Source organism: Coenobita brevimanus, chromosome 18 (genome assembly GCF_032717465.1).
Source record: "Coenobita brevimanus isolate Jiangsu-jjx chromosome 18, ASM3271746v2, whole genome shotgun sequence".
In the NCBI taxonomy this organism is placed as follows: domain Eukaryota; kingdom Metazoa; phylum Arthropoda; class Malacostraca; order Decapoda; family Coenobitidae; genus Coenobita; species Coenobita brevimanus.
Window position 1 is genome coordinate 323,378 of NC_136971.1, and position 144,179 is coordinate 467,556.

The following is a 144,179-nucleotide window of genomic DNA, read 5'->3' on the forward strand; positions in this document are numbered from 1 at the left end:
ATAAGAGAAGGAAGGATATTCTTTGTTATTTAGGGAGGAACGAAAAATATGGAAGACAGGACTTAATGTTGTCAGAGAACTGTCAATGAGCTTATGTTTATGGTTGTACCTGCTCGGCACTGATATCCGGTATACAGTATAACTAAGTAGTGCTCGTTTGAGTGTAGATGTTAGTATTGAGGGGGAGTCAGCTAACATTCCCTTATTTTATATATACAGTATATATACCGGTATATAATATATATTCAGTAATCCCTCGATTATCCAACATAATATAGCTAAAGGCATGTCCAGATAATGGCTCTATCGGGATAGTGGACTTCTCCCTTGCTTCCCCTTTGTACATACCTTAACTTTGAAAGCCATTGTAAACGGCCACTGCTGTACATCATACAACACTTGGTATTTTACTCTACTGTACCTGGTCAAGCAGTCCTATAAACCACAGCCAGGCTAGAATTATGATCAACCAGACCCATCAACCACAGGCAAGCAATCACCACGGCCCTAAAAACATGAAAAAAAAACAGACCAGCTGGGCGAAAATGTTTGCATGGCCATAATTTCCACCCAGATGCAAGCATTAGTGGGAGGTGGGGGCAACCATCATCCACTCACTTGATGTAGTGCTGCCCACTTCATCCTTAGCCTTTATCATTTTTTTTTTCTGTGCCTGCCCTCCTCTCTTGCTATTTCTCTCATCTTTCCTGTCACTTCATATTGCTTTTCTTTCATTTATTGGTGGCTTTACATTGAGTGACAAGCCAAATGGTTTCCTGTAAGCCAAGAAACCATTTACAATGCTGGGTGGTAACCATATAACCAAATCCTATGTGTCAACAAGTGGGTTGGTGGAGGGTTAGTGCCCCTCCCTTTAAAACAAATAACTCAGAGTCAATGGCCACCCCTTATGGGATTATGGTGTCTGACAATAGATAAGATAGATAGATAGATGCAAGTATAATGTCTAGATAAAATGGGAAAATGTACAAATAATGGTTTTGAACAGCCAGATCACAGCATCCGGATAGTGGATGGTCCGGTTAATGCACGTCAAAATAATTGAGGGATTACTGTATATATGTATGTATATTGCCAAGCAAGAGTGCCAAGTGAGAGATGCCACATCATGTGATTGGGAAACAAGGGATTGTATTATATGTGGTTTTGGAAATTTCATAACTCCTCATCCTCAGTGATTTATTCTTCAACAACTCAGTATCCTTTTCTGCTGTAGTATTTCTATTTGTAGTCCCAGGTTCATGTAGGCATGAATTTAGTGAACTGTAGGCTGAAGTTACCCTTCTGTCGCAGTCCACCATCCGCCTTTTGGTGAACCAGAAAGGAATTGAGGAACGTTTGTAAAAACAACCATCAGAACCATCAAGTCATATCAGTGTCACCACGTGAAGGCATACCTCTCGAGCACCTCTCTTTTGCTGTATATTATTGATGCAGATCTGTGTTGATATTCATCATCATCATCATCATCATCTGGACCTCCTTTCCCACCCTAGGGCAGGGTGAGGAGTAGCACATCCAAACAGCCTAAGTTTGCCCAGTCCAATGGGCCATGCTTCCATTCACTCATCATTCACCCATCTGGAATCCTGGTTGTGTCTGATACACCAGAAACATTCACCACATTCTGTAGCTTCTCATAAACATTTTCGATAGAGTCAGTCTGGTTGCTGTCACATTAAAAAGAAGTGCCAAATCCCTGATCATTCACTTCTTCTCACAACATTCATCCAATCAGCTCTATTTCTTGTCAGTCTCTTAGCTTCACGAACTTCCATACCTCTCTTCCACACACATTCATCCACTGTATCATTCCACCTTCTCCTTGGCCTACCTTGCCTCCTTCCTCCTTCAGATTCGCTCAGATACACCTTTTTCACCATTCTATTGCCATCCATTCTCTCCACATGACCATACCATCTCAGTACACTCTCTTTAATTCTGGTGTCCACAAACTTCCTCACTCCACATCTTTCATGAAGCACATTATTTTGTATCCTATCCACCCCCTGTACTCCACATACATTTCTCAGCAGTTCCAGCTCCACTGCTTTTACTCTTGCCTTTATTTTCATGTCACACCATAGTCTTACATCCACATGTTAAAGTTGGCACCAGCACTTCTTCATGTAAGCCTCATTCAGCTGCAGCACTCAAGCCTCTGTTTCTTATCAAGGTCTTCATAGCACCAGCTACTTTCCTTCCTTGTGTCACTCTACTTTCCACTTCTTTTGCACATTTTGTTCTCTTTTGTATCAGTGTACCCAGGTATTTGAACTTTTTCACCAATTCCAGTCTCTCTCCATTCACTGTAACATCACACTGGGATTCACCTTCTCTCTCAATAACCATCACTTTACTCTTTCTACATGTACTTTCAAGGCACAATGCTCACAGACATTAGCAAAACCCTGCACTAGTCTACCAAGTTCTTGTGCGGTATTTACAAGTAATTTTGCATCATCAGCGTACAACAAATTTGAGACATTCCATCCATCACCATTTATTACCAGCACCATCCCTCTCTCCATTACTCATGTTTTTACTTCTCTCATCACCCCATCCATATATAAATTAATCAACCATGGGGACATCACACAACCTTGTCACATGCCCACGCCAGTAGAGAACCATTCACATAGATGCCCATTTACCCTTACACATGCTTCACTACTATTATAAATTGACGGCACCTAGCAGCTTACCATCTACACCGTACGTGAGCAAAACCTTCCACAATCCTTCTCTGTCTACTTTGTCGTATGCTTTTTCCAGATCCTTGAATGCCATAAACACCGTATGGTCCTTCTCACAAGCCTTCTCCACTACCGTATCTGTCTTACGGCAAATGTTTGATCCACACATCCTCTACCACTCCTAAAGCCACCCTGTTCATCACTCACTAGGACTTCTGATATCTCATTTACTTTCATTATAATAATTCTTCCAGATACCTTCCCTACCACACTCAATAAACTAATGCCACGATAATTCTTGCACTCACTGTTGATATTAAAACCATATAAAAAACATACCAGAGAATGTTCAGCCATACAGGAGAATGTTGGCCATGTATTGAGAATAGAGAATGAAAGATTGACCAGGAGAGTGTATGTGAGTTGGGTCAAGGGGGAAGGAGAGACTGACAATGAGATGAAGGAATGGAGTAGAGAGATATATGAAAGAGGATGGTGTGAGTTAGAAATGGCAGCCTGATGGTGGAGAATAGGGTGACTTGAAGACAGTTTATTTGTGGCCACCTCTTCCACAATTAAGGCATCTGGTTATGGATAGAAAGATAGATGGATAGATACAGAGATAGAGAGAATATTAATGTGTATTATTCATAATAAATCGCAAAGGAAGAGGCAGTTTATTGGTGGCCACCTCTGCCATGATTATGGCATCTGGTTATAGATAGATATATAAATAGATACAGAGATAGAATGTTAATGCATAATATTCAAAATATATTGCTATGGAAGAGGTGCTACAAAACCTTATGTGCCACCTAGAATACAGCCTTAGGACCCTAAGGGACATCCGTCGGTGCCAAAGCATTACTTAATCTGTCCCCCACCATGTGTTTCCTCCCAGTGTAGATCAAAGATGGAACTGACAGAAACAGTACAGTGCTGAAGATAATAAACATAGTGAAGAAAAGAATCAGTGACTTAAGAAAGTGAAGAAAAGTACAATACAGGATAATGTAGTGTGGAAATTAAACAAGAAATGCATTGAAGAGCATATTTGATAAATAATGCAGTGTGGAAATATAATTGCATAAATGATAAATATCATGCACTGTAGATAGTAATAAAATAATGGAGTGAAAAATTAGTAGTATCATGCAGTAAGAAAATAGCAAATAAAATAATGCATTTGAGAAGAAATAAGTAAAATAATGCAGCATAGAAAATAATACATGGTAAGATTGTGCAATGTAGGAAACCATTGGTTGGTATCATGCAGGTTAGTCACACCATAACAATTCCCTGTGCTATTGTCAATGCTAAGAGTGTCATCTCTTGTATTTTTGCTTTGTTATGGCAAAGAGAGATAAGATGCCTGGTGGTATAGTGGTTAGAACACTGCAGCTGGAGTGATGGCCTTGCATATGTTTGGTCCCACAATAGGTGTTTGGAGATGTTTCAATCATGTAATACTGTACTACCAGGGGAAGTAGGATGGCCATATGCCTTTAAATATATTGCATTGTGGTATCTAAGCCTAGGGCCCATACTTCCTGTTGGGGAATAGTGTAAGATTGGCTGTTATTATTTATTTATTTATTTATTTATTATTATTATTTTTTTTCATTTTATTTTTTTTTTAAGAAAAGGTCCTATTATGCTAGTCTCTTCCGAGTGATACACACACTTACTTTATATCTGTTGGCATTGGCATTGGCTCACCTGCATGTGAACCTGGTGGACTGCAAACCGAAGTTGCTCTTCTCCTACAGTTGACCATCCTCTTTAAGGAGATAAAGAGGGATTTGAAGAGGGTACAATCAGACAGCAGATCCACTTGGTTATATCAGTGGTACCACATAAAGGCATCCATCTCCAGCACACTGAGTAATGTAAGAGAAAAATGTTATGAATTATTTTATGAGGAAGTTAAATTTAGTTGCTTTATATATGGCTGATTTAGTAATTTGTAATTGAATTGATGGAAGAAGTGGATAAGAGTGACGGAAACTTGATAATAAATAGTGGAAAATAAAGTGAAAATGTGATAACAATACATGGAAATAAATAAATAAGAGATACAAAAGTAAGATAAGTGAATAAACGGTAGAAAATTTATATCTGTACTGAAAAGATAGATAGCAGTCTGTGGAAAATGTTCAAGCATTGTAGGTTCTAAAAAGTAACTTAAATTACACTGCAAGATTGTGGAAAACATAATTATGAAAGAAGTAATTTACATGTACAATGTCTGTGAACTTTGTGAATCGGATGTGCATGTAGGAAGTAGAGAATGGAATATAAGAGTATGGAAAATTTTATTACTCAAGGTTTTAAAAGGAAACTTAGATCACACTGCAAGTTTACTGAAAAATCATTATGAAGGAAATAAGTTAATCGTACTTTGCCTGTAAACTTCATTGACCCCTTCAATCTGGCTGACTTTTTTTTTTTTTTTTTTTAATTCTTGCTGCTACTAGGCCTGTGGTGTTGGTCTACTAAGGCCGCACAGTATCTAATTCTGCGGGTTCAAAATGTCTGCCCTAAGCTGAATAATATTGTCAGGAAATAGGATTTTTGTTCTTGTAAATATTTCTCCAGGCTTATCTGAAACATGAACCTAGTGGACTGCAGGCTGAAGTTGCCCTTCTTCTGCAGTTCACCACCCTTTGTTTGGGCATTAGGGAGTCAGTTGAGGGATGTTTGTATAGTATACCCAATGGAACTACTCGGCTATGTCGGTGCCACCCTGTGAAGGCATCCCTTTCCAGCACTGAAAATATGTTGTAAAATACATAACCAGATTGAAGGATTTAATGAGTTGTGTATATGTAGGGATGTATGTATGTATGTATGAGTAGGAACATATCTTGTGCCGTGCCACAGAAAACAGGGGTCGGATTCACAGGCAGGCTTATGATGTTTCTCTGTTTTAACTATGGTTAATTTGGTTTCACCCAATGAGACTGGGCCCCTCCCAGAAAATAAAGTACTACAGTATATACAGTACTGTGTCATGGTTTCATGAAAGTCATCTAATTTTAGTTTTGAGGTCTCATTGGTTACTTTAATCAGTTTATTGTCACCCAATGGAACTGGATGGACTGCAGACCAAAATTGCCCTTCATCTATAGCCCATCATCCTTCTTTAGGGGAGAGGGAGGAGGTTGAGGGTTGAGGGACATTTGTATAACTGGGCACGTCCTCCATCCAGCTGTTTTGGTGCCACTACATGTAAATACCCCTTCCCAGAACAAAATCACGGTTATGACTGGGAATTGTCTATAAGTTTGTTTGTTTGAATCCAGAGCCTGATCATGTTGTTTCTGTATATTGTGATATATATTATATGATTATTGTAATATATCTTTATGTATTATATATAGAATTTTTGTAGAGGCCTTTGATTTTCCCTCTTCATATGTGAGTTACACTTTTGGGGGAGAGAAGAATGAGGTGGAGGGATGGGGTAGAGAGGTGTCTGAACAATGGTGGTATGAACTGGAGGGGGAACAGCCTGATGGCAGAAGATGGACTAATATAGAGGCAATTTGTTTGAGGCCACCTACTCTAGAATCAAGGTGTTTGACTATAGATAGACTGATAAACTTCTGTTTCCATGAATGGTATTGGTACAGTACAGTACAATACAAATGTTATACAGTAACCTAATAGCGGGAGGTGGGTACACGCACTCGGTGTAGCATTACTATCAGGGGACTCTGTACCTGAGTGATAAACCAAATGGTTTCCTGTAACCCAGGAAACCATTTACTGCACTATGTTCAGTGGCAACCATGCACCCAATTCCTGTGGTATGGTTTATGTTATGGTACATTTATCTTTAAGTTTTTGAGGGTCTTGTCAGTGATTGTATATGTAAGCATTATTTTTAATTGTTGATGGCAGTTAGCAGTGATATAGTACTGGGTAGTACCAATAAGTAGATTGAGCAAGTTTTTTCAGTGGCCATATGTCCTTACTTTCAGGATCCCGGAGGCTTGAATGGTGATTGAATGAGGGTTTGGCTTGTTTGATTGGACAGACATTTGTTTAGATTCTTACTTTTTTTCTTTTCTTGTTTTCTAAACCCTAACTCACCCCATTTTTACTTGGAAACAGAGGTCCAGATAATGATGATGATAATGATGATGATGATGATGAAGATGAAGATGGTACCCTTACTGCTACAAACATTTATCTTGGGCTTTGAGTCTGATTTTGTGTTTTCCTTTTCCTAAGCCAGCTGCCACCCAAGGGCATTGAGTCAAGCCTACCGAAGGGAATATATTGTAGTTACAAAAAAGAGATATCTCTATAAATAAATGTATATTTATATATGTGTTATATGTGTGTATGTGGTAGGTGGGGGCACCCACCATCCACTCACTCAGTGTAGTGCTGCTCTTGGGTGGTTGCCCTTTCCTCTCCTCCATCCTTCTTTCCTTCCATCCTCTTCTGTCTTTCCTTCGTTCTTTCCTCGTCCCTCTGCCTACGGATGATGACTTTACGCTTCCTCTTCTGTCTTTCTTGCCTTCATTCTTTCCTCTTCCTTCTGTCTGTGGGTGATTCTACACTGAGTGACAAGCCAAATGGTTTCCTGTACACCAGGAAACCATTTACTATGCTGGGTGGTAACCATATAACCAAATTTTTGCACCTGGTAGTTTAGAGGGTAATTACAGCACTCATACAGATTGAGCCACTACAGGTTTATATCCAGGGTGTGGTTGGAGTTTATATTTCACATAATGCCATTCAGGGATGAGTGAGACTGGTCACTCTCATCTTTTAATGTCAGGACCAACTTGCCTAACCCCAGGCTTCTAAGCTCCTCATGGGGGAAAGTAGGATTGGATGATGAATGAATGTGTGTGTGTGTGTGTGTGTGTGTGTGTGTGTGTGTGTGTGTGTGTGTGTGTGTGTGTGCACATGTGTGTGTGTGTGTGTGTGTGTGTGTGTGTGTGTGTGTGTGTGTGTGTGTGTGTGTGTGTGTGTGTGTGTGTGTGTGTGTGTGTGTGTGTGTGTGTGTGTCTGCATGCTTGCATGTATGTAGTCTCAGACCCTGTCACATGTGGGTGCTTTCCCCTTTATGGGATAGTTCTTTGATGCATACAGGGAAATCAAGAATGGCCTTTCGCTATGTACTACACCTTTTTTACTCTATCTTCTCCTAAAATTGACATTTCTCCATCTTAAATGCCACAGTGTAACAATGGATTAACATTATAATATGATGCCAATCCTGGAAAAGTGATACAGAGAGGGTGTAGAGCCATAACATTGTCTTATTCTGTCACTGAGTATGTGAAACATGCTGCAAAAGGATGAAAATCTGCACCATGTTAAGGTAAAAGGTTATACAATGGTCCATTGGCTTCAGTGACCTCATAGTTTCTTACATGCCTTCACCAGGAAGGTTTGCTTTGTTACTGAGTGATGACTGTTAGACTGGAATGAAATATGGAAATGTATCAACTCAAGATACATGCATGTCAGGTTAGATTTTAAGATAGCCTTTCACCACATATAAGTAAGTTCACCACTTATCTTCTGCATGCTGTGGGTGAGTTTGAGTTACATCCTTCAGGTCATATGGCATTAATAGTTGTTTTTTTTAGATTTTGTAATGCTTCTTCCTTAATGAGTCTTACGTACATTGCACCCCACTATCCACTTGTGTGTTTTTGATTCATACTTTTTTTAGATTAAAGACATAAATACATACAGGAAAATGTTAATGTATACAATTAAAAAAAGAGAGAGAGAGAGAGAGAGAGACAGAGAGGAGAAGGAAGAGGTGTTATGAAATCTCCAATGTCACCTAGATTATGACCCATTGTGTAATTAAATGGTAATGCCAAATGCTAATCCAGTATTACTGTACTTGGAAGGGCCTGAGATTAGGATGTTGTATTGCAAATATTAAAAGGAAATTTACAGATGAAAAAAAAATATATATGCTGATATATTGATTGGTGATAGTAAGGAGGGAGCAGAGAAAAGTTTGATGTTGTTGTTGTGGCCCCAGGCTCATCTGAAATGTGAACCTAATGGACTACAAGCTGAAACTATCTTTCTGCAGTTCACCTTCTTTCAGGGGAAAGGTAGGTAGTTAAGAGACATTTGTATAACCAGGGAGTGGGACGTACCTGGTTATATAGATGTCACCTCATGAAGGTGTCCATATCCAGCACCAAGAAGCTCAGGGTAAAGGGACTAACCACAGATGCTGCAAAAGAGCAAGCAGTCTGGAGAGCAGCAGCCAGCAAGTGTTGTCTTCTCATTGGCATAGGACATTCTTTAGTTCCTTAGCAATTTATTTTGCATATGAAGCAATATTATGCATTTGGGGGAGGCGTGGCTCAATTGGTAGAGAGGTGGCCTGCTGTTCTAACGGACCCAGGTCCAAATCCCCACTGGAGCAGGGAACAGTTTAAGGATTTGAATTTCATTAAATCAGGCTTTACTGATCTACCAGAAGACCCGCCGACATGTCGTAAAAATACCCCCGCTAATACCAATACACCAGTCCTGTATGAGACAGCCCTAGCATGTATTCAATATGGATGGTGGGTGTTAACGCCGAAGTGGTGACATGTAGAGGTGTATGGTATGTTGGAGGACTGCTGGGCCATGATAGCAGGCTGTAAAGCCTATGCCCACAGTCGGACACATAAAAAAAAAAAAAAAAAAAAGTGGATGTTATTTATGTCTTTAATATCAACATAGACTCCATAAGTAACATGGAAAAAAATATTAATGTGCTTCATTAAAAATAAACTGGTAAGGAAGTGCTAGAAAATTACTAACTCTACGGAAACACGACCCGAGGTGAGCAAGGCATGCATATACTGCACTATCATAGTCAAGGTTGTCTAAAAATGCGAATGCAAAAATTATATTGCCTGTTCCCCTATTTGTTGGGAAGTTTCTGTTACCTGCTCTCTGTTTTGCAATCAGGCTTTGTTAAAATATTGCTCTGTACCGCAGTCATTATCATCATCACTTTCATCACAACTTCCGCTACCTTTAGTGGGTGGGAGGAAAGACTCCTTACTGATGATTCACACCTCTTGGTTTTCCTGTAGTAAGTGCCATTGTTTTGTAACCCATATTGGTTTTTGCAGGAAGAAAAAGAAATCTGGGAAGATTCTGTTTGCTTCTTTCCCTGTTCCTATACAAAAAAAAAAAAAAAAAAAAATACAGCAGTTTATTGTAGGCTGTTTGTGAAGCCAGGCCACTTGCACAGGCAAATCATTTAGTAAGTCAGGAATGCATTCCAAGTGATGGTGATGATATGATGCAGATCCTTGGATACTTATATTAATTATTTGTTTCCCACACAGGAGCTGCAGATGGTGACAGATGAACCAGGAAAGGACAAGATGAAGGAAATTGAACAGAAGTTACGACTTGTCTAATGATGAAGAATTATCAAAAAAATGTTGACCAGAGTTGTGGTCTTAGACATCAAAAGGACATTTTTTTTTTTTTTTTTTTTGTTACCCTCAGCAGTACAATTGGGGACCTGGATGTATATTTGATAGTTCATATGGTATGTTTTAGGGAAGAGTGACACTTAGCAAAAATTGGTTTACCTAAATGACCCTGGATGTAAAGTTGATTGTTGTACACTTTGTTGTATGCTGGGGAAACTTGAGACATGAAAAAATTTGATTGTCTACCTTATTGACCCTCATGACAGTAAAATTGTGGACCTGGATATAAATTCTGTGGTAGCATGTCATAGTCCAAGGGGAGATTGAGGTATAGCAAAAACTGTCTGCCATAATAATCCTCTTGTAGTAGATAGGCAGATATCATCACGTTTTTTTTTCAGTTCAGATTTTGCTTTGAGTATTTGCAGGTGAGTAAAGCATCATGAAGTACACTAGTTTAAGGCATATTTGGAGATGATGTAACAGTATTTGTTGTTAAATCATCTGAAATTATACTTCAGTGTGGCATATTCTAATGTCTATTGATTATCTGGGGTACAGTGAAGACTATGAATGTTTTTCAGGCAGTCGCATAGTTATGTTATGGTTGTGGGGACTCGTTTAGATGGCTTTCATTGGTTTGGATTTTTTAAATGGAAAGGTGTCTGTTCACTAACAACTGCAAAAAACAAGGGATGACTGCAGGCCTAACCCTTGTTGCAGCCATCAGGCAGTTTTATTTGATTAAGATTCCCATAATGAGGCAGACCATAGTACCAGTACAGTTGATATTTTCTGTGGACTGAAAATTAAAGCAAGTGACAAACCAGCAGATTATATTCCAACAGTAGCTAAAAACTGGTAGGAAAAAAATGAAATCTAAAATGTGTATTATGATCTGTAGCAGTGTGAGTTTTGGTTGTGGGTCATGACTACATGTACTTGTAGCTGATTGTTTCCTGCTGAGAACACCTAGTAGTTATGGGATAGTGAGATCTGTATCTTACCCTTCCAGTTCAAAGTGCTCAATAAAATTATCTGAGCATAACATGCATATAATGAAATCATCATAACGAAGGGATTAACTTGCTCAGTACAGTAACATGTTTTGCTTTTAAGTCTTGCTATCCCCACATTTACTTCATTCAGTGTAGGAAGGATCTGTGGTCTGTTTTACCTGATGGAACTGGGCCACTTCCATAACTTGAGTACTAAGTCATTGGTGTCTGCAGTGTGATGAGCCTTAGTTATGAGTTAGGAATGAGCGTCTTTGGTTAATTGTGAAATCAACTTGACTGTTAACTGAGCTAGAGATTACTGTCTGATTAGAAAAAAACATACTTTAGTAGTGAAATGATTACTGAAGGCTTAATCTTATCCCCTCATTTTTAATAATCTCCACTCACCTGACAAAAATCTGGGGATAACACAACATAGATGAAGGCAGTCTCAGACAACACAACATTGATTAAGGCAGTCTCTAACTTACTATATTGAAAAGTCTCCAGTAAACTGAATACAGTATAATTATCTTAAGTTATCAAGGATAAAATAAAAAGGTCATCGTAGTCAGGTAGTTAACCTCATGAGTATGATGACTTATTTTATTTGCTCTTGGTATCTCCAGATAGTTCATTCAGCTTAGATGTGATCTCTAGTAATCAAGTGGTTAATGAAGGCTTTAGGACAGCAGTCGACTCTATAGAGCCATCACCAGATGTGACCTAGTGTTCTCGTGTGGTGGACGTCACCTCTCCATAGTGAGATGCGGGGAATTGTGTGCTGGTTTGGTTCCTAGATGGATGCCACATTTACATCTCTCCACTCAGTTAACATGGGAACTACAGTAGGCTCCACATCACCACTATTTGGCTGTATGAATATGGTTACAATCCAGCCATGTAAATGATTTACCGATTTAGAAGAAATTTGTCTTGTCAGACAGTGTAGCCACGTAACGAAGAAAGAGGCAGCACTCCATGAGGTGAGTGGATGATGGTAGCCACTACCTACTACCAATACTGTAGAGGTTAAAACATACTGTAGGTACCCAGAAATTTTAAAGATTCTCATTCTTTTCATACTCATTATTTCTCAGCTTGTATGTATTTTCCTAAATGAAGTTTGCAGTAACGTTACTAAGAAGATCTTGAATTTCATAAAGGTTTTAGGAGGAAGAATTACTTTTACTTGGCTTCATTACTCTGTATTGTTGTAGGAGAAGGAATGGACTTTGATGCCAGGCTGTATCAGTGGCACTACATGAGGGCGTCATTCTCCAGTATCTGTCTTTGTAGTGAATGGGTTAATGAATTCTGGTGTTGCCAGAAGGTAGCATGAATTGAGCGTAAGACATCCCCTGATTGAGGGGGTTAGTTTATGATTGGGATAACTGTTGTAATTTATATCCTGCAAAAGCAAGGTGATTCTGTGCAGCTGAGAGTATGTATTGGAGCCTGAGAGTGTCTTGCTGTCAGCATTAATCCTTTCATAATGGATACAGCTAGTATTTCATTTCAGCTAACACCAGGTGATTATATTCAGCTGTGTGTCTTGACACAAGTCAAGAGTGAGAGCAGTGGAAATAAGTTATTTAAGAGGAGCCTGTGGAGTCACATGGAGAGACAGGCTGACGAATGAGGATATAAAGGAGCGTTGTGGTGTGGATGTGGATGTGATAGGAAGCGTTATGAGGAACACACTGAGGTGGTTTGGCCATGTGGAGAGGATGGAGGGTGAAAGACTGATGAAGAGAGTGTATGTGAGTGAGGTGGAGGGGGGAAGAGGGAGGGGGAGGCGAGGATGAGGTGGAGGGATGGGGTGGAGAGGTATATGAGAGAGGGGGGTGTGAATTGGGAGCAGGGCAGTGAAATGGCAGGGGACAGGGCGACTTGGAGGCGATTTGTTTGTGGCCACCCCAAATGGGATTGAGGCGTCTGGCAATAGATAGATAGATAGATAGATAGTGTCTTTGGAACATGAGACTGTTAATACTACAGAATAGTTATTTGCAACTGATGAATATTCCTAGCCCTGTTTCAGCATAGTTAAAGAACAGATGTAGTCAAATTAGAGGGAAAATCATTTACAGTAGTAACCAAGGAGACAAATTTCTGTCCCATGACTATTGCTCATCAGGTTCCACACATCCATGACTTAGTATATAACTTGTTGGAGTGGCCTAATTTCATCAGATGAAAACACACCAACTACATCTCTATAGTACCATGAGATCATGTAAATACTGAATAGCACATCCAATTATTTTTGTTCTAGCCAACAGCAGTTGATTTTATTCAGCAGAAAGTGAGTTATTGCAGACAGAAGTAATAAGTATCCAGTCATTTGCTCTAGTAAAGGATCTGATAACATTAACACCTTCAGACTGACATTATTTTTATTTATTGATTTTTTGCTGCCACAATGATTTTATTCAACTTCGGCTCTTTGAGCTGGATCGGTGGGCCTACACCTACTTATGCCCACCTACTTCTACCCACACCCACTGAGATCCACCTACACCCTTCCACACCCACCCAGACATATTGACAGCTACCTACAGTCACCTGCACTCAAATGCACCCACCTTCACCCACTTACAAATACCAGCACCCACTTACAAGCACCTACACCCACCCACACCCATTTATAAGCACCTACACCCACCCACACCCATTTATAAGCACCTGCACCCACCCACACCCTCTTACATCCACCCATACCCTCCTACATTTACCCACACCCACCTGTACCCTCCCACATCCACCTATACCCACCTATACCCAACCACACCCACCACATCCTCCTGCACCCACCCACACCAACCCACATCTGCCTACACCCACCTACACATACCCAAACCCTTCTGCACTCACATATACGTACCCATATTTACGCATACCTGCCCACACCAAGCTACACCCACCTCCACCCACTCACACATTTCCACATGCACTAAACCCACTCACACCCACCTACTGCACACTCACCCACACCCTTCCACGTTCATGTACACCTACCCACATCTACCTACATCCACCCACACCAACTTATACCAACACACACACACACCATTCCACACCCAGCTACGTACACTGACATCAGCTCAAACACACCCCCACAACCACCCAAACTCAAACTTTCCCACACCCACACTCCACCAGACACCCACACCTACTCAAACATACTGGCACACACAAGTACACCCACACCCACTCAGACACACCCACACACACTCACACACACTCACACACATCCACACGCACTAATATACACTGACACACATTCAAACACACCCATACACACTCAAAGACTCCCACACCTACTCAAACAGTCCCAGACGCACTCAAACACTTCCACACCCATTCAAACACTCCAACATCCTCTCAAACACACCCACACACACACTCAGACACATCCACACACACTCAAACACTCCTACACACACGCAGACACACCCATACCAACTCAAGCACACCTACACCTACTCAAGCACACTCAAACATTCCCACACTCACTCGAGCACTCCCACACCCTCGTACACTTATACAATATCTAATTCCTTGTAGTTCAAAATAATATTTCCTTAATTGAATAAAATCATGCTGAAATGGCAAGACTGAAATAGAGTAACGTCTTAGGAGTGAAAGGGTTAAACCAATCAATTTTCACCAGGTGTTTTTCCTTAGACTACAACTCATAATATTTGATGTTCCAACCAGGTCCCCAATTATACTGATGAGTGAACAAGGACAAGAGAGGAACCAATCACGTCCAACAGTCTGACCAGCCTAAGAATCGAACTTGAGTCTTTTATTTTTGAGCTGAATGTGCTAACCCATGCATCTCTGACTCCTCAACAAGACAGGTGTTATTTATCACATGAAAAAATAAGTTAACTGGATATGTTAATTACCTGACATGTAGGTGGATGTGGGTGTATGTGTGGGTGGATGCAGGTGTTTGGGTAGGAGTGGGTGTGGGTGGATGTAAGTGGATGCAGGTATGTGTGGGTAGGATCAGGTGGGTGTATGCGGATGTAAGTGGGTGCGGGAGGTGGGTGTGGTGGGTAGGTGTAACAGAAGTATTCATAAATTCCCTTACACTTAAGCTGTGTATCAAATCGTAATTTGTTGCTGAAACCTCCTCGAATCTGATCACGTAGGAAGTGTAGATGGGTGTATGTGAGTGGATGTGGGTGTAAAGGGTGTACGTGAGTTTGTGTGTACGAGGGGTACGTAAATGTATATTGGTGTAGGTGGGGTGTACGTAAGTTTGTGTATAGCAGGGGGTGTACATAAGTGTATATGGGTGTAGGTGGGTGTGTCATTAGGTATGGGAAGGAAGAAGTGTACATGGGTGTGGGTGGGGTGTAACAAGTATTTTGGTATATGAAATAAAAGTAATGTAGCAACTAGTATTTTATTAATAATCCTCTAGTGCCATAAAATTATAATAAAAAAGCCAAAAACAATAAAACATGGCTGTCTGCTGTATGTACGGGGGGAAGGGGGAGGGCATCAAACATTTTCGACCGAGCTGAGTTTTTCGTCAATAGGAAAACATAAGACCCTTTCCCTAAGCCAGGCTGGTTCCCGCCAACACAGCGCCATCTATTATTAAGGTCATGAACTATGCTCCACAACTCGGCAACGGGGTCTTACGAGATCCTGTTCAAATCCCCCAAAATGCTGAGCTAACAGTGGTTTTAGGAGACATGCAGCGCCACCTGGTGTGTAAGTCATGAACCATGCTCTGCCCCTAATGCATTTGATACGAAGTAAAACGATGTAAGAAAATAGTATTATCAAGTTCATCGAAAAATGGGCCTCAGAAAGGCGTATTTATAAACATTCTTAAGTTTATAATGGCCATAAAATCGTTGGTTTTTAAGTTTATTTAACTTTAAATACACTGGGTAACGTATATGAAATAGTTAATAATGTGCAAAATAAAATACAGAACCTATCATTTTTATTTACTTGATCTGGAGGCAAAAACTGCACGAGCGAGATAAGATCCTTTATGTATGCTTGATTCGTCTTAAGCATAGTTATAAAGCTCTGTGGGGGGGTACAGGAACAGCACAACATAAGGCCGCTTCTCTGATCGAGCTTGAGTGATCGCTGATTGGTCGACGTGGGACTGACGTCACGTTCCCGCCTGGCTGACGTCACGTTCCCGCCAGAAACTTCCCGTTCTCTTGGTGAAACCTGCAACAGAGCCATCTATTATTGAAATACGAACTAAATTACGCCATACAGGACAGGGGGGTTATGATTTGCTATTGGACCCTCGCCGAGACACCACGAAAAATATTGTCGAAGGAACAAATGGGGGAATAAATTGCTGTGAGTGTATGTAAATAGGTAAATGGGGGATGGGTATAGTAGAGTGTAGGATGGCGCACCTGTGGATGGGTGTGGGCAGGTGGGGAAAGGTATAGGTAGCTATGGAAGGGTAAGAATAGGTATGGAAGGGTGTGGATTGATTCTGAAGGGTGTGGATAGGTGTGGGTAAGTGTGGAAGGGGAGAGGTAGGTGTGGATGGGTGTGGGTGGGTATGGATGGGTGAGGGTAGGTATAAAAGGGTGTAGGTAGGTGTTGACGGGTCTGAACAGGTGTGGAAGGGTGTGGGTAAGTGTGGAGGGTGTGGGTAGGTCTGGATGGGTAGAGGTAGGTGTGGAACGTTCTGGGTAGGTGTGGAAGGGTGTGGGTAGGTTTGGATGGATGTGGGTGGGTATAGAAGGGTGTGGGTACGTGTGGAAGCTTGTGGGTAGGTGGGGATGGGTGTGGGTAGGTATGGAAGGGTGTGGATAGTTTGGATGGGTATGGGTGGGTGTGGAAGGGTATGGGAAGGTGTGGATGGGTGTTGGGAGATGTGGATGGGTGTGGTTGGATATGCATGGGTGAAGGTAGGTTTTAATGGATGTGGGTAGGTATGAGTGAGTATACGTAGCTATGCATGGGTGTAGGTGGGTATGGAATGTGTGGGTAGGCTTGGATTGATGTGGGTAGATGTGGATGGGTGTGGGTAGGTGTGGAAGAGTTTGGGTAGGTATGTATGGGTGTGAATAGGTGTGGAAGGGTGTGGATAGGTCTGTGTGTGTGTGTGTGTGTGTGTGTGTGTGTGTGTGTGTGTGTGTGTGTGTGTGTGTGTGTGTGTGTGTGTGTGTGTGTGTGTGTAGGTGAACAAGGGTGTGGATAGTTGTGCATGGGTGTTGGTGGGTATGGGAGGGTGTGGGTATGTGTGGAAGATGTGGATATGTGTGGATGGGTGAGCATACGTGTGCAAGGGTGTGGGTAGGTATGGATGGATGTGGGCAGGTGTGAAAGGTGATGGGTAGGTGTGGAAAGGTGTGGGCAGAAGTGGATGGGTTTTAGGTAGGTGTGGATGCGTGAGGATAGGTATGGAAAGGTGTGGGTAGGTATAGAAGGTTGTGGATAGGTGTAGAAGGGTGTGGGTAAGTATGCATGGGTGTGGGTGGGTATGGAAGGGAATGGGTAGGTGTGGAAGACTGTGATGAACTGTGCATGGGTGTGGGTAGATCTGGAGGGTGTGGGCAGGTATGGATTGGTGTGGGTGGGTATGGAAGGGCGTAGGTACTTGTGGAAGATTGTGGTCATGTGTGGATGGGTGTGGGTAGGTGTGGATTGGTGTGTGTAGATGTGTAAGTGTGGGGGTAGGTGTGGATGGGTGTGGGTTACGTATGGATGGGTGTGGATAGTTGTGAAAGGATGTGAATAGGTGTAAAATGATGTGGATGAGTGTGTGTAGATGTGAAAGGGTGTCGGTAGGTGTGGATGGGTGTGGGTAGATGCAGAGGGGTGTAGGCAGGTGTGGACGGTTGTGGGTACGTAGGTGTGGAAGGGTGTGGACAGGTGTGGGTGGGTGTGGATAGGTGTGGGTGTGTGTTTGTACGTGTACAAGGGTGTGGGTAGGTGGGCATAGGTGTGAGCAGGTATGGAATAGTGTGGGTATTTTTGGAAAATTGTGGATAGGTGTGCAAGTGTGTGGGTAGGTATGGATTGGTGTGGGTAAGTGAGCAAGGGGATGGGTAGGTGTGGGTGGATGTGGGTAGATGTGGAGGGGTGTTGGCAGGTGTGGATGGGTGGAGGTAGGTGTGGAAAGGTGTGGACAGGTGTGGATGGGTCTAGGTAGGCGTAGATAGGTGAGGGTAGGTATGGAAGGGTGTGGGTAGGTGTGGAAGGTTGTGGATAGGGAGGGAAGGGTGTGGGTAAGTGTGGGTGGGTATGGAAGGGTGTGGGTACGTAGGGAAGACTGTGATTAGCTGTGCATGGGTGTGGGTAGGTCTGGAGGTTTGTGGGCAGATTTGGATGGGTGTGGGTGGGTATGGAACGGCGTAGGTACTTGTGGAAGGTTGTGGTTAGATGTGGATGGGTGTGTGTAGAGGTCTGGATGGGTGTGGATAGGTGTAAGGGGATGTGAATAGGTGTGGAAGGATGTGGATGGATATGTGTAGGTGTGGAAGGGTGTCAGTAGGTGTGGATGGGTGTGGGTAGACGTGGAGGGGTGTAGGCATGTGTGGAAGGTTGTGGAAAGGAAAGTGTGGAAGGGTGTGGGTAGGTGTGGAAGGATGTGGGTACGTGTGCATTGGTGTGGGTGGGTATGGAAGAGTGTGGGTACGTGTAGAAGATTGTGGTTATGTGTGGATAGGTGTGGGTAGGTGTAGATGGGTGTGGGTAGATGTGGATGGGTGTGTGGTGTGGGAGGGTGTGGGTAGGTGTGGAAGGATGTGGGTACGTGTGCATGGGTGTGGGTGGGTATGGAAGAGTGTGGGTACGTGTAGAAGATTGTGGTTATGTGTGGATACGTGTGGTTAGCTGTGGATGGGAGTGGGTAGATGTGGAGGGGTGTGGACAGGTGTGGATGGGTGGGGGTAGATGTGGAAGGTTGTGGGTAGGTGTGGAAAGGTGTGGGTAATTGGGGATGGATGTGGGTAGGTGTGCATGTGTGTGGATGGGTATAGAAGGGTGTGGGTAGGTGTGGAAGATGTGGTTATGAGTCAATGGGCGTAGGTGGGTATGAAAGGGTGTAGGCAGATGTGCATGGGTGTAAGTGTCGAAGTTTATTGGACGGTGTAGTGTAGCAGGGTGTGGGTAGATATGGATGGGTGTGGGTAGGTGTGGGAGGGTGTGGGTAAATGTGGAATGGTGTGGGTAGGTGTAGATCGGTGAGGGTAGGTGTGGAAGGGTGTGGGTATGTGTGGAATGGTTTTGGTAGGTGTGGATGGGTTAGGGTAAGTGTGGAAGGGGATGGGTAGGTGTGGAAGGGGATGAGTAGTTGTGGATGGGTGGGGGTAGGTGTGGATGGGTATAGTTAGGTGTGGATGGGTGGGGGTAGGTGTGGATGGGTATAGTTAGGTGTGGATGGGTGAGGGTAGGTGTGGATTGGTGTGGGTGGGTGTGGATGGGTGTGGGTAAGTGTGGATGGATAAAGGTGGGCGTGGGTTGGTGTGGATGGGTGAGGGTAGGTGTGGAAAGGTGTGGGTAGGTGTGGATGGTTGTGGGTAGGTACGGATTGGTGAGGGTAGGTGTGGAAGCGTGTGGGTATGTGTGGATGGATGTGGGTAGGTGTGGATGGGTGAGGGTAGGTGTGGAAGGGTGAGGGTAGGTGTGGATGTGTGAGGGTAGGTGTGGAAGGGTGTGGGTATGTGTGGATGGGTGTGAGTAGGTGCGGATTGGTGAGGGTAGGTGTGGAAGGGTGTGGGTATTTGTGGATGGATGTGGGTAGGTGTGGATGTGTGAGGGTAGGTGTGGAAGGGTGTGGGTAGGTGTGGATGTGTGAGAGTAGGTGTGGAAGGGTATGTATGGATGGGTATAGATAGGTGTGGAAAGGTGTGAGTAGGTCTGAAAGTGTGTTGATATATTTGGAAAAGTGTGGACAGGTGTAGAAGGTTATGGGTAGATGTGGATGGGTGTGTGTAGGTGTGGAAGGTTGTGGGCAGGTATGGATGGATATGGAAAGGTGTGGGTAGGTGTTGAAGGGTGTAGCTATTTATGGAAGGGTGTGGGTAGGTGTGGATGGGTGTATAGGGGTGTGGGCAGGTATGGATGGGTGTGAGTAGGTGTAGATGGGTGTGGGTAGGTGTGGATGGGTGTAGAAGGGTGAGAGCAGGTATGGATGGGTTTGGGTAGGTGTGGATGGGTGTGGGTAGGTGTTGATGGATGTGGGTAGATGTAGATGGGTGGAAGTGGGTGCTCGTGGATGTAGATAGGTTTAAACGGGTATGGGTGGATCTAGATAGGTGGAAGTGGGCACTAGTGGGTGTAGGTGGGTTTACACGTGTGTGGGTGGATGTAGATGGGTAGAAGTGGGTGTTAATGGGTGTGGTTGGGTTTACATAGGTGTGGGTGAATGTAGATGGATGGAAGTGGATGTGGGTGAGTTTACATGGGTACGGGTGGATGTAGATGGGTGGAAGTGGGTGTTGGGTTTACATGGATTTGGGTAGATGTTGATGGGTGGAAGTGGGTGTAGGTGCGTGTAGGTGGTTATGGGTAATTGCAGGTGGGTGTAAGTGGATATAGGTGGCTGTGGGTAGGTGTAGATGGATATGACTGTGTGTATGACTGATTCCGCTCCTACATGTATATTTAAACACAAGACTGTCTATCCACACTCACTTACATAGGTGCGACAGTCTATCCACATCCACTTACATAGGTGCGACAGTCTATCCACACCCACTTACATAGGTGCGACTGTCTATCCACACTCACTTACATAGGCACGACTGTCTATCCACACCCACTTACGTAGGTGCGACTGTCTATCCACACCCACTTACATAGGTGCGACTGTCTATTCACACCCACTCACATGGGCACGACTGTCTGTCCACACCCATTTACATAGGCAAGACTGTCTATACACACCCACTTACATACGCACCAACATTAACTCTATTATTCACGTATAATTTAAGTACAGTATATATGTAACACTAAAAGTCCGAACACTGAAATTTTTTAATAACGTAACTTTGCGCAATCAACTATTTCGGGTCAAACTTTGAGTTTGATCTAGATTCCTCTGAGGAGGTTGTTTTGGTCGCCCCCTTCAGTGTCAGGTACTGAAATGTGGCGGGTTTTGAGGTTAGGGTTTTACAAGCTCTTGCTCTTGGATGACGCTGCATCCAGTCTCGAAAAATTGACCTTCAGGAATTTATATCCCTACTCAGTAACAATCCCTCTTCCCAGGACACACCCTCAAGCTCCCTTACATATTCCAGCACCTGAACCTTCCATTTCGTTCTGTCATCCTCTCTTTCTCCCTCAGTCACCTCGCTTTCGTACACTCACAGTAAATCTCCCACGTTCCATTTTGCATTTGGTATCTCCTTTTCTTCCCAACCACCCCACCCTCATAAATCCATCTAAACCTATTGAAACCTACCAACATTCACCTACACCCATCCAGATCCACATGCAAATGCTCAAACCTACCGACAACCCTCTATAACCACCTACATCGATCCATGCCTACCTACACCCAACCTCGGCCAAATACCCCTACCCACACCTGGCAACACCCACCCACATCCACTTACGCCCGCGCATACCCACATCTACCCACAAACACCTCCAGGTCCCCCAACACCTACCCACACCCAATCACATCCACCTACACCCAACCACACCACACTTTATCCACCCATACCCACCTACACCGACTTACATCCAGCCACACTCACTTAAACAAAAACTGCGAGTATTTTTGCGTGTGACTGAGTGTGCGTTGCCATGGAGACCAACAACACCGACGTCCATGTCATCCTCTCTCCTCGGTGGTCAACATAGAAATGACGTTATTTCCATTATTTTATCTTTCTGGACTGTTTCTTTGGTACACGCGGATGGGTATATGGATATTACAATACTTACAGCACTTATACTTTGCCTTTGTACCCAATAAAGATAATTTAAGCCAAAATAAAGGGCTGCAAAGAGTTGCCAAGTAAATTAAGGCTATGATCTTCCTGTTTCGATCGTAAATCATAGAAAAAAAATAAGGTTTCTTCTTCATGGCGATCTTAGGGATCACGGAGATAAAATATTTGTAACAACGCAAATACTTATGCCACTGCCCTTAATTTTATGATCGCTCATGTTGTAATAATTATATAAATTCATAAATGACTAGCACACAGAGATCTGGGAACTGTGCTGTGTTGTGAGATCTCGAGGTATCGGACGAACGCAAAAACGCCTTTGGTCGAGCTGCTTCATTGCTTCAACTCGACAAGGTCAGATAACCTCCATGTTTCAACTACACTCTTATATGACTTTATTTTCACTAACACAGCCACAACAGCACACCAGGAGGGTTAATTACCATATATTATCAGCGATAAATACCTCAAGCAGCGGTAAAAAACAGCCACAGTTCTGGATTTTGCTGCTGAAATTATGAAAGTAGAATTGACAGTCTTTGGCATCCATGTTGGGCCTGGGAGACACACGCACACAGAAATTACGAGAGTGATATCTTTGCGATTATTTTCCTTTAAGAGATAATTTTGTCCTATTCCTTGTGTACGCAAAGAGCCCATTCTATACCACCTTCAGGCGGAATACCAGCCTCCAAAATTACCTAATAATGATACTAGAGACAGCCATGAAAAGTCTTTCAGCGAAATATTTACTTTCAAGGGTTTCTCTTCTTAGTATCACAACCTGACACACTTACCAACAACTCCCTGAAAATGACGTCAGAATTAAAATAATATTACCTTAGCGCCGTTCATCCATTTTGTAATATTATTATCAACTGATGTGACTGAAAAACATAGGAATTTGTGTGTAGTTATGTAGTGCAGTTCAACCAGACATCAGGTGTACATTAGGACCACATTTCCTGACGTGACTGATTAAGTTCCAACAAAATATGACGTAATATTCATAAAATTTCTCGACCTTTACCTGTGTACAGAAGCCTTTTGTTTTCACTCTAATATCGCCCAAACACTTCACAACCATACCAGGGTGAATATTTAGCTGGAAATACGTCCATATAGACTGATGTCTGATACCGATTCACTTCTGTAGATGAATATTTATCGTAAGAAATGATTAACATCATTTACGAATACGGTCCTACAACCCTCACCCCCTCGCATCACCCCACACAATTACCAGATCACAGGGTGTCTAAGGAAATTGCATGTCATAAATTCAATCCACCGAGAAACAAGAATATCTCACAGAATGGTTTTAGATTATGACCGCAAGACAGCACGGTCGAAATATGTCAGAGAAACTAGCGGTCTTTAATATATCGGTTTAATCTCGACCCGAAATCAGAGATCAAGGGTACATTTACAGTTGGTAATATTTGTAAGCACATCATTTTTGCTTCAAATAACGTTATTCAACTATACAGACAATAAATAAGTATTGTCGGTAATGTAATATCGGTACAGCCACTAGTTTGCACCAAAGAAACAGACCTAAACGATAAATTAGTGGATATATCGTCATTTATATGTCGGCCACGGAGACGAGAGGGTGGCTAGGAGGTCTCTACTGTAAACTGGGAAACAAATGGTCTCCATGGCAACGCAGACGCTGGAGTGTACTATTGTTATACCTTTTCGATAATGATTTATTCTGTATGAAACTCTTCAGTATCTACATGTATTATACTGATACAAATAATTTCATTATCAAAACAATGTCATAGAAGAGGACACTAAGCTGAATACGAGAAATATATGGCTAAGGAAGAGGTGCGAGGGAAGAGGGTGGGTGTAAATGGGTATACGTGTGTGTGGGTAGGTGTAGGAGTTTTGAAGTGGGTGTTGGGTGGTGTAGGTAAGAGTGGGTGGGTGTAGGTGGGTGTAATTTGGCCTGAGTGGTTATGCAGTGAATGGGTGAAGTTAATTGTGAATGAATGCAGGTGGATGTTGGTATGAGGAGGTCAGTGTAGGTAACTGTGTGTGGGTGTAGGTAGGCTTTGCTGAATCCGAGTGGCTGTGGTGTTGGGTGGATTTATGTGGATGGATGGATGTGGTTGTTGGTCGATGGATGTGGGTATGAATGGATGTCCAGTATCTGAACATGGGTGAATGTAAGTGCCTGTGTATGTGACTAGGTGAGTGTAAATGGATGTATGTGGGAGCGGGTAGAAGTATGTGGGTGTGGATGTATGTATGTGGGTGTGGGTGGATCTAGGTGGGTGTGGGTGGATGTGAAAGGCAGTGGCGTATATATGGAGGGAATCAGGCCTGCCAGTGAAACCCTTGCCTCCCTCTCGTTGGCCAACCACTGAAACTTTGCTTTATTTATAATGTGCCTATTCTATAGCAATTCCCTCCTCCCCCCCCCGCCCCGCCACCCGAGATGAGGGTCTGGCTACACCTTCGCCCTCTACCCCTCCATTTATCAAGACCTGGCTACGCCGCTGGTGGATGGATGTGACTTGATGAAGATGAATGTGAGTGGCTATATGTAGATGAAGAAGGTTGGGTAGGTGATGGGTGTTTAGGTGTTGGGTGGGTAGGTGAAGATGGGTTGGACGATGATGGTAGGTGATGGGTGGGTAAATGAAGATGGGTGGGAAGGTGATGGTAGGTGATGAGTGGGTAGGTAGGTGTTGGGTGGGTTGAAGGTGGGTGTATGCATATTGATGGCTGTCTATCCAAATCCACCAACATTTTATGCCCACAAGCACGACTATCTATCCATTCTTACTTCCTGTGTATCAATGTCCCTCCACATCCACCTACATGAAATGCTGAGATTATATGTATATACAGTACTGTACACAAGTACCTATGTATGTATGTATTGTATGGACGAGTATGTGTGTACTGTATGCATGTATGTGTGTATGTATCTATATGTATGTATGTATGTATGCATGTATATAATACAGTGTTACCAAACATACCTTATTAACGAAGCTGTATACAGCCAAGCCGTCGGATCCAGTGTCGGGTATTTGGGTACAGGTGATGACTGATGTCCTCTGTAGGGGTGCTGTGGCCGCCACCTGAGACACTGGTAAAAGAACGTGAGCATAAATATTAGCAAGTATGTATCCTCGTCTGACGAAGTGGCAGAGCCGGGTAGGGGGGCTGGGGACCCCCCAAACCAGACCCTTGGCCTCCTCCCTACTCTCCACTTTTGACATTTATGTTAACTTAATGTGTAAAGATTGATTGGCAATTTCCCCCCCCCCCGATTAGCACTTGGCCCCACCTTGACCCCCCCAGGTAATGACATGGCCCCAAATTGGCCCCCCCCAGAATAGAACATGGCCCCCCCTGCCTGCCCCCAGATAGGACACGGCCACACCCTGGCCCCCCCACAGATTAGGTCTTGGTCATATCTTGGCCCAGGACATGGCCCCAGTTGGCCCCTCCCCCCAGATTAGGAGTTGGTCATATCTTGGCCGAGGACATGGCCCCAAATTGGCCCCCCCAGATTAGGACATGGCCACACCCTGAGCCCACCCAGATTAGGACTTGGCCTCACCTTGGCCCCACCCCTTTTGTGAAAGCCTGCTACGCCACTACTCTGACACTGCATACTATTAGCAGTGGCCCTGGGTAAACGGCTTCTAAATGACTTAATCCTTACTCATCAACGACCCCTCTTCCCACTGCACACCTCCTCCTTCTCTTGAATTATCGCTCATCTTATCTGTCCAACTCGTTATCGTGCTTCGTTTCTTCCTTCCCAACCACCTCATGTCACCACACTCCTAGTCAGTCTTTCACTATGCACCTTACCCTTGGATTGCCTCTCCTTCTACTCACAACCACTCCACACTCATAAACACACCTACACTCACAAACACCCAACTTCACCAACCCATACCCACCTGCACCCAGCCATTCACACCTACACCCAGCCATTCACATCAGTTACTACCAACAAAAACCCTAACACCTATGCGCCCTACACCCAACAACACATATTCACACACACCTACACCTACCTTAATCATTCAACAACTACTGCACGCATCCACGCCCAACAACACCCAGTCACGACCACTTACACCTACTTATACCCGTCCACTCCAACCTACATTCATCCAAGCCCATCTACAACCACGCACACTCACCCACAGACTCCTACACCCATCAACGCCCATCACAGCATACTTACACCCAATCACATCCATTTACCCCTACCCTGACCGACGTACACCCATCAACTCCCATCTACACCTACCCATACCCAAACACTCCCTAAACAGCAAATATTTTTGATATGGGGTTGAGTCAGCGTTGCCATGGAAACCATTAGTTTTCCCTCCAGCAGGAGCCACATCCCTGCCATCCTCTCTCCTCGGTGGCCAACATAAATTTGACGATATTTCCATTATTTTATCTTTCTGGACTGTTTCTTTGGTGCAGGTGGGTGGGTATATGGAGATTACAATACGTACATCACTTGTATTTTGCCTTTGTAACCAATAAAGATTATTTAAGCCAAAATAAACAGCTGCGCAGAGTTACCAAGTATATTAAGAATATTATCCTCCTGCCCCGATCGTAAATCATAGAAATAACTAAGGCTCCTAGTTCAGAGTGAGCTTAGAGTTCACGGAGTTTAAATATTTGTAAGAACCCAAATACTTATCCGACTGCCCTTAATTTTATGATCGCTCATGTCTGAATAATTATATAAATTCGTACATGTCCAGCACACTGAGATCTGGGAACTGTGTAGTGTTGTGAGTCCTCGAGGTTTCGGACGAACGCAAAAACGCCTTTGGTCGAGCTGCTTCAATGAGTCAACTCGACGAGGTAAAATAACCTGCGTGTTTCAACTACACTCTTATATGACATTATTTTCACTAACACAGCCACAACAGCACATCAGGAGAGTTAAATACCATATATTATCAGCGATAAATACCTCAAGCAGCGGTAAAAAACAGCCACAATTCTGGATTTTGCTGCTGAAATTATGAAAGTAGAATTGACAGTCTTTGGCATCCATGTTGGGCCTGGGAAACACAAGCACATAGAAATTACCAGAGCGATATCTTTGCGATTATTTTCCTTTAAGAGATAATTTTGTCCTATTCCTTGTATACGCAAAGAGCCCAGTCTATACCACCTTCAGGCGGAATACCAGCCCCCAAAATTACCTAATAATGATACTGGAGACAGCCACAAAAAGTCCCTCAGCGAATTATTTACTTGCAAGGGTTTCTCTTCTTAATATCACAACCTGACACACTTACCAACAACTCCCTGAAAATGACGTCAGAATTAAAATAATATTACCTTAGCGCCGTTCGTCCATTTTGTAATATTATTATTAACTGATGTGACTAAAAAATATAGTAATTTGTGTGTAGTTATGTAGTGCAGTTCAACCAAACATCATGTGTACATTAGGACCACATTTCCTCACGTGACTGATTAAGTTCCAACAAAATATGACGTAATATTCATAAAATTTCTCGACCTTTACCTGTGTACAGAAGCATTTTGTTTTCACTGGTATATCGCCCAAACACTTCACAACCAAGGCAGGGTGAATATTTAGCTAGAAATACGTCCATACAGACTGATGTCTGATACCGATTCACTTCTATAGATGAATTTTTATCGTAAGAAATGGTTAAGATTATTTACGAATACGGCCCTACAACCTTCACACCCTCGCATCACCCCACACAGTTACCAGATCACGGGGTGTCTCAGGAAATTGCATGTCATAAATTCAATCAACCGAGAAACAAGAATATCTCACAGAATGGTTTTAGATTATGATCAGTAAGACAGCACGGACGATATATGTAAGAGAAGCTAGCGGTCATTAATATATCGGTTTAATCTCGACCCGAAATCAGAGATCAGGGGTACTTTTACAGGTGGTAATATTGGTAAGCACATCATTTTAGCTTTAAGTAACATTATTCAACTATATAGACAATAAATAAGTATTGTCGGTATTGTAATATCGGTACAGCCACCCGTCTGCACCAAAGAAACAGTCCTAAACGATAAATTAGTGGAAATATCGTCATTTTTATGTCGGCCACCGAGGCTGAAGGGTGGCTCGGATGTCGCTCCGGTGGGCGGGGAAACAAATGGTCTCCATAGCAACGCAGACGCTGGACTGTATTATTGTTATACCTTTTCTATAGTGATTAATTTTGTACATAACCCTTCAGTATCTGCTGGTATGATATTGATACAATTAACTTTGGTATCAAAACAATATTAATGACATAGAATAGATCACTAAGGTGAAATACAAGAAATATATCTCTAAGGAGAAGGTGCGAGGGGAGAGGGTGGGTGTAAGTGGGGGTACGTGGGAGTAGGCATTAGGTGTAGGGGTTCTTAGGTTGGTGTTGGATGGTATAGGTAAGAATGGGTGGGTGTAGGTAGGTGCAGTTTGGTCTGAGTGGTTACGTAGTGAATGAGTGTAGGCAATTGTGGGTGAGTTGACCAATTTTGGTGTGAGTGTAGGAGGTTTCTATTCAGTGTATGTAAATATGGTTTGGTGTAGGTAGGACTGAGTGCGCGTGGATAATTGTGGGTGACTGACGCTGCGCGCAGATGGGTGCGGATGCATATAATTGGGTGTGGGTGGCCATATGTCGGTGTGGGTGGGTCTAGGTGGGTGTGGGTGGATGTGGATGGCAGTGGCGTAGCTACGGATGGTCGTGGGCCCCTTCACTGAGACAAATGGCCTTCACCCCCCTGCCACTGATGCACATTTCATATTTTGGTTTATATAATATGAGCTTTATTATATAGCAATGGGCCCCCTCTCAGATATTTAGCCACATCTTCTCTCCCTCGATCCCCTTCCATTTGTCTAGACCTGCTTACCCCCACTGGTGAATGGATGTGACGATGTAGATGAAAGCGAGTGGTTGTGGGTAAGTGAAGATCGGTGGGTAGGTGATGGTAGGTTATGGGTGGGCAAGTCTTGGGTGGTAGATGGTGGGTACGTGATGATAGGTGTTGGGTGGTAGATGGTGGGTACGTGATGATAGGTGTTGGGTGGGTAGGTGATGGGTGGGTAGGTGTTGTGCTGGCAGGTGATGGTAGATGATGGGTGGGTAGGTGTTGGGTGGGTAGGTGTTGGGTGGGCAGGTAAAGATAGGTGTACTTATACGCATCACTGTCTGTGCAAATCCACCTACGTGTTATGCCCATAAGCACAACTTCCACTCCACACTTACTTCCTATGTATCAATGTCCCTCCACATCCACCTACATCAACACACCTGTTAATGCTGGGTTTATATGTATCTACAGTTCGCTATAGTATGTATATATGTAAACATTTATTATTTGCATGTATGTATATATTGTATGTATGTATGTATGTATGTATTGTATGTATGTATGTTTATATGTATGTATGTATGTATGTATGGATAAAAAACTGTGATATCAAACATACCTTATTAAAGAAGCTGTATACAACCAAGCCGTCGGATCCAGTGTCGGGTATTTGGGTACAGGTGATGACTGATGTCCTCTGTAGGGGTGCTGTGGCCGCCAACTGAGACACCGGTAAAAGAACGTGAGCATAAATATTAGCAAGTATGTATCCTCGTCTGACGAAGTGGCAGAGCAGGGGAATTTCAAATCTGAATATTCCTGAAAATGTGAAGACAGAACAATCCAGAGGAGTTTTTCGAGTGGCTTTAAACTCTTAAGTGTCACAAGGTGACTTTGATAATTATTTCAGTCACTTCCTGTGTTTGTCCTCAGAACAGTCACTGCCTACTAGTAATGCAGAGGCAGAAAGAATCATCTCCAAGGTAAACCTCAGTAAAAGTATAAAAACTAAGGTTAGGAATAAACTCTCTCTTCGCACACAAGCAAATATTGTTTTAACATCCGAAACATCATGTGAGAGATATGATCAAGAGTGTGCAACACGATGCAAGTGCTTAAACTGTCATAGTATAATTATAACCCTTATGTAAAGACTTATCATCATACATTTGTATACACTAACTCAGTTGATGATTATTGTCATTACACTGTATATGTACAATAAAATACAAGTTACGATGATTTCCAAAGCATCAATTTTTGTTTGTTATCCTTTAAATTAACACTTTTCTATGGCTGCCATGAAGAGAGACTGGTATGCGGCTGAGTGAGTGCGGCCCCACCAGCAACGCTGACAGATGGGCGTTGATGGAAGCAGGTGAGCGTGGGTGAGTGTGAGTGGTTGTAGGTGGGCTTGGATGGATGTCGATCGGTGTTGACGGGTGTAAGTAGGTGTAAGTGGTCGTGGTTGGGTGTAGTTGCGTGTGGATGTGTGTTCGGCTCGCAGGTAGATGACGGTAGGGGTAAGTGGGTGTGGGTTGGTGTGGTTGGGTGTGGTTTGCATGGGTGTATGTGGGTTTGTGTGGGTAGTTATAGGCGGGTATGGCTGGGTATACATAAGTATGGGTGGGTGTAGTTGGGTGTGGGAGAGTGTAGACGTGCTTATACAGTAATGTGGAGTGCCTGGGAGAAGGTGAGGGAGTCCAAGAACAAGGTGCATAGTGAATGACTAACCAACAGACGTGTGGTAAAATGATGTGGTTGGGGAGAATGAAGCAAAAATCGAGAATGAGTTGGACAGATAGGATGAGGGAGAATTTACGAGAGGGAGGTGGTGTGCCGTTAGAAGAGAGGTCGTTACTGAGTAAGGACAAAAACCTTAGGAAGTCGTTTACCCGAGGCCACTGCTGATAGTCTGCAGCGTCAGACCAGTGGCGTTGCAGGTCTTAACAGCTGAGGGGCCAGGGTGGGGTCAAGTACTAATTTGATGGGGTCAAAGTGGGGCCATGGACTAATCGGAGGAGCCAAGGTAGGGTAAAGCCCTTATCTGGAGGGGAGGGGGGGCAGGAAGCATTGCCAATCAGTCTTTGAACATTAACATAAATGTCAAAAGTGGAGAGTAGGGAGGGGGCCAAGGGTCTGGTCTGGGGGGTCCCCAGTCCCCCTCCGCGGCTCTGCCACTTCGTCAGACGAGGGTAAAACCTTGCTAATATTTATATTCATGTTCTTTTACCAGTGTCTCAGGTGGCTGCCACAGCACCCCTACAGAGGACATCAGTCATCACCTGTACCTAAATACCCGACACTGGATCCGAAGGCTTGGCTGTACGTTAATAAGGTATGTTTGGTATCACAGTTTTTTATGCATACATACATACATACATAAGTACATACATACATACATACAATACATACATACATGCATAAATACATACATACATACATACATACATCCAAACAATAAATGTTTACATATATACATACTATAGCGAACTGTAGATACATATAAACTCAGCATTAAAAGGTGTGTTGATGTAGGTGGATGTGGAGGGACATTAGTACTTATGAAGTAAGTGTGAAGTGGAAGTTGTGCATATGGGCATAACATGTAGGTGGATTTGGACAGACAGTGATGCGTATAGGTACACCTATCTTCACCTACCCACCCAACACCTTCCCACCCATCACCTACCCACCCAACACCTACCCACCCATCACCTACCATCACCTGCTAGCACAACACCTACCCACCCATCACCTACCCACCCAACACCTACCATCACGTACCCACCATCTACCACCCAAGACTTGCCCACCCATAACCTACCATCACCTACCCACCGATCTTCACTTACCCACAAACCACTCACTTTCATCTACATCGTCACATCCATTCGCCAGTGGGGGTAAGCAGGTCTAGACAAATGGAAGGGGATCGAGGGAGAGAAGATGTGGCTAAATATCTGAGAGGGGGCCCATTGCTATATACTAAAGCTCATATTATGTAAACCAAAATATGAAATGTGCATCAGTGGCAGGGGGGTGAAGGCTATTTCTCTCAGTGAAGGGGCCCATGACCATCCGTAGCTACGCCACTGCCATCCACATCCACCCACACCCACCTAAACCCACCCACACCGACATATGGCCACCCACACCCAAATATATGCATCCGCACCCATCTGCGCGCAGCATCAGTCACCCACAATTATCCACGCGCACTCAGTCCTACCTACACCAAACCATATTTACATACACTGAACAGAAACCTCCTACACTCACACCAAAATTGGTCAACTCACCCACAATTGCCTACACTCACTGCGTAACCACTCAGACCAAACTTCACCCACCTACACCCACCCACTCTTACCTATACCATCCAACACCCACCTAAGAACCCCTACACTTCATGCCTACTCCCACGTACCCCCACTTACACCCACCCTCTTCTCTTGTACCTCCTCCTTAGCGATATATTTCTCGTATTTCACCTTAGTGATCTATTCTATGTCATTAATATTGTTTTGATACCGAAGTTAATTGTATCAATATCATACCAGCAGATACTGAAGGGTTATGTGCAGAATAAATCACTATAGAAAAAATATAACAATAATACAGCCCAGCGTCTGCGTTGCCATGGAGACCATTTGTTTCCCCGCCCACCGGAGCCCCATCCAAGCCACCCTTCCGCCTCGGTGGCCGACATAAAAATGACGATATTTCCACTAATTCATCGTTTAGGTCTGTTTCTTTCGTGCAGACGGGTGGCTGCACCGATATTACAATACCGACAATACTTATTTATTGTCTGTATAGTTGAATAACGTTACTTAAAGCTAAAATGATGCGCTTACAAATATTACCACCTGTAAAAGTACCCTTGATCTCTGATTTCGGGTCGAGATTAAACCGATATATTAAAGACAGCTAGTTTCTCTGACATAGTTCGTCCGTGGTGTCTTGTGGTCATATTCTAAAACCATTCTGTGAGATATTCTTGTTTCTCGGTGGATTGAATTTATGACATGCAATTTCCTTAGACACCCCGTGATCTGGTAATTGTGTGGGGTGATGCGAGGGGGTGGGGGTTGTAAGGCCGTATTCGTAAATGATGTTAACCATTTCTTACGATAAATATTTATCCATAGAAGTGAATCGGTATCAGAAATCGGCCTAAATGGACGTATTTCCAGCTAAATATTCACCCTGGCTTGGTTGTGAAGTGTTTGGGCGATATACCAGTGAAAACAAAAGGTTTCTGTACACAGGTAAAGGTCGAGAAATTTTATGAATATTACGTCATATTTTGTTGGAACTTAATCAGTCAGATCAGCTAATGTGGTCCTAATGTACACCTGATGTCTGGTTGAACTGCACTACATAACTACATACAAATTCCTATGTTTTTTAGTCACATCAGTTGATAATAATATTACAAAATGGACAAATGGCGCTAAGGTAATATTATTTTTAATTCTGACGTCATTTTCAGGGAGTTGTTGGTAAGCGTGTCAGGTTGTGATACTAAGAAGGGAAACCCTTGCAAGTAAATATTTCGCTGAGGGACTTTTCATGGCTGTCTCTGGTATCATTATTAGGTAATTTTGGAGGCTGGTATTCCGCCTGAAGGTGGTATAGAATGGGCTCTTTGCGTATACAAGGAATAGGACAAAATTATCTCTTAAAGGAAACTAATCGTAAAGATATCACTCTCGTAATTTCTGTGTGCTTGTGTCTCCCAGGCCCAACATGGATGCCAAAGACTGTCAATTCTACTTTCATAATTTCAGCAGCAAAATCCAGAACTGTGGCTGTTTTTTACCGCTGCTTGAGGTATTTATCACTGATAATATATGGTAATTAACCCACCTGATGTGCTGTTGTGGCTGTGTCAGTGAAAATAATGTCATATAAGAGTGTAGTTGAAACACGTTGGTTATTTAACCTCGTCGAGTTGACTCACTGAAGCAGCTCGACCAAGGACGTTTTTGCGTTCGTCCGAAACCTCGAAGTCTCACAACACTACACAGTTCCCAGATCTTAGTGTGCTGGACATTTACGAATTTATATGATTATTACAACATGAGCGATCATAAAATTAAGGGCAGTCGGATAAGTATTTGGGTTCTTACAAATATTTAAACTCCGTGAACTCTAAGCTCACTCTGAACTAGGACCCTTAGTTATTCCTATGATTTACGATCGGGGCAGGAGGATAATACTCTTAATTTACTTGGTAACTCTGTGCAGATCTTTATTTTGGCTTAAATAATCTTTATTGGTTACAAAGGCAAAATACAAGTGATGTAAGTATTGTAATCTCCATATACCCACCCACCTACACCAAAGAAACAGTCCAAAAAGAAAAAATAATGGAAATATCGTCAGTTTTATGTTGGCCACCGAGGAGAGAGGATGACACGGATGTGGCTCCTGTTGGAGGGATAACTAATGGTTTCCATGGCAACACTGACTTAACTCTCATATCAAAAATATTTCCTGTTTTAGGAGTGTTTGTGTATGGGTAGGTGTAGATGAGAGTTGATGGGTGTACGTCGGTGTGGGTGGGGGTATATGGAAGTGAGTGGGTGTAAGTGTGCTGCGATGGGCGTTGATGGGTGTAGGTGTGTGTGTGTGAGTATGCGTGGTTGTAGGTGGGCTTGGATCAATGTAGGTAGGTGTGGACGGGTGTAAGTAGGTGTAAGTGGTCGTGGCTGGGTGTTGTTGGGCGTGGATGCGTGCAGCAGTTGTAGATTGATTAAGGTAGGTGTAGGTGTGTGTGGATAGGTGTGGTTGGGTGTGGGGTGCATAGGTGTTAGGGTTTGTGTTGCTAGTAACTGATGTAAATGGCTGGGTGTAGGTAAGTATGGGTGTCTGAAGTTGGGCGTTTGTGAGTGTAGGTGTGTTTATAAGTGTGGAGTGGTTGTGAGGAGAAGGAGAGGGAATCAAGGGTAAGGTGCATAGTGAGAGACTGACTAGGAGTGTGGTGACATGAGGTGATTGGGGAGGAAGAAACGAAGAACGAAAACGAGTTGGACAGATAAGATGAGCGATAATTCAAGAGAAGGAGGAGGTGTGCAGTGGGAAGAGGAGTCGTTTCTGAGTAAGGATAAAGTCTTTTAGAGGCCGTTTACCCGGGGCCACTGCTGATAGTATGCAGCGTCAGAGTAGTGGCGTAGCAGGCTTTCACAAAAGGGGTGGGGCCAAGGTGGGCCCAAGTTCAAATCTGGGGGGCCAGGATGTGGCCATGTCCTAATCTCGGGGGGCCAGGGTGGGGCCATGTCCTAATCTGGGGGGGCCAATTTGGGGCTATGTCCTAACCTGGGGTGCCAAGGTGGGGCCAAGTGCTAATCTAGGGGGAGGAGAATTGCCAATCAGTCTTTATACATTAAGTTAACATGTCAAAAGTGGAGAGTAGGGAGGGGGCCAAGAGTCTGGTTTGGGGGGTCCCTAGCCCCCCACCCCGGCTCTGGCACTTCGTCAGACGAGGGTAAAACCTTGCTAATATTTATACTCACGTTCTTTTACCAGCGCCTCAGGTGGCGGCCACAGCACCCCTACAGAGGATATCAGTCATCACATATACGCAAATACCCGACACTGGATCCAAAGGCTTCGTTGTATACAGCTTCGTTAATAAGGTATGTTTGGTAACACTTTTTTATATATACTTACATACATACATACATACAGTACACACATGCTCGTTCATACAACACATACATACAACGTACTACAGCGTACAGCACTGTATACACATATAAACTCATCATTTCATGTAGGTGGATGTGGAGGGACATTGATACACAGGAAGTAAGAGTGGATAGATAGTCGTGTTTGTCGGCATAAAATGTTGGTGGATTTGGACAGACAGCCATCAATATGCATACACCTATCTTCAACCCACCCAACACCTACCTACCCACTCATCACCTACCATCATCTTCCCACCCATCTTCATCTACCCACCCATCACCTACCATCATCGTCCAACCCATCTTTACCTACCCACCCAACACCTACCCACCCATCACCTACCCAACCTTCTTCATCTACATATAGCCACTCACATTCATCTTCATCAAGTCACATCCATCCACCAGCGACGTAGCCAGGTCTTGATAAATGGAGGGGTAGAGGGCGAAGGTGTAGCCAGACCCTCATCTCGGGTGGCGGGGGGGAGAAGGGAATTGCTATAGAATATGCACATTATAAATAAAGCAAAGTTTCAATGATTGGCCAATGGGGGGGACGGCATGGGTCTGACTGGGGGGCCGGGTACCCTCCATATCTACACCACTGCCGTCCACATCCACCCACACCAACCTAGATCCACCCACACCCACATACATCCATCCACACCCACATACTTCTACCCGCTCCCACATACATCCATTTATACTCACCTAGTCACATACACACTCACCTACATTCACCCAGGCCCACACACTGTACATCCATTCATACCCACATATATCCACCAACAACCACATCTATCCATCCACATACATCCACCCACTACCACAGACACTCGAATTCACCAAAGCGTACCTATACCCACTCACAGTTACCTACACTATCCTCCTCATACCAACACCCACCTGCATTCATTCACATTTAACTTCATCCATTCACTGCATAACCATTCAGGCCAAACTACATCCATCTACACCCACCCACTCTTATCTACACCAACCAACACCCACTTTAAAACCCTTACACCTACCCACACCCACGTACACCGACTTACACCCATCCTTTTCCCTCGCACCTCTTCCTTAGCCATATATTTCTCGTATTTCATCTTAGTGTTCTCTTCTATGACATTAACACTCTTCTGATACCGAAATTATTTGTATCAGTATCTTACAAGTAGATACTGAAGGGTTATATTCAGAATGAATCATTATAGAAAAGGTATAACAATAATACAGTCCAGCGTCTGCGTTGCCATGGAGACCATTTGTTTCCCCGTTTACAGTAGCGAGCTCCCAGCCGCCCTCTCGTCTCGGTGGCCGACATATAAATGACGATATTTCCACTAATTTATCGTTTAGGTCTGTTTCTTTGGTGCAGACGGGTGGCTGCACCGATATTACAATACCGACAATATTTTTTTATTATGTGTATAGTTGTATAATGTTATTTAAAGCTAAAATGATGTGCTTACAAATATTACCAACTGTAAATGTACCCTTGATCTCTGATTTCTGGTCGAGATTAAACCGATATATTAAAGACCGCTAGTTTCTCCGACATATTTCATCCGTGCTGTCTTAGCGGTCATAATCTAAAACCATTCTGTGAGATATTCTTGTTTTTCGGTTAACTGAATTTATGACATGCAATTTCTTTAAACACCCTGTGATCTGGTAATTGTGTGGGGTGATGCGAGGGGGTGAGGGTTGTAGGGCAGTATTCGTAAATGATGTTAACCATTTCTTACGACAAATATTCATCTATAGAGGTGAATCGTTATCAGAAATCGGTCTGAATGGACGTATTTCTAGCTAAATATTCACCCTGGCTTGGTTGTGAAGTGTTTGGGCGATATACCAGTGAAAACAAAAGGCTTCTGTACACAGGCAAAGGTCGAGAAATTTTATGAATATTACGTCATATTTTACTGGAACTTAATCAGTCACGTGAGGAAATGTGGTCCTAATGTACACCTGATGTCTGGTTGAACTGCACTACATAACTACACACAAATTACTATGTTTTTTTAGTCACATCAGTTGATAATAATATTACAAAATGGATGAACGGCGCTAAGGTAATATTATTTTAATTCTGACGTCATTTTCAGGGAGTTATTGGTAAGTGTGTCAGGTTGTGATACTAAGAAGAGAAACCCTTGCAAGTAAATATTTCGCTGAGGGGCTTTTCGTGGCTGTCTCTGGTATCATTATTAGGTATTTTTGGAGGCTGGTATTCCGCCTGAAGGTGGTATAGAATGGGTCCTTGGCGTATACAAGGAATAGGACAAAATTATCTCTTAAAGGAAAATAATCGTAAAGATATCACTCTGGTAATTTCTGTGTGCGTGTGTCTCCCAGGCCAACATGGATGCCAAAGACTGTCAATTCTACTTTCATAATTTCAGCAGCAAAATCCAGAACTGTGGCTGTTTTTTACCGCTGCTTGAGGTATTTATCACTGATAATATATGGTAATTAACCCTCCTGATGTGCTGTTGTGGCTGTGTTAGTGAAAATAAAGTCATATAAGAGTGTAGTTGAAACATGGAGGTTATCTGACCTTGTCGAGTTGAAGCAATGAAGCAGCTCGACCAAAGGCGTTTTTGCGTTCGTCCGATACCTCGAGGTTTCACAACACAGCACAGTTCCCAGATCTCTGTGTGCTAGTCATTTATGAATTTATACAATTATTACAACATGAGCCATCATAAGATTAAGGGCAGTGGCATAAGTATTTGCGTTGTTACAAATATTTTATCTCCGTGATCCCTCAGATCCCCATGAGGAAGAAACCTTTTTTTTTTTTTCTATGATTTACGATGGAAGCAGGAAGCTCATAGTCTTAATTTACTTGGTAACTCTGTGCAGCCCTTTATTTTGGTTTAAATAATCTTTATTGGGTACAAAGGCGAAGTATAAGTGATGTAAGTATTGTAATATCCATATACCCATCCGCCTGTACCAAAGAAACAGTCCAGAAAGATATAATAATGGAAATAACGTCATTTTTATGTTGACCACCGAGGAGAAAGGATGACAGGGACGTCGCTGGTGTTGGTCTCCATGGCAACGCACACTCTGTCATACGCAAAAATACTCGCAGTTTTTGTTTAAGTGAGTGTGGCTGGATGTAAGTCGGTGTAGGTGGGTATGGGTGGATAAAGTGTGGTGTGGTTGGGTGTAGGTGGATGTGATTGGGTGTGGGTAGGTGTTGGGGGACCTGGAGGTATTTGTGGGTAGATGTGGGTATGCGCGGGCGTAAGTGGATGTGAGTGGGTGTTGCCAGGTGTGGGTAGGTGTATTTGACCGAGGTTGGGTGTAGGTAGGCATGGATCGATGTAGGTGGTTATAGAGGGTTGTCGGTAGGTCTGAGCATTTGCATGTGGATCTGGATGGGTGTAGGTGAATGTTGGTAGGTTTCAATAGGTTTAGATGGATTTATGAGGGTGGGGTGGTTGGGAAGAAAAGGAGATACCAAATGCAAAATGGAACGTGGGAGATTTACTGTGAGTGTACGAAAGCGAGGTGACTGAGGGAGAAAGAGAGGATGACAGAACGAAATGGAGGGTTCAGGTGCTGGAATATGTAAGGGAGCTTGAGGGTGTGTCCTGGGAAGAGGGATTGTTACTGAGTAGGGATATAAACTCCTGGGGCCGGATGCTCAAAACTGGTCATATCTCAGTCGGTGGTCGCTCCTCTAGTCCCGTCTTAAGCTATTTTCGCCTTATGACTGACCGCCTCCACCAATGTTCAAACGAGAAGCGGTCAGTCGTAGGGCGGGTGTAAGTGTTAGTCCCATCAAGCGGCAAAGGGCAGACAGTTCGCCAGCTGATCTGATAGCAACCAATGAGAATCAATGTAACAAAAAAGGCAGCCAATTAGAATCAAGGAGGTTGTTTCTAAACAGACAACACTTCCATGCTGGAAACAACAAAAATCACCGCCACAGGTACTCGCCACATGCCTATCTGTCTACTAATACTAGCCTACTGCACAATGGAAGGTGAACCTAAAGCCAAGAGACCTCGGCGCCCAGACTTCACTGATGCAAAGCTGCTGGCTATGGTAACAAGTGTTGCAGAGAAGCAAGACATTATATTGGGAAATTTTTCATTTGACAGTGCCGCAACAGAAGTCAGGATGAAGGCGGCAACTTGGCCGTATGTTACTGATTCTGTCAATGCTGTCAGTAGAATTCAACATGATGTTTCGGACGTAAAAACAAAATTCAAGCATTCAACTGGAAATTTTTTCCTTAAGACCTGTTTTGCAATGTTTTTCTTTTCTAATTTATAATCTTTGACATTTTATATTTTTTAATAACCATTAGGCCTATCTAACAATGTTTTAGTCCCAATCTAACCTAATCTACCTAAATTAACTAACCTAACCTAAAACCCAAACCTGCTTGGAGGTTGTCAAGCCAAGGCCTCATGATTACGGCGATAATTAAGTTGTTTTTAGGTCAGTGGGGTGCAGTTAAGTAATGTTAGGTTAGGCTCTGATTAGACTAGGGTAGGTTAGGTTAGGTTTTAAGCTAAGTGCAAAGTGGTGGTTGGTTTTTGTTAATATCTCAAAGACTATTATTTTGCCATGGATGAATCAGAATAATTTGACGCAAACATCAAGATGTACCTATTGAGCTATATCAGATGCATTACCATAAGGCAGGTGCACTTGTAAACATTTACCCTATCCTTACCTAAAGACCCTAACCTATCACTTCACAGCACATACTGGTCATAATAAAATTGTGAGTTAATGAAAGGTCCCTAAAGGAAAAAAAGAAAGTAAATTAACTGTTTAGGACACCTCTGGAATTCAATATGCATACTCTAGAGAATGGAGGTTAAAATGTGAAATTCCAGAAGTGTCCTAAACTGTAACATACCAGAAAAAATACCAATTCTGCCCACATCTAGCTTAGAACGAGGGTTTGTAGAAGCAAAACAGCTCACATGCCATACCTAATGAAAATATATGAGTAGCCTACATTTTACAGCAAGTATGTGGCATCATAGGGAGGCTTTCACAGTCTCATGAGATAAAATTATGCTGCACATCTACAATTCATAAGAGGCCTCAATAGCTTGTCACTTAAAACTCGATAACCAAGCTCAAATCATGCATGAGAGAGTTCCCTGTGATCCTTGCCATAATAAAATACCGCTATATGCTTGTATGTATTACTAACACTTACCTTAACTAATGTTTTGAGGGGTAGATAACGCTGATGAGAGGCTCAAAGCTTCCTTACGACCGTGCTGAATGGGCTTTAGGACTGCTCGGCACCAGTCGTAAATATTGATGGAGTTGCGACCAGAGATAGTCCCGCTGACGTCACAACATGGCGCCCAAACTGTTTTGAACATCGCAGACGGCAGCCATTGTGAACATAGCTGATGACTTAGTACCGCGCTGGCGAGCAACGACCGGGACTAAAGTTTTGAGCATCCGCACCCTGGAGGTCAATTTTTCGAGACTGAATGCAGCGTCATCCAAGAGCAAGAGCTTGTAAAACTCTAACCTCAAAACCCGCCACATTTCAGTACCTGACACTGAAGGGGGCGACCAAAACAACCTCCTCAGAGGAATCTAGATCAAACTCAAAGTTTGACCCGAAATAGTTGATTGCTCAAAGTTACGTTATTAAAAAATTTCAGTGTTCGGACTTTTAGTGCTACATATATACTGTACTTAAATTATACGTGAATAATAGTGTTAATGTTGGTGCGTATGTAAGTGGGTGTGTATAGACAGTCTTGCCTATGTAAATGGGTGTGGATAGACAGTCGTGCCCATGTGAGTGGGTGTGGATAGACAGTCGCACCTATGTAAGTGGGTGTGGATAGACAGTCGCACCTATGTAAGTGGGTGTGGATAGACAGTCGCACCTATGTAAGTGGGTGTGGATAGACTGTCGCACCTATGTAAGTGAGTGTGGATAGACAGTCTTGTGTTTAAATATACATTTAGCAGCGGAATCAGTCATACACACAGTCATACCCATCTACACCTACCCAGAACCACTTATATCCACTTACACCCACCTGCAATTACCAATAACCACCTACACGCACCTACACCCACTTCCACCCATCAACATCTACCCACATCCATGTAAACCCATCAACACCCACTTCCACCCATCTACATCCGCCCGTACCCATGTAAACTCACCCACATCCACTTCCATTCATCTACATTCACCCACACCTATGTAAACCTACCCACACCCATTAACACCCACTTCTACCCATCTACATCCACCCACACACGTGTAAACCCACCTACACCCACTAGTGCCCATTACACCTATCTAGATCCACCCATACCCGTTTAAACCTATCTACATCCACGAGCACCCACTTCCACCCATCTACATCTACCCACATCCATCAACACCTACCCACACCCATCCACACCTACCCACACCCATCTACACCTAATCACACCCATCCATACCTGCCCACACCCCTCTACACCCATCCACACCTACCCACACCCTTCCATAAATAGCTACACCCTTCAACACCTACCCACACCTTTCCATATCCATCCGTACCTGCCCACAACCTTCCACACCTACACACACCCATCCACATCTACCCATAACCTTCTACACCTGTCCACACTTTTCCAAACCTATCAACACCCTTTCAGACCTACTCACACCTTTCCACACCTATCCATACCCATCCATACATACCCTTCCACACCTACCCTCACACATCCACACCTACCCACACCCTTCCACACCTACCCTCACCCATCCACACCTACCCATATCCATCCACTAATACCCACACCCTTCCACACCTAGCCTCACCAATCCGCACCTACCCACACCATCCACACCTACCCACACCTTTCCACACCTTTCCTCACCCATCCACACCTACCCACACCCTTCCACACCAACCCTCACCCATCCACACATACCCACAACCATCCAGACCCACCCACACAAATCCACACCTATCTACACCCTTCCACACCTACCCACACCAATCCATACCTACCCACACCCTTCCACACCAATCCACACCAACCCACACCCTTCCACATCTATCCACACCTATCCACACCTACCCTCACCCATCCACACCTACCCTTACCCATCCACACCTAATTATACTCATCCACACCTACCCCCACCCATCCACAATTGCCCATATCCCTCCAGATCTACCCACACCCATCCACAACTACCCATCCCCTTCCACACCTACCCGTCCCCTTCCACATCCACCCATCCACTTCCACACTTACTCTAACCCATCCACACCTACCCAAACCATTCCACACCTACCCAAACCCTTCCAAACCTACCCACACCAATCCATACCTACCCACACCTTTGCACACCTATCCACAATCTTCCACACTTACCCACACTATTCCATACCTGCCCACACCTATGCCTACCTACCCACACCCTTGTACACCTACAAACACACACCCACACCTATACACACCCTTCCACACCTACGTACTCACAACCTTCCACACCTGCCTACACCTCTTCACATTTACCCGCACTCATCCACACCTACCGACACCCTTTCACATCTACACACACTCATCCACATCCTTTTACACCTATTCACATCCTTTCACACCTATCCACACCCATTCATACCTAACCCACACCCATCCACACCTACCCCCCCACTTCCACATCTACACACACCAATCCACACCTACCCACACCCATCCACACATAACCACAATCTTCCACAAGTACCTACGCCCTTCCATACCCACCCACACCCATCCATACCTGCCCACACACCTCCAGATCTACCCACACCCATGCACAGTTCATCACAGTCTTCCACACCTACCCATTCCCTTCCATACCCACCCACACCCATGCATATTTACACACACCCTTCTACACCTATCCACAACCTTCCATACCTACCCACACCTTTCCATACCTATCCTCACCCATCCACACCTACCTAAACCCATCCACATCTGCCCACACCTTTCCACACCTACCCATCACCTTTCATACCTACTCACACACATCCATACCTACCCACACCTTTGCACACCTATGCACACCCATCCACACATATCCACATCTTCCACACATACCCACACCCTCCCATACCCACCAACACCCATGCACACCCACCAACACCCTTGGACACACACACACACACACACACACACACACACACACACACACACACAGACCTATCCACACCCTTCCACACCTATTCACACCGATACATATCTACCCAAACTCTTCCACACCTACCCACACCCATCCACATCTACCCACATCAATCCACGCCTACCCACACCTTCCATACCCACCTACACCCATGCATAGCTACCTATACTCTCTCATACCTACCCACATCCATTAAAACCTACCTTCACCCTTCCATATCCAACCACACCCATCCACACCTACCAACACCCATCCACACCTGCCCATACCCTTCCACACCTACCAATACCCATCCAAACTATCCACACCCTTGAATACCTACCCACACCATCCCCACCTACACACAAGCTTCCACACGTACCCACACCCTTCTATACCCACCTACATCCATCCAAACCTACCCACACCCTTCCACACCTACCCAGAACGTTCCACACCTACCTCTACCCATCCAGACCTATCCACACCCTCCACACTTACCCACACCCTTCCACACCTGCCCAGACCCGTCCACACCTGCCTGCACCCTTTTATACCTACCCTCACCCATCCATACCCACCCACACCCACCTCTCCCCTTCCATACTTACCCACACCTATTCACACCCTTCAGAATCTATCCACACCCTTCCATACCTATTCTTACCCTTCCATAACTACCCATACCTTTCCCCACCTGCCCACACCCATCCACAGGTGCGCCATCCTACACTCTACTATACCCATCCCCCATTTACCTATTTACGTACACTCACAGCAATTTATTCCCCCTATTTGTTCCTTCGACAGTATTTTTCGTGGTGGCTCGGCGAGTGTCCAATAGCAAATCATAACCCCCCTGTCCTGTATGGCGTAATTTAGTTCGTATTTCAATAATAGATGGCTCTGTTGCAGGTTTCACCAAGAGAACGGGAAGTTTCTGGCGGGAACGTGACGTCAGCCAGGCGGGAACGTGACGTCAGTCCCACGTCGACCAATCAGCGATCACTCAAGCTCGATCAGGGAAGCGGCCTTATGTTGTGCTGTTCCTGTACCCCCCCACAGAGCTTTATAACTATGCTTAAGACGAATCAAGCATACATAACGGATCTTATCTCGCTCGTGCAGTTTTTGCCTCCAGATCAAGTAAATAATAATGATAGGTTCTGTATTTTATTTTGCACATTACTAACTATTTCATATACGTTACCCAGTGTATTTAAAGTTAAAATAAACTTAAAAACTAACGGTTTTATGGCCATTATAAACTTAAGAATGTTTATAAATATGCCTTTCTGAGGCCCATTTTTCAATGGACTTGATAATACTATTTTCTTACATCGTTTTACTTCGTATCAAATGCATTAGGGGCAGAGCATGGTTCATGATTTACACACTAGGTGGCGCTGCATGTCTCCTAAACCCACTGTTAGCTCAGCATTTTGGGGGAGATTTGAACAGGATCTCATAAGACCCCGTTGCTGAGTTGTGGAGCATAGTTCATGACCTTAATAATAGATGGCGCTGTGTTGGCGGGAACCAGCCTGGCTCAGGGAAAGGGTCTTATGTTTTCCTATTGACGAAAAACTTAGCTTGATCGAAAATGTTTGATGCCTTCCCCCTTCCCCCGTATTGGCAGACAGCCTTGTTTTATTAGTTTTGGCGTTTTTATTGTAATTTTATGACACGAGGATTATCAATAAAATACTAGTTGCTACATTAATTTTATTTCATATAACAAAATAATTTTTAAACCCCACCCACACCCATCTACACTTCTAATGACACCCACCCACACCCATATACACTTATGTACACCCCCTGCTACACACAAACTTACGTACACCCCACCTACACCAATATACACCTATGTACCCCTCGTACACACAAACTCACGTACACCCTTTACACCCATATCCGCTCATACACCCATCTACACTTCCTACGTGATCAAGGAGGTTTCTTTGGGGTATTGTGTGGTGGAGGTTTGTGAAGGGTTATGTGTGTGTGTGTGTGTGTGTGTGTGTGTGTGTGTGTGTGTGTGTGTGTGTGAAATATTGTGTTGGGTGGAGTAAGAGGAATGTTGGTGAAGCAATTTGTATAGTGTTTGGTGATTTTCCCGTTTCTCTTTGGTGGAGGATAATGCAACATACGGTTGGAGGGTTGAGAAGAGTGTTAACCTGAAGTGATGAGCTGTCTCATATGATCCTTGTGTGAGAGTACTTTGGTTTCTTGATAGAAGTGATCTGAATTTGTGGCATTTTTGCATCCAGACATTATTCCAAAGGCTTTGTGTTGTTTAAGGCTTTTCCATTTGTGTGCCAGTTAAATAGGGGGCTCATCTTGTGCTAGTGTAAGTCACTGTTCTAATGATTATTGTTCATACAATTTATGTTGTATAAAGGTGGTACCTCTTATTGTTTTCAAGACATTGAGTTTATGATATGCCTTTGCTCTGATGTTATCTATGTATTGAGAAAAGATCATGTGTGCAAGTAGATCTTAGAATTTTTGGTGTCTTTCCAGTGGGAATGGTTGCACGAGTAGGGCAACATGAAGGTGTGTTTGAGGTGTTTATCTGGAGTTGGGAGGGTGATGGTTAATTTGGTTAGTGTAGCAGTCATTTTACTGGGACTGAATAGGGAAGTTGGTAGAGATAAAGCAGCATGGAGAGCTGATATTAGGTGTCCAAGGCTGACATGCAAGCATGTTGGACCCATTATATCTGATAATTTATTTTTTATTTCATTATTTTTTAGATGGTGAAAATATATACGTGAGTGAAAGTGAGAGGAGTGTAGGCCAAGAATGTGGATGGATATGATGAACGAGTACTGTATACAAAAAGTTAAAGATCGTGTGGCTAGGGAATGGGCTGGGTTGAGTTGGTTGGATGAATTATGTATGGGGGAGCGTATGATAAAAGTTTAATGTCCCATATTTAACTTTACAGTCATCCGAATGAGTTGTTTTCATCATAATGTGATGTGCATCTATTTAAAAATATATGTACAATATACACCCGCCTGTGAAGCGGAATATAGGATTCTTGGGCTTGAATAGTGAGTGTGTTAGTATCTATCTCGCTTTGTTAAACAGTAATTTTGTTGATCATTTATTCCACTTTTATGTTTTCCGTCCTTGCACCCTTGACCTCACTGTACTCCATCCATACGTGGGATGGTAATAGTGATTAACTTTTTAGTGTCTCAGGCTTTTGAGTCTTGGTAATATCCTTTTCAGTTTGTTCTTATTGAATTCAAGTTACTGATATGTGACATGGTGCTTACGGAGTGGGTGATGAAAAAGAGGACCACCGCACCTTGCAGGAAAACTGAAAAAACAAGCAGGAAGGGATGCCTTCCACTGCTAGATGAGTAGACTGGTGGCTGAACAGGGAACTGCTGAGTGTTAATGAACAGTACAGAACTCTCAAGAATAATCAGAGTTACAGATTCAGCGTGTGGATGGACACCCCCCCCCCTCCCAAGACAAAAAAGTAACTTGGTGGTGGGATGAGGGTATAGAAGCTGCAGTTGAAAAAAGAAGGCTTTTGGTAATGGAAGGGGGGTGGTAACAAATCTTAATACTCGACTGCTGCCAGGTGTACAGCTAGAAAAAAAAAAAAAAAAAAAGAGGTATTCGGGCAAAATGTGTCTAAAGAGACTTTTACTGGATAGTTTACATATGCGTGGAAAGGAAGAATATGATTGACGTTTAAGGTGGCAACTCATTTGAAGAAGGAAAACAGGGATACCATAGGTGGGCAGTGTGTGAAGAAAAGGTAGTGGTAAACAGCGGGGATATTAGAGGCCTGGAGAAAGCATTACAACCGGTTGCTGAATGAGGAGTTTGATTGGAGCAGGGAGGGTTTGGAGTCAGCAGATCCAGTGTTTGGCCTTTGATTGATGCTGCTACTGTGAGCATGGCAATAGGCAGGATGCAAGTGGAGAAGCTGTGGGCATGTCCTCTGCATTCACCTATTCCACTACCACCAACACTCCATCTTTACACTGCCTTCTCTGATGACCTCTAAGACAGCCAATACTAAGCGCACCTAAGAGGTCTGTCCAAAGAGAAACCGAACTTTTTACATTGCGCACCAACCATCTGGTGTTATCGTGGTGGGAGCACTGTGTTGCGGCGACTTTGAGCTTTAGCATCATGCATTTGAGTATGTCTCTAGTGCACTTGGTAAACTTTCTCCTCTTCTTCTCTTAGTGAACTTTCAAGGTTAATTCAAACAGGGTGACGGAGGGTCTGCAGGGCCCCAGTCCAGAGCAGGGCAGCAGGTGACAGTATGTTGCTTCATGCTTTGCCAATTGTGGGTAAGAAGAAATTTGTGTAAGCAGGTGTATTGTCATGATGAAACATCCAGGTTTTGTTTGTCCATGCCTCAGGGCTCTTCCTTTGCACTGCCTCCCTCAAATGTTTCAGGATGTCCAAATAAAACTCTTTATTGACTGTAACCACTTGGAACAAGCTAACAATAAACGACGCCTTCTTGTTTCTATATCGTAGTCATTCACCCGTTTCATCACGTACGGCATTTCTCAGAGTTTTCATCAGCATACTGAACAAACAGCTCTTGACAGACTGACGTGGTTCCGTCTTTGCTCATCTGTCAGCAGACGCGTCACAAATTTTGCAGCGACACAATGCATCTTTCGTTCCATTCATCCAATCCTACACCGCCCCATAAGGAGCGCAGGAGCCCGGGGCTAGGCAGTTGGTCCTGACATTTAAGATGAGTGACCAGCCTCACTCATCCCTGAGTGGCATTACATGAGCAATCAACCTCGACCATCCTTTGGATATAAACCTTCACTGGCTCAATCCAACTGGAGCACAGTAATTACCCATTAAACCACCAGGTGCCAAAATTTGGTTATGATTACCACCCAGTGTAGTAAATGGTTTCCTGGTGTACAGGAAACCATTTGGCTTGTCACTCAGTGTAGTCACCCACAGGCAGAAGAGAAAAGAATGAAGGAAAGACAGAAAAGGGAGTGTAAAGTCAACCGTAGGCAGAAGGACGAGGAAAGAATGAAGGAAGGAAAGACGGAAGAGGATGGAAGGAAAGAAGGATGGAGGAAAGGGCAGACACCCATTAGCAACACTACATCAAGTGGATGGTAAGCGCCCCCACCTTTGGTTAAAATAATGTGGCACATACTTTAACAGATGCCTTTCTTCAGAAACTTCAGACAGTCAGGTGGAAATTGTCACACATCAAAGCACGCACTTCAACATGACTGTCATCTCTTGACATGGAATGCCATCCAGATCTGTGATAGTCGTCAGTAGATGTTCTTCCTGATCTGAACCACTGGAACCAGTTGTGACAAATCATAAAGCTAAAACAAACCACCCCATAAACCTGTTGCAACTTGAAGTCTCCATAAAAGTTTTCCCCAAATCACCCTGAACACCAAGCAAACACATTGCTCTTCAGATCCTTCACTGTTCAACTTGCAACAAATTACTAGGTTTGTTGTGCTTGAAGATGGCCTCACTGGGTTTCAGAAGTCATTGCTCATTTCCTGGCTAATTATTGTTCATGAAGTGGATCAGTATTTATGTCCGCAACTGTACCTTGACATGTAAAGATGCGGCTAGTGTTAGACAAACTCAAAGTTGCTGCTACACAGCACTTCCATTGCGATCATGCTATACCGGCAAATTGGTGCACTATTAAAGAAGTGTGGTTTCTTTGCAGACAGACTTCATATTCAAATTTTTTAATATCAGAATACTTCTTGTCTTACCCACCAGCATTATTTTCTAATATTGTATGATTAAGAAAATTTAGGTATTCAAAACACACCATACATGAAAAATTATTATTTTTCTAATCCATTGTACTAACATAAATATGCAGTGAAAAAAGAAAAACGGAATGTTAATCGACTCAACAAAACAAATTCCTTGATATATTCCTTATACATTCTAAGTGAGCACCCACCATTGAAAGACTAGAATTCTGCCTGCAAAAGTATAGGTTAGCCTGGGCAGAGCAAGACTTCCCTTACAGCTGCAGCACACCAGAGTGATGGGCACTCACTGGTAACCTTATAATCTACTGACGAATTATGGAATAACTTTTGCTGATCTCTCATATATTCACTGAATATCAATACATCAGATTCATGATTACTTCTGAGCAGATTACTCACATGTCAGAACCAACTCGCTAATAATCAACTACCAAACACCTGAGCTTTAATGACCTACATACTTCTTCCTCATCAGGATCATTAGGACTCTGGTAATCATTCATACTCTACAAAGCATGCACACATGTACATACAAAGGTACAATATAAATTTACAATGCTTGTTTTATAGCCCAAGCTTCTGGCTTACTACTGTAGCTACTGAATAAAGCACGACAATCAACCATTGACAAATTTGTTCAAGTGCTCCCCATAGTGAAATTTCTGACAAATTTTGATATAACAAACATGATGTACAAAAACTTGGCAAAACCTCTGCATCTACTAGATGTGGCAGACACATTTTAACATAACTCGCAGACTATAATCCTTTCCAGTAAAGTTTGCAAAGTGCTGCTTGCTTTTTGGAAAGGGACATTTTTGAATATTCAAAGTTTGAACTGAGATGTCATCTGATGCCATACATGCCATGAAAAAATCCTGACCTTCCACCATTGCCGTATCAAACAAAACAGGGGTGGAAAGAGGTGTCACATGCCATTCTATGCAACTCCTATAACCTTAACTGCTTTGTTCTCACAAATTGATGACTACTTGTTGTACAGCCAACACTTACCTCCAATATTTTACCTATCCTTCCACACTACATATAAACTCTCCTGAGGAGATTACAGCGCCCCCTAAAAAACAAATCTTCAACAATGACAACAATGCTAAAAACAGATTAAAATTAACCCTCTCAGGAATCTTATGAGTTCCCGGGACATTACCAGAGAGAATGAAGCTACTGCAGCCCCTACTTGCACACAAAGAAAAACATTCCCATGAATTTTATTTGCACCTGGAACTGGTTATATTGGTAGAAATTGTATACCATCATCATTGCTCATGTTAATAAGCTAATAAAAACAAAAAAACTGATGAGCAAAAATACGTATAAGGTGAAAATAAACTTGTACGAGTAAAAATAGCTACAAATAACTTCCTGATAACCTAGTGCAATATTTTGCCCATGCCATGCAAGAACAAATTATATGTCCAGATCCAGAATTTCACGAGCTTTCACATGGTATTTTCTGGACTTCAATGCGGTCAATAGTATTCGAGTAAATACGTAAAAAATCACACACGCCCCAACCCCACAGAAAGTCATCAAGGCACCAATTATTTATGAATACTGGCCTTGATATAGACCTCCCCCCCCCATGACGCAGAAAAGTTTGTTGCATTTCACGTTAAACCTTAATTTTTGGTAAATATTTTTGTCCAAAACTACCTAATTGATATCTCTTCAGCCCAAAACTGATAATGAAGCTAACTGCATCATTGAGTACTTCACACCAACTCTGATAATGCCATCTGAGTCATCGTTCCCAAGAAGGTTAAAATACAGTAAAGCATTTTTCAGTCCAAACCAAAATCTAGGACTTTATTACAACAGGATTTGAGTGTGTAATGAACACCATGATTTTTACTGTACTCCTGCTATCACTAGACTTTCATTCACATAAGGTCCTCAGCAACATCAAACTCCTTTGGTTCAAAATCTCTCCTATATTGAACAAAATCACCTGAAGACAACATGGATTTAATTGTATGCTCATTATAATAATGTAATTTTTTTTTTTTTAATGATGCAAAAAATCCCTTTACCACAGACAGAGGGTACCGGGTATACTACTATAATCACTTCATCTCTATAAACCTTAGTACAATTTTATCTAATACCCATGTTACCTTGTGATCAATATTATTTTGAAATGGTCATAAATCTAATTGTTTGGCACTTAATTGCCATTTAAAAATGGACCAATTAAAATGCACATTACATTGAACTTCAACTCCTTCAATCTGGTAATTTATTTTGTTTATTTTAGTCATCTATTGATAACTATCAGCTTAGGGGTAACTTCTTCATCCTTTGCGTTAGATACAGACTTAACTTCAATATTTCAATTGAGGAATCAGTCAGTCAGCTCACCAATTAAAATCAAAAACACAGTGAAGGAGTTAAAGTAAAAGCTTCCTTGACTTTCAAACCCTAAGCAGGAAGCATATTGGTAGCAAGTGCCATGTTCCAAGTGACAGGCCCCTTGACAATTATGTGTGATAGTCCTTCTTTGATGCGTAGGAAGTGTCTCTTGAAGTCCAGGCCACATCCCTTTGATAGCCGGAAGTCCACCAGTATATGCTGCCCCATATCCAGTACACTCGCTTTCAAAACCAGTTGTGCCCCACGTCGGTCCAATGTCGTCACAGTCAGCTGTGAACATTTTCAGGAAATAAAAAGTATCAATTACTTTATAATTACATTCTATCCATCCATCATCCTATCCTACGTTGTCCCATGAGGAGCATAAGAGCCCGGGGCTAGGCAAGTTGGTCCTGACATTTCAGATGAGTGAACAGCCTCATTCATCCCCGACTGACATTCCGTGAGCAATAAACCCAACCATCCCTTGGACATAATCCCACATAGGCTCAATCCAAATGGAGTGCCTTAATTACCCACTAAACCACCAGGCACCATTATCTGGTTACCACTTGCATAGTAAATGGTTTCCTGGTGCATAGGAAACCATTTGGCTTGTCACTCAAGTATAGAGTCTCCCACAGGCAGAAGGAAGAGGAAAGAATAAGGAAAGACAAACAGAAGAGGGAGTGTAAACTCACTCGCGGACAGAAAGATGAGGAAAGAATGAAGGAATGAAAGGAAGAGCAGAATGGGTAGACACCCAAAGCAGCATTACATCGATTGAGTGGATGGTGAACGCCCAGAACTACCACTAATTTAAATAACATACAATGAAATATTTTTTAAAGATACATACTTCATTATCACATCCTTGTGGTACTAGAAAGGAATACTTCCATGTGGTGGAACCAAACAAACTGAACAAAGCAGATGCTCAGCTATACAAATCTTCCTAGCTCCCTTGCGATCCCCCAAAAGCGTGTAGTTTTTTGTATTTGTATGTGCTGAGAAAGGTCACGACCCTTTGCTATGCCATAACAATAAAATAGATGGGGGGAGAGCACCAGAGAAAGATGCATCATCATAATACTGGTACACATTTTAATTTTTTTTTAAGTTGTGTTTATGCTAATGTTCTCTAATTTTCAAGCTACGTTATCAGTGTCAGTGAAGGTCATTTAAGTGGGGTAGGGTGGGCAGAAGGGATAAAAATGGGACCTCTGAAAAGTGTTCAGACTGAGTTGTGCAAGTAAACATATAAACATAGAGTAACACGGTTATGTGTACCACAGTCTGTGTTAACATGTTACCACGTAACTCGAGGTTTCAGGGTACTATACAACAATTGGGGTCCTGCACACCACATGGGGCAAGTTGACACACTTAAGATTTTCCTCAAATTGTCTTCAAAGTCTGGCGACATAAGAAATTTCATAGAAATATTTTTTAGTTTTAGTTTCTAAAATTTGGACATAAGGTGCATAAATGAGAGTACTTTAAGGGCAACATGTAAGAAATTTGGCAAAATAATATTTTCAGTTTTACAATTACATCAGAAAAAATATTTTTTGCTAGTGTTTTGCTGCACTTTGTGAGTGTTTTGCAGCCATTCCCCCCCCCCCCTTCAAACCAATAAATTATCATATTCGTCCATTACTACGATAAAGGTAAGTTGTTTTTTAGTCAATATGGAAGAAAACAGCAAAGTGCAAAGTGCCACCCGAGACAAGGCTTAAGTTCCAGGAGTGCTTTGCACTCAGCAGAGGTGAAGCTAAGATTGGGCTGGTAAGGCGCCACCCTTGAGAAAACTGGAGGCTCTAATTGGCTGTGTAGGGGTGACAGCATGTTCTGATTGGCTGGCTGGTCACTGCTGTGGGATGACATATGAACGGAGTTTACCCATTGTGACACGCAGCAGAACCTACACCTCAAACCAGTCAACAAGGTCACTTGGAGCAAACTTCTCACTCCAGACTTTCATCCTTATTACACTAACTGGAAATGAGCAATGCGACTTTGTGCAGTCATAGGGCTACGTGTTTGAGGGAGTGGCTGCTGGTGGTGGTGGGGGGTCAGCAGGTATTGCACTTTACCCCATGTGGTGTGCAAGGCCTCAATTAATGCTATGAAAAAATTTAGGTCATCCATCACCCCACACCAGTAAGCCTCTGAGCAGTTACACAACATATACTGTGGGATATACATCAGTGCATTAGCATGAAATGTCACACTTGGTGTCACATGTTGCAATGGATCCAACCAAGTTGCAGCAACTTTCAGAAACAAATCAAATACCATATTATAGGCAATTAGTTTTATGGAAGAGCAGGTGAGCTGACTAGTTTTTACTGCTTTATGATGGTTATACATTTGCAACACAGGAAAATATCGTCCAACTACTGTACTTACGACACTGGCTGTATAACAACGATGACTATAATTGAGTTTATTGAAGAGAGCCTCTAGATGAGTCACCGTGTCCTCAAGTGTTGTCTTCACAAGTATTCGTGTCATTCGCTTTACAAGCCGTTGCAGAGGGGTCTGGCTAGCTTGTGTGCCTTGCGTCAGTTGAGAAGACAACAGCAACTGATCAGGTTGGGCCGGCTGGGAGAAGCTCATTCCTCCAACATCCAAGAAATCTTTACCCTAAACAAATAATGTATAATTACCACAATATTCACTGAACAACATTTCTCTAAACACTCAAACCTCGATTTAAGGGACCTCCATTTAAGGGATTTCGGGTTTAAGGGACTCCATATTCTACATGACAAACTGAGAACACCATTCAAAAGTGATACTTAATGTCTAGGTTATACAGTACATATTAATATGTTTCTTTACACAGTACCCGTAAAATAATATTCACAATCATATAAATATGTAAGAAAAGTGAAACAATCATTGCATTTCATAATATGATTGTCTTGGTATGTGGTAAAACAATAGCACTTTCAAGTAAGGGACATTTTCAAGTAAGGGACAAGTTGATTCCGCATTTAGTCCCTTTATTCGAGGTTTGAGTGTACATTTATCACGTGTGTGCATGTCATATGATCACCACAACAGCAAGCTCATAAAGGTGCTACCTTTTACCCTTAAATCAATGTATATTTACAGAAAACCCTGTTCAACTTGGCATCAACTACAACTCATACAAAATATTAGAAATACCTTTAGCCACCTTTTGGTTGATTCCAGTACAAAATAAGGCATTACTGTGCACCTTAAAATTAATCCCCAATGCTGACATTTTCAAATTAAAAAGAATGGCAATGGACCAAAGTGGCCTGACTATCCTTGCTTCTTAAGATTACTGCTACCCAGTGCAAACTGTTTCTCTATTACCGTATTTCATGGCATACAAGACACTGCAGTGTGAAAGACGCACCCTGATTCTGGAAGGGCAGTTCTTAGAAAAAAAATGTCTCGACCATGACTGCAGAAAGGTTGCCTGATACGAGTAGTTTTCACTCAAATACACACTCACCTTTCAGAATCTCTATTCAGTACAGGCTGTCCCCAACTTATGAAAATAATTGGTTCATGAAGGTATTTTGAGTCATTTTTTTTTCTTTCTTTTTTCTGTAAGTCCATCCCATTCTTATATTCTCTCTCCAACCCAACCCTAATCCCATAATCACTCAGGAAAGTTCTTTCTACCCCATCGCCTTTCTACGCAAACCTACTTCCGTGCTATTCTCTCACTTCTCTCCAACCCAACCCTAATCCCATAATTACTGAGGACACAAAGTTCTTTCCCTATACCCCATTGCCTTTCAACTTCACACCCACTTTCTCTCTCTCTCTCTCTCTCTCCCAACCAGATTAAGGCCCACTCTCTCTCTCATTACCAGATTGAAGACCATTATTATGTCCACTCCTCCACTTATCCCCTACCCTTCCCTGAACTGCAATTATCACCTCACCTCCTAGGCAGTGTCTTCACCTGATCCCATCCTTCCTTGCTATGACTGACCTGCCACACACATGCACGCACACACAATTTTTTCGTATCTGCGTATTTTTTGAAAATCGATCCTTTGTAAGTAGGGGTCTGCCTGTACAGTGTATGTATATATATATATATATATATATTATCCATCCATCCATCACTGCCCCATGAGGAGCATAGAAACCTGGGGCTAGTATATATATATATACACGCACACACAGGAATCCCTCCACGAATGTGGCCGTCACGAAGATTAACCCTCCTCCTCTAAGCCTCTGACAGTGATGCAAGTGCTCTCAAAGCACGTACAGTAATCCACTGTTGCGCTGCACTTAATCCTTTGCACTGAGAATTATAACTGTTTACCACTGCACATTCTGTTCTTTCTTGTGCTATGCCAGTTGCAACATGCCAGTGTTGTACTCTGCACTTAATCCTATGAACTTTGAATTCTAATTTCTTAAAACTGCACAACACTGTAAATTCCCATGTGGTCTAGTGGCGAGGTACTGCAGTTTATTCACAAAAACGAGCACGTGGGGCAGCCATGGCAACAAAAGTGTAGTCACAATGGTGGTCAGGCAGGAGCTGGGGAGGGGAGGATGTAGCCGGGTGCTCTACTATGTGCGAAAACACAGCTGTTCGTCACCACACGGCAAATTTAGTGGGGATGAACACAAAGTGGGGATGAACACATATCGGCTCCTCCCCCCTCCTCATTTTTAAGCTTTATTGGCCACTTTTGGAGTCCAAGGACCTGGGCCCAAAATGTCCTGGACTTTGGGTGCCCGGGACTTGGGCATCAGGGTCCTATATATATATACGGTATAAGAAAGTTGGTGGGGGCGCTCACCATCCACTCAATTGAAAGTGGGGAGGGTGTATGAGGATGATCACTGCCATCCCGTCCAGATGTTAAGAGGAGGGACCAAGGGTTCAGATGATGATTTAGATAGGCAGACTTTTGCTAGATTCTATCTCAGTTTTTTCTTGCTCTCTATGTCCTACTTCACCTCATCCTCAGGTGACAGAAAAGGTACGGATAATGTCACTGCAGCATGCTTCAATACAGATGTTAAAAATCTAGCTTTTCAGCTCCAGTCTAGTGATGTATTTTATATTTTCTTCTTGCTGGTGAACATTTTTATTAAATTTAAAGAAAGAGCTCTTGCATGAATGCTACACAGTTGTGTGTATGTGTATACAATATACTGTACACATTTATATGCACAATCCTTACCAATACTGCATCCAAAACTGGTGGTCCAGGAGCCTCTGGCTGAGAGCAGACCATGCGAGTGGAGAGGTCATCTGCTGAGAAAGCTGTGCTGGCTCGCTCTAGTTCACTGCATACACGCTTGCTGGTTGGTGTCATGTTCTCACTGGATGCACCACGAATACAACCTGTAAAATGTCAACAAGAGCCTCTGTACTGTCTTCTTTTACTGGTACAATACCACACTCTAAACCATCAACTACAGCTCCACTAACACTTAAATATAGGACCATTCTGGATTGGATGAAACAGGCTAACAATGCCAAAATGGAAAAGGGAAAGGGATGAGAAGCTTTTGTCTTACAGTTGAACTGCCTCATGATGCTGATGATGCAAAGTTTCACTTATACTCCCACACCATATGTACTTGCATTTTTTTTTTTTTTTTTTCCTAGTTACCTTATACCTCAACTATGGTTTATATGAAATATGATCTTTCAACAATCTAAGAAATTTAAAATCCTTATCAATGGCCACTTCTACACAAAAACTATTAACCGACTGAGGCATGAACACGTGAAGACCCCCCCCCCCCCCAAAGACCACAACCTAAATTTCCACCTAGATGATGATGAAGAGTTGGTAAACTATCAAACATTATACCAGGTGGAATCCAGGGCTGCACAACACCAGGCCTTAGTGCTAAAGATAGGTCCTGGGGTTTATCTGATCAATCTATCTATCTATTGCCAGACGCCATAACCCCGTAAGGGGTGGCCATTTGTTACTTGTTTTACAAGGAGGGACACTAACCCTCCACCAACCCACTTGTTGACACGTAGGGAACAAATCAATGATGTAAAAAAAATTAACAGTTATTACAGCAGTCTGGATGCAGGGATAAATTGAACCCCCACCCCCACCCCCAGACGCACCAAAAATGCTGTGATAACTTATTGTGCTGGGGGTGGCGGCTCCCCGACTCAGGACACACTGCTCAGTAAAGACGAGATTAAGTTCACTGCCTTAACCCCTCCATGCCAGGCTATGTAAAGCGCCGTTGTTCTCTCACTATGGGAATTTTTCCGAAAATCCTGTAGCTTGTTTTCATACCTTAATATCTCAGAAACTATAACAGTTAGGAAAACAAACTTGAAGACCATATCACTCACCTACTGCTCTTCTTGCAAATGAAAGTATCCTCAGGACTGTAGGTTGTGGTGTCAATGAGTAATGACGTGAGAAAGAGGACTAAATTTTGCCGTGAGAACAGAATATGCTCGTGTGTCTGCCTGTGGCCCCGACTATGGCTTTGCTCTCAGTGTGATAGTTTCTCCATTACTAAATAAACTACACACAGTGGTGTCCAAGGCATACCCTATGGCACTATCGCTGAGTCCTTTCCTAGTATCCAATACTAAATAACCTAGACACAGAGGTGTCCAAGGCATGCCCTATGGCACTATCGCCTAGTCCTTTCCTAGTATCTTTGGAAAGAGACTTGGCAGGAGAAGATGAGGCAAAAGTCCACATGTGGCGGGAGCAGAATTGGACGAGGAGGTTTAAAAAAAACATCTTACGCCAGGCACAGTTACAGAGATGACTGAGCTATGGTTGGTGTGGCTGTCAGAAGTCCTCCCTAGCTTTTGGTGATGAGATAAAGTTGCAGCCTCTTCATACTGAGCCCGAAAACAAGTGCGGTTCCGACTGACACTCAGTACCGATTTCTTGACAGTTCCAACTGACACTTGGTGATTAGGGCTTAATAACTGTAGCGATGCATCAACAATTATTTCTGGGAAGAAGAATGCTAGATGCTATACTGACCAGTAATTACCGTTTTCTATTCTGGGCATACATAAATAGGTGATCATGGTCACACACACCCACATTAGCCCTGATTTAATATTTAACATGTTTTATATATCCTATTAATGGTTTGAAAGTATGAAATTACCATTTTTTTGGTGGGTGTACATATGAAACTGATGCAGGCATTGCAGAGTTGTTAACATTCAATCCTTGAAATGCTGTACCTCAAAACTGTTCTGGTCAGTACATCCTTGTTCCAAGAAACACCTTCATTTATTGTACATCCTCAAGTATAACATGGGTTCAATGGGGATACATTTTAGTCAAGAATCACCCACACAAAAAATTCTAAAAAAGTTTCCAACTCACCTCACCTGGTAGTATTGTATTTACTTTACTTCAATGGCTGCTTGAACGACACACTAATGTTCCATCTCTGCCACAAACACACCCAACAATGACCAAAGTTCAAAAGCCATCTTGGAACAAACAAATGACTAAATGCACATCAGTGATGGTATAAGAGAAAACAGCGATTGTATGTCAACCAATCAGGCTTTGTACAGGACTAATATTTGTGCTGGAGTAAATGCTATCATATATTGAAAAAAGATCCAAGCTTTTTTGTCATCATGTAATCAATTCATTGCATAACTGTTAATCATATGATAAGAGTCTGTTGCACAGCATTTCAAACTTAATCTCCATACACATTAATTACGAAGATTTAATATGCAGCAATGCCCCATGGTGTTCCAGCTGTACGACTTAATACTCTCATACAGCTAGATCACCAAAGACACTGCCACAATCACATCACATCCTCTTGCTATACCGATTGTAGATACAAGATTCTCTTCTTTGCTGATAATTGTTTCAGTATGCTGGCTAAATTCCTACATTTCAGATGCTGAATTTGTCCACCTCTATGCTTTGGTAATCTAGCTTTATGGACTTAAAACTACCATCATAATGCTGAACTACCAAAGCAAAGAAAACAGACTCATAATGAAAACTATATGCAGCACCAAAGTCTCTCCATGAAAGCAAAGTTGAAGCTAAAATTAACCCTTCCTCATGCTCACAGAATCCAAACAGTTAAGGGAAGGGCCTGCAGTAAATCCAGTGTTGTCATGACTATGTATGTGCCATATATGCATGTCATTAGCATTAACTAAATATAAAGAAGGCTATGAAAGAAATACAGCCCACACCCACTTTCAAATATTCGAGACATACGGCTTCTAACCCAAGACTCGAGGGTAAACAGACAGAAAGGCATGCACGCATCCAAGTCCATTATCGTGAGGTTTTACTGTACTTTAAACGTGTCTGAACCGTCACTGTCCTTCCCTATCAAAGCTGGCAGCTAGTTTGAACAAATACCCCCTACAGCCTAGGGCTATCTTACTTAGGCTACATAACACCTGGTTTTAGCCATGAGCAAAAGTAAATAAAGCAAGAAACATGCTATAATGAAATATACCTATAGATCTATATGATGGTCTTTATTCTGAATACCACCACTTTGACTGGGAACGACCTCTCATCAAAGGGGTAAATAGTACCAAATGAAAGTACTCGGAATCTCTTAACATCAGCACATTCATCACCCAATCTTAATATAAGTACCTTCTCAAAGACCACAATGAAAGTACTCAGAATCTCTTAACATCAGCATATTCATCACCCAATCTTAATATAAGTACCTTCTCAAAGACCACAGAAACAGTGCTAATTCAACAATACCTGTTAGTATACATGACAATTAGTTCACCTGCAACAATGATGAGTATTGTGAGGAGGATTACAGATACAGTGAAACTCTGCACAATGCTCATTTGCAGAGTCACATAGTACCTGAAACCCTTCCTCATGATCTTGTAGATACATCTTGACAAAGAAACCTTGCTTAGTATTTATATACAAAATATTCTATATTCATCACCCTATCCCACCAATATATTGCATGAATGAAATAAATGACAAGGAAAGCACTAATGTATATACCTTTGGAGTGCAGCTAGGGATGGTTGCAAAATTTCTCACAGTGCAGCTATTTGGAAATTTTAGTCACCCCCTCACAAAATGCATCCTGTTATTCAGTCTTGGAAATGTGTCACCCCCTCACAAAATGCATCCTGGCATTCAGTCTTGGAAATGTGAAGGCTCACCTACCCATGAAATATTTCTCCTCAACTCTGTATAGTTATGGAAGAAGCCAACAACTATCCACTTGGCAATAAGTACAGTCAGAACCTTATTGAATTCTTCATTACTTGTACACTTCGCACTGTTTCAAAAATTTATTTAATTCCTTCCTGTCTCCACCACCTCAAAGCATCAAGTGCAGGCGTAAGCCTTCGCTGGGTTGTGACACCACTATAAATGTTCACAGCAATAACTTTTTCTTTGGGCTCAAACTCGGGGGTAGATGAAAACTAGCTAAATATAACACTGTGCTTCATATTGCTCCTCCCAGAAACTTCAAGCTAAGCCTGAAAACCTTACTGAGTATGTAACAGACCACATGATACATATATCCTTGTTACATGTGCTGGATACTGTTAGCAACAGGAGTTAATGTTTATTATACTTTGCACCAATGAGAGTTGCAGCTTGGAATTTGATCAATGTACTTTGGGTAAAGATCCTTGTCCAAGAACGAATGATTGTGGGACTAAGTTGTCAAGCTTTCTGTTACACATCACTAACTGTACAGACACTCTTCTGGGGTGTGACGGGAAACTTTTAACGATCATTCAAAAGGCTGATATACAGTGATCCCTTATTATACTGACTTGCTGGTACACACGGAAAGGGCAAATACGATAATCCGAAAAACTCTGATAATCCAAGGCTAAGGAAATTACTGTATGTTCAGCAAATATGTACATACAATGAATAACTAAGGGATCATTGTACTGCCAATTTACAAATAAGACCTCTTAACCCAAGTTACTAAAAATAAACTTGGGGAAATCCCAAGACATACAAGGCAAATCCTGATATATAATACACCTACATGTGATACCCCGGATAAGTGACAGGGGTAGAAATACCACCCTACCCCACCTACTGGTGGCCAAACCCTGGTGTAATGATTTTTTTTCCCCTACTGATTTTGATATTTCAGACTTAAGTTTTGTGCTTGGGTTGATTTATAAACTTTTTAGACTTAATAATGTGTTTTAGTCATGGGTGGAGTGAACATTGTCATTTTGGGGTACAGTTTACCGAGTTTAATTTTTTCCATTTTTATGATTTTTGGATTTTATTTTTGGGTTTAGGTGAGTTATAAACTGTTTTGTTGGCTTAGTTTAGCTTGTTTTACAGCTATTTGGAGGTTTAGCTTTGCGTCGGATGAGGAAGGTAGATCACATGAGTCCTCCGTGTGCGCCCATTGTTTCCCCCTGTACATTCATCTGTTATTTCCGGTGATAGGAATGATTCAGAGAAAACTGCCGATCCTGGAGAGGGGGATATTGGCATGAATGAGGAGATGGAAGAGGAGGTAAGGAGTGGAGAAAGGGATGAGGTGGAGGAAGGAGGGAGGAGGAAGTGCCGTAGTGCAAGCCTTGCACCAGCGCTCTGTTTATACTTATGTGAATAATGGAAGCAAAAAGTTTGTTTCATGATGAAATCAGTGCCTTATCGTTTACTGATTTATGATGAAAAAGTACGAATCACAGGAAAAAATTCTGTTAGTGGAAAATATTGTGGATTATGGATAGTGTGTGGATAACTATTTTGTTCAGAATATTATTATTTAGGTTTTATGTAGTAGCAGTAGTAGTAGTAGTACGGCGGCGGTGGTGGTGGTGGAGGTTTTTATAGAAGCTGTAGTAATACCCAGACTTCAAGTGGTAGAGCAGTGCTAGAATCGAGCGACAATGCAAGCCAAATAATGTGTGTGTGTGTGTGTGTGTGTGTGTGTGTGTGTGTGCACGCGCGCCTGTGTGCGTGCACCAAACAATAACATACATCTCCGTCTGTGTGTGTGTGTGTGTGTGTGCACACACGTGTGTGCACATATGTAAGGCACTGGTGGAAGCATGGTGGTGCGGTGTTGATGCGAGGCATTGGTGAGCTGAGTCAGCCTGCCTTGAGGTCGTTGCTATAGCAACCGCACTCACCCCACACAGAAATGGTGTCTGTGGTTGATTGCAGTCTTCTGGAAGTGTTATTGTGGAGGGCTAGTATAAGCCTTCTTGTGCCAGTGCACCTCAGCCACACATTCAGACAAAGGCAAAAAAACACCAAAGTTGCCCAAATTCCCCACTCTCTCCCACTACAAATAATTCACGGACAATCTGAGGCCATCAGCTTGAAGTTGAATGATTGGTGAGTATATTATGACAAATGGCTTTTTATTTTTGGTTAAGTTTTAGCTGAGATATTAAGGTTTAAAAAAAGGTGATAATCTCTGAAATGCTAGGCTAGGAGCAGGGTAGGTGGAAGTATATGCCAAACTCCATGGGTTAAAGTGACAAAACTGAGCTGTGTAAAACTTACCTGAACTTTTTTGAAAGTTCTTAGTGAACCACTGATGACTCTTCACCTGATTAATGGTCGCTCTATGTCTAGGAACAGTATTAAGAACCTAGAAAGAGAAAAATCACACATCAAAACAACTTCAATTATCACAGCCCTTTTAACTGCTAAGACGGGCATGGGGAGAGGGAGGGGGTAACAAATTTATTAGCTCTGAATGATGAGGCTAAAGGCAGTTTCAATATCTTTTACAAGTTGCTCCTGAGACAGAGCCAAAAATTAGGTTTGAAATGATTTGAAAATGACTGGCTTAATTCGCTGGGCACTAAGTGTATTTTTTTCTTTCTCTTTAAATCCACCAGATATAACATTTTCAGTTCTATCAGGTCAACCTTCCCCACAATTAGTCTGTTAGTGAGATTTATCCATATACTGTATGTACAGTACATCCATTTTTTTCTGGTTTAGCAGCTGCACAATTCTGAAGTTGTTATGTCATGACGCATGCACGAGTGAGAGGGGAATATATATGAGGTGGGCGTTATGGATGGGTCGGATGGGGGCAGCCTGAGTTATAACTCAGCTCACAGTTAAATAGTTTTGTCAATGTGCAGGGCCATCTGAAAGCAGCGCTACAATGAGAAGGTGGATGGCAGCACTCAAGTCTACCACACTAAAGCAAAAGACATATTAACTGCACACAAACACCAAATACACACTATACAACAAATATAGGTGGAGAGTGGTGGCAACCATCATCCACTCTAAGTGCAGTCAACTTCCCGTAACCCGGGAAACCATTTTACAATGTTGGGTGGTACCCATATAACCAAGTAATGGGGCATGTGGAGCCTAGTATGGTGCCCATTAACTGGGTGGAGATGCAAATGTGGCAGCATCCATTCATGAATCAGGTCTCCTAACTTCCCTGCACCTCACTGTGGAAAGGCACTGTCCACCACAAGGAAACATTGGTTCACTATACAGGATGGCCCTAGAAGGGCAACTGCTTGCCTGCAGTTGATGTCTCTGCTCAGCCACACAGCACAAGGATGTTCTACTACTACAAAAATATAAACTGTACATCTTTAAAACTTTATCTGATGTACATGTTATTTTCCAATAAACACCAAGAAACGTAGTCAGCCACTTTCAGATAACTTGTATACTAAGTAGCCAAGGACACCACAAACTTTGTCTACCACAAATACTGAACCAGACATCTAACTCCACTTATACATGCATCACTACTAGAAAAACTTAAACTGCGTTAATTAGCTTTAATGCTAAGCCATACATGGGCAATACCTTCTATAATCCTTCCCTCTTCACCTCGTCATATGCAATTTCCATATTTACATTTGCCATTAGTACCTTACAGTTTCACTTCTACACTTTCTCCACAATTCAACTGTATCCACACACTTTCAAACACAGCAGTCTTACTGTGTTGGTACTGATGTGGAATATGATCTTTGGGAGTCTAGTAAAGGACGGCAAACTTTACACTGCCCTTCAAAACTCTCCCAGTGCCAAACAAAAATCAATAATCCAAACTCAATTTTCCAGCCCCCCAAAAAATGTGATGATAAGATTCACAAACATCTAAACGAATGCCAAAAGTATAACAATTACAAATAAAACAATGTAAGATTAAGTGTGGCTGTATTACTATTCCATCTTATTTTTATCTTAATTTCTTAGCACTATTTTCTGCCATCATAAGCACAGTCCACCTTCATTTCTGCAAAGCATTTCTGATGACTTACAGTATGGATAGTTTCTGGGGGGTGGAGAAACCTTCTGCTCTGCTATCCTACTTTCAAATACTATTGATGAGAAGGTCAGTAGATATGCAATTAACCTGCCTACAGTCACCAGTGCCTGAACATCAAAGAAATACAGCAGTGTATATTGTATCCTCAAGTTCCCATTTAATTCACTGATTCTTGTGGAATTATTCAAGTGTGGCTTGCTTAGCTAATAAGATAAGCAGGGCATGTAACATTCAACAGCTTCCCAAAACAAACAACTTTACCTTTCTAAGAAGGGAGAGAGCCAGATTGTCAATTTTAGTCCATGGGGTTGTGGTGAACAGCTGACAATCTTTGTCCTTCCAGGCAGTGTACTCAGGGCACGAAAAGGTTGGCTCATCCCATGGTAATTCTGCAAAAACACTCTTCTATCAATTGCATTCTCAGCACATTCAAGAACACACAAAACAAAACTGAAACAAAGGTTGAACATAGGAGACAAAACATATTCCTTGGCTGAAAAATCAAATAATCACCGTACTTGATACTCCAACACAGTCTTCAGTATGCTGCAAAGCAACTTAACCTTTTAACACAGAAAATTCACAATTTTCTGGTCATTAAAACATCTTTATGTACTGTACACTGTAATGTATATATTGCAGAAACACCTTTAAGTATATTCTTGGGGCAACATGAACTATTCTGTTGGACTAAAAATAGGCTGCCACTCCCTCAAATACATTCCACACACTATCAATGCTTCACAATTATTAAATCTCTCTCTCTCTATACACACACACATCTATCTATCTATACCTTCACTGGCTCAATCCGATTAGAGCGCCTTAATTACCCACTAAACCACCAGGTGCTAAAATTTGGTTGTGTGGTTACCACCCAGCATAGTAAATGGTTTCCTGGTGTACAGGAAACCATTTGGGTTGTCACTCAGTGTACGATCACCCACAGGCAGAAGGAAGAGGAAACAATGAAGGAAAGAAAGACAGAAGAGGGAGTGTAAAGTCACCCACAGGCAGAAGGACAAGAAAAGAATGAAGGAAAGAAAGACAGAAGAGGATGGAAGGAAAGAAAGACAGAAGAGGATGGAAGGAAAGAAAGACAGAAGAGGATGGAAGGAAAGAAGGATGGAGGAGAGGAAAGAGAAGACACCCAAGAGCAGCATTTACGTATATACAGTAATCCCCGTAATATCCAGACGCCCAATTCCCGGACACCCCAATTTACGGATGTGATCTAAAGGTGAATGTAGGGAAGAGTAAAGTTATGGTCTTTGAGGTAAGAGAAGTCAGTGACTGTACAGTGAGGCTGGAAAAGGGGGAAATGGAAAATGAGAGTGCATTTAAGTACCTGGGTAGTGTGATAAGTAAGGATGGAAGTTTAGAGGGTGAAGTGCTTGAAAGGGTACAACAAGGAAGAAATGTTATTGGTTCCTTGAAAGCAGTGATAAGAAACAGGGAAGTGAGCATGAGAACGAAAAGGCTACTGGTACTACATGACAGTATTGTGATACCAACTCCAACGTATGGAAGTGAAGTTTGGACCTTGTTGGAGGGACACAAGTCAAGAGTGAGAGGAGTGGAAATGAGTTATTTGAGAAGAGCATGTGGAGTCACATGGTGAGGCAGACTGACAAATGAGAAAAAGAAGGAGCGTTGTGGTGTGGATGTGATAAGAAGCGTAAGGAGAAATACACTGAGGTGGTTTGGCCATGTGGGGAGGATGGAGAGCAATAGACTGACAAGAAGAGTGTATGTGTGTGAGCTGGAGGGAGGGAGAGGCCAAGGATGAGAGGGAGAGATGGAGTGGAGAGGTATACGAGAGAGGGGAGGGTGTGAGCTGGGAGTAGGGCAATGAAATGATGGGGGACAGGGCAACATGGAGGCGATTTGTTTGTGGCCACCCTTTACGGGATTGAGGTGTCTGGCAATAGATACCGATAGATAGATTTTCATCTTGCAATAATGATAAAAACTGCTATAATCAAGGGATCACCATACAGTAAACTCTCACAATTGTCGGTCATCCCATGATCTGGTGAAATCATGCACCATCTGGTGCCGAAAAGGGAAGTAACCGGTAGTTCTATGCAACATCCAGCTGCAGGGCTTATAAATTGGCTCGTATGTGGTAGCCAACCAGCACCCAGGAAAACCCTACAACACTATGTACTGAATCTATACTGTATTGTATTTTGTGCTTAGTTTTCATCTTTGACTCATTAGAAAGATTTAAGGATAGAGGGTCAAGACAGACAGGAATACAACAACAGGATCGAAGTCAAATGTTTAGCCATTGGGGGGGTTCTATTCAATATCTGGTGTTTCACTTTATTCGGCGTAGGGGTTGGCTTAATCATGCCAGATAAAAGACAGTTCACTATTATTATTATTATTAATGCAGTATCAAATGGTTTTGGTTAGTGTTCTGAAGATGTTACGAGTTACTTCTAGTGCAGGTACTGTACTGATTTAGTGCTTAACAAGTGTTGTCACCTCTGCTGCTTTAAGCGTACAACAATGAATGTGTACTGGGGGATAGGCTGACAATATTAACCCTCAATGGCTACTTCACAACCTAAACATACTAATGTTACAATATATTGTACTTAATATCTGAAAATTCATTATCCAAAAGGACTTTAATTTCAGATACCCATAACAAGAATTCCCTCTTCATGGTAGTCTGGAGCAGCACACTATGCCAACATGCAGCCTTAAGTTCTTAGCTTATAATATAGAAACACTACTAACCACCTACATTTATCTGAAAATCTTAGGTAACTTACCTTTTCGGCTTACTGTATTTTCGGTGAACTGAGTTTCAGCCCTGACTTTGGTAATCTAGCTTTATGACGTCTATTAGCTCTCACACAGCTAGATCACCAAAGACGAGGCAGAAACGGCTTCCTCAGGAAATCACTAACATAAACGATATAAGCTTAATACTATGCATCATTACACAAAGATTCTGCTATCACCGATGTCCAAGTCTAATAGCCAGTTTTCTTAAGATCAATTACGATGACCATGAAAAATCTTCAGTTCCGTACAGGTCCTGATACTGTTATTCACCTATTATCTTAACCAGAGTGAAATTAAATACCTCCCTCTTACCCATCCATAATAAATGAAAAATTGTGACCTACTGAGCAACCCACACCTGAAAACCTTATGATGTCGAATCAGCCAACATCAATCACTAGGATGGCCAAGAACTACATAAACCCTTGCTGTAACACAGTACAGTACTCCTTCCCCTTCCATGGGGGCACAATGTCACAGAGATCCCCGCAAATACTAGCCATGCCCCCAGAAGGGGCCTTGCAGTAGCAATAAACCTATATGGTTGCCTAATCACTCTCAGCATTGTCCCCAAACATAATATGTTCGACTGCATACTATACTGTATGTAACTTTCTAACCTAAGCTAGTAATAACCAACAGTATAATATTGTACCCACTATTAACCACAAAGTACTTACATTACCTCTTTCCTCATGCTTTGTATGCCCATTCTGTTTTTAAGCACTTGAGCAGATGTAATCGTGTTTATCATCCACCAGAAAGTAATTTTACATTCAGTTATTTATTCAAGTGGAAATACACACATATCTACAAATTTTTACATAACTTTCACTGCCACCTTGCTCTCATTAGCTGATCAGCTGATTATTGTTTGCAACATCCAATGCATTTGGCTTGGTGCAGTAAGTCCATGCTTCTTGTGTGTTTATCCTTTAAGCAAAATGTAGAGTTTAACAAATTTATGTTTATGATAATACACCAAGATCTAAATCTGCATTATTGCAATCTTGTACGAATACTGAAAACTTAAAAAGTAATGTTAATCTGTGCGCATTAGTGTATGTGAAATGAGTGGAAAAAGGTGTCGGAGGTTAATATTCACAGTGGTTACAAAATAATTAACTTCAATGTCAATTGCATAGTGCTTTAATAGTAACACAAATCAGATAAAAGAAATATACTGGGAGACTGCTGCCTACCAACAAATCTGCTTTGGTTAAATGAGTAAAAATCATCAGCTAATGAAGTCTGAAGTGTTGTCGCATGGTTAAGGAATATTTACCATATTTTTACTTGCCACAGAACTTCAGGATCTTATCACACTGCTTTGTAAAGTTATACAGAGTTGAGTTTCCAACAGTATGACTATGTGTAAAAGACATTAACTCGTTTCAGTCAGTAACTTACAGAACTTCTGAATGTTATCAGGTTTTGTGTCATGGTCAAGTTTCCATTACCACAATCATCACATAACCATTGCAAACACTATGTTCTCTGGGATGGATTGCTGAAAACTGGCTCACTGGCACTAGCATGCTAGCTACTAACTGCTATTTTTGTGTTCCCCCTTCATCTCAAGCTTAGTTCAAAGTAAGAGTGAAACTGGCTCATTACACTGGGCACTAGCACACTAGGTACTAACTGTTAGTTTTGTGCTCCCCCTTCATCCTCAATTTATTCTAGTATTTTAGTGAGACCAAGGCTGATTTTCTGTACACCCCTAAATACAGCAGGGGAAATCCTCTTGCTGAAATACATGTTTAATAAAACATCGTTATTTGTGGCTACCTGTTATGTACACACGCCCAAAAAAGTATTGGCCCCCTAACGGCACGTATCATTCTGAAACATGAACAAAGCATTGTGAAATATGGGGCATTCTGTGATTATGTGAACACATTACCGTATCTTTGGTAGTTATTGGAACTTGGAAAAAAAACAAAAAAAAAAAAAAAACATACTGGGTGGTATATGTTTTGAGGCACCAGATTTATAGATTCATGTGTGTGTGCAAAACTCGCACATTTTCACAACCAACGTACCCGAAGGGGCAGACTTATTTGGGCGGGTGTACAAAAATAGTACACTCACCACCAGCCAGCAGCGCTACTAATACCACTCCACACGACCAGATGTCAGCAGGCTCAGCACTGTATGGTCGTAGAAGTACTTCTGGGGCCATGTAAGGTTTAGTGCCACACTGCCGCTCAAGATTACGCTCCTGTAAAACAACGGATACAAATAACACTCACACGGAAACAGAAACAACCTGACTGGCATCCATTCAGCACGATGTCTTAGAGCAACCACAGGACAACCATTCAGTTAACCCGTGGATTGCGCAATTACCTTTTTATCCCACCCCGTGGTGTGCACAAAATTATTACTATTATTGTGGTAGGTGGTGGCGACCATCATCCACTCACTTGATGTTGTGCTGCCTACTTCCTTAGCTTTTATCTTTCTTTTTCTGTGCCTGCCGTCCTCTCTTCCTATTTCTCCTATCTTTCCTGTCACTTCTTATTCCTTTTCTTTCCTTTACAGGTGGCTTTGCACTGAGTAACAGGCCAAATGGTTCATTCCACTGTCACTTCTACAATTCCAGACCTCTTTCCAGAATAGCTTCCTATTTTCAGAGTAATGTGCACTAATTTTTCTTCCAGATCTTCATTTACTTCATCCTTTGTCCTCTAGTTTCTTTACGTGCTTATTGCTCTCAATATATTCGGTTCTTATTTTAACTGAACTCCTCATATATACTGTATATTAATAATGGCTACAACATGCTTGCATGAGTCAGTCTTTGTCACCTAAAAGTAGCTCTCCACATTGCTAAACCTCTGGCAGCCTTCCTATACAGTCTCATCCCTGCAGTAATATCATGTAAGGAAGGGGTTGTTTTTCTTGTCTTGTACCCATCTTTTACATAAAAATGAAGAAACCAAAGACAGATATACAGTACTGAATAGAGATTCTGAAACGTGAGTGTGTATTTAAGTAAAAATTACTCATATCAAGCAACCTATCTGCAGTCTTGGTCAAGACACACTTTTTTCTCAGAACTGCCCTTCCAGAATTAGGGTGCATCTTCCACACTGCAGCACCTAATGTGCCACGAAATAAGGTATTTTCCCCAAAGCTGGCAGACAATGAATATGGTATCAGTGGTCTCTCTGCCTGTCCTCAGCTTCATTACATTTCATGTCATTTATCAAACAGGTGTAGGTGTGATAGACACTTTAAGCTTCACCTACACAACCATTAAGTACAATTTAAGTGGGGCGAAAAAAAAAAATGTTTCCAGGAAATGGTCAATGCAGAGTTTTGAATGCATCATTTCAGCCCTGGATTTTATCTCCGGGAGTCTAGTAGAGAAAAGCAATCTAAATAATGCTAACCTCATAACCGCTCCCAGTAAACATTTTACAAGGTACTGATCAAATAAAGAAAACAAGAGGAAAGGCAGGAAGGGACAGTCAGAGGTGGCATGACAGTGAAAGTCTGTTAGAATGGGAGGGCACAACTTACAACTTAAAAATAGTTTGGTACAGCTATGACCAAATGCTTGCCAACGCCTCTCTGCCAGTTATGACAATGAAAGCATCAAGCTGTTACACAAACTACATATGATGGCAACGAAAGTGTTAAATGAACTTTGTGATGGCAATATGACGCACAAGAAAGAGTGAGAAGGAAGGGTACTCTAATGTTCTGGTAGGAATGAGAAATATGGAAGGCAGGACACAAGGTTGGCAGAGGGTTGTCTCCAAACTTTTGCTTATGGTTGTACCTAGATAATGCACTAAAAAGTAGACTCTCACTATAATGAAAACTTCATTAAATCCAAGGGTTCCCACCCCCCCACTCTCATGTGGGAATTCAAGAACATGTCTGAAAATAATTAAAACTATACTGTACCCATTCTACACTTAGTCTAAAATTTCGTTTCTTGCAGCTTCTGTTGGTGCAGAAGGGTCATGTAATGCACCCCATTTAACAATCATTGTGTGGTACAGTAGAGCCAAAAAAGTTTGGTGGGTTCAGATGCCTTCAGAAGGGCCACATGATGTGCCTCATTTAACGATTATTGTTTTGTACAGCCAACAAACCTGGTACCAAACAATAGCACATTATGAAATTCAATTGTAAAGAGTGAAGTGGGCAGAGACAGTTGTCTACCATCCTATAACCTAATGGTAATAGAATTCACTGGGAGAGTAAGCTAACCATTTGTTTTCCCCTCCATTACATAGAGCAGATTTTATATACTTGTGCTTGCATACTGAGAGCTCAGATGACAGGGGAACCTTAGAGTAACAGGCTATGCAATAAACAAAGACTGTGGTCAATGCATGGGCACACTAGAATGCCTGCACAAATCAAACACCAAATATTTAAAGCAAATTATATCCAGACAGTAGCACAGTTCGGATAATGACACCCCAGCAACAGGAATGCTTACAAAACTATGGTCAATACAGTGTGGTATCTGAACATGGGGTCACATGTCACCTAAATTTAACGAGTGCTCACCCACCTCTGCATGCAATTTTGACAAACACCTACTAAACTGACACCAATGGCCCTATATCACTGGAAAGTGCCGATGCAATGGTTCTGACTGTCACACTAGAAGCCAACCTTCTGCAAGTCATGAAAGACACAATTAGAGCATATCTACCTACCTTTCCTTGATGTCTAAACAGTGTGGCCATTCCAAAATCAGTTATTTTTAGGTGGTCATTCTCATCAAGCAGAAGGTTTTCAGGTTTCAAGTCACGGTGAGTCACGCCTCTGTCATGCAAGTATTCCTGCAGAAAAGAATTATTTCAGGAAACACCCTGCCAAAAAGCCAAAGGGCCATAGACTATTTCTGCATGTTGGCCTTGAAATAGGCAGCTCCCCTACGATGCAGAAAGGTTTGCTGCACTTCATGCTAAAACTGAATTTCTGGTAAAATATTTTTTTCCAAAACTGCCTAATCAGTATCTCTCCAGCCCAAAACTGATAATGATGTTAACTGCATAACTGGGTACTTTTCACACCAACTCTGACATAACGCAATTTGCATCACTGTTCCTGAGAAGGTAAAGGATTCCTGGAGACAGCACTAAACCGGCTGCTGAATGAGGATTTTGACAGGAACAGGGAAGGTTTATTCAGTGGATCCAGTGTTTGGCCCTTAGCATCTGACTGATGCCGTGTGTAGGGCAAAAAGGTAGGACACAGTTGAGAAAGGCAACAGGTGTGTTTGGGTTCACTGATGAAATGGTGAAGGTTTCTGGATATATAGTAGTGGGATAGGTTACCGATTTTATACTGTACTGTATATTCGATTATACATGAGTGTGTGGTCCCAGTTGACTGGTATAACACACTCATGTATGCATTTACAATCACACTGGAAGATTGTGATTGTAAATGCATATATGGGGAAAGGTGATGCCCAGGAGAGAGGAAATTACAGGCATAAAACTTTTGGGCCAGATAATGAAGGTAATGAATAGAGTCTTATAGGGCTTGGTGAAGTGAAAATCTCTTGTTTGTCATGTGCTTGAAGCTCTCACATTACTTCAAAAATGGGCTCCCATGGGAGATGAAGTATGCTGATGCCTTGTGCTGACCGCACAAAAAGAACAACTGAGGAAATGGAAAGACAGAATGGAGAACATGGGATTGAGAGAAAATACAGATATAAAAAAACTGATGGTATCTAGGGCTGGGTTTCAGAGTAAATGTGGATAAAATAAAAGTAATGATATCCAGGGTTGGTGGTGATACTGTAAAAGCAACGGGAGTGGCCATGTGCAGTTTGCCACCTGGATGGGGTATGTAACGCCATCTTATTTAGCTAGTGTTAGTGATAACTGGGCGCATAAGAAATGTTGTGGCATAGATAAAAGCTGCAAACCAATGCTGGTTTCAAGTATGTGGCATGTTGGGGAGAACACGTAAAGATTGTCAGGTGTAAAAGGACTGATCTTGCTGGAGTCTCAAATATGTTATTTGGGGGACATGTTATATGCTGGAGGTGGGGCTGGTGCTAGGGTATGGAGTAGCTGGGACAAGTTCAGGGAGCTGCTGCTTCTCCTAACACAGAGAGGGCTCTCCCTCCAAGCTAAGGGATCTTTGTATGCAGCATGTATTAAGAGTGTAATGCTGTATGGTAGTGCAACCTGCATAGCAAAGGAAGAGGATATTCATACTCAAATGTACAGAAATGACAATGATTAGAGGGATGTGTAGTTCATTCTTGAATGTGAGGCCTGGGGGACTAAGACTGTGAATGACGAGTTGAGAGGAAGAATGGAACTCAAATGCACTTGTCTTGTGATAAGGAGGGGTAGACAGACTGTCCGATATGAAAAGATTGATCTCGCCAGAGACTCTCTTGATGGACTGATCTTGCCGGAGTCTCTCGAGTGGAGGAGTTTTGTTATTTGGTGGGACATGTTTTGCACTGGAGACAGGGCTGCCTAGGATAAGTGGCATTTGGAGGAAGTTCATGGAGCTGCTGCCTCTCCTAACATTTACAGGGCTCTCCCTCTGCACTAAAGGATCTCTGTATGTGACTCAAGCCTTTATAAACAATGACACGTTACATCACAAGAAATTTAAGTTATTTAGATATATATAATCAATACACCCTGTTCAGTTCAGTTGAATGTATACTGAAGTGTATATGCCAGTTGTGGAGCCTTGGTACACCTGGTGCATGATTCTTCTACATGCATCCTGGTAATACCAAAGACCACAACTGCATCATTTTACAACAACTGAACTCTGTGCCATACCTGATATACATATGATATGACATAATACATCAGATTCACTCAAGAACTGTATCAAAGAATACTAGTAAATCCTTTCAGATCCACAAGGCAGTTCTTTTAAATCACTTAATTCCCTGAGCAAAAATCATTTCTCCAGACTTATGTGAACTAGGATACACCAGGCAACATATATTACACGAACAGACACGCGTGCACACACACACACACGAACTTTAAACTCCATATTAGCTCAATGTAAAGATGGCCCAAAAACTGTGCAATGTATAATGATGTTTAGGCTATTCTCAAAGCCTACCTGAGCTTTATTCATATACCTCCCAACACTTATAACCTTTACCATGCCCTTGTCTGTACATTACACATCACGAATAACTTCGTCTCATTATTTCAGTATCCCTTGAATTTGGCCTTGATATTTTTTTTTTTTTCCCTTGGAGTGAACAATCTGCGAACTCCTGGCATTTGGTTCTTTTTTTGTTGCATTAAGAGAGATTACCCTGGTGGTTCAGACAATCTGATCCACACAACCCTTCCCCCCTTATAGTTCAGACTGAAGAGGTTCAACTGTGCTGCTCATAGCTTTCTGTATGACAAAAGGAGACACATGGGTACAATTGAGAGGCTTCACACACTGCATGTGACAGCTTGATCACCCAGCACTTTGGTTACATGCTGCATAATACCATCTACACCACAGGAAGACAATTTCATCTGGGTCTTCCTCCTTTCATTCACCTGTATCATAATCTTAGATACTTTGTTCTCTCCTCAGAACTCCCTCATTCATGGGATAACCATTACACAAAAGCCTCAGCCATTTTGTCTTTGCATATCTTTTACTCTTCCTTCACTAGCAATTATACTGTTCAACTCTTTCTCCATGTATTATTTAATGTCTATCTCTTCCAATAATATGCCCACTCACAACTTTCTTTGGTAACCTATCAATTAGCAAATTTCTATTTTGTCCATAACACCTAAATGTAATTTTTTACTTCTAACTCTTATTGCCCTTTCTTCCATTCCACAGTACTATTCATCCTGCTTATGCCTACAGATGTTCCTTGCAAGACTCATCCTACTTATGCAACAAATGTTCCTTATGAGATCAAAGACCCTTGCTTCTAATTCTACCATCTTAACCTTTTCAATGGTTGGAGAAATTAGGCTTACCACTACATATATTTGTCAAAGTAAGTTTTCAATGTACAGTACTTTAACAATTAGCAAGAACTATCATTAAGATGACTCAATACTTACCTCTTTAGGAAACTACTTGCACATTACAGTACCATTAACATGCACTAAGAAATTTTACAGTGCTACATACTTCAATTTGGTTCTCCAAGTAGGATGCAATGCCTTAGCCCCTCAGGAGGGGAGTGTGAGTCATGAAACTGCATCCACTATTAATGCCTTAGCACATCAAGACTCCCTGAATGAAATATCGTAGTGATGGCTATAAATCAAGCAAACCCCGTGGGCCACAAACGGTACTCCATAACAGTTTATATACGATGTATCCCAACCAGTGGAGGAAATTTGTAAGAGACAAGGCATCTAGAAAGAATACTGATGCTAAATAAATGCAGGAACTATTAACCAGTACTATGCACCACACTAAATAAACAAACAACATACACTAACCACTCCAGCAATGAGCTCCCGAAAGTATTTCTGAGCCTGGTGCGGTGCCATGCCAATGTCAGGTTCGATGCGGTCAAAGAGCTCCCCACCAGCAGCATATTCCAGGAACATGTACTGCATAGAATTTTCTCGACGGCTGCCTACAAGAGGAAAACTACCCTGTATAAAACATTTGGAAAATATCAATGCTTTGTAGTAAACCCAAATATAAAAAAGTTCACTAAATTCAGTATAACACAAAAAACAGTTCACCAAATTAACAACCACATGGAAGTGCTAAGGTGGTTAGAAACTTGACCATATTAAACATACCAAATGAAAATCACTCTACAGTAGTATCGACATGTTCATAGGATTCAATCCAATGACGTACTTTATACTGTAGTTTATTCTTGCAACTTCGACAACTTTATTCAACTTGGGAAACATCTTGCATTCATGGGAATAATGCTTTATCTAACCCCCCCATCTATCCTGATTTGAAAGGAATCATTCAGATACTGGTATAGCAAGAAAAAACAACTGAAACATACCGACTGAATCAACGGATTAACATTTTAAGGTATCGCACTCACCATAAAACTTGATTATGTGAGGGTGTTTCAGCATCCGGTGTAAGCATATTTCCTTCCTTACTGCTTCTGCTGCATCTGGGTGTTTGACGAGATCTACCATCTTCATCGCCACTGCCTCCCCATTGTCACGATTTATTAGCAGCTTTACTCTTTGGGGGGAGGGGGGACATAACATTAATATTCATGTCCAACTATTGGTCACTTCTACTCTCTATGTGTAATATTAGTTAAGATTTATATAACACCATGCCTCAAATTAAATATTAGTATTAACTGCTAAATGGTTCATCTTATAAATTTTGGGGAAAGTTTTTTATGCTAATTCATTGTCAGAAAGTGATAATACCTAATTAAACAGCAACCATGGAGACCTCTAGAATTACATAACTGCTTTAACAACAGTATAAATGGTAATCTACTGTACAACTATAATAATTCTTTACTGTCAGTGGCCCATTGACTTGGGCAAACTTTGGCTGTCTGGACATTGCTACTCCTCACCCTGACCTAGCATGGGAAAGGTGGTCCAGATGATGAAATGATGGCGATTTAATAAATTATAACATCCATCATTATTAAATCAGATGAGGATTAAAGACTGAGTAAAGTTACCCAGCTGATATCCACAATGGATCGGAGAGGTTACCTACTACAGAATTACTTCCTGAAATTGTACAAGTGTTTAGAAAATTTATTCATAGTTTTTCTTTTTATTTTTTCAATGCTGTCTGAGCAAATAAAGTTTGTGAATCTCCTGCTTTCACGCAGGAGACATTTGGCATGCTGATGGCGTGCACTTTATTGCTTTCCCGCTTAAATACAATCATGTGACCCAACTTTGTCTGCACTGTGAAATTTAAGTACAGTACTGTACTGTACATGCATGAGACTCTTCATACTAGTAATCAATACTGCTTTTTGCTTCTTCACTTATCAGGCTATAAAAATTATTCACACAGATGCAAGTGTGTAACTAGTAACAAATCATGTGGTGTCATCCAGAGCTTTTTTCGGTCACTCTCCTTAACTATCTCCCTACTTACTAATGCTGTATTGCTTGGTTTAGTCCCCCTGAAATTTAATCTATAAACACTTCCCCTATCATATTACAGTATACATACTAACCTAAATATTGAAATATCCACTCTCTGGAACTTCCCTGTACTGTTTGCAGATGAAACTGTGTTGTTAAGTGAAGATTAAGGGGAGCTGAAAGGCTTTGTGGATGAGTAAGGGAGTGTGTAAGAAACAGAATCTAAAGGTGAATGTAGGGAAGAGTAAAGTTATGGTCTTGAGAGAAGTGAAGTCAGTGAATGTACAGTGAGGTTGGATGAGGAGAATGTGAAAAATATGAGTGCATTTAAGTACTTGGGTAGTGTGATGAGCAAAGATGGAAGTTTAGAGGGTGTAGTGCTTGCAAAGGTACAACAAGGAAGAAAGGTTACTGGTTCCTTGAAAGCAGCGATAAGAAATAGGGAAGTGAACATGGAAGTGAAAAAGTTACTCAATGACAGTACTGTGATACCAACTCTAACGTATGGAAGTGAAACTTGGACCATGTTGGAGGGACAGAAGTCAGTTATTTGAGAGGAGCACGTGGAGTCACATGGAGAGAGACTGACAAATGAGGAACTGAAGGAGTGTTATGAGCATGTGGAGTCACATGGAGAGAGAGACTGACAAATGAGGAACTGAAGGAGTGTTATGGTGTGGATGTGGATGCGACAGGAAGCGTTAGGAGAAACTGAGGTGGTCTGGCCATGTGGAAAGGATGGAGTGAGAGACTGATAAGAAGAGTGTGTAAGTGAGGTGGAGGAAGGGGGAGGGGGACAAGGATGAGATGGAGGGATGGAGTGGAGAGGTATATGAGAGAGGGGGGCGAGAGCTAGGAGCATGGCAGTGAAATAGCGGGGACAGGGCAACATGGAGGTCTGTGGCCACCCCTTACAGGACTGAGGCGTCTAGCAATAGATAGATATAAGCAATCATTGAGACTAAAAACACAATCAAAATATCTCAAAAATCTTATAAATACTGACTGTGGAAAAAAAAAAAACTCACTCCCCAAATGCTCCTTCCCCCAGTGTTTGGACTACATTCCATCCCACCACAAATTCTGTAACTGGCCCAGTCATGCTGTCGATGGTGCCCCTTCATGGGCATCTGGGTCATAACCTGTAAGAGAAAAATGATGTCAATGCAAGGATTTACCCCACAGCCACAAACTTACCTTGAGACAATCAAGACAAATTTATGAAATCCTCATGTACAATTTCCCTGCCCAAATTAAGAACAACCTATTCAATGATGATGTAATGGAAGATGCTGCAAAAGCATACCTAGAGTAGAACAGCAAAAGAAAAGCAAGAACTTAGGCTATTAAAAACATTTGCTACTGAAGGGCACAGTTAAGCTTGATGTTTCCAGTGGTCCTACAGACAAGAGGATGGATCGAGCCAAACTTGTAATTCATTTGTCTGCAAATCATTCCAGTTAACTGAGTTAGGATAGGTTAGTAGGGATGAACACAAAGTGACGCTGACTATGGTGCCAAAGTGTCTGCATAATATAACAAAAAGTTATTGAAAACTACACAGCAGCACCTTTTAAAATCTATCACAAAGGTTATTATACTGAGGAAAACATAAAATTACAAATTCTAGGCATGGGAGCTCTCCTGCAGTTTCACATGTTGGGCAGCATACAGAAGTGTTAACACAAATTGATTTTAAATTTTCAATTTAAAAACAACACACAGAATTACAACATACAGTAATCCTTCGATTATCTGATGTAACGGAGCCAAAGGTATGTCCGAGTAATGGTTCCGTCCAGATAATGGACTTCTCCCCTGGCCCCCCTTCATACATTACCGTACCTAACTTTGAAAGCCAGTGTAAAAGACAACAACAGTTCGTTGTACAACACTTGTTCCTGCTGTCTACCACTACTCTATCAGGTCAAGCAGACCTATAAACCACAGCCCAGCAATTACCATGGTCAAGCAGATCCATCAACCACTGGCAAGCAATCAGCACTACAGGGCCATACCCTGCAGGGGGGGGGGGATGCAGTGGGCACACAAAACAATAGTAAAATGGAATAAAAACCACAGTACAGTACAGTACAGTAAGCTAATGTCAACATCAACACTCATCATTTGACTATCCCATATCAATCTTACCCAGGATCTGCTTCTACAGAGTCAACACTACTCTCTTCCTTTTCCCTGGTGGAGGGACCACCATCACACTCCCTAGAAAGAGGCATGCAAGGAACAGCAAGGCCTGAAGCAGGTATGGAACAACAAAATCCACCTTGAACGCCACCATAACAACTGTCTGAGAGGAACTGTTCACTAGCTGTCACCGTGCAGGAACTCAAACAACCGAGGAGGTCTCTAGTGAACATTAAGTGAAGCACCCAGCCAGACAGGGCAGCGCCACCAGCCTATTCTCACCCAGTCAGGCGCGAAAATGTTCGCGTGGGCATAATTTCCACCAGGACACATACATATTGTTCAGACAAAATGGAAAAACGTACGAGTAATGGTTTCAAACAGCCAGATCACAGACTGGGTAATGGCACTGTCCAGGTAATGGATGTCTGCAAAACAGAGGGATTACTTTTCAAGTTAAAGCAAATCCTTCTGATTTTAACATGTTAAACCTAGTGTGTCATGGAAATCCAAAATAAACAAGTTTGGTGCCTAACATTCCCGCCAAATGCTTCTCTGGGAATTCTTCTCGCACCCTGGCCTGCGCTCCCATCACAAACCACAATGCATTCTCAGCTCACTCATGCTTGTTCTGGGTGAGTGACATGAGGCAGCAGGCAATGTACTCATACATGCCACACTGTAGCAATGCCATTTACCTCCAGATTTCAATAAAGGGAAAGGCTTATGCTAATTTATCATTCTAATGCTTTTCATAATCAGTTAATATAGGATAAAATGGCAAAATTTTGCTGTGACACCAATAATTCCAATTTAAAGACCCACAGCTCCCAAACTATTGCATGGATTCAGCTTCTGTTGGGCTTAGGATTTAGAGGAATGCCAACCTAACAAGGTCATGTGAAGTTCTGATCCAATCTATCTATCTATTGCCAGACGCCTCTATCCCTTACGGGATGCCCACAAACAAATCGCCTCCACGTCGCCCTGTCCCCCGCCATTTCACTGCCCTGCTCCCAACTCACACCCCCCTCTCTCATATACCTCTCCACCCCATCCCTCCATCTCATGTTCGGCCTCCCTCTCCCTCTCCCCCCCTCCACCTCATTCACACACTCTCCTCATCAGTCTCTCACTCTCCATCCTCTCCACATGGCCAAAACACCTCAGTGTGTTCCTCCTAGTGCTTCCTATCACATCCACACCACAACACTCCTTTATATCTTCATTTGTCAGCCTGTCTCTCCATGTGACTCCACAGGCTCCTCTTAAATAACTCATTTCCACTGCTCTCACTCTTGACTTGTGTCCTTCCAACAATGTCCAAGCTTCACTTCCATACGTCAGAGTTGGTATCACAATACTGTCATGTAGTAACTTTTTCACTTCCGTGTTTCTTATCACTGCTTTCAAGGAACCAGCAACCTTTCTTCCTTGTTGTACCCTTTCAAGCACTTCACCCTCCAAACTTCCATCCTTACTCATCACACTACCCAAGTACTTAAACATACTCACATTTTCCATCTCCTCACCTGAATCGGTAAAGAGGCGGCTTGCAGTCCTAATGGACCCAGGATTGAATCCCGGCTGGGGCAGGGAACAGTTTAAGGATTTGAATTTCCCAAAAAGCAGACTTTCCTGATCCACCAGATGACCCGCCGACATGTCATAAAAGTACCCCCGCTAATACCAGTACACCAGTCCTGTATGAGACAGCCCTTGCATGTATTCAATATGGACAGTGGGTGTTAGCGCCGAAGTGGTGACATGTGGAGGTGTAGGAGGACTACTGGGCCTTGGGACAGGCCACTGCCACCAAGAAATAGGCCCTGAGCCTTTGCCCAGAGTAAAAAAAAAAAAAAAAAAACTCACAGTACATTCACTGACTTCACCTCTCTCAAAGACCATCACTTTACTCTTCCCCGCATTCACCTTTAGATTCTGTTTCTTACACACTCTCCCAAACTCATCCCCCAAGCCTTGCAGCTCCCCTTCATCCTCACTCAACAACACAGTATCATCTACAAACAACTGTACAGGGAGTTTCCAAACACTACCCTCTCTCACCAGGGCCACTCCAACATCCACTGCCCTACCTTGTACCTCTTTTATTACCCCATCCATGTACAGATTGAACAACCATGTAGACATGACACATCCCTGTTTCAACCCAACCTTCAAAGAGAAAAATTCACTCAGTTCACCATTCACACGCACTGCAGCCTTAGCACCATCATACATACTCTTCACAGCATTCAACAACTTCCCATCTACTCCATATATTCTTAATACTTTCCACAATCCTTGTCTATCCATCCTGTCATATGCGTTCTCCAAATCCATGAAAGCCGCATACAACTTCTTTCCCTTCTCTAGAAACTTTTCCACTAAAGACCTAAGAATGAATATCTGATCTGCACAACCTCTCCCCTTCCTAAAGCCTCCCTGTTCTTCTCCAACTAATTCTTCCGTTCTTTCCCTAACTCCGTCAATAAGTATCCTACCATACACTTTTCCTATTACACTAAGAAGACAAGTTCTGATCCACTGTGTAAAAAAGATGACACTGGAGAAATGAATTTGTTTAATGAAAACCTTCAGCATCTATTGCATTAAAAAAAAAAAAAAAAAAAAAAAAAAAAAAAAAAAGCATGTTTCAGGTTAAAGGTGATTCAGAACTATTTGCATTTTTCACACAAACACACATGCACACACACACACACACACACACAACAGTACCCTGCCATGCACTTGTTCCATGGGAGTCCCCCCAACCAACTTACCAACAGTGAAACTATGATGGATCCACTAGACAAAGTTCGCCCAATACATGGCTTACGCCCTACTGTATGGTAGCCAAGGCTACCTGAGCCTAATTATAATCAATCATGTATGATATGCAGTGTGGTATTATAACAATTATAATAAATAACAATAACAACAAATATTTCGCGGCAAAATTGTCCCGTCGGGAGGTGTAATTTCACCACGACACTTTTTTTCAAGAGTCTGGCGTGGGCCAAAATTTTTTTTGACAAAAGCAATTACAGGTATCTTTAGCAGAAGGGCTGAATGTATAGATAAAGCAATAAAAATGTCTATCTATCTATTGCCAGACGTCTCAATCCCGTTTGGGGTGGCCACAAACAAATCGCTTCCAAGTCGCCCTGTCCCCCCGCCATTTCACTGCCCTGCTCCCAACTCACACCCCCCTCTCTCATATACCTCTCCACCCCATCCCTCCATCTCATCCTCGGCCTCCCCCTCCCTCTTCCCCCCTCCACCTCACTCACATACACTCTCTTCGTCAGTCTTTCACCCTCCATCCTCTCCACATGGCCAAACCACCTCAGTGTGTTCCTCATAACGCTTCCTATCACATCCACATCCACACCACAACGCTCCTTTACATCCTCATTCGTCAGCCTGTCTCTCCACGTGACTCCACAGGCTCCTCTTAAATAACTCATTTCCACTGCTCTCACTCTTGACTTGTGTCCTTCCAACAATGTCCAAGCTTCACTTCTGTACGTTAGAGTCGGTATCACAATACTGTCATGTAGTAACTTTTTCACTTCCATGCTCACTTCCCTGTTTCTTATCACTGCTTTCAAGGAACCAGCAACCCTTCTTCCCTGCTGCACCCTTTCAAGCACTTCACCCTCCAAACCTCCATCCTTACTCATCACACTATCCAAATACTTAAACGTACTCACATTTTCCAATTCCTCACCATCCAACCTCGCTGTACATTCACTAACTTCACCTCTCTCAAAGACCATCACTTGACTCTTCCCTACATTCACCTTTAGGTTCCGTTTCTTACACACTCTCTCAAATTCATCCACCAAGCCTTGCAGCTCCCCTTCCTCTTCACTCAATATTCCATATGTGGCGGCTCGTATTTGGCAAAAACCACGGTTCACGGCAAAATTACTGTTTTACCCTAAGCATTTTTAGTATTCTGTATTTGCCTCAGGTACCAAAATATTTAATTCAACTTCAATTTTGCGTGAAATCGGTTTATGGCAACCTCTCAAGGACCCTATCACATTAAATTGACGTTCTCCTGTACCACTTTTCATTGTGCTACCGTTATCATGCAATGTAATAATCTCATGTTATTTCCAATACAATGGTTAACCTCCATTTTGTGCTCGCCAATCACTATTCAGAACATGCAATGGATGTCTGTGCCAAGAACTGGTCACCAAATGTCAGTCTCCCGGTGCTTGCTGCCTCAACACCAAAACATGTTGGGACAAGCTGCGGAGCTCCAATTAGTAAATAATTTAAAACTTGTGACTGATATAATGAAAAACTTATTACTGACAATCTTTCATAAATGTACAGTACAATTCGGCTGACACCCCAATTTTGCCGAAATGACATTTATGTTACTAAAGGGCACCAGAGAAGGTTTGCTGGCATTTGCATGTTCTACAGACAGAGGATAATGGATTGACTAAGACCTTAAATCATTCGTGCCCAAATCATTCAAGTTAGGTTAGGTTAGTTGGGAAAAACAGATAGTGCTAGGCTGACTTTGGAGACAAATCAACCTTGCCCTTTATGGAAGGTAGCCACTTGCCTCTGTTCCACGTGTAAAAGCTCGTAGTGTCTTCAACAACACTATGCATTTCCACATATGTAGGCATTATAGGAACATATACTGTATCTCATATCACAATGTGCAGCATGTAGCGCCTGCTGGAGACATACAAGTACACAGCTTCTCACTAGGAATGTCAATCCACATGATGTATATCCACAATCCTGTTGTCCCAGACCAACGAGACTGTCTTAACACATGATGTATCTCAATCAATCTCTTGCAGTCCAGACAATGGAAGACTTTCATGATACGAGCAGGTTAACCAGACTAAGCCAGCTACCTGATGTCTTGGAAATTAACAATGGAAATCTACCAGACACTATTTCTCCACCGAGCCTTATATATTCTCAGATTTTGGACAGCACTGACAGGGAGCCCGAGAGTACGACCAAGGGCAGAAGGCAGGAGTTATGGTCAGCTAGGAGGTTTGCTGTCATGCTATGATTCGCTGTCAATCACATTTCAATATGACTGTGTACAATAATCTCCGCAACCCATGAGTGCTCTGTAACTCACCTTGCTAACGATACACAAAGGAGGAACATGAGAGAGAAACCTATCTATTCACTCTACTACACGACACACAATTTTACCAAGCAGCGGCCCATGTTACACTCCACTGGCGTCAGGAAGGGAAGCCATTAATCTACGATACACCTACAATATCTCCACCTAGTCAAACCCCTCGGCTACAGTCACTAATATTGGTGGCAGCAGTGAACAATGGTAAACTATGATAAACTACGTTCATTCGTACTTTTTGAATTAATCACAATAACGACTGTATTGACCCTCAAAAGGTCCTCGATATGTTTTCCAAGTGGTCTAAAGACTGGCCATCAGATATCCCATTGGAGCCCAGTGTCTAAAGCATTGGACAGAACTGGGAATTTTCAAACCTTAATAAAGTAGGGAACCCCCGGGTAGGGACCTATGAGCTTCGTGACTATGAGCCGATAGGCGGAGGGCGGTACGCTTAGGACCCTCCCGGAACAGTGCCTCGCCCAACAGCTCTGGGATCCAATGGGATATACTAGGTACAATTTAAGAGATTAACTAATCAGGATGGAAAAGAAAATAGGAGTCATCATTGGTAAAGGCCTTAAACCTACGCAAGTGTATTAATGCGAGAAATACACCAAATCAGGGTCCTAGTATTTATTTAGCAAAGCAGGAGCAATGCGACACCTTATGTAATACTGGAAGTATATCTAGCATTAGCAAGGTCACATTTAGGCTATGCCATGCAATTTTGGTGTTCATACTATAAAATGGATAATTAGAAAACAGTCAGAAGATTGACAAAAAAGAAACATGATACAGTATTTGAAACCTTAATGACAAAAAGATAAATATTTGAAACCTTTCATTATGAAGATGTGACATTTGAAACCTTTTATTATGAAGACAGACGGAAAAGGATAAATTTGCACTCACGTGAAAGGCAGAGTAAGGGGAGACAACTGTGATGTTTAACCTTGCTGTGCTGTAGATCACTTATGGGGCACAATGGTCTGCATGTGTTATGCTGCAAGACTCTAGAGGTAAAAGTTCCACAGGTTGTGAAACAATGACTAGGGCAAGGTAAACTGCCTTACACAGAATCAGCCCAGCAGAGTTTAAGCAGACGACGGGAATAAATAAGGGAGACAGCAAGAACAATAAAGTAGACAGAGGTTTGTGGAAGGTTTTGCACATGTATTGTGTACATGGTAAGCTGCTAGAAGCGGTCATGTTTTTATGATGGTAGTGAGGCATGAGTAAGGGTAAATAGGCAGCTAACTGAATGGTTCACGATCAGTGTGTGTGTGCAACAAGGCTGTGTAATGTCCCCATGGTTGTTCAATATAAATACTGTATATGGATGAGGTGACAAGTAAAAACATGAGTAATGGAGAGAGAGATGGCACTGGTAATGAACAGTGATGGATGAGTATCTCAAATTTGTTGTATGCTGATGAAGCAGTACTACTTGCAAATACCAGACAAGAACTTGGTACACTAGTGCAGAGTTTTGCTAATCTCTGTGAATGTTGTGCCTTGAGAGTAAATGTAGAAAAAAGTAAAGTGATGGTTTTTGAGAGAGAAGGTGACTCCTCGTGTGATGTTACAGTGAATGGAGAGAGATTGGAAATGAGTTTCAAATACCTGGATACAGTGATAGAACGAGAGGAAAATGTGCAAAAGAAGTGGAAAGTAGAGTGACAAGGAAGGAAAGTAGCTGGTGCTATAAAGGCCTTGTTAAGAAACAGAGGCTTGTGTGTTGCAGCTGTGTGAGGATTACATGAAGGAGTGTTAGAGCCAACTTTAACATATGGATGTGAGACTATGGTGTGGCATGAAAATGAAAAGTCAAGAGTGTGAGCAGTGGAGACGGGACTGCTGAGGAATGTACGTGGAGTACAGAGAGTGGATAGGATACGAAATAATGTGATTCGTGAAAGATGCGGAGTAAGGAAGTCTGTGGACACCAGAACAGAAGAGTGTACTGACATGGTATGGTCATGTTGAGAGAATGGATAACAACAGAGTGGTGAAAAAGGCATATCTGAGCATATCTGAAAGATAAAGATGTGGTAGACCAAGGAGAAGGTGGAGGGATATGATGAATGAGTGTGTGAGGAAGAGAGGGATGGAAGTTGGTGAGGCTAGAGGACTGACAAGACATCAAGGTGGCTGGATGAATGTTGTGAGAATTGCATGATCAGAGATTTGGCACCCCTTTTTAATGCGACTGTCTGGATTGACTGTATCGGATACGATTATGTGAAGCTGCAAATGTGGTTAATGTTTATGGCATATCAGATAAGAGCCAGGATTCTGGGGGCTCAAATGATGAGTGAATGGAAGCATGGCCCATTGAACTGGGCAAACTTGGGCTGTCTGGATGTTGCTACTCCTCACCCTGGCCTAGGGTGGGAAAGGAGGTCCGGATGATGATTTATGATGGCGAGGTACTTAAATAGAGCAAACAAAAACTGATGGATATAAATTTTATTAAGAATATAGGTGGAAGTTTGGTTTGGCAACAGTACTGGATGAACTGAATAGGCTACCTAGTGATAGCTGATACCCCTTCCACTGTGTTTCAAGCACAGGCTAGATAAGCATATGACATGTTCAGCTGGATATAACAATCTAATTACAAATTTATTCTTTTTCGTTTTTAGGTTTCACTACAATATTCTTCATTCTCATTTTATGGAAAAATTTCAACACCAGATCTTCCACACTGTGTGGTCTTCCTTCTCGCTCTTCCTGCTGGTTTTGACTGGAGGGCTTGGTAGACTTGGGAGAGTCCTACTCTTTACTATCCTAGTCACATTCTAGTAGGTTAGTCACTCTTGTTTAGGAGCTGCCAAGCATGGGCCAGCTGGACCTATTACATTTATCCTCTGATTATAGTCTTATATATGCTGTCTGAAAAACTGCTATACTATACATGACTATAAAATGCCCAAAAACAAACTTGTCCTCTTCTGTATGATGTATTTTCACATTACAGTACTGTATTCTTGCAGTACCCAGACTTCCAAAACAGCTTCATTAACCCCACATTGGTTTGGGTTTCTCCTAAATTTCATAGAAGTACAGGAAACCGCTACCGTACAATACACTGAACTGTTGTTAGGTTTTTGACCTGAGAAGGGGTTAAAAATAAAAACTGACGTTACCATAGTCCGTAAAAAAAGCACCATTAACAACACTTCCCGACATTTGTGAGAAGAAGAATTATGGCACCCAGCTATATATAAATATTCTTCAAATGAAACCACATTTCCAAATACAATCCTTCTGTCATGAATGTGTTCCAACTGATCAACTTGCCATTAAAGCAGTAAGTACAGATCTGTAAATTGGGGCACACTGGTAAATTAGCTTAAGCGGTACAAATGGAGTTCTAATAGATCATCTTTCTGTAATCCAAAATACTGTAATGCAAACATAAAAGCAATGTCAAGGTACCTTTTCTAGATAAAATATATTTCAGCTTGACCAAAAACATACTGGTCCCTTGGTTATCGAGCATAATTGGTACCAAACGTATTATGATAAAATACACGATGGGATTTATCTGAATTGATACAATGCACCCCAAGTGCAAGCCAAACTTTTCCTTTTATGATAATTTAGGTCCATTAAATCCATACATGTTGTTCTGGTTAAGTACAGTACTGGTACCAGAAACACACACAGGCTCGGTCGGGTTAATACAGTGATGAAAAGGGCACAATAAGGAAGAAACATGTACCATACATGAGATGGGCTTGTAGTAAGGGGTTCTGATGCTTTGGATCAACTCCTCGAGTTGGACCTCCCAGACACAGCATCAATGTCAGCAGAAACCAGCTCAGGCAAGCAATAATGAGGCTTCCGAGACGAAAAATGCATGATAGTTGCAGAGCGCAGACTTTCAATTATGTGATTAGAAAATCCACTATAACCTCGTAATCACTATACCTTAATCTATCAAGCTATTGCCAGATGCCTCAATCCCGTTCGGGGTGGCCACAAACAAATCGCCTCCACGTTGCCCTGTCCCTCGCCATTACACTGCCCTGCTCCCAACTCACACCCCCCTCACTCATATACCTCTCCACCCCATCCCTCCATCTTATCCTCAGCCTCCCCCTCCCTCTCCCCCTTTCCACCTCACTAACATACACTCTCTTCGTCAGTCTTTCACTCTCCATCCTCTCCACATGTCCAAATCACCTCAGTGTATTCCTCCTAACACTTCCTATCACATCCACATCCACACCACAATGCTCCTTTATATCCTCATTTGTCAGCCTGTCTCTCTATGCGACTCCACAGGCTCCTCTTAAATAACTCATTTCCACTGCTCTCACTTGACTTGTGTCCTTCCAACAACGTCCAAGCTTCACTTCCATACGTCAGAGTTGGTATCACAATACTGTTATGTAATAATTTTTTCACTTCCATGTTTCTTATCACTGCCTTCAAGGAACCAGCAACCTTTCGTCCTTGTTGTACCCTTTCAAGCACTTCACCCTCCAAACTTCCATCCTTACTCATCACACTACCCAAGTACTTAAACATACTCATACTTTCCATTTCATCATCCAACCTCACTGTACATTCACTGACTCTGCCTCTCTCAAAGACCATAACTTTACTCTTCCCTACATTCACCTTTAAATTCTATTTCTTACACTCTCCTAAACTCATCCACCAAGCCTTGCAGCTCCCCTTCGTCTTCACTTAACAACACAGTATCATCTGCAAACAATAGTACAAGGAGTTTCTCTCATTAAGGCCACTCCAACATCCACTGCCCAACCTTGTACCATATCTTTTTTATAACCCCATCTGTATACAGACTGAACAACCATGGAGACATGACACATCCCTGTTTCAACCCAACCTTCAAATAGAAAAACTCACTCACTTCACTATCCACATGCACTGCAGCCTTAGCACCCTCATACATACTTTTCACAGCATTCAACAACTTCCCATCTACTCCATATATTCTTGATAATTTCCACAATCCTTGTCAATTCACCCTGTCATATGACACCGGTATATATTTTCCTTGTTTACTGATGGATCCTCTTTATACTAAAAAATGCACTTCTGTACACCTTTAGTCACAATCTCATTTTTTTTTTTTTAAGAGGTGGTTTTCTGTTCACCTGATGATTAATAAATACAGTAATCATTTGATCACTTGACCAAAATGAAATGTACCACACTGTAGGGGTTCCAATAGTAGGACACTGTGCCCCTTTTTTTTTTTTTATGTGTCCGACTCTGGGCAAAGGCCTCAGGGCCTATATCTCGGGGGCAGTAGCCAATCCCAAGGCCCAGTAGTCCTCCTACACCTCCACGTGTCACCACTTTGGCGCTAACACTCACCGTCCATATTGAATACATGTGGTTAGGCTGGTTAACATGGGTTTGGCTAAGTTATCAATTAACCCTTCTGCAGATGCCTGGGTTATATCTCAAGTGTCTGGAATAGGTCTAAAATGAGTCAGGTGATTATCATTTAGCCAAAGCCACAACTAGAAATTAAGTATTTTGTCAATTTGCCAACGCTATTCTATGACACTTCCATTGCAAGTGACCCATGGGGGTACTAGAGTATCATAGAAGAAAATGCAACAAACAATGTGATATAAACAAAGCACCTATAGTACTATCTAGTTGTGGGTTCTGCTAAACATTTACCAGTTCTGTCTTCAAAACAATACAGTATACTAGCCATTAATAATGGGTCTTGTTTTGAATGTTTTACTCTTCACATTACCGTATCTCCAAAGTGAAAACTAGCAATCTGAATCCATTAAAAAAAAAAAAAAAAAAAAAAATCTTTTCCAACCCTCCAATCACAGTAAATACAATGTTATTACTCATTTCAACATTTTTTAATATATACAAACCATCAGGAACCCAACCTAAATAAGAGGAAAATTATGGACAATTTTAAATTGCAGATCAACCCTCATTCTACATCCTTTCATGCCACATAAAACCATAATGTTATATATCAAAACTCGGGATTATATGCCTTTTCATTAAACATGCAAGAACGTCACCTTCTGACAACAAATACAGCACAAAGGCATTCTAACCATTACCATCTCTGTACCCTACGGTTGCTGCTTCATATCCCATTCTAACCTCTCTACATACGCTCCAGTAAATCAGGGTCCCTAAGTCACAGATCCAAGTCTCGTAACAAATAAACAGAGCCAGACATAATTATATAAATAGTGTGCGGGGAGAGTCCAGATGAGTGCAGTGGAGGGCGAGGGCTGGAGGGGCGGGCTGGGCAGCGGGCAGGGTGAGGGCATGGCGGGCGCCGGTCTTCGCAGTCAGCTGTTCCCCACCACCACCTGCCCTTTCATCACACACTCCACACCACCTAAAACACACTTTACCATCCCTAACAGAGTACTTTTTTCCCTCACCTACCTCATCCACACCTGGAATCTAGGACTGGGACCACGTGAGAAGTTATTCATTCGGTTTAAGGAACAAGATGAGCCACTAGTGAACACGTGGGGCACTTTAGGCCTAACCCTACCACTAGTGGACAACATCAAATATAATCAGACTTCAAGCATTACATGCACACTATTCTTACCTGTGAAGGGAATGGAGATGTAGCTTATATATTCGAGACTACATCTCGCCAATCAAAGGTCATCAACAGTGGCTCGGAAGCTTTAGCTATAAGAAATTCCACCGAGCAAATGAAAGCCACGCTGACTGAGCTTTTTCGCGCCGACTTCAGACTCCAGCGCCATCTGTAGTGCATGGCATAAGAATAGTAACAGTGCTCTCAACCACATTTATCATATAAATACTCGTCTAAATGTTAAAGAATATCATCATTTCAAAATAAAATATGTTTATTTAAATGATTCATTATTTTGGCAAATTATCATTAGGTCAAACTCAAGAATAACCGAGAGAAACCTTTGACATTCACCATGACTATTAATATCTCCTAGTTGATTTGAAATCATTTCGTTTTCACTGGGTTCTAAAAATAAAACTACATATGCACAAGAATACTTTGAACATACTAATCCATACTGATGGATTAAAACCATTGCAAAACACATGACTTCTAGGGACCTCAGGGATGGGATCACTGAGCTCTATAATGCTCAGTGGATTGGACGGAAGTACGAAACATACAAAAATTTGTGTTAGAATTATTTGGTGGCTTGTAGATTCGATATCGAACTAATATGACATTAACGAAATCCTACAGAACACACAATGACTTATAATGTACTGCAGTAATCCAAACGGAGTGCTCTCGTCTCCCATTTATAGAACACAAGGAATGTCATATCATTTCCAAGATTAAGTAGACTGCAACAGGGCAAATATCTTCCTCATTTTCATCATTACGATTTTTGTCTATCCCACGCTCAGTTTCTAAATTTATGGACCTCATATTCCATCATCCCTCTGATTTCCTTCCTGGTTCTTTTAAGTTCTCACACCTCTGGTTTGCCATTCTGTTACCCTTGTTGTCTCAGTGACATACTCATGCATAACCGTACAAGATGACTGGACAATAAAAGAATACTGCAGTACCTTGCCCTGAAGGTGTTAAATCTTCATAGTGCCTGTGAATCTAAAGTATAATTATTGGTGAAGGATGAATCAGGGTAATAACTAGTGAGCAGCACTGTAGGGGTGATGGATGCGATATGCAGTAATTGTCGAAAGTAGGGCGGGCGTGAAGGGTCTATATTGAAGTGGGGTTGATGGGGAATGTAAAGGAGCGCAGACAGAGATAATGCAGGGGAAACCTTGTGGTGGGAGTAAGAGGCGGGGATAGGGTTATAGAGTTTGGCATTTCCTGTCTGGAAGGGGAGGCACTATTATAGTGCGAGTGCGAGAGATTTGTGTTAGGAGACAGGATGTCAGCACGGTTTCCGGCATGGTGCTGAGATTACATCAATGTCCTTCCCCAGAGATTTGTGTCCGAAAATCCTGAAGTGGTTGCTGACAGCAAATGGGAATGCCTTATTTGATGAGGAAGTTAAAAGCTCTTTTACCATCTCCTCGACGTCAGATGGGTCTGGATATGCCTGACATGCCAGTTGGATGATTGTCCTGAGAATTTCCAGCCAGTTGCCTGCATAAGTTAGGTCACAGATTCCTATGAGCGACCTCAAGCCTTGCAACCTCTGCCATAATTTTGGTCACTTCTTTCCTGACTGTCTCCCATGTACTGGGCACAGACAGCCGAGTGCACAACCTCTGCTGCGCTGCGCTTCCTTGTGTGGAGAAGCAGTAGCCTATCGTTTCTTGGGGGTATCCATAGATATTTGCAGGCTGGATGTCTGGATATCCAGCTCATCCAACCATTAAGCAGGTGATGCGCAGCAGTTAAACTTTGTGGAGGCCAGCAAGAGATTAGATGTGCTAAGCCGTCTTGGTGTGTTCTTTACCTCCGCACAGCTGTTGACTTTACATGGTTTTTTATTCGCCCCTGTGTGGAGTACAGCTCTCCTGCGTCGGAGGCCTCCCCACATACCGGCGCCAACCCACCCCTAGAATCTCGTCTGTCTTATGTTTCTGCTCGGAATCGTGCCAAGTCTGTTCTTCGTTCTGCTAAAAATAATTCCATTCGTACCAAAAGCTCTGAAATTTCCTACTCAAATTCTTACCGCTCCCTCTGGCACCTTGTCAAAAACCTTTCTTAAAAACTTTATTTCATCCTCCTTTCCTCCTCTTTTCCGTTCTGATGGTTCTGTAGCTGTTTCTTCTCCTGAAAAGGCAGAACTCTTCGCTTAGACTTTCTCCTTCAATTCCACCTTAGACGATTCCGGTATTGTTCCTCCACCTCTTCCCCCCTCTGACTTCCTCTCCTCATGACTGGCATTAAAATCTCATTTGATGTACTTTCTGTACTCAGTGACCTCAATACTACCAAGGTGTATGGGCCTGACGGGACCCCTCCTGTTGTTCTCAAGAACTTTGCTTCTGTGCTTACACCCTGCCTGGATAAACTCTTTCGTCTTTGTCTGTCGACTTGTACTTTTCCTTCTTGCAGGAAGTTTGGTCTCATTCAGCCTGTCCTGAAAGTAGGGTGACCAGTACCTGTCCTCGGATTTCCGTCCAATTGCTTTTACATCCTTTATTCCTATTTTTTAAAATCTGTTCTTAACAATAATTACATAAATACATGAATACTTAAACCACCTTTCTAATCTTAACCTTCTTTCCGATCACAAGTATGGGTTCCTCCAGTTGTACAGCTGCTGCTGTAGACGGCTACCATTCTTCTCCTAGTGCTACAGTACCAATAGTGGTGTTCCTTGAGGTTCTCACTTTTCATCAGCTCTCTTCCTTCTGTTTAGTGGCTTCTCAGGGCGTACATATTTTCTACGCCCGCCTTTGAATATGGGACTGCGGTAGATCTTTCAGCCTGTTGGGGTGGGGTCCCTGGCATTTTACCGTTCTGTAAGCCACTTCCTCATGGCAGGAGGTTGAATATTTGTTCTTGGTTGGTGACGGTGGTCGGTTTGAGCTTGTGGAGGAGGTGATACCAGAAGCAGGATCGCTCATCAGGTTCTCTGGTGGGGTCTTCGATGGGGATCAAGGAGCTGGGTGGGGATAGCTGGCTAGCAACCAGAGCAAGTGTTGGGGCTTCTAGATTCTTCTTTGTTGCCCGTCCTGGGAGACCCAGAAGACGTAGGCTACCGGATGAACGTGCTAACTTTGGCTGTGGTTGGAGAGAGATGGTGCTGATGGTACTGGCTGTAGTCATGGCAGTGAGGCAGATGGTGACCTTTGACCCGAGGATTGGCTGGTCATATGTGGAACTGGACACAAAAGCACTGCTGCAAAGGGGGGAGGTATTGGTGTAGTAGGGTGGGTATGAGTGTGCGTTTGTGAGGGACTGGATTTCGGGGGGTTGGGGGTCATGTAGGGTGTAGGAGTGGTGGTGAGGGTTGATGGGGATGCCAGGGGTGGGGTTGCACTGTGGGATGGTGTTGTAGGGCTGTATCTGTTCGGGGGTCATGATTGTCGGTCCGATCTGGTAAAGAGTGGAATGCGACTCCGTTGATTGATCAAGTGGGAGAAGGAGTAGGCCTACGTGTGTTGGGACGGGATGAGGTGGAGCTGTAGGGGTTGATGGAGGAGTGGAGTGAGGGTGGGGTCGGTGACGGGGTCGGGTGACATGAGGGGTTTTCGTTTCGCTGATCTCGGTGGTGGTCTGGGCGTTCAGGAGTGGGTTGTATCGTTGTACATGCTTGTTGAGGTAGACCCTGGCTTCGCCGTGAAAGTCGACAATGACCTGGTAACAATTCGGCACGTGTGTAATTTTGAAGGGTCTAAGAATTTGACTTGTAGTTTGTGGTCGAGGGACAGCCTAGGAACCGTGACTCCCTGGCCTATTTGATAAGAGTTTTCTGGTGGTCTCGTCCTTCGGTAACTCCTAGCAGGATTGCATGTGGCGGACCCGGTTCTTGAGGTGTGAGAGCGGGTCTCGGCCCTCTCGGGTGATGGAGCTGGTTAGCGCATGGGGGCAGGTGGTCACCCCCAATTGTATGATTTCACGTGGGAGGGCCAGTCCTCGGTATCCTGGGCGATCAGCCTGGTCCGGAGTTGGTTAACAAGGCTCTGGGGGCTTCTTTTGCAGATAGCATTTCCCTGGGGATGGTAAGAGGAGTAGGAGATGCGGTACTCGGCCTGAGAATTCTGGGTCATTATCCGAATGGGGGCCTGCAGAAGGCCGAAGTAGGGAGATACTGTACATTGGTGATGAGAGCCTCCGCGACTGCAATAGTGGAATGGGATTTGGCAGGGCAAGCGACTAGAAATTTGGAATAAGTGTCTACAAAGGTAATTACAAATCAGACTGCAGTCTTTGATGGAAGAGGGCCCATGAGGTCCACAGTCAGTAGCTGCCAGGGTTGGGTGACTGCGCCTGGAGGATCCCGGGGTTGGAGAGATGTCCTTCCCCATGGCACAGGCCCGACAACCTTCTATGACTCATTTGGCAGCGGCTGAAGGGTATGGCATCCAATAGATGTCTCTGAAAGTTTGTAATAACTTCTGTTGCCCGAGGTGGATCCTGTTCTCATGGTTAAGGTGGGTCAGGAGGTCATCCACCTTTTCTGGGTCCACGACGATTTGGCTGAAAGGGGTATGGAGGTGGTCCCCTACCCTTTCCAGCTTGCCAAATATATGGTTAAACATCCACTCTGGTTTTTGGTTAGTCTCACATTGTCACATTGGGATGTTCTGTGGTGTGCGGTGTCCTGTTTTCTGCATTAGGAGGAGGAATCTGAAAGTTAATGTAAACAAAAGTAAAGTTATGGTGTTTGAGAGGAATGAAGTCACAGAGTGTGCAGTGAGGTTGGATGGTGAGGACATGGAGAATGTGAGTGCATTCAAGTACTTGGGTAGTGTGATGAGTAAGGAAGGAACTTTGGGGGATGAAGTGCGTGAAAGGGTACAGCAGGGAAGGAAGGTTGTTGGTACACTGAAAGCAGTGATGAGAAATAGGGAGGTGAGTATGGAAGTTAAGAAGTCACTGCATGATAGTATTGTGATCCCTACCCTGACGTATGGAAGCGAGGCATGTGAGAGCAGTGGAAATGAGTTACTTGAGAGGAGCATGTGGAGTGACGTGGAGGGACAGGTTGACGAATGAAGAAGTGAAGGAACGCTGTGGGGTGGATGTGGATGTGGTTAAGAAGATTAGGAGAAATACACTGAGGTGGTTTGGACATGTGAAGAGAATGGAGAATGAAAGACTGACTAAGAGGGTGTATGTAGGTGAGGTGGAGGGAGGGAGAGGGAGAGGTAGACCGAGGATGAGGTGGAGGAATGGAGTTGAGAGGTATATGAGCGGGGGGGGTGAGTTGGGGGGAGGGTAGTCAAATGCTGGGTGACAGAGTGACTTGGAGGCGTTTTGTCTGCAGCCACCCTTTGCGGGATTAGGGCGCCCGACTGCATGCCTAGGGTGAAGAACCACCGTGCACCATATTGAGAGTCTAAGGAGTCGTCAATATGAGGAAGTGACATGGCATCTTTTATTGTTACATCATTAAGTTGGTGGTAGTTGACACAGAACTTTGTGGATCCGTCTTTCTTTTTTACTAAGATTATGGGGGAAGACCAGGAGCTGTTGGAGGGTGCTATTATCCCTGCCTCGAGCATTTCTTGGACCTGGCGGTCTTCCTCTTGGGATTGTGATAGGTTTTTCCAGCACAATAGCTGGTGTATGGGGGGTCCCATAATGTGAATGGGGTGGTATAAGACCTCGGTCCAGCCCAGATCTCCTGGATGCGAGGCAAAGACCTCCTGTCATCAGAGGAGTAGCTGCTCCAGGTCCTGTTTGTACTGAAAAGGAAGGTGAGAGGGAATATGGGGCAAGGAGGGGGTGCTGGGGCCTGGCAGTTCTGGGAGGGCATCTAACATCTCTAATTCTCCTATGACTAATCCTTTGGGGAGAGTGAAGGGTTCATCGGAAACATTCGCGACTCTGATGGCGTTGAGGTGAGGGGGAACACTGGGGAAATCAAGCAGCTAGCAAAAAAATGGTTGGTCCATCTTGGGGTAGAAGATCAGGGGTTGCTGGGCCGAGGTATTCAGCAGCATCCAGGCCTGGTGGTTAGGTGGCATGTTGATGGTTTTTATTTGTGACGGCCTGTACCACTGCATACAGGTCAGCTACATGTGGACTGCCCCTGAATAGGAGCTGCCTGTGCACTACGAACGGGTGGTTAGTGTGGGTGGCCTGTTCCGGGATAGTTATAAGTGGGTGGGTTTCACCCCTCAAGGTCAAGGTTCGTCCCCCGCTCCAATGAGGTCAGTGGACGAGGGTTGGAGGGGCTCGAAGGCTGTCCGATTTTTATTGTAGAAGTGTGTGCACAAGCAGGAACGCATGGTGCCTGTGTCCACCAGCAGCTGCACAGGAACTCCTTGAATTTGATTTTTGTGTAGACTGGCGTTTTTAGTAGGTTGCTGGCTGACCCCACCAGGGCTAGAACTGATTGGGGAGGGTGATAAGGCTGCAGTGCATGTGGACAGTAAACTGAGTGAATTTTTCTATTTGATGGTTGGATTCAAACAGGCATGTGTGACCCCATATGACAAATAGCAGGGGTGAATCAGCGGGCTGTATTCTCATCAAGTTGGAAGCCTTTCTAGCAACTCTTTCTTAATGTTTATTTGCTCATTACAGATCATTATTCTCTCCCATGTTACAAATATCAAGCATCTTCTATAACCATACAGACTGCGTAAGTAACATGTAAGGGAATACTGACCTGTCATATGCAGAAATAAAACTGGTAAAACAGGTGCTAGGGTGCCTTTTAAACCAAGATAACCCAGAGTGACTCCTCTAGCACCCAGTCTGAAGGCAAGAAACATTCAAAACACACTGTCATTGATTATGAGACTTGATTATGGTGGGTAATGCATCTCTTGAATCACTGTTACATGAGTGACATCCATGCTAGATTTTGATGATGGTACCTCAACTACCTGGCAACAGTATCATGATCAGGTCTGTAGCCAGACTTTTTGAAGGTGGGGGAGTCATTTTCTGCTGAAACTAGACTTGCACAGCAGCCAGCTGGTCAAAGGTATGCTGCATGCTTGGTATGGGGGTCTGCGTGTATACATGTGACACTGAGAAGCAGCACAAATCTTTAGAATGGAGTGACTCTTTTTGCACTCATATTAACCCATTTGCGCCCAGCGTCCTCAGTATAGAATGGACCTGGGCAATTTTAATAGTTAATAAAGGAGGGAACCCCGGGGCAGGGACCTATGAGTTTCACAACTATGAGCCAATAGGAGGAGGGTAATATGCTCTGTACCCTTCCAGCAAAATCCCTCTCACAGGAACCTTGGAAGTTAATAGGCTAAGCACTGGTAAATCTATGACTTCCTTTAACCAATTGCACCCAGCGTTCTCAGTATAAGACAGAACTGGACATTTTCAAAAGTTAATAATGGAGGAAACCACAGGGTATGGACCTGTGAGCTTCACAACCATAAGCCGAGAGGCGGAGGGCAGTAAGACTAGTACCCTTCCAGCAAAATCCCTCTCACAGGAACCCTCGGAGTTTATGGGTTAAAAATCACCATGAGAAAGAGAACCTCTAGGCAGGTGAGGGAGGGGAAGGAGGGGGGTTGACCAACCCTCTCAACCCCCCCCCCCAAGCTATGGGTCTGAAGGTTTTTAATTTTTGTTATTGTTGTAAATAAACCGTTCTTCACTCAAGCTTTACATTCACATCCTTGTGGTGGGGTAGGTGTGGCAGCAGAAGGATGTAAAATGGAACATACTGAGAAATAAGTTTATTTGCTGGCCTAAAAATTACTAAACAAAAAAACACAGCATAAACTTGAAATACAGATTTCATAACACATATCAAGTACAATTTTATTTGTGATGTGGTATAATCGGTTAATATAACAACTGATAAGAAAGACTTCTACCCGCGTTTTCTCTACATGTTGTAATTGTGGCTAAAGGCATTAGGTATTGAGATATGAAAACTTTCACCCCTCTCTTTGTATTGGCATAGAGATGTGGAGATCCCATAACTAAACACCTGTGTTGCAAGCAGCTCAGAACTCCTGCACCAAAAAAAGACAGTTCCTCCAACTTGGTTTCTTACCCTCTAGTTTATCCCCATGAAAACACAGAAAATTCCTCTGAACCTCCTCACTCCATGTCAGTACAGGTTACTAGATCAGGAAAAATATTACTGGAACATGTAAAAAATACTATTAATACTGCACAACAAATAGTAGCCAACAGTACCAGGAAAAAATAAAAATATCAGCTCACACATACTACTAACAATAATTAAAAGTATTCATTTGCAACATTCAAAGTACAGGTAAATAAAAAATCAATGTGGTAATGTATTAACAAAAATTATGCAAAACCTATGTCAGTGTAGCATTCAACTAAACATCAATAAACAATATCTAACAAAACCGACAACCACGATAGGGTAAAATTTACAGTCTACCATCCCATGATCACTGACTATCCTCATATATGAGTCACAGTATTTTAAAATCCTCTAAAAGCACAACAGGACAAGTTGGAATGTTTGTGACATCTGAGAATAGTAGAACACTTAATGAGATGCATGTATACATATATCTTGATAATTTTGCTCAACCCGTCTGCCTGGACTGGTGGACCTATCAACTGCAGGTAAGCAACTACCGCTATGGGGCTGTCCCATAGGTTCCTTACACTGCTGATATTGTGCCTTTGTCTTAGTATGGCATGCACTGTGTAGTGCTCCATTATGTGGCTTCTATATGGACCTATTCTAGAGGCAAAACAAGCATCACAAGTTATTCAACTCAACCCAAATCTAAGCTGGTATCTGTGAAAGACTGCACTCTAATATATTTTCAGTGTAATGTACAGTGAACCATTGGTTATAGCTCCTTTTGTTTTCACTGAAGGGTGAAAATCTGCACTCCTGTCATTAATCACACATTTTTTTAGATAAAAAACACCATTATCGTGCACCTGAGCTGGTCTCAGACCACAATGATGTGCAGTATCTGTGGTTTCTGATGATTCTGAGGGATTCAAAGATGATAAAAATACTTGAGGAGTTAATTCCATGTGGTGGAGACCACTAACTTGCTACCTCCTAGCCTCAAAACCCTTTTTCTTAAGCCCAACTCAAGCTTCTCTGTGTTATGTGGTTTCTTCCTTATTGTGCCCTTTTCATCACTTTCTATTAACCTAACCATGTTTATGTGTGTTTCTGGTACTTACCATAACAGAATGTTGGTATTTAGTGAGTATAAATTGTTGTAAAAGGTAAAATTTGGGTTTGTGAATGGGGTACCCACTACCATCCATCCATTCACACCAATTAGGGTAAATCCCACAGGATCTGTGCTTTTGTGATCATGCAATTCTGTCATCACACGCTAGGCCTGGTACTAATTATGCATGATAACTATCGGATCACAGTACTGTACTGCAATGAAATGCAGTGTTAGTGTGGTGTATCAGATGCACAACATTGACTTTGTCACATTTAATCAAGGGAGCTCAACAATGGCTCTCTTTAATGTAATTTTTCCTGGAAAACATTTTTTTTTTTTTTTCCAGGCTTCCAGCCTTCAGTTCTAATAAAAAAGTTAAATGGAAAATACACTATAACACTAGATTCTTTCTAGTAATGCTCATAAATCTTTTAATAGGGGGAAAAGAAAAGCCAGCACTCCTGAATTATCTAAAACATCTACTCTAATGAACTTGGCTACATTACTAGCCTCACTACACCAGTTACAAAACTTCAGACCTAGATATATCTATACTCCTGAATTATCTAAAAGAACTACTGTATTGAACCTGGCTACACTACTAGCCTCACTATGCCAGTTACAAAATTTCAGATGTAGATTATGCCACTCAGGGATGAGCGAGGCTGGTCACTCTCATCCTAAATGTAAGGACCACCTTGCCTAGCCCCAGGCTCCTACACTCCTCATGGAGCAACACAGGACTGGATGGTAATGAGTGATGATGATGATACAGTATGAAGATTAAAATCATCATCCTTCACAACTATACACAGATATATACTGTATATATATATATATACCCAGTATATAAATATATATAAGCTTTCCCCCTCCACAGGCAATAGGTTGCATACCTTTCAAACAGATCTCATGTATATATATATATATATATATCTCCAAGGGGTGGTTGGGGTTTGCTGCTTACATAACGGTGCTCAGGGTGAGTGAGGCTGGTCACTCTCATCTAAAATGTCAGGACCAACTTGCCTAGCCCTGGACTCCTACACTCCTCATGGGGCAATGTAGGATTGGATGGATGGATATACATCTATCTATCTATCTATCTACTGCCAGATGCCATAATCCCGTAAGGGGTGGCCATTTGACTTTTGAGTTATTTGTTTTACGGGGAGGGGCACTAACCCTCCATCAACTCATTTGTTGACACATAGGGAGCATGTATGGTTTGGTTATATGGTTACCACCCAGCATTGTAAATGGTTTCTTGGCTTACAGGAAACCATTTGACTTGTCACTCAATGTAAAGCCACCTGTAAAGGAAAGAAAAGCAATAAGAAGTGACAGGAAAGATGGGAGAAATAGGAAGAAAGGAGGGCAAGCACAGAAAAAGAATGATAAAGGCTAAGGAAGAAGTAGGCAGCACTACATCAAGTGTGTGGATAATGGTCACCACCACCTATCACATACATATATATACATCCATCCATCATACAGTCTTATTTGCCCCAAGAGAAGCCCAGGGCTAAGCAAGTTTGTCCTGATATTTAAGATGAGTGACCAGCCTCACTCATCCCCTAAGTGGCATTACATGAGCAACAAACTCCAACCACCCCTTCGATATAAATCTACACAGGCTCAATCCAATTGGAACCCCTTAATTACCTATTAAACCATCAGGTGCCATAATTTGGTTATATGATTACCACCCAGTGTAGTAAATGGTTTCCTGGTGTACAGGAAACCATTTGGCTTGTCACTGTGTAGAGTCACTCACAGGCATATATATATGTGTGTGTGTGTGTGTGTGTGTGTGTGTGTGTGTGTGTAATACATAAACTTACTATCTCTATCACATGGGATTTCATTCTTTTGCAAATTGCTGTATAGTGATTACAATTAAAAATATAAACATACTCATGTCCTATGCTAATAGACATTTTTGGAATTAGAGTGACATGCATATATCCCTCTACCTCTACATAATAAGGAATCCTACAATCTTAAATTGAGGGAATGTATTCTGTACATACATCCTATAACATAAGTAAATTGGTTGTCACTGATTAATGCAAAACATGTGTCCCAAATAGAATGCACTTAATCTCATGTGCCGTGATATAGCACTATTGGAACTTATGTCATGAGAAACCAGTAAACACTATATGCTGAGGCAAAAAGTAGAAAAAGTTAAAAGCCTAAAAATATGAACATGAAAACTGATAAAATATACAATATTAAACCAGAACAAATTTACCAACAATACCACTAACTATGGACGGCCCCAGAAAACTGCATTAGGTAACAGTGGCTTGCCTTACCAAATTAAAATACATGTCCATCATATTAACGGCAGAATCAGCATTCCAGCATAATTACCATAATGCAAAGCCAAAACAAATGCTGCTAAGATTATGCTGCCTTACAATATAAACAGTTTTATAGCCTCTCCAGTACAAGGATCTACTGTAATTATTCTATTCCTGTTTTCTCTGTAGGCTACAGTTTTATTTAGTCTGAAAGAGACTTTTATAACTGGAGGGGTTGCACATGGCCTTCATTAAGCACTCCAACTGGCAAGGGTCATTCTCAATTGAATATTGTCTGGAAACAGCAAGCAACAAAATACAAAAACAGATTACTACAGTAAAGGATTGTGTAGCACTGCTTAATGTGAAAAATACAAATAAATAGAGGTCATGTTACAGGGGCGGATCCAGGAATACTTCCAGGGTGATGCCCTGCACCATGTCATGATAAAAATGTACATATGGGCAATAAAAGCAAAATACTGTATGCGGTGTATAATCATCATCATCATCCAATCATTTGTTGCCCCATGAGAAACGTGGGAGCCAGGATGAGGGAAGTTGGTCTTGACATTTTAGATGAAAGTGACCAGCATCACTCATCCCTGAGCGGCATTACATGAGCAATAAACCCCAAACACGTCTTGGATATAATCCTGCCCAAGCTCAGTCTGAATGGAGCACCTTAATTATCCACTAAACCATCAGGTGCCATAATCTGGATATATGATCACCACCCAGCATTGTAAATGGTTTCCTGGTGTACAGGAAACCGCTTGGCTTGGTCATTTGGAAGTGTATAGAGACAAGCCAGCATACGTTTTATACACCTTATTTCTCCTTTGCACTTACAGATATTATAAGCATCAATACATTGCTATCAGTATGATTATTGCAGAGAAATTAGTTATTTTTTGTGAAATAAGCAGCACCCTGATGCACTGTGACAATGCAAATAAACAGTAAAAAAAAAAATGTGTTGCATAGCCGTATCCAAAAATAACAAAGTGAGAGAGTAACTCAGTTGGTGTCTAAAGGTTCTGATTGGCTGTGGCAAGCGGCATTACAGAAGTGAACCTGTATCATTCTCACGGATCAGATTCTAGTGACTAACCCCCTTTTTGTCCTAACTTGGCCTAAAATTGACATTTCTATATCTAAAATGCTGAGCTGCAACAGAAGATTAACACTAGAATATGGTGCCAGTCACGAAGTAGTGTTATGTAAAGGATATAGGGCTTTACCACTGTCTTTTTCGATCATTAAGTTACGTGAAATAAGCAGCACAAGGACGAAAATAAAGGCCAAATTAGAGTAAGCAGAGTATTGTTCCTGGCTGAGTTACTTGGAATTTATGTTTAGTGTAATGATTCTGTTTACTTATCTCCATTTCATTCCATCTCAGAGATGGAGATCTATCTATCTGTCTATATACACTATAGTCAGATGCCATAATCCAGTTAAGGGATGGCTATTTGACTTGGAGTTACTTGTTTTCTGGGGAGGGGCACTAACCCTCTGCCAACCTACTTGTTGACACGTAGGGAACACATAAGGGTTGGTTCTGTGGTTACAAGTAAACAAAATGATGAAGAGCTGGAGTGGAGAGGTATATGAGAGAGGGAGTGTAAGCTGGGGGGAGGGCATTGAAATGGTGAGGGACAGGGCGACATGGAGATGATTTGTTTGTGGCCACCCCTTACAGGATTAAGGCACCTGGGTTTATATAGACAGATGGTTTACTTATCTCTTTGTAGTTTAAATAATCACCAATACATGGGATCAGTTTGCTTACTAATTTTATTTCAATTTTGTAAGTCTCCACCCCCTCTCTCTCTATCAAAACACAATTCTTAAGCCTATGAAATTTACTTCCTCAACCACATGGGTGCTGCCCAAGCAACCAGGGAAACACCCCTGGATCCACCCATGTGTCATTGTAACAGCATATCATTCACTACCTCTGAGTACTTATCTAATTACTTACCAGTACTTAAAAAAAAAAAAAAAAAAAAAAAAAAAAAAAAAAAAAAAAATTGGATTTTGCTTAGTATGCATTGGTGAAGTTAGTTATGATATCTTGATTAAATGCATTTTACAGAACTTGGGCCGAGTAGAAATACTCTATTACTGTACTTCTACCACATACAGAAGGTTAAGATATTGCATTTTTTTTTGTGTGTGTGAATATCTGATTTTAATTCATGTATACTTTTCAAAAGCCAGGTTTTTCATCCAATGCACTAGAGTTGGTTGGATGTATCATGTATATAGGAGCATGACAAAAGTTTGGCACCTCTTTTTTTATCACCAATAAATTAACTTCACCTGGCAGGTAATGTGAAATGCATCATTTGGCATATTGTTAATTGTTCTCCCACTATCATGGATTCTCTTTCCTAGCTTTCTTGACCCTACCTCACCCCATATTTAAGTGGGAAAGTGGTCAGGATGAAGATGATGTACACATAAGCTTGAAAATTAATACATGGAGCAGGGAATCATCTATAAACAATCATCAGCTTTAGGCAGGATCAAGTACAGTAGAAAGTGCTATCCAAAACTTCCCAGATTGGGAACGCAACTCCTAAACGGGTTGTAGTAGCATGATGTGCCTTTAGGAGACAATACTTATATGCACAGTGAGTCAGTGTGCCAAGCAACATTGAGCTAGGCAGATATGGGGATTAGTGATGTTCGTTTGTTTGCCGTTGTGCACGTGTCGTCTGGTGATTTTCAAGATGGATATAAAAAAAGGAACAGCGAACTTGCACCAAGTTCTGTGAATCTCAGGAAAAATGCAACAGTGACCCTGGCAATGATTCAGCAAGTGTTTGGTGCACCATCTCTTGGTCAGACAACCTCACCAAGGCCAAAAAAGGCCAGACAGGTGAAAAGCAGTCAAGAGCATGCTGACTGTTGTCTTTGACATCATAAGGATTGTGCACAAAGAATTAATCCCAGATGGCCAAAATGTCAATTCCAACTTCTACTGTGATGTTTAGCGGGGACTGTGTGAAGATGCGGGAAAGTGACACCCCGACCTTTGGTGAGAAAACAACTGGCTGCTTCACCATGACAACGCCCCAGCTCACAGTGCGCTCAACACCCAGCAGTTTTTGGCCAAGAACAACATGGCTATCACTCCCCACCCTCCTTACTTGCCGGATTTGGCCCCTTGTGACTTTTTTCTGTTCCCCCAAATGAAGGACAAGCTGAGAGGGCGTTGTTTTGATACCAATGAGGACATCCAGAAGGAACAGCTGGCATTGCTCAACACTTATCAAAAGGGATTTCCAGGGAGCGTTCCAACAATGGAGGAAGCACTAGGACCAGTGTATCTATGTGCATGAGAACTACTTCAAGGGTGATGGCAGCCAACAGGAGCTATGGTGAGTTTTCAGTTTTATATAGCATTAGTCCAGAAAATTTTGGATAGCACCTCGTACGCTAACTGTATTTTGGTTTTAGTTCTCCATTTCTGAAAATGACAATACTGTACTATAATTAGAAATAGCAGTTCACATATAACATTTATTTAAAAAGTTTTTAACCCATCATGTCCGGGGGTTGTTTTCACCGCCCAAACCACCAGCAGGTGTTTTTCTTAAAAATCACCATTATTTACACCATAATTTCTCAGCTAAACCTACAGTATAATATAAAATTATAGTATAAGATGATATTATAAAATGATGCAATAATCAAAATAGTAATACTATCTATCTATCTATTGCCAGACACCATAATCCCGTAAGGGGTGGCCATTTGACTTTGAGTTATTTGTTTTACTGGGAGGGGCACTAACCCTCCACCAACCCACTTGTTGACACGTAGGGAGCACGTATGGTTTGGTTATATAATACAATAACAATAATACTACAAAACACTAGATCAATGTATACATGTCCCCTGGTCGTCATGTGTACATGCCACCTGGACGGGAGGGGTTAAATACAGGCAGACCCCAAGATACAATACCCCTAGATGCGATACCCCGGCATAGCGATGGGGGAAGAAATACCACCCTACCCCACTGAACAATGGCCGAACTCCGGTATAACTATGGATTTTTTTTTTTTTAAACTAATTTTGATGATAATTTAGACTTAAATTTTGTGTTTAGGTTGATTTATAAACTGTTATTAGACTTTGATTAATGTGTTTTAGTCATAGGTGGAGTGAACATTGTCATTTTGGGGGCACAGTTTACTAAGTGATTTTTTCCAGACATTTTTGATGAATTTCAGATTTTGTTTTTGGGTTTAGGTGAGTTACAAACTGATTTTAGGCTTAGTTTAACTTGTTTTAAACTACTGTGGGTTTAGGTTAGCTAGAAATTTGTTTTTGGACTTATTTGGGTAGGTTTAGGACTTGGCTTGGGAGGAAACTCAAGGCTCAAAAAAGCATCCCTATACTTTACATGTTTAATCTACTCCAAGATACGAAACCCCACCTAGCGATAGGTTCTTAACCAATTGGATCATTAAACCATGGTATGCCTGTATATGGTATGTAATATTCACTAAAAACTTATGATTTCCTAATTAATGTATGGTGTTTTGACAAAATTAAACCAGTATCTTGTCAAAAATAATGGGCAGGCATCAGGTACTGAGGTAAGCTCATGCTGGAATGCAGTGTGGTCATGTCATAAAATGCACGGTGTGACAATGAGACGGAAGCAGGAGCCAAGAAGTGATGGGTTTATTGTTCACACATTTCCACTCAGGGGCAAGTGAGGCTAGTCAACTAGACCCTGGCTCCTGTGCTCCTGATGGGGCCAAAAGGGACTGGATGATGAGGGATGGAAGATTTTTAACAAATATGTGTAGAGTACTTTGTTTCATCCTACTGTACAGTATATATTTTTTTAACAATATTTTATTTCATCAGACCACTACAGTAATATCAAAATGCCTGCTTGTAATGATATATGGATGATTATACAGCACTGTACCATAATTTTGATGGAAAGATATACAAGTACCATACTTACCAGTAAAACGCCTTTGTCGGTGAGGTACAAGCAAGGCCATGTAAATCCAAAAGCACTGAAATATTGCCTTCCACCCCGAGGATGCCAAGAGTATATTAATGGCTATCTACCTACCAAGTTTCATGCCTCTACACCAACTGTCTGGCCTGTGGCCCTCTTTTGAATATTTCTGACACGCTGCACTTGGCGCGTTGCACGTGCACCGCCGGGGTGTGATGAAACCTGTCAAGATGTTAACTCTTCATACGGTGCAAATCACGCAGTAATCGGCCCTGTGGTTGCTGATATATAAGCTTCACAAAAGCATTAGTTGAGCTGGGCTGGGCTGCTCATATGCAAGAAAATGCCACTACTTGACGAGAGGTTCACGAGGGTAATGACATCAGTGTACAACAATTTGAATTAGTTGGAAATGCAACCCTGATACTGCCATAAGATCTATGGAAGCATTAGTTTTCACAAGGCAGTCTAATGCTCCATGTGAGACATCTCCTCATCATCTCAGGTTGTTACCTCCAAGCCATTTTGAAGTGTCTGGAAGGCTGGATGATAGTGCTCGTTTAAAATATAAGCTAAAGATGTTAACTCTTCATACAGGCAAGTTCAGTGGTTCCTATCTGTATCTTGGGGGTATGGTATATTTTTTGTCAAAACTATGAGAGTTTCCCAACAGAAGCTGCCTCTTAACACTGGTTCACACAATGATATTGTCTCGTGATGATTATCTATTAAAGATGGTTCAATCTGTGTTAAATAAGCAGCAGGACTTATCTTTGCTCCTCCTCTGAGAACTCCCTCACATCATTTCTGCGTTGCATTGACTGCTAGTTAATGTCAGAACAGAGTCTTTTATCAGTTTCATCTTAAGCCAGTTTTATTCAATATGAAAGTGAACATGCTAAAGTATGAGAATATGCCTGACATCAGGTTAGTCAGTCATTTATACAAACCAAGCTGTTGAATATTTTAGAATGCAGCTAAATACCTCATTCTTTATGAGTGACTACAGTCTTCAAAGAGGTGCTAGGATGGATGATTACTAGGCATGGTGTAGCTGTTGCCACTTAAACATAGGGATAAGGAAAATACAGAGTGCAGAGTATGGACCCAGTTTGCTTCATTTTGCTGCGTCTGACTTCTTTAGTAATGGACGCCTACTCTACACTTTGTGTCTTCCTCAGTGAAGTTGTCACAGCCTGCACTGGATTCACCATATGCAGAAGTTTGCTTTATAGATGCAAATGTGTCTTGAATGCTTGTAACTTCTTTTGGAAGAACTAGCAATTCTCAGAAATAAAAGACCAGATTACTATTTTTAACAGTATTTATAGTAGTATTCATGAACTAAGTGCAAATTTAACTAATCAGTGACATTCCACATTGCCTTCTAAGTGAATGACATACGGAAGTGAGGCCCAAATTTGAATGTTCCACGATTAACTTTAGCTGGAGCAGTCTGCTGATTATGTAATTCAGTAACATAAATGCCATGTATAAACCCTTCCCATCCTCACCCTACCACCATTCCCAATTCTCTCTCCCCCATCACTATGAAATGAGAAAGAAAAAGAGGAAAGAGGGAAAGTAGGGCTTATATGGCAGTGTTATTTCCACCATCTAGTCTCTCTTTCTCTCCCTTCCTCATTGTCTGATGCTCTGTCTGTTGTCCAGGCTAAATGAACAAAACTATTTGTCTAATATGTGATATATCCAAACTCTGACACATACTCCTTCATATTTTACAGCAAATATTGTCTGTAAAGGTTACTGAAAGATTTTAAACTTTCATTTTAGTGCCCCTCAAAATCCAAATCTACAAACATTTCCTTGGCCATGCCATAGTAAATAACTGCCAAAAATTGGCAGCCCCTATTTGAAAATATGCTATTTTACTTCATCATACTAAACTGTTGGCAAAGAAAATAAACACTACCAGTACGTATTTTCACAGCTAGGATGAATCCTGTTACTTTATTCCATCCATGCATACATCATCCATCATGACCGTAGGGGCCTGGGGCTGGGATATAAGTTGTTACATTTAAAAAAAAAAATATATATATATATATATATATATTCATCCCTGATCAGCACTGTGTAACAAATCCCTATGACCATTTGGACTTGAAATCATCATGAACCAATCAGGCTGGAGTGCCTCACCCACTAGTGTCACTGTCTATCTGTTAGCTACAGGAATATGGCCACCTAACGCAATATGACTGAACCATCATAGTACTTACCTCATATTAAGTATACTCTCATACTTCAGCACGTTCACTTTCATACCAAGTAAAATTGGCTTAAGCCAAAAGTGATGAAAGTGGTGCTGTTTGCACACCAAAGGAAAGGTGGAAAACCTTAATGCTGAAGTTTACAGGTTAATTAACAATTTTCTATTTGTGCTTAAACTTAAGTAATGTAAGATTTGAGTAAATAACATTTTGTAGTACTATCAGTATACTGAAAGTTACAATTACTGCTGCCAACATACTTTAAATAAGAATAAATGAAAGACAAGTAACCTGGATTGTACACATCAACAATTCTGCTTGTTACATACCCCTCTATAAACAATAGGTATAATAATGAAAGATATAATATCAGTATCAAAATCAGCCCAGTACCACCAATTCATTACTGCTCTCCCACAGCATCTTCTGATAATACAACATCCCCTTCTGCAGAAGCTGATAAAATCTTATTTTCTGCAGATCCATTATCTATTATCTCTGCTTTTTCTGAGTTGTCCTCTTGGGTAACTGCATTATTCTCAACATGTGACACCACAGGCTTCACTGGAGGTGATGGAGCTTCACATACTGATGAGCCAACTGCAACACTTCCAGCACCAACTGTGTCTTCTGTATCATGATTGGAGTCCAGGCTATGTGGCTCAGTGTGATCACCATCACTGGCTGGCTCATCTAAGCCAGAGTCATGGGGACTGTGGGAACGAGGGAGAGTGCTGGGAGGTGAGCTAACAGAGCTAGGTGGATTATTGAGGCTTTCCTCCCCACATTCAGGCTGGCTGGAAGCAGTATCCTCACGTGGTGACTCACCTCCATTTACACGTTTGTCAAACTGAGTCATGAAGTCTGGGTCAACCTCACGAAGGTGCTGCAACAGGCGCTCTCGTTCTCCTTCTGCCCATGATGCAAACCAGTCATGGAACAACTTCACCTGTATGCAAATAGGGCACTGTGCTGCACTGAGTCTGGACTTCAGGAAAAAATTTTGTAAGTCCCCTTTGTGTCCAGTCAAACAAGCAGGGCAGTCCAATCATAAATGGGTAAGCTTGATGTAAAAATTAACAGATGACTAAGCTGTACTACTGCATTTTTGTTGGCCAAAATTTTACAGAAATTAAGTGCATACAATACCATATGAGGTTTGCAGCTTGGTAAGAGTTAATAGCATTCAGCATTTCCCATCTACTCCATATATTTTTACAACTGCTCCGTCCGTCTATCTACTCTTATACATTTTCCCCCGATCCATGAAGGCAGCATTCAGCTACTTTCCCTTCTCTAAATATTGATACTTTTTCACTAAGTTAAATATCATGAGTGGTGGTAGGTGGGAGTGCTCACCATCCACTCACTTAATGTAGTGCTCTCTCGGGTGTCTGCCCTTTCCTCTCCTCCATCCTTCTTTCCTTCCACCCTCTTCTGTCCTTCTTTCCTTCATTCTTTGCTTGTCCTTCTGCCTATGGGTGATTCTACACTGAGTGACAAGCCAATGGTTTCCTGTACACCAGGAAACCATATACTATGCTGAGTGATAACCATATAACCAAATTTTGGCACCTGGTGGTTTAGTGGGTAATTATGGCGCTCCAATCAGATTGAGCCAGTGAAGGTTTATATCCAAAGGATGGTTGGGGTTTATTGCTCACGTAATGCCACTCAGGAATGAGTAAGGCTGGTCACTCTCATCTTAAATGTCAGGACCAACTTGCCTAGCCCCGGGCTTCTACACTCCTCATGGGGCAAAGTAGGATTGGATGATGGATGGATGGATATACATCATGAGATGAATCTATGATATGAACATCCCTTCTCCTTCCAAAAGCCTTCCTGTTCCTGACTACCTACTTTACTTGATGGTATACCTGCAGCATGAGCAGATAAGTGTCATAAAAAAAAAAAAAAGTGAAAAGCAGGTGAATGCAGATAAAACTAGTCCTGTACATTTATAGTGCTCACTAGCTTACTACATACATTTTAGGTGTTATCATACTCAGATGTAGGGAGGTTCTGCAACCATCTTGTTATCTTGTTACCTTAATGTTATTTGCCATATCAGTACCATACATCATCACTCACCCTCTCCACAGTTAATACTATCAGCAGCAGCTGATCATGACAAACTATGAAGGTTTAAAACAGCACATATGGTACTTTGAACTGTAAAATCTGCAACCAGTTGATCACCATACTAAGTTAACCTGGGAAGTTATTTACCACAACAGACCAGACCAGTACTCACTCAACACCAGTACTGTATAAATAAATGCAGTGGGTGGTGTGAGTCATGGCACTGACAGTGGTGATGGTTATACTGTATATATAAACTCAGCAAAGAAATACAGCTGAAGTTACCTTTATTAATCTATCGAAATAACTGAAATACTCTGGTTAATATTTCAAATTATTTTTCACTGGTATTTTACAATGCTATTATATTAACAAGCTGCCTTTCCACTGACAATATACCTCAAACACAGAGCATCTTGGCACCTGCTCTACCACCACAACCTAGGATGTTAAGAGTTGTTTACAGATGCCTACACCCTATGTTAATCTTTATCATAAACACCTTTATGTTTTGAAAGTTGCTATAGTAATAATACAAAGCAAATTAATAATATAAATGAACACGGAAATTGTTTTGTGGGGAAAATATTAAGTTTACAGGTACTCCAGCCTAACCGCATATGCAGACACCTGTCTTTTTGGCCTTAGTACCCTCAAACAGCATATGCGGACAGCCGTCTTTTACGGGTTAATCCAGTGGTGTCAAAGTTTAGTAAAAATATTGTAGCCGTCACATGACTTTTTTCCAGCTCTGACATACATTCGCACCTTAATGGCTTACTGTACTGTGACCAATACCACAATACCACATCTTCAGGCATTCCTGCATCTCCTATGTTCAGTTTTCCATTCTGTCAAGGCCTTCAGAGCACTGGCCACTTTTACTCCTTGGGCAATTTTACTTTCTACTTCTACCTAATATCAGCCTACTGTAAATGTATCAATCTTTTCAGATCATTCACCATCTATATGCACTCTGCAGTTCATTCTGCCTGTTCGCTATCCTATACAATATTGTACTGCATGCTAAAATTTACTGACACAATATGATTTACCAAAAAAATTAAGGTATTCTTACCTGGCAGTCAAAAAGAGATGGTCTCCTTCCTTGCAAGCTCAAAGAGTCAATACCACCAAGGAGTCCATTGATGTGATCTTTAGGCTGGAAGGCTTGCACTAGTATCGGCAAAAAATCTTCTCGTTGCATTTCAGACCACGAGTTGAACCACTGACCAAGAAAGTTTACTTGGTCCAAGGTGGTGTGTTGCTGTGGCATGTTGAAGAATTAACTGTTTTAAGGTAAACTCACTCCTGGCTACTGAGGCTACAAAGTACTTTTGGTTTATGCTTATATTATTTGAGAGGCTGCTTGCGCGATATTAATCCTGTTAACTTTCTTAAAAAACTTCAATTATCTCCGTAAATGTCTTAAATACTGTCATCTCAAGTTACAGCTCTCTTAAAAAATGCCTGAAGCTGTTAATTTTGTTTTATTTTAACGCAGAACTGCATACAATCAGAGAAATCCAATCACACAGTTTATCACTTAGATTTTCTGAATGATTATGTAATGAAATTTTTCCACAAATGCAGGATCCTTGAGGTGAAGATTAAAGAGAAGCTTGTTGCGATGATGACAGGTCCAGGTGTCAAACCAGCTTGAGAAGAGGCGCAATTGACACTGAAACACCGAATGGAAGCTGGGGTTGAGGGAAAGCTGATCAAGGCCCTGGGAAAAAAAAAAGAGAGAAAGAAAGAAAAAAATAGTACATGACTAGCAATGACAATTTCAAATTTACCCTATGCAATGTTAAAACAGTACAGTACTTCTGTAGACCACAGATAGGTAACTGCATCTATGGGGTCATCCTACAAGTACAGCAATCCCTTGGTTATACAGTACTGGTTTTCATTATCACTGCGAGACGAAACTCTGCACTCCTGCCATTATAGCACATTTTTTACCTAAAAAACATCAGTATCACACAACAGAGTTGGTTTCTGCCAACAATGACAATGCAGTGTCTGTGGTTCTTGATGGCTTTGAGGGATTTAAAGGTAAAGCCCTACTTGAGGAGTTAATCCCAGGTAGTAGAGACCACTAATCCTCTGTCCACTAGCCCTGGAACCCCCTATCAAGCCCATCTCAGGTCTCTCTATGGTATATATTTCTTCCTTACCATGCCCTTTTCATCTCTTTCTATTAACCTAACCATGCCTATGTGTTTCTGATACTTACCATAGCAGTATGCATGCATTTAATGAGTCTAAATTGCCGTAAAATGAACATTTGGCCTTGCACTTGGGATGCCTGGCACCAATCAGGAAAAATCTCATAGGCCCTGTGCTTTTCTCATCATGCAAACCTGTTATCATGCACCATAATTGGTATTATGTGTGACAACCAATGGATCACTATAAAGTACAGTATAGTATGCAAACTGTGCATAGAACTGGCGCCCCACTGAGGAAGACAGAACCTCACCACAGTCGAATCAGGGTTCTTCGCCACAATGAGGTGCTGAAAAATATGAAGAGGTTTGGTTCCTGGATGGATGCTATAGCTGCTTAGCCAAACCCATGGTGCACAGTGCTATCACATGTAGACTCCTCAAAATTTGTATATATAGGCTGATGATTTATCAGTACTATTCTAGACAATTTTAGTCACCACTGGAAGCCTACTGAGGTCTAAGAGTTAATGACCATCCCTACCAAACACCCATATACTACAACTCCAGTCAGTTCAGCATATGGTACACTGTGCTATAAATTTCAACAAGAACACTGAAAGTCATGGTGATACCATGCCAATATACTTATATACCAACCATCCCTTTGATATAAACCTACACAGGCTCAATCTGATTGGAGTACCTTAATTACAAACTGAATCACCAGGTGCCATAATTTGGATATATGGTTACCACCCAGCATAGAAAATGGTTTCCGGTACACCAAGAAAGAAACCATTTATTATGCTGGGTGGTAACCATACAACCAAATTATGGTACCTGGTGGTTCAGTGAGTAATTAAGGTGCTCCAATCGGACTGAGCATGTGTAGGTTTATATCCAAGGGGTTGTTGCGGTTTATTGCTCACATAAATGCCACTAAGAGATGAGTGAGGCTGGTCACTCTCATCTTAAATGTCAGGACCAATTTGCCTCACTCCTGGCCCCTACGCTCCTCATGGGGCAACACAGGATTAGATAATGAATGAAAAGTATACTAGTACTCATTTTACACTAACTTGGTCTTTAAATTCACCATTTCACAGCATATTTTACATTCTTGTCAGCATTTTTTCATGACTATTGCAAATTACTACAATCTGTCATTACAACTCAGTGATTTTGATGAGGCGAGGGCAAGTTCAGGCTAAGTTGGAGCAAAATGGGTAGGAAACTCATGTACAAGTATACCTCACTATACGATACCTCTAGATGCGATACCCAGGCTTAACGATGGGGGTAGAAATACCAGCATACCCCACCTAACGATGGCCAAACCCTGGTTTAACAATGGGGTTTTTATTTTTTTACCAATTTTGATGATATTTTAGAATAAAATTGAGCTTAGGTTGATTTATAAACTGTTTTTAAACTTACATTATAGTCATACGTGGCGTGAACATTGTCATTTTGGGGTACAGTTTACTAAGCTTGATTTTTCCTGACTTATATTTGACGATTTTCAGATTTTACTTGTTGGTTTTAGTGAGTTATTTACAGGTGTTTGGCTTAGGTTAACTTCCTTGACTGCTGCTAGGCCATTTAGACTGCCCTTAAACTTGTTTTTGGGCTCATCTGGGTGGGTTTTGGACTTGGTTTGGCGGGAAACCCAAGGCTGGTAAGGGGTCCACGTTGAAATACATGTTAAAAGTACCCCGATATATGATACCCTGTCTAACGATGGGATTTTACCTAACCAATTACATCGTTAAACCAGGGTATGCCTGTATATGTGTATGTGTGTGTGTGTATATATATATATATATATATATATATATATATATATATATGTATATATATATACAAAAATACACACATACATACTGTACATACAGTAAGACCTCCTTATAATGGACTAATTGGGGCCCAAACAATTCCATAAAATGCAAAATTCTGATAAAAGCGACATCCATACTTTCCCCTGCTAATCCAGACTTATTCTGATATATCAGACATTAGTTCAGATGGCATGAACAGTTTTCAAACTGTTTTGACTACCACTGCAGTACTGTACTGTGTTATAACTTCACTACATTAATCAAATGGTATAATATATATAAAAATACTGTACTGTACACTGATAAACATGTGTTTTATTTACCTTACTGTGGTGAACACAGCTGAAGTGGCCACGCAGTCCGGACTGCTTCTGGCTTTATCGGACTTTTTTTTTTTATTTATAGGAATTTAGACCAGTAGCTCCTCGAGTAGTGGTAGGTGGTGGCGACAATCTTCCACTCACTTGATGTAGTGCTGCCTACTTCTTCCTTAGCCTTTATCATTCTTTTTCTGTGCCTGCCCTCCTCTCTTCCTATTTCTCTCATCTTTCCTGTCACTTCTTATTGCTTTTCTTTCCTTTACAGGTGGCTTTACATTGAGTGACAAGCCAAATGGTTTCCTGTAAGCCAAGAAACCATTTACAACGCTGGGTGGTAACCATATAACCAAACCATACATGCTCCCTACGTGTCAACAAGTAGGTTGGTGGAGGGTTAGTGCCCCTCCCTGTAAAACAAATAACTCGGAGTCAAATGGCCACCCCTTACGGGATTATGGCATCAGACAATAGATAGACAGATAGAGATAGCTCCTCGAGTCCGATAACAGCGAATTCCGGTCTACTAAAGTCCGTTATATTGAGGTTTTACTGTGTGTATATATATATATATATACAGTATATATATATATATATATATGTATAATGTAGTTTTTCTTGTGATTTTACATCATGCATTTCCTAAGGGGCTCTGCCATTGCCCTTGTGTATGTGACTTTTATTGAAACACACAGCACTTTGTGGCCAATTGCCCTTCTTGATGTCAACCAATGGTCTTCGGGTGGACCTGAACACTTAACCCCCAGGTCATGAGTGTGTAGCTCCCCTAATTCACAGTCACAGCAGCTACTGTTATGAGTCTTCTTCAACACATTCAATCTCCTGTTCTTACAGAATGGGGCTGAATATGTTGTTAAATACAATGGATCCTTGCTTAAAACAGTGACCCTGTCTGAGAAAAGACAGTGTTGTCCAAAAATGCATCAACTAGGTATTAGGGAAAAAAATCATATAGGCCTACCTATGACTGGCTAATAGCTAAGGTCAGCCTTTTACTATTTTGCTGTAACTATTGGCAAAATGACACAAATAACAATGTACTGCAATACACATGAAATACCTAGTGTGAAAAATGCACAAAGGAAAAGTATGAGTCTGGTGTTCTCTGTGGTGTTTGTCTTGGTGGCAGAAGAAGATTACATCCAACTGGAATGATGTCATGCTCAGCATGAGCCAAGAATATCTGCATGGTGTTATAAGAGGTTTTAGGGCCTTTTCCCATCATACAGTTTATAAGAGCCCCTTCCTCAGGGTGCCTCCAAAGAGAAAATGTTGATTGAAAAGAAAAAGTTTGTGCGACCAAATTATTTTTTCACAAGAGGAAGGCTGTGGGGTCCAATATGACTTCAGCTTCCAGCTGTTCTTACTACTGCAACTCAGCTTTACAGTTTTATGATTGCCAATTTGCTCGATCATTATCCTAACATTGTACACTGGCCCAAGAATGTGAACTGGGAGAAGGTATGTTAGTCAACTCCACGTGGGACACCCAGATAAGTAAAAATGGTGCTAGATAACCATTTTTTTTTCTTCACCTTTAGTCAGTTTTTGCAACACCAAGGAAAGTTATAAGAGCCAAAGGCAAGAAATAATCTTTTATCAAAAGACCTTGTTGTCCCCTAGCCTAATGCTTATTAAATAGCTATGAATACAGTGACTCTACAGATTGGCTCAGCTTTCATGCATAAGTGTGGTGTGAACTTGTCATTCTGACAGGCTGTATGATGGATTGATGATAATCGAGACCCTAGGACTGGATTACTCAAAAACCTAACTAATGGGTAGTTTACATGATCAGTGCTTACAGCCTGACCACAGGTTATGATGTGCTGCTCTGCACTTGACAGCTAGTAAAACTGCTTATCCAACGATTAAGCTGACCCACCTACAAATGAGTGACAAGATGGTTAACCAGTGGCTTAAAAAAATGCAGTGGAATTAATCCAAGGTGAGTACACCCATTAGAAATGTTGTATTAATTACCTGTATATAAATATAAATACATATACTGTACTGGTATATACAGGTTCACTAATCTCATAACCACCAGGTTAGGTTTTGAACCACACATTATCTGCATGAAATTTGGAATATTATACAACAAGGAGCTGCAACTCAGAGAATTACAAGTTCTAAGTGCCTTGCATGGACATAACGTTGAGCATGCCTACATTTACAGGACAGCACCATACTGCCTTATTAAAATTTAAGATAATGGTACTGTCCTTCAAAATCATATACTGTATATGTTTACTGAATAATTTTGTCTTGAAATATCCTAATCTATGACTTCCCCAAGTTATGTCCTTTCCTCTTGGGACACTGTAGATGTGGGCATACTGAATGATGCATCCATGCAAGGAATGTAGAACATGTAGCTTTCTTGTTTGCAGTTCCTTATTGTAGCTGATCCCAAATTTCATGCAGCTATAGATGGTTTGTTTTCATCTGATGGAACCAAGCTTCTCTCACTGATTAAATTCTAGGCCATAGTTGCATGAACTTTATTGAGCTTTTGTTATGAGGCAGGAATGAGCCACCTTGGTTACTAAGATGTTCCACCCTCACACTTGGCTATAATTGAACAATTAGCTGAACTAAAAAGGGGCTACAGATCTTTGTCAGAAGAAGACAAACTGACTAAGTAGCAAGCACAGTATGTGGTTTACAAACTGCCTGCCAAAGATCCAAGCATTTTGGACTTAAGCACTTCATATTACCACTGAGTGGCTGACTCCTATAGACTGGCTACTTGAAGGTGACCAATGCAAGATGTCATGTGCTAGGTACCGGCACCTAAGAGGGGACTCCCAGATACCAGGTAGGATCCTAGCTCAAGGAAGAGGCTCCCAGATGCCAGCAAGGGGTACCAGTGTGAGATGTGACTAGTACAACACATTCTGATGTTCCGATGAAGATGTTTTAAAAAAATCCATCACATGATGATTTATAATATAGAGTCAATTATCACATGGGTTCAAGGAGGATATGTTTTTGTCCAAGGGTCACCCACCCAACAGTGTCTAAAAACAAGTTTCCAACTTGCATCACCTGATGGTTATTTCACTTCATTGCACTTAACTTTCTGTTTACCACCAAAAATAGACAAAAACTGGTTATTCACTTCACTTAAGCTGGTAGTTTTTTTTTCACTTCACTGCACTTCACTCACTGCTTTAACTCCAACACCACACTACTGTTTGATCACTGACACCAACAAACCCAATAATGACCGAGTTCAAAGGCAATCTTGGAAAAAACAAATGACCCTAACTCTGCATGTCTGTGATTGTATATGCAAAAATAACAACTGTACATTGGTCGGTGAAGCTTCGCACAGGATCATGATGATTGTACAAGCATATTTTGTAAAAAGGTCCCAACTTTTCCACAATCATATAAGCAATTCATCACATAACGAGGTTCTGCTGTATAGTGTCAGTCGTGACATGCCCAATGGAAAAGGCAGTGGTAAACCAGGCATGTAAACTACGATAACAGTGGAAAAGCACAGGCAGCACAGCATTCATCACCAGCATCACAGTGTGGGCCTTCCAGCTTTTGATATATTGGAGATGGTTAGTGCACCTCTCTCCCTGACATAGTACATTTAAGTGTGTTTAGTGGTAGTTGTAAGATCAAGCGGAAGCTGCTCTCTTAAGAGATGCACAACAGAACACAGGAGTAGAAGATTTTTAAGCCACTCAAAAACAAGAAGCCAAAAATCCTACTTGAAACAGCTGGTCTACATCAGGTGGTGCAGCTTTCTCTACCAAGACATTAAGGAACTGTTCTCTCTGCGGCTCCTCCCAATCAGAAAACCATTTCAAGACACAGCGGAGCTCCCGCTCCTCCCCACTCAAGGACATCTATACTGCAGGTATCTGAAACTGTTCAAGTATAGGTATCATGCAGTGTATAAATATAATATGCAATAATGTATATCTAACTTACTCCTACTGACAATAATAATTTATCAAGCACTGTGAAGCCATGAGCATCTCAAGATGTTGCTGGTATAAGATTACAAATATATTCCCCTATTATCACTTAACCTCTGGTTTCCATGTAAACAGTGGTCTCTGACCTCCAGTGGGTCATCAACCTTGACAGGACAGGGTACAACTTCCTCACATCCTGTGTCAATGAGAGCTGTTACAAGGCTGCTCACATTGTTAGTGCACGGAAGTAGGGCCACAATACAATATCTCAATGCTAATTCATGGACAATGGAATTCCAGATTCCACTGCTACCCCTTAACCTATTCAGCCTGGAGGTATATTTTCTCACTTATTTTTGCCATCTCCTGACAGTTTTATTCCGCTTAGGGTGCCTTAATAAACCCTTGACATTATTAGTCTTTTCTTAAGTATAATACAATCACAGGAAGCAGTAAAATATATTAAAATAGACATCAACTGGACTCAAGTGGTTTAGCACTGCATTTGTTCAGGTCATGATAGCTAAACCTCTATAGAGGAAAGCTGAATAAGATGCACAACAGCACATGATGGGGACACTCCTTCTTACAACATAACACTCTCCATCCTAACCCATCCAGCATGATCCTCAGCTCTGTACAGACAAAAGCACAAAAGCACCTGATGGCTAGGTTCCACATTGCAACCCGTTACTCTCCATCCTCATTGATCTAGACTGATCCTCTGTTGTGTAAAACGCATATGTATTGTTCTTATGCTGCATTTGTATATACCCCGAGGCCACTACCACAGCCACTGGTAAGCTGGTGGGCTAGGGGTCCCAGATCCATTGCCTGGACCTAGGATTGTGCAGTGAGTGGGACCTGTGCTGTGTCTGTCCCCATTTATTAATACCGAAGATGAATTAATACCACAAATGTATGTCAACCATTTCATATACAGATTTAGAACAGTTACCAGTTATTAGTTTTATGTCCATTCTGTATGGACCAGCGCATGAGAGCAAAGGATAATGCATGATTATTATTACTGGACATTTACCCAAACAGCGTGGCCAAGGGCTTAGAGTTAATTGTTTTACAGGGAGGGGCACTAATCCTCCACCAACCCCACTTGACACGTAGGGATGCCAACAGCATCTGGTGTTCCCAGGCGGTCACCCATCCAAGTACTAACCAGACCCAACGTTGCTTAACTTCGCTGATCGGACGGGAAGCGGTGTACTCAACATGGTATGGCAAAGACAGATGGACGCCATTTTAGAATGCAATTTTTAAACAAAATTGCCCTTATCAGTGTCTACTGTATTTATCCAAACATACCAGTAAATGACCATAACTTAAACCAACTTTATTTATCCAAACCTAACCTAACTTAACCTATTTTATACTAACCTAACCAAACTTATCCCATCCCTTGTGTAATCATACTGTATTTTCCTCATTAATGGAACATCTCCATACTCCAAAACACATGTCTGTACACCTTAACAGTCACTGAATCAATTTAAAAGTTGGTAAAGAATTTCTGTTAATGAGGTGGTCCTATGTCTATCTATAGCCAGATGCCATAATCCCATAAGGGTTGGTAGTTTGTCTTTGAGTTAGTTGTTTTACAAGGAGGGGCACTAAACCCTCCACCAACCCAGTTGTTGACATGCAGGGAACACATATAGGTTGGTTACACAGTATGGTTAACACCCAGAAATGCAAGTGATTTCCTGGCTTGCAGGAAACCATTTGGCTTGGCACTCAGTATAACACCACCTGAAAGAAGGGTACAAAAATGTGAGAGGAATGATGGAAGAAATAGCAAGAGAACTGGGCTGACACAGAAATATAATGATAAATGTGAATGAAGTAGGTAACACTATATCAAAGTGAGTGGATGATGGTAACCTAAAAGATTAGCTACTAACAATTTTACCTAGCAAAATCTGGATAAATCTACTGAACAAGCCTATGGGCACCCAGAAGTCTCCATACCTGACTCAAGCTTATTTTAATCCTAACTTAACTATCACACAATTACAATAACACAAGCTGTCATGTTACTTTAACAGAAAATGACTCAAATGCAATCCTGGCAAGTGTTAAAAGACTGATATATAAAACTTGTTGACCATACTTCAGTCAATCCCTGGCAAAGACAACTAAACAGTTTGGCTAGGATTATTTTGTATAATATAAAATAGACTCCCCAGGTAAATCCTGTAATTACTGTACTTATTTTTCCATAAAATTAGGGTTTGCTTCGGCTGGGGACTAGCGTATTAAAACCAAATATGCCTGCCAACTTGGTATTCATGGTTAAATTTGCCTTGTGAAATTCATTAGCAAGGCTGCACAACCTAAAATTACCAATCATACTACGAACATCTAGGAAAGCCTGTACCGTAATGTTGGCTGCCCTCATATTTAATGACCCATGGTGAACAAGGAAAAAGTTTTACATCTGGTCGTGTGAGCGTGTGGTGAAGTGTTACTCACTTGAACTTATCTAAACACGAGCGCAAGTACCTTTCCTACTGCTTGAAACGCAATTAAAGACAATACTTTTCCAAATTTACAAATAATGAGAAATAAGTATCCCTCACCAACAACAGGTGATCCGCCGCGTCGCGCAAACAAGGCCTAACCTTACTCGCCTCAACGCGTTCTCGGCTCTGTACAAAGCAATGCTTAAGGAATTTTGTCACACTCATGATTTATATATATTTCTATATCGACTAGAGACTTACCTACATTTATACAATGTAGCCACATCACACTTTTCCAACATGGCACCGAATCTGTAGGCTGCTTTATGTATATGATAATGAACTGAACTTCTATCTGTCAAAGTCAGACGCCATAATCCCGGAAGGGGCGGTCGTTTAATGGTTTTACGAGGAGGGGCACTAACACTCCGCCAAAATTTGTTGAAACGTAGGAAACACGTGTGGGTTGGTTATATGGTTACCACCCAGCTTAGTAAATGGTTTCCTGGCTTACAGGAAATCATTAGGCTTATCACTCAATGTAAAGCCATCTGAAAAAGAAAGAAGAATAATATAAAGTGACAGGAATGATAAGAGAAATAAGATGAGAGAGGACTAAAAAAAAAAAAAAAAAAAAAAAAAAAAAAAAAAGAGTAAGAAAGGTGAAGGAAGAAGTAGGCATGCAGCACTACATTGTGTGTGGAACTTTGCAATACCCCCGTGCATGCCCAGCAAATAGTCTAAAGGCTGAACATTTGACTTTGTCATTTGACTCTGACCTACGCCAACTTTTCTCAAAATCAAATCCTTTCATACTTGCTTTATAATGAACCTTCCCACAATACATGGTCGAGATCGAAACTGTTGAAGTTGATCTTGCCATATTACCTTCACCTTTGACCTTTCCCTGTGACCTTGACATTTAAATGACTGGTTCCAAATTATAAACCCTATTATTTTCTCCTTACCCTGAAGCCTTCCACAAAATTTGGTCTAAATCGGACAAAAACTTTAAGTTAACTTTGCCATGTGACCTTGACCTCTGATCTATTGTTCTCAAAAATATAGGTCAACACCATTGTTGACTTTCAATACTTCCAATAAACTTGGTCTAGATCAGATTAAAAGTTTTATAATTAATTCGTTCACACATACACCATCCATCCATCCATCATCCAATCCTATGTTGCCCTATGAGGAGCGTAGGAGCCCGGGGCTAGGCAGTTGGTCCCGACATTTAAGATGAGAGTGACCAGCCTCACTCATCCCTGAGTGGCATAACATGAGCAATCAACCGCAACCATCCCTTGGATATAAACCTACACCGGCTCAATCCGATTGGAGCGCAATAATTACCCATTAAATCACCAGGCGCCAAAATTTGGTTATATGGTTACCACCCAGCATAGTAAATGATTTCCTGGTGCACAGGAAACCATTCGGCTTGTCACTCAGTGTAGAGTCACCCACAGGCTGAAGGAAGTGGAAAGAATGAAGGAAAGACAGAATTAGAGGGAGTGTAAAGTCACCCGTATGCAGAAGGACAAGGAAAGAATGAAGGAAAGACAGAAGAGAATGGAAGGAAAGAAGGATGAAGAGGAAAGGATAGACACCCAAGAGCAGCACTACATCGAGTGAGTGGATGGTGAGCGCCCCCACCTACCACAACCGGATCGAATTTTGACCTTGGCCTGTGGCCTTGACCTTTGACTTTTCCTTGTGACCTTGACCTTTGACTGTTCTAAAAATCGAGTCCGTTTATTCTTGTCATAATTTATCTTCAGCCCTTCTACAGTTTGGTCTAAATCAAATAAAAACTTTTAAAGCTGCAATTGCCATTTAATCTTGATCTTCGATCTCTTGCTCTCAAAAACAGTAAGTTACTCCTTGGATGACCCTTATAACTTCTGCCAAGTTTGGCTAAACTCATATGGAAACTGTTGGAGTTATTTTCCTCACACGGGCCAAATTTTGGCCTTGTCCTGCGGCCTTGACGTTTGGCTGACTGTTTTCAGCACTGAATCACATCATTCTTGCATTAACCTGAACCATCTCACTCTCCCCGCTCGTCATCTCCCTCTTCTCGTCATATATATTTTATCCAATTGTCTCCTCGTTATTTATGAGGATGGCAAGGCCACTTCATCCCCACTTCCTCCGAGACCCTCTTGAGACAGCCCTAGCTGGGAAAGGTGGTAGCCATCGGGGGTAAGGATGAGGAGGGAGTGGAGGAGGTCGGCCATGCCACCTCAACCCCCTTCAGGGGTGGAAATGAGCCTCCTCGTGGAGTATTAGTTTACAGTGGTGAGCAGGCTTGAGCACTGCTTCAGCCTAGTAGGCCCAGACTAAATAGAGCCTATTAGCTGCAGTACAACTAAAAACATTCCCCCTAACTGCAGGGAGACGGGGGGGGGGAGGGGGCAAGCCATCCCAAGTCGGTGCTAGTCGCATGCCCGGATATATAGGGAGCGTTTTCGTCAGGAATGACATCCAGCCGTAAAACTGACCAAAAACAGAAATGACGGAGCTGTATGGCGAAGACTGGTCAAACACATCAACCCCATACAGAAATGGGGAAAGATGAAAGATAAAGACTTCACAAAGTCTGGTCTAAATCGGGCAAAAACTGTTTAGGTGATTTTGCAAGGTCAACGTTTAACTTAGCCTGTGCCTTGACCATTGTCCAATTGTTCTAAAAGAAAGTTTCCTCATTGGCTAACTCTCCATCCCTCCACAAAGTTTGGTTAAAGTCTGATGAAAAACTGTTTGAGTAACTTGGTTCATACACACACACACACACACACACACACACACACACACACACACACACACACACACGTTTACTAAAATAGAATAACCTCTCTCTCGCGGGTATAAAAAAATAAATTCCGTTTTCCTCACACTGTGAACGCTTGAATCACTAGTAGTTCAGTGCCGGGACGACTCCCATACGTATACTCGTATAAGAAATGGTAACACAAATGTTAATATTGATAAAGGAGACACATGAGTCGTTTTGGAGATGTTGTAGCATTACTAACCTTAGGCATTTATTCAGCACATTACAACATAATATTCTCATGTATGTTACTGAGGCAAACTATTTCGATAATAAAATGATATAAATAACAAACAAGAATATGTCACGGTGCAATAAGCTGAACAAATCGAGAAGAAAAGGTTGGTACGAAGCCTCCTGTGCCAGCCAGGTTACGGCCCATTTTTCTGTTCTGACCATCATGGGAGGAGTTTAATGGGCTCGAGGCGGCCGCACGCACCGCCACCCACCTCCCTGCGTCTACCCCGCAAGGTCATTGGGTGTACAGGAAGTTGCTATGGCGCTACACTGCATTTCATCATCATCATCATCATCACCCTACTTCTCCCTTATCATCATAGCCATACTTGCTTCCCATCATCATCGTTATCATCACCATAACCACACTTCCCTGCCATCATCATCATAACCACACTTCCCTTCCATCATCATCGCCATAACCACACTTCCCTTCCATCATCATCGCCATAACCACACTTCCCTTCCATCATCATCGCCATAACCACACTTCCCTCCCATCATCATCGCCATAACCTCACATTCCTACCATCATCATCACCATAACCACACCTCCCTGCCATCATCATCACCGTAACCACACATTCCTCCTATCATCATCATAACCATTGCCACATATCCCTCCCATCATCATCATTATCATCATCATCATCATCATCATCATTCATTGTATTTAGTAGTTATTAGGGTCCGTAGTCTCGAAAAGTATCATCTATCTCGATCTATCAATCTATAGCCAGACGCCATGATCCTATATATAAGGAGTAGTCGTTTGTCTTTGAGTTGGTTGTTTTCCAGGGAGGGTACTAAATCTCCGCCAACACATTTGTCCAAACGTAGGGAACATGTATACGCTGGTTATATTGATACCATCGAGAGTTGTAACTGGTTTCCTGGCATACAGGAAATCGTTACGTGAGTCACTCAGTGTAAAGTCACCTAAAAAGGAAAGAAGAGTAATAAAAAGTGACAGGATAGATGGATGGGAAAGCGGGTACTAATAAACCGTATGATAAAACTGAAGGTCTGTATGCTCGTTGACTTGAAGAGTTCCTAGCTCCATTTCACATTCTGTACTGCATTTGTATTTCTCCATAGGACTCGTTACCTTCTCATGGCCGGGATTACTCTAGTATTCTGTTGCAGCTAACGCCAGACCATTTACTTCAGTTGAGTGAGTCCTGGCAACCTCAATATCAATACTGCTACTGCAGGATCGGACAACATTAACATTCAATTCCAGTTAACCCCAGACGGTTTTATCGTGCTGAGTGAGTCATAGTTATCAAACCATTTTTTGCATACATTAAGCTTCAGTGGGAAGCAAAATTATGTCATACTATAGAGCCCACTGGGATGAATATGCATGTGTCATGCAAGGGACTGCACTGGGAAGAAAATGCTATGCGTCATGCAATGGGCTCAGCTCGTAAGAAAACGTGTATTATGTTGTGTATCTATCTATCTATCTATCTATTTATATACATAAAATGGGTTCCACTGGGAAGTTAACTTATGTGTCAAACAACAGGTTCCACCGGGGAGTAAAGGCAAAGTGTCATAAAAGTGTATTAGTTTATGGCAGGAAGTGGGCTGTGTTGTGTAGCCTACTGCGCCACTCACAGCGGCCTTATCACTGTTGTCACTATCCTACCACCCCCCGTTGCCACGCACTTAACACCATGCCAGTGGACAGAGACCCCGATTAAAAAACAAAAGAACAGTGATTTGTTTAACCTGCAAGGACAATGGAAAGGAGAATAAATTCCCTCATTTCCCCTGTTCCTTCTGCAAAAACAGCCCTTGCTTAAGAGAGGGATGATGTCGTAGGTTTATGTATTTGTATTAACAGGGAGGACAGGGCAATGAGGGTGCAGAATTTTCTCGTGCCTCTAGGTCTTCCTGCAGAAATAAATGTAAGTTACGACTGAGAATCTATCGTAAGCTTGTTTGTGAATCCAGGGCTTTATTCACAGACTTACCGGATGATCGACTTCATCTCTTAACCTCGATTTTGATGTGCAGGAAGAAAAAGAAACATATAAAGCTTTTCTGCTCACCTTTCCTTTTTCCTACCTGTAGAAATTAACAATAGCTCATAATAACAATCTTTTTGTAAAGAAGATGTATTTTTACAGGAAGAGCAAGAGACTGGGGAAAGTTGTACATTCTACTTGTCTGGAAAAAATAATAAAATAAAATAATAGTTACGAGGGGCTGTTGATCATAAGACTGTTTGTGAATCTCATTCCTGACTTAAGATCCTTCTTAAGTTAAAGCTGTGCCTAAGATTGTTTATTCCTTTATATACACTCACACATCTACCAAACACTTCACAGTCAAACTAGAGTGATTATTATAATGAAAACAATACGAAAAACAAGTGGTGCCAGGCACAACAAACCTCGCCCAACAGCAGTTGTTTTATTGCTGTTAAATCCTGAAACGGTACTGCCATTTTGTGTCAGTAAACTGTTAAAGTCTAGGGTAATTGCGCAAATGAAATGACCTTTGAAGGTCACATAAGGTCAAAGGTCATGGTACCAATTAAAATTCCATATGGGACTTCCTATATGTTGATAATAGTAAATATCTATCTGCAACCAGCTTCGAGTTATAGCCTCCTGAATATCCGTGACCTTGAGTTTGACCTTTCAAGTCACTCAAGATCAAAGGTCTTGGTGCCAAATGAAAGCCCATATGAGAGTTCCTCTATGTTGACAATAGTAAATATCTCTATCTTCAACCTGTTTCAAGTTGTAGCTCTCTGAAAATCCGTAACCTTGATTTTGACCTATGAAGGTCGCTCGGTTACCTCCAAAATTAAATCACTTCCTTTTGGGACCAGTGCCCACATATTCTCCAAAGTTTCATGTAATTTCATTCCGCCGTTTTTTCGTAATGTTGCTAACAAACAAAGCATAAGTCGTCATCTCTGTTGACTTATGCTTGAGGGAAGAGCTCACTTCTCCCTGCAGTGTGTCCCATCCATCAGTACAGTGAGCTACAATCACGACTCACAGTATAGGGTAATATTTTTTTCTTATGACGTTTTATTTCCACTGAATCAGTTAATCCGTTGAATCGAATGAAGTATTCTATTGGCTTGTTTTTCACTGCCTCAAGATATTTTTATTTTTCTTCGGGCTTTTTTGACTGGAGAGGTTAGATTTAACCTTTAGTAATCCTTTCACTTACAAGAGTGCGCCCATAACATAAAAAAATCGGCTGAAAGTAGCAAGAAGAAAATAAAAATCTATATTATTCAACTATGTGAGCCACAAGAGGCTGAAAGTGTTAATACTGTCACAATTAACCCTCTCATTTCGAGACAGCTCCGGTAATTCTATTCCACCTACGGTCAGACGATTTTATTTAGCCGAAGGTGAGTCACAGGAGGCTGAGTGTTAATAATGCCATCCTTAACCCTCTTATGGTGGAGAGAACTCTAGCATTCAGTTCCAGCTAACCTCTGACGATTTTATTTAGCTGAGTGAATCTTATAGGAGGCTAAGAGTTTTAATACTATCACCCTTAACCCTCTCATGGTCGGGATACCTCAGATATTCTTCTCCAGCTAACGCCAAACGATTTCATTTAACTGAGAATGAGTCATAGGAGGTTAACTGTTAAGACGCATCTCCCAAAAGAAAATAAACGGATGGAGAGAGGAAGTGTTCAATTCTCTCTGCAAGCTATTGTTTTGTCCCTCAGTAGAATGACATACAGCCAGGGATGTAAGTTTTCCCTAACGTTACACAACCTCTCCACACTTCTGATATACCGGCACTTTCCTCCCTGACGCACAGTATCAGAGAGAATCGTCTTTGGAATATTAACCAGCGATGCAAAGTGTGTAACAGTGAAGCTGAAAGTAAGTGAGCAATGGGGCAGGTGATAATACAGTGTGTGAGCACTAGGACGGGTGAAAATAAATGAGCAATAAAACAAGTGAGTATAAGTGAGCAATAGAGCAGATGAATATAAATGAGCAACAGAAAAGATGAACGTACGTGAACAATAGATCAGGTGGAAAAAAGAACAACAGAACAGGTGAAAATATGTGACTTATTTTTCTCCCTAATCAAACAGTGAACACCGACAATTATAAGGCAATTTTTCCCCAACGTCATTCTATTTGCACGGATGTAATTAACTCCTTCAAACCAAGGACGTGTCTTGTATTTATTTCTTACCATCCCTAGACGACTTAAAAGCAGCTTAGGAGAGATCTTTCGAACCGTACTCTAACTTGGCTTAAAAACTGCTATCTTTCCATCTTAAATACACACTTTTGTAACAATAAATTATCTCTGGAATATGAGGACAGTCACGAAGAAGTACAGGATGAAAAGTCGTAGCAATGTTTTTTTTTTTTTTTTTTTCTGCCACTGAGCTACATGAAATAAGCCACAAAGAAATTCTGGACCAAATTAAGGTGCATGAATTACAGAGATCCTTCCTAAGTTGAATAATAATCGTTTGGAAGCAGCAAGACAAAAAGTAAAAGTACGTAGCAAGAATGAAATGTAAAAAAATAAGTCATCGCAGTGAAGTGGTCAACCCTTGAATCCGGTGACGACCTATGAGCTTATTTTGCTGACTATGACTATTTTTTTATTTTCTTCAGGCCAGGAGAGACTTCTTGTGGTGAAACTGTAAATGATGGCTGTATCTAACTCCTCCTAGTTTGAAAAATCTGTCCCAAGCTGAAAAAAGGTCGTCTGGAGATAGGAAGTGTAAGCAAATAAATGGTCACCACAGTGAAGTGGTTAAAACATGTGCTAACAGGTTCTAGGATTAAAAAAATAAAAAGGTAGCTATGAGTCGTTTTATAGGTGGCTGTGGAGATGTCGCGACACCTCTTCCTCAGAGACTTATTGTGGACTTCACACGTTAAGTACCCACTTGTACCGTATACTGAGGATGTAAACTATGTCGATATTAACACGATATAAACAACACGCAAGAGAATGTTAAGGTGTATTATACAAGATAGGTCGCGATGGAAAAGGATTTACGAATGTTTTGTCACCTGAAATACATTAGATCCAACTTCCCTACTGGATGTTAACGACCTATACGACTGGCATATTCCATGCTGTTAGTAACAGCAGCACCACAGTCGTAAAAACGTGCCTCAGCTCCCTTCCTAGTTCCCAGAAGTAGGATGGTGAAAGGCAGAATAGCAACATCAGCCTGCAGTCTACGGGGATCACTGCAGTAACAACACCAGTCACACTGCAGCTATCCTTAGAATGATCGTTCTTACTATATTTACTGTTACCCTTAAAGTAATCAACCTAACCTAACCTAACTTTACTTAACCTAAGAGGTTAATCTAGCTTAAACTAAACCTAAACTAACCTAATCTAACCCCTTGCAGATTAACTTAACCTAACCTGACCCTAAGAGACAAATCTGATCTAAAAGATTAACCTAATCTAACCTAATCATAACAGACTAACCTAACCTAACCTAATCCTAACAGACTAACTTAACATCAACCTGGCCTATCCACTGGAGTCGAATGTACCTTAACCTAGACTTTCCTGGAGAAAGACTAAGTGCCGATATCGACTACAGTTGGGAAATTTGCAGCCGGGCCTTGTATGGTGACGGCAACGAATTGGCCGACGAGGCGGGAGAAACACGGGTAGGAGAGTGGCGGGAAAATGAAAGTCAGGATCCGGATTCATCAACCCTTTCATTACTGGAGATCTGCCGTAAATTTAGTAAAATTATCCGGAGAAACAAAGAAAAAAAAATATCAGGAATACGACATCGGACTGAAAGAACTGAATCGGCTCTAAAGCATCTTTCAGTACCCCTAGACACACACACACACACACACACACACACACACACACACACACACACACACACACACACACACACACACACACACATTCCCACTTGTTGCAACGCCTTTTTAAGATTCGACACAAAGATATCTCTAACTTGGTACCGGTAGATGGGGAGGCCCGTCATCCATTCATCCATTGAGGTGCTACTTTCATGTGATAACATGAGTGATAAGCCAAAAGGTTTCCTGTGACTCAGGAAACCACTGACTACGTTGGGTGGCCGAAAATTTTAGAGAGACCTCTCGAGATACCAGGCCAGTGTAGGCTTCATGCATTGCAATTTTTACGCCAATCGGCAAAAAAACAGTGGTGACAGAGTGACAACTAGCATCGGTGGGAAAGACAAGAACAACACCAAGAAGAAACAGAGAGAACAGAAGAGGGAGAGGACACACACACACACACACACACACACACACACACACACACACACACACACAAACAGGGAAAGACAAGAACACCACCAAGAAGAAACAGAGAGAACAGAAGAGGGAGAGGACACACACACACACACACACACACACACACACACACACACACACACACACACACACACACACACACACACCGTTAAGGAAAAAATATTATGTGCAAGGCTGTTGCGAGGTGATGAGGTACGAAGGGGCTGAGGAACTGAAGAAGCGACGGATACGTGCACTGTTTATCTTAAGGTATATTCTTGCGTCATGTCACAAAAACCGCCAAGTAATGCTTGAATGATAAGCAGATACAGCAACATCATGAGAGGTACTATCAGCACTAAGGTGAAGATTTTAGTGGAGCGAAGAGATTAGGCACTTGAGAAAGAGAGAAAGGAATGTGGTAGTGGTGGGGAAGGAAACAAAGGAAGAAAAGGCAATAGCACGACTGAGATTAATTAAATTAACGCACGCAGGTTTTTGTAACTCACCCAGGTGAATGAATTGGTCTTGCGTTAGCTAGCACAGAATATAAAACATCCCAACAGCGATAGGGTTAATGGTTCAGTACCAGGTAATAAAATACTCTGGTGTTGCTTGGAATATAATACTAGAGAAGCGGCTACCATGGGAAAATTAATGGTGATATAAAACAGCATTTACACGCGAACACGAATAAAAAATGAGAGGAGAAAGATGAAGCACATTGTTGTAAAATTAAAGAATAATAACAAACAGAGAGGAAACAGAAGTGAAAAAAAATTGGTAAGAGAAAGTTGAAATCGACTGGAGGCCGGAAGAGAAAGCACATTATGTACAGATAGAATAAGGGCATGGAACGTAAAATAATGAGCCAACAGTGGGGAAGAGGAGAAAGGGGAAGACAGATGATGAGGTGGAGAGGTATATGAAAGAGGGAAGTGTGAATTGGAGGAAGACAGGGGGTCACAGATATGATTTGTTCGTAACCACCTCTTCCGGGATAAAAGCCTTCGGCTATAGATAGACAGACAGACAAACAGATAGATAAGTAGACAAACAGAGACAGAAATGCAGTCGAAAATATATAGATAAATAGACAGACGAAATACCGATGATAAGACAGGAGGAAGAATAACCTCAGAAGCGTATTTTCCCAAAAAATGAAGGAAAGTAACATCAGCAAGAGGACAAGAAGAACAAAAGTACTAAATGTGGGAGCATCAGAGTCGTAAGACGGGGCTCCGTCAAATTCTACGAGAGTTGAGCACCTTGTTCCCGAAAAACCTTTGTAAGCGAATGACGGACAGCCTTGGATCTAGAGATGCTCCCGCATCTAAAAATCAGAGATGAGCTACTTGGTCAGACAGAATAAAATAAATAACGCGTTCAGTACGATTTCTTTCGTTTTATCCTTCCTTCTGCTAACCAGTTTTAGCCTGCACATGGATCATCACGCCGATTAAATTAAGAACATCCTCCAATATACGCTTCTCTACGATAATTTTTTTCTCCTTACCAAAGTACGACACCGTCCGTGGATCCCTCTCTACATCTTCCTTTGAAGATACAGGCCGGCATTGGTGGAATGAGTATGTTGGACTTGAAACAGTTCGGATGATTAAAAATAAGATTCGGTGCATGTACTGTACATAAATAGAACACTCAAAAAGTAAACAGGAAAATCAGTTGTCCGGTTGAAATTTCATTTTTGTTATCAGTTGGGTCTAACAGAAGAGCACAGAACAGATGATCTTGCACGTGGAACTGATTTCGATTGATTCTCAATATGTGATGACATCTTTTATGAGGGACGAGAAAAAGCTAACTAGCATCAACGTGGCTTAGGAACGAGGGCGGGAGGGTAGCGAAGGGGCCTCGGCGGAAGTGACGATTTGTGTGTCCTTCCTGGCGCATCTAAACGACATGTGTTGTGAGGACCAAGGGAGCGGCGCACTGTTGTTGACGGAATCACAAACACCCTTATTGTTATCGCCTCCTACGAGGTAATGTTTTGGTTCAGTTTGTTTAGTGTTTTGTCTGTATGTCTGTCTGTTAGCAACATCATGGAAAAAACTCTTGAATGGAATTTCGATAAGACTGGAAAAAAAATGATGGAGGGTCACCAGAGAAACAAGTGATTAAATTTTGGGAGAAAAAGGACAGACGTCAAGGTTAAAAGGGGAATGGTGCTGCCTTGGCGGAGTTAGGTGCTGAGTGCTTTTGTGTTGCATTTTAATCCCTTTAGCACGATGAGGTACACCCACAAAACAAATATTCGTTACACTTGTGGTGTGATACAATATGACAAAAGGACCAGGGGTTCTGAACTACTACTAGTACCAAATGAACACAGTTTCACTTTTACAAATCATTTCAGAGTTCATCGCACCCAGAGGTAACGATAATTTTTTTGGTGGGTGTACTTCTAATTTTAACCTGACGATTTCACTCAACTTATGAAGGATCTCAAGTAATGAAGTGGGTTGATTATGGTATATCTCACCCCTCCCGTTAAAAGTCTTTCCTAAACTGAATAAAATACCTGGAGATTGTGCGAATAATGGTTTGAAATACATCACTTGATTGAAAGGGTTAACTGCTTCGTTACCATGAGGTTTCCCCTGCGCTGAATACAATCGCCTGACGACAGCAAGAATTCAATAAGAAAAGACGTTATCGACCTGGGGGCCACAGTGAAAATGTCTGCTTCCGAGTATTCGGGTATTTCACTGCTTAGAACTGACAAGAAATAATTACACACAGCGAAGTCCGGTCACATCTTGCCGTTTATTGTACTTAAGTTCCCAGTAAATTACAAAAAGAAAAATTGTTAAAGTTCCATTGCTACCTATAAAGCCGACTTCCCTCAATTTACAGTACATGTTTTATATTTATATCTATATCTATCTATCTGTCTATCTATATATCTACATCTGTCTATCTATACGTATACATACATATAAATTTATGTATATGTATATATATAGATGTAAAGAAGTTGTGGTATTTTGGAACACCTCCCAGACACAGGGACGTATTCCAGGTATCATATTCGAATTACCTTTCCCTTATTGATAAATTTCGTTTATTGCACCATAACATTATCTTGTATGTTATCTATATCGTTTTAAAATCGACACAGTTTGCATCAGTAACATAAAAGAAGACAATGAGGTGCGATGTGCAGTATAAATCGCTCAGCAAGAGATGTTAAGAAATCTTCAAACCCATTTAGAATGCGACCGATAATTACTTCCTCTAATGAAGTAGGACGAAGGTCATGTATTCACTTGTGTCTGTCTGCCTGTCTGTTTCTGTACAAGATATCTCAAAAAGTTGCTATCAGATATCAGTGAAATGTGGTGGACAGGAGGGTTGAGGGTCAAGGAAGAGTTGGTTAAATTTGAGGTGGGTTTGGATTCGAGGGCTGGAATAAATCACACTTTTATTGGCGCTAGCGGAGTAATGCGCTCTCTCTGACAGTGTAACAAGGCAAACTAAGACCGTAGAATTAACTGACTATGTGAGACCGTAAAAGTATCGTCTGGTAGGAGAAAGGAATTATAACAATAATTAATTAATTGGCGTCGGCGAAGGCATGAGCTCCCTGAATGCTTTCTAGTTATACTTAAGGTGCTGTTCCTGAACCACTTCATTCCGATGACTTATTCTATATTTTTTTTCCTGCTACCTTCAGATGATTTTATTTAGCTCAGCTAAAGAAAGATTTTTCGAATTAGAGGGGTATAATGTATCTTTCATTACCTCCTTCGCTGCTAGGGGAGCTAAATAAAACTAGTTTGAAGCCGACAACTACAAGAGACCTCACCGGACTGAAGGAGTGATTACGACAGTATCTGTTATCGTATTTTGCCTCTCAGGATCAAACGAAATCTTATATTTTAAAACGTTTACAAGCTTCTCAATATCTTAACCTGTCACTGACTGTAAATAATGGACAGAGTTAAAAATAGGTAGGTCAGGTACCCACTTTTATTTCTGAAACAGTTTTGATTAATTTTTGACCCACTTTTTTTTTCTCTTCAGAAAAAAACAGGTTTAGGTCACATAAAAGAATATTAAACAGTTTTCATCCGATCCAGACCTAACGTTGGAAGGGTTCTGGGCAAGGTCTACAGTATATCAGACCATAAGTTCAGGTTAGGCCAAGGATGAAGGGATTCAATTCTATAAGTTAGTCAAAGGTCATGGTAACAAGGTAAGGTCAAAATTGGACCTGTGTGTGATGTACGTACTAGTATTTATTTAATGTCTGTCAGCATCTGTTGTGCACTTAAACCCCTGTGGCTTACCGTCAGATGAATAAAATTTCTCTGGCGTTAGCTGTGATAAAATAGTTGTTACCTCGACAACAGTTATTATCTCCATTAAAACTTAGGCTCATGTGGCTCATTCCTAGCTGAATAACAAACATTTTATGTTGACTGGAAATATAATACTAGAGTTGTCCCTACCGTGGTTAATGTTAATTGTACCAGTATTAGCTCTTTCATGGTCGTGACAATTTTAGTATTCTATTCCAGCTGACGTCAGCTATTTTTATTCAGTTGGGAATGAATCACAGGAGTCTGACAGTGCTTTATTACACCTCAGTAAATTGTAATGGTGGTGCTGGAGAGAGACACTTTTACGTGGAGACACTGACAGCCGAGTAGCTCCTATACCTAAACAAACGTCCCTCCTCTTTCTCCTTATTTCCCGAGAGAAGGTTTCTAGACTGCAGGGCAACTTCAGCCTGCAGTCCTCAGATAAACCTTGAGCAACAACAACAACAACAACAACAACAACAACTACAACAACAACAACACTGTAGTGGTTGAGGCTGAGTGAAAGGAACGCTGTTTTGTCATTCACTTACTGTACCTCATTTGTGTCCAGCGCCCTGAATATAGAACAGAACCAAGAATTTTCAGATGTTGACAAAAGGGGGAACCCAGGGAAATGAATCTATGAGCAACGCGACTGAGTCGATAGGCGGTGTAGGGTACGCTTTGTACCCTTCCAGCAATATGTCTGACAGGAACCCTGGGCGCAAATGGGTTAAAGCCTTCAGTGCCCATGGAAGGCTAAAGATGCTGACTACGCCATGCCTATCTCAAAGGGTTGTATTCTATGTAGCTTAGGGTCTAGCATAGCGATTTAGTCTGCACACTATTCCTTAATTCCTCTTGTACGTTAGAGATGCATTCTATGTCAATATTAAAACGATATAAATTCCCTACAAGAGAATGTTACGGTGCAATAAAGGACATCAACCGTTAAGGTAGAAGTGCTATGATGTCTCCAATGCAACTCAGAATACGAAACTCAGTCACAGTGATATTTTCTTGCAGTCTGCTTTGTTGTTCACTCATCGCAGTTAGTCTGTCTCTCTCGCCAGAGTATGAACACATCTAAATAATTTTTGATCGATGTTGTTTTGCAGGATGATATGGTACTAATTTTTCCGCTCACTGTAGGGAAAAGCAACATATATTTCTCCGTACCTCCTCTCAAACCCAGTCTTTCAAAGCAACTGGGTCAAGATTCGCGTAATAACTTAAGTCAGTTCTCAGACGTACCTGTGATAAGACAATGAGAGAAGAATTCGTGATCTTTCCATGTACTTTGTTGCTCTTAAAAAAACAAATACTAGTTACGAGAGGGACTTATCGTAGGTTAATACTGTATTATCTGTTTTCTGAAGGAAAAACAAGGAAGGAGAGTGCATGTAGAATCTTCCCATGGCTTTAAAACTAGTTATTCCTGCAAAAACAAATCGACGTTACGCCAGGGAATGGATCGTAAACATGCTGGATAATCTCGCCCTTGATCTGAATGTCATAACACGGCATTGTAACTGGGTGCTGTTATGGGCGGTTTTCTTACGTAATTGTGCTCATGAAATTCCAAAACTCTGATCATTTCCACGGATACTTTCTCAGGCGGACTACGAGGTCTTCTAGGGTCTCTTTACCCTAACCTATTCACAATTAAAACTAGAACAAGGACCTAGATTGTACATTCGACGGTTGCGTGTCGTATTATGGGGGAAATGTGTAAAGGTTTTCATTACGAGAGTTTTCATTGTCAGTCAGGCACCTGAACGTCGATGGGCATCAGTTTGTTATGTTAGGCTCTCGTGTGTGGCTTTTGACAGTGTGTGCGTGCATGTGTGTGTGTGTGTGAAAGAGAGAGAGAGAGAGAGAGAGAGAGAGAGAGAGAGAGAGAGAGAGAGAGAGAGAGAGAGAGAGAGAGAGAGAGAGAGAGAGAGAGAGAGAGAGAGAGAGAGAGAGAGAACAGTTATCATAGTTTTTTACAATATTCGAAAGTTAAGTTACAAGAGTAATGAAGAAATGACACACACACACACACACACACACACACACACACACACACACACACACACACACACACAAAACCATAAGAGGGTCAGAATAATGATGTATGAAATGTGTGTGTGTGTGTGTGTGTGTGTGTGTGTGTGTGTGTGTGTGTGTGTGTGTGTGTGTGTGTCGGGAAGGTCTAGACAGGTCTGGTGCTAAAGGTTAGCCCGAGGAAGTAACAGCATCAGGCATTGACCCTCACACACACACACACACACACACACATAGCCCTCACTCCTAGCCCCTACACTCCTCACTCATACACACCATCACCCACCTCACCGTCAGTCCCTCCACATTCCGCTCCACACTGTAACCCACCAGACACTAATCCGACACTCCCACAGTCCTTCGCCGTGCACACACGCACATGAAGCCGTCACTCACCCTAATACCATCCCCCACACACAAAGGCACACACACTCCCACCACACACCCTCCACGTGGACAATACACTCTTATCCATTTCTACCGGAGACATAGGCCGTATTCTGTTTGGCACTGGAGGCTTAGCAGTACCTCTTCCTCATCTCAACCTCTTGTATGTTACTGTGGTAATATCTATACAGATAATGTATAGGTACCATACAAGAGAACATTATTAATATGGCAAATGAGTCGCTTTGGAAGAGGTGTTACGAAGCCTCCAATGCCAACTAGAACACGACCCAGGGATTTATCATCTTACATCCGCTCACTTAACCATCTGTACGTCTACCGAACAGGTACAGTAACGCAGTATCAGTACGCCTGGTGGGTTAATGTGCTCCAAGTGACCCATAATGGATTTAAATTTGAGGGACGGTTGCGTTCACTGTTCGCTTAATGCTACTCAGGGGAAAAGATTCTTCACAATTACATAGTCTGGCCGAGTACCTTCGCTTCGGACCCCTACAATCCTGGTGGAGAATTGTAAGATACCGGTATGTGTAACGAGTCCGAGAGGAAAACAGAAAAGAAAGGTGTGCCCCGCCCGTATATAAGGCAAGTTATTCACCACTTACTTTCCTTGTTAGCTCCGCCAAAGAAGTTGGAGAAGATTATGAATTCACCAATGTTTGTCAGTTTGTTTATTTGTCCACACGATATCTCCACAAGTTCTCAATGAATTTCAATGAAGTTTTGAGGAAGGGTGGGCCATGAACCAAGAAAGAACTGATTAAATTTGGGGGCAGATCCGGATCCGGATCCAGTGTACCACGCTTCCAAAAGTTCTCAATGAATTTCAATGAAATTTTGTGGAAGGGTGGGTCATGGGCCAAGACAGGATTAAAAATTTTTTGGGGCGGATCCTGATCCTATGTATTCCGCACAATATCTTCAAAAGTTCTCAATGATTGATATATTTTTTTTTGTGGAATAGTGGGCCATGGGTCAAAGAACAATTGATTAAATTTTGGAGCGGATCCGGATCCTATGTATTCCACACAATATCTCCACGGATCCGGATCCGGATCCGTTTTAATGGCAATAGCATTGGCAAATGTACGCTCTCTCCGAGTGCTTTCTAGCTTAATGTTTAGCTTATGTTCAGTCCTCCAATCCGATGACGCAGCCTATTTCTCAGTTCCAAGAGGCCACCACTGGAAATATTTATTCACCCTAGGAAAGACCTGCGGCAGTGAAAGGGTTATGAATGCTATGTCTTTCTTTTATTTAAAACATCTTTCCTGAGCCGAATTTAATCGTCTGGCGGTATTTAGAATAATAAAATAAAGCCCTGGCACTGAGGAGGTAAACATATTGCAGAGCGTCCATCAGTACAGTGGAACAGATATACCTGTATCTAGAGTTTATATTATTACAGTATTAAAGTTAGCTGTACATTGTATAACAGAATTACTCCAGTAACAACAACAACAACAACAACAACAACAATAATAATAATAATAATAATAATAATATCAATAATAATAGCTATCCTGTCATTCAATCCATTATCACCCAATCAAGAAAGTTGGGGCGGGAGACTAGGCGATTTAATTCAGACATGTAATGAGTGACCAGCCATGCATCCCTGAATAGCAGTATGTGAACAGTAAACCCCAGCCACTCCTGGGATTTCAATCCTTATTAGGCACCTCTGGTTGCGGCATCCTTACCCACTAGCCTGCCAGACGTCCTACAACAGGTGCTGGAGTGGGATGCCTTCACGCGATGGCACTAATATAACCAGGCAGCTGTGGTGAATGAGACAGCCCTGCCATGATATCAATACATACAATGGGCATCAACTCAAAGTACAGTAATAATATTTGTGAGCGTGTAGAACATATGACTGTTGGCCCTCAGGGAACAGTGTATCAAGAAGCTTTATATCCACGGTGGGACACACATACATACGCGCACACAGGCACACACACACACACACACACACACACACACACACACACACACACACACACACACACACACACAAAAGAAAAAAAATGAATAAACTACACACACACAAAAAATACACAAAGATTTTTCGTCGACATAAACTTGATGGAGATTTTAGCTGTTTTGCAACTGACTTCACGTAGCCTAATGGCAGGATAAAACAATACTTCGGCTCTACATCCTTTCCATAATACTTTTACGTGAGAAGCACCATATTCCAGTGTTAATATCTTATTACAGCGCAGCATTCAAGATAAAGGGATAGCAGTATTAGGCCAAGTTAAAGTGGACAGAGTATACTGACTGAAAGACCAGTTGCTGAGCCAAGTTCATCATCACCATCATCATCTTCATCGTCAACACCATCATTACCAGGGCCACCAATTAATGGCTTCAGATTTCTCCATGCCGCAGTTTCTCACCAGGAGTTTCACCGACGGCAGAAAGATGATTGTACGCTTCTTGGTTTCGCTGCTGAGACTGCAATAAACGCACTCTCAGGGGAATGCTGCTTTCTACTCATTACAGGGCACTGGCTTACAAGTACCGGGGACTTTTATTATTATTATTATTATTATTATTATTATTATTATTAATGTTACTACTGTTACTGCTACTACTAGCAGTAGTACTAGTAGTATTGTTATCATTATTATTATTATCATTATTATCATTATCATTATCATTATTATTATTATTATTATTATTTTATCATCATTATTTTAATCATCATCATCATCATCATCATCATCATTACTATGCAGGTATTGCAACAAAAGACGAAACCATTTTTTGAGCAATAAATAAGTCTCCATAGCAGTTTATTATTCTCGAAGACTTATGGTTTTCATGCAGATGTTCCCTCTGGTTAAGAAATGTTTGTTAGTTGTATGAGTTAAGAAAATTATCAATACACAATTTTAGAAGATTATAAATACAGGAACAGGTCACAGTTGTTGATTTTTATTGATATTGTTATTATTAGTCACCAAATGCCGAAAATCTGGCTAGGAAATAATTGTGTTTGTGTGTGTGTGTGTGTGTGTGTGTGTGTGTGTGTGTGTGTGTGTGTGAGAGAGAGAGAGACTGCAAATCCGGAAGTTACCTGAGAAAAACCTTGAGCCTCCAGGTAATCCGCCCATAACACTAACACAGCCACACCTGTCCGTAGCACACACTGGCGAACTGCTTCCTACTTGGCCCTTCTTCCCTCAGCAGTATAATTGGGGACCTGGATAAAAAATTGACTGTTGCATGTAGTATTCTTGGTGAAAATTGGAATTGCAAAAACTTGGCTATATATCTGCCTTAAAGAACCTCGTGCAGTCTATCTATCTATCTATTGCCAGACGCCTTAATCCCGTAAGAGGTGGCCACAAACAAAGCGCCTCCATGTCGCTCTGTCCCCCGCCATTTCACTGCCCTGCTCCCAGCTCACACAGTCGAGAGGCATTAATTCTAAGCTTGCTTCTTTTTCTTTTCTTTTTTTCAGGCTGGTGACCTTGTTTGTTTTCTCCGTGTTCCTGTTTGTCCATCAGTAGAGAGAGAGAGAGAGAGAGAGAGAGAGAGAGAGAGAGAGAGAGAGAGAGAGAGAGAGAATTAGATGGCTATAAACACATCTTTATTCTGGAAAATGGATTACGATTCTCGATAAATACGTTTCCTGATATCGTTTTGGAAACCAATTAGAGGAAACGGGGCGTCCAAAGATGAATCCTCCTCCCCCTTTTTATGTGTGAGATCGACATGGAGAGCACCAATCTCCCACGTGGCTTGCCGTCACATCAGAAAGAAGGATGGAAGCAGAGGAAGAGTTTAGTGGAGAGGAAATTATTTTAAGAAAGAACACATGTCGCAAAGTGATGAGATAATCGTGAGGGAGGCTGTCGAGTTGAGAGGTGACTGAGTTTAAATGTAATAGAAACCGCTGCACCAGTTCTGTCGGCATTAACACGCAGTATTCATAAAATAATCTCCATACCAGCTAACTTTTATCATATACCGTTTTGTTTCTCGTATCATTGCACTTTAATATTTATTCCGATCTGACTGTACAGTGTTTGGTAGCAGCATGAGCAAAAGTAAACGTATACACAAACAATCTTAAAAGCAACGTATGGGTAAGAGAATTTGCAAGTCCTTTGCTTGGTCGTATTAAGACTGGGGAATCGACAGATGCTACTTAAGTGGGACACATAATAACTATTTTGCAAGAAAGCAACAAAGCGCAACACACACACACACACACACACACACACACACGCACACACACACACACACACACACACACACACACACACAGAGAGAGAGAGAGAGAGAGAGAGAGAGAGAGAGAGAGAGAGAGAGAGACAGGCAGGCTTGGGGGCTGAATGTCCTTGACTTGGATTCAGTTTGCTTTTCTTTAATCTCTTCCATACGGCGACGTCTTTTCCATTTCATTATTGCAGTCAGATGCCAATTTTCCTTTGCTTAAATGGGACTTTTTGAACTGCAGGTGTTAGATATAGCCTCCATTAACTTCCTCAGAGATGAATACAGTTATATAGTGGT

General features: G+C 41.9%; 2 protein-coding genes and 1 pseudogene across 4 annotated transcripts; all 3 read right to left on the reverse strand.

Annotated features, from left to right (window-relative positions):
- Positions 1–48,266: 48,266 nt before the first annotated feature.
- Positions 48,267–92,102, reverse strand: grp (serine/threonine-protein kinase grp). 3 transcript variants are annotated; one of them, XM_080266097.1, is made up of 11 exons: positions 91,959–92,102; positions 79,110–79,223; positions 77,049–77,197; positions 76,474–76,613; positions 72,718–72,843; positions 70,124–70,253; positions 65,489–65,616; positions 63,472–63,559; positions 57,160–57,332; positions 54,383–54,619; positions 48,269–52,261 (listed from the first exon to the last, which is right to left on the reverse strand). In XM_080266097.1, exons 2-11 carry the CDS (start codon positions 79,181–79,183, stop codon positions 52,040–52,042), a joined length of 1,467 nt encoding a protein of 488 aa, XP_080122223.1. In that variant the 5' UTR covers positions 79,184–79,223; positions 91,959–92,102; the 3' UTR covers positions 48,269–52,039. The 3 variants fall into 3 exon arrangements, with proteins under 3 accessions (XP_080122225.1, XP_080122223.1, XP_080122224.1); XM_080266098.1 differs by having other exon boundaries at positions 48,270–52,261; positions 57,169–57,332; XM_080266099.1 differs by lacking the exons at positions 79,110–79,223; positions 91,959–92,102 and having other exon boundaries at positions 48,267–52,261; positions 76,474–76,632; positions 77,049–77,174.
- Positions 92,103–111,064: 18,962 nt separating this feature from the next.
- Positions 111,065–114,022, reverse strand: LOC145391343 (uncharacterized). Its single transcript, XM_080265942.1, has 2 exons — positions 113,825–114,022; positions 111,065–111,610 (listed from the first exon to the last, which is right to left on the reverse strand). The coding sequence occupies exons 1-2, from the start codon at positions 114,020–114,022 to the stop codon at positions 111,065–111,067; spliced, it is 744 nt and encodes a 247-aa protein (XP_080122068.1).
- Positions 114,023–122,164: 8,142 nt separating this feature from the next.
- On the reverse strand, positions 122,165–122,284 carry LOC145391571 (5S ribosomal RNA; annotated as a pseudogene).
- Positions 122,285–144,179: the final 21,895 nt, after the last annotated feature.

What these genes read in the sequence shown, in the direction of transcription:
- LOC145391343 (XM_080265942.1), bottom strand. Translation starts at nt 114,022, where the DNA reads ATGCCACAGCAACACACCACCTTGGACCAAGTAAACTTTCTTGGTCAG. An exon ending in CATCTCTTTTTGACTGCCAG is followed by an intron (nt 111,611 to 113,824) that starts GTAAGAATACCT and finishes ATTTGCATACAG; the next exon opens with GTGAAGTTGTTCCATGACTG.
- grp (XM_080266097.1), bottom strand. Translation starts at nt 79,183, where the DNA reads ATGACTGGGCCAGTTACAGAATTTGTGGTGGGATGGAATGTAGTCCAA. An exon ending in TCACATAATCAAGTTTTATG is followed by an intron (nt 76,614 to 77,048) that starts GTGAGTGCGATA and finishes TTCCTCTTGTAG; the next exon opens with GCAGCCGTCGAGAAAATTCT. An exon ending in TGTTTAGACATCAAGGAAAG is followed by an intron (nt 70,254 to 72,717) that starts GTAGGTAGATAT and finishes GTTGTTTTACAG; the next exon opens with GAGCGTAATCTTGAGCGGCA.